This window comes from Manihot esculenta, chromosome 11 (genome assembly GCF_001659605.2).
Source record: "Manihot esculenta cultivar AM560-2 chromosome 11, M.esculenta_v8, whole genome shotgun sequence".
Taxonomy (NCBI): domain Eukaryota; kingdom Viridiplantae; phylum Streptophyta; class Magnoliopsida; order Malpighiales; family Euphorbiaceae; genus Manihot; species Manihot esculenta.
In genome coordinates this window covers 119,101-263,279 of record NC_035171.2, presented here as the reverse complement: position 1 = coordinate 263,279, position 144,179 = coordinate 119,101, and the positions used below count along the sequence as shown (strand labels likewise).

At 37.7% G+C, this 144,179-nt stretch overlaps 9 protein-coding genes and 1 pseudogene across 19 annotated transcripts in view; 4 read left to right on the top strand and 6 right to left on the bottom strand.

Moving 5' to 3' along the window:
• The window catches only part of LOC110626931, a 4,370-nt gene extending 4,348 nt beyond the window's left edge, over positions 1-22 (bottom strand). Inside the window, exon 1 of the mRNA XM_021773126.2 lies at positions 1-22. This exon is cut by the window's left edge and continues 15 nt beyond it. Within this exon, the coding sequence (XP_021628818.2) occupies positions 1-22 (22 nt within the window).
• A 48,454-nt stretch (positions 23-48,476) lies between these two features.
• Positions 48,477-55,077, top strand: LOC110626797 (calumenin-B). Of its 2 annotated transcripts, XM_021772886.2 has the most exons (8): positions 48,481-48,946; positions 49,377-49,579; positions 50,521-50,623; positions 50,708-50,773; positions 51,588-51,761; positions 51,863-51,959; positions 54,418-54,555; positions 54,638-55,077. In XM_021772886.2, exons 1-7 carry the CDS (start codon positions 48,573-48,575, stop codon positions 54,541-54,543), a joined length of 1,143 nt encoding a protein of 380 aa, XP_021628578.1. In that variant the 5' UTR covers positions 48,481-48,572; the 3' UTR covers positions 54,544-54,555; positions 54,638-55,077. The 2 variants fall into 2 exon arrangements, with proteins under 2 accessions (XP_043817905.1, XP_021628578.1); XM_043961970.1 differs by lacking the exon at positions 54,638-55,077 and having other exon boundaries at positions 48,477-48,946; positions 54,385-54,521.
• A 607-nt stretch (positions 55,078-55,684) lies between these two features.
• On the bottom strand, positions 55,685-62,166 carry LOC110625449. Of its 6 annotated transcripts, XM_021771041.2 has the most exons (3): positions 61,282-61,477; positions 60,531-60,743; positions 55,685-60,362 (listed from the first exon to the last, which is right to left on the bottom strand). In XM_021771041.2, the coding sequence occupies exons 1-3, from the start codon at positions 61,354-61,356 to the stop codon at positions 59,925-59,927; spliced, it is 726 nt and encodes a 241-aa protein (XP_021626733.1). In that variant the 5' UTR covers positions 61,357-61,477; the 3' UTR covers positions 55,685-59,924. The 6 variants fall into 6 exon arrangements, with proteins under 6 accessions (XP_021626733.1, XP_021626735.1, XP_021626734.1 ...); XM_021771043.2 differs by having other exon boundaries at positions 55,685-60,747; positions 61,453-62,166; XM_021771042.2 differs by having other exon boundaries at positions 55,685-60,743; positions 61,453-62,166.
• A 3,247-nt stretch (positions 62,167-65,413) lies between these two features.
• LOC110626111 (mitochondrial import receptor subunit TOM40-1) lies at positions 65,414-86,074 on the bottom strand. Its single transcript, XM_021771862.2, has 11 exons — positions 85,807-86,074; positions 84,896-84,977; positions 84,690-84,789; positions 84,474-84,569; positions 84,290-84,340; positions 81,616-81,681; positions 72,795-72,896; positions 72,106-72,174; positions 71,950-72,033; positions 66,092-66,187; positions 65,414-65,834 (listed from the first exon to the last, which is right to left on the bottom strand). The coding sequence occupies exons 1-11, from the start codon at positions 85,955-85,957 to the stop codon at positions 65,781-65,783; spliced, it is 951 nt and encodes a 316-aa protein (XP_021627554.1). The 5' UTR covers positions 85,958-86,074; the 3' UTR covers positions 65,414-65,780.
• A 104-nt stretch (positions 86,075-86,178) lies between these two features.
• On the top strand, positions 86,179-87,658 carry LOC110626112 (probable protein arginine N-methyltransferase 6). 3 transcript variants are annotated; one of them, XR_002489663.2, is made up of 4 exons: positions 86,179-86,620; positions 86,760-86,896; positions 86,998-87,231; positions 87,597-87,658. XR_002489663.2 is itself a non-coding variant. In XM_021771863.2 (2 exons), exons 1-2 carry the CDS (start codon positions 86,307-86,309, stop codon positions 86,794-86,796), a joined length of 351 nt encoding a protein of 116 aa, XP_021627555.1. In that variant the 5' UTR covers positions 86,186-86,306; the 3' UTR covers positions 86,797-86,991. The 3 variants fall into 3 exon arrangements, 1 of the variants encoding a protein (XP_021627555.1); XR_002489662.2 differs by having other exon boundaries at positions 86,187-86,620; positions 86,998-87,656; XM_021771863.2 differs by lacking the exons at positions 86,998-87,231; positions 87,597-87,658 and having other exon boundaries at positions 86,186-86,620; positions 86,760-86,991.
• A 6,546-nt stretch (positions 87,659-94,204) lies between these two features.
• LOC110626192 (protein ASPARTIC PROTEASE IN GUARD CELL 2) lies at positions 94,205-95,874 on the top strand. The gene has a single exon (XM_021771974.2). It carries the CDS (start codon positions 94,315-94,317, stop codon positions 95,731-95,733), a length of 1,419 nt encoding a protein of 472 aa, XP_021627666.1. The 5' UTR covers positions 94,205-94,314; the 3' UTR covers positions 95,734-95,874.
• A 2,432-nt stretch (positions 95,875-98,306) lies between these two features.
• On the top strand, positions 98,307-100,646 carry LOC110626636 (annotated as a pseudogene).
• A 630-nt stretch (positions 100,647-101,276) lies between these two features.
• On the bottom strand, positions 101,277-118,938 carry LOC110626459 (protease 2). The gene is made up of 11 exons (XM_021772372.2): positions 118,539-118,938; positions 108,979-109,262; positions 108,679-108,873; positions 107,833-108,179; positions 107,310-107,601; positions 106,181-106,339; positions 105,198-105,563; positions 104,575-104,640; positions 104,341-104,389; positions 103,643-103,766; positions 101,277-101,620 (listed from the first exon to the last, which is right to left on the bottom strand). Exons 1-11 carry the CDS (start codon positions 118,921-118,923, stop codon positions 101,512-101,514), a joined length of 2,376 nt encoding a protein of 791 aa, XP_021628064.1. The 5' UTR covers positions 118,924-118,938; the 3' UTR covers positions 101,277-101,511.
• An 823-nt stretch (positions 118,939-119,761) lies between these two features.
• On the bottom strand, positions 119,762-130,116 carry LOC110626460 (phytochrome-associated serine/threonine-protein phosphatase). Of its 3 annotated transcripts, none has more exons than XM_043961775.1 (10): positions 129,835-130,116; positions 128,741-129,036; positions 127,682-127,739; positions 127,099-127,209; positions 126,930-126,980; positions 123,736-123,879; positions 123,568-123,663; positions 123,410-123,481; positions 120,120-120,243; positions 119,762-120,048 (listed from the first exon to the last, which is right to left on the bottom strand). In XM_043961775.1, the coding sequence occupies exons 1-9, from the start codon at positions 129,913-129,915 to the stop codon at positions 120,160-120,162; spliced, it is 993 nt and encodes a 330-aa protein (XP_043817710.1). In that variant the 5' UTR covers positions 129,916-130,116; the 3' UTR covers positions 119,762-120,048; positions 120,120-120,159. The 3 variants fall into 3 exon arrangements, with proteins under 3 accessions (XP_043817710.1, XP_021628066.1, XP_043817709.1); XM_021772374.2 differs by having other exon boundaries at positions 119,762-120,243; positions 128,741-128,808; positions 128,890-129,036; positions 129,835-130,109; XM_043961774.1 differs by having other exon boundaries at positions 119,762-120,243; positions 129,835-130,115.
• LOC110626461 lies at positions 120,250-123,403 on the bottom strand. The gene is made up of 2 exons (XM_021772375.2): positions 122,090-123,403; positions 120,250-122,006 (listed from the first exon to the last, which is right to left on the bottom strand). Exons 1-2 carry the CDS (start codon positions 122,202-122,204, stop codon positions 121,651-121,653), a joined length of 471 nt encoding a protein of 156 aa, XP_021628067.1. The 5' UTR covers positions 122,205-123,403; the 3' UTR covers positions 120,250-121,650.
• Positions 130,117-144,179: the final 14,063 nt, after the last annotated feature.

Below are 144,179 nucleotides of genomic sequence, written 5' to 3'. Positions count from 1 at the left end.
TTGTTTTAAGTCTCTGAGTCATTGTATAGATATATTTTGGCATGTACATATTAAATAGAGTGGGTTATAAAAGTTATGTAAGTCAAAATAATGTAATTATATATGGATAAAAAGAAAGAGTTAAGCGTTTGCATGTGATGAGATCCATGAAAAAATAAGGGGTGATGTTATTATAAAATGTGTATTAAATTAAAGAATAGTAAGATGTCAAAGGTCAGTTAATAATTATACATGTGTTTTTTATATGTGTTACAGGTTAAAATGCTGATAAAACAGAGAAAATTTTATCAAAATTTTAGTTTAAAATCTCACATTTACTTTAATCACTTGATAAAATTTACTTGAACTACCTAATAACTTGGTAATTACAGATAAAGAAAATTGTTTAGTTTTAAAATATCTAAAAAGGTTTAATTTGTGACATTGCTTACTCTGTCTACACTTTGATAGAGTAAGGAGTGTTACAGATATTTACATAATATACTTTTCAGAGACTTAATTGTCATATTTATATCTTGAAAAATTAAAATTATCGTACTAATTATATCTGCATGAATCTTATCAATTAGGAATATTAATCTAGCTAAAAATTTATTTCAATAATGACAAAATTATACCTTACTATTTTTTTAAGTACAATGAAATCATTTATTTATCATTCAATTATCTTCAAATATTATATATATTATACTCAATTTTTCAGTTTTCAATATTTCATAGTGAAGTGCAAGTATTTGAGTTAAAATATAGTACTTATATGTAAATATCCTTGATAATATTAAGTTTAAGGATATTCGCATAACTAATATAATATGATATATTTATTTATATCAAATTTGCGTCTCCAATATACTTGTTTCTCACCCAAGCATCCATATATTAACTCTAAATAGTTCGATACTTTCAGCTTGTGAGAACTACTGCTTGACCAGCTCAAAGAGCATAAAATATGCTAGTCTATTCATATTAATGATATTCTATTTCATTAATACTATGGCCATGAATAATTTAGATATTAACACATTTGCATATAATAAAAGTATAATAAAAATCTCACATATCATGAACTCTTTCATACTTTCTTCCTCACAATTTTACACCAGTGTTATCATGAAGTTACCAGTTAAAAGTATTTATATGAAAATATTACATCAAAGTGGATACATAGTAAGAAAAGTGGTGAGCATTTCACAAGAATTGACTAGCATATAAATAATTAAAATTGTAACGACCCGGAAATCGATACCCTACCGTAACGGCCCGAACCGCCACCAGCGCTAGGATCCAGATCGGCTTAAGGCCGCCGGGACCCGTAGCAAGCCAAACATACCTCCTATCACCTGGTCAAATCCCATACATGATCAAAACTTTAACATAAAAACTGGAACATCTGATGTACAAACCGAGCCTGACCTGTATGCGACATAACTGAAAACATAAAAGGATCCCCTACTAGAGCCCTCATCAAAACTCTAGCTGGGTCAACATAACATACATCAAGCTGGGATTACATCCAAGGAACTAGAACCTAACCTGTGCATGCATCAAACCACAAACATAAGACCTCCTGCAGGGCCCTCATCAATCTCTAAAGTGGTAAACAACACATGCCACAAGTTCAGTTCAACACAACTCAACATAAAAACTTTACATACATCATGTATTAAACAGGGACTAACCAAGTCTTAGGGCCAAGCGCAGTACTAATCCAATAAACATAACTTTACATTACAATCTCTGACAAAATATTATATCAATTTATAATACATGTCCACACTAAAAGTACTAAGCTAATACTACTACAAGACTTTTACCCTTGACGTCATCTTGGCCTACCTCTGACCTGCAAAACTGGGGTTAGGGGAAAGGGGTGAGCTAAAAAGCCCAGTGAGTAGAAACAAAGAAAACAGTTCATTAATTACATGCTTTCATGGAATGCGTCACAGCACAAACAAATCATATCACGGATTGGACCTAACCCCAAAACATCCCTTCCAGTCTCAGTATGCCCGGCCCGGCCGGGTCTCACAACCTTCGTATGCCTGGCCCGGCCAGGTCTTACAACAACTGTATATGTATGCCTGGCCCGGCCAGGTCTCACAACATCTCTAGGGCTAGTGGGGTCATCCTTGGTCCAATCTTCATCAACAGTAAATAATGCAATGCTTCATATTCGTGTAACTAGTGCAATCAACCTATTACATATAAACATGATGCATAAGCATGCTTTAGGCATTTGATTTCATAAAATAAAAGATTAAGTTAGTTCTACTCACCTCTGGCAGACGCTGGACCGACTCTGCAACTGCTAACACTGATGGCCTCCTCGATCCCTCGGGTCCGGTCCTACACAGGTGGACTCGAATGAGGTGCCAAACACATTCTAAACAACTCATAAATAACTACCCAAAAACCCCTTAAAACATCACTTAAACATGCATAGAAAACAACCTTGAAAAGGCTGGACAGGACACTTTCGGCGGCACCTTCGGCGGCCGAACCCTCCCTCCAGAGACGAAACTCGGGCACTTTCGGCCGCACCTTCAGCGGCCGAAAGTCCTTCTCCAGAGACGAAAGTCAGGCACTTTCGGCGGCCGAATCCTTCCTTTGGCGGCCGAAAGTCTGCTTTCAAGCCAAAACTCAACTTTCGGGGGCAAGGTTAGGCGGCCAAACCATGCATCCAAAGGCAGGTTCGGCGGCCAAAACCACCTTCGGCGGCCGAACCTGAGTTCTTCCCAGAAGGGCAGAACTCAGCTTCTCATGCATTCAAGCCTCCCAAACCTTCCAAACACCCTAAAACAAGCTCCCAACCTTACCAAAACATGCATAAACCCTTAACCATGCACAAAGGAGCTTAATAGCTTGATTAAACTCCAAAAACAACATCAAAACATATATAGATAGCTTATGACCCACATAGGCCAAAACCATCAAAACAACCCATAATCTCACTTGCTCTTTCCCTCTCATGCATACACTCTCCCACATGCATAACCTAGCCTAAAAATTCAACATAGCATCATATAAACATACATGAGCATCACATAACATACATTGGGCATAAAACCCACATAAATCCTAACATGCATATCTACCCATATTCTACCATTAAAACCTTCATAAGACTTCAAAAGACACTAGGAAAACAAAGATCTACACTTACCTCTTGAAGATCGAGGGTTGTGTGATCTCTAACTCGGAGGTGTGGAGAATCCAAGCTCCAAAAGCTCCAAGCTCCCAAAACTTCGATCTAAGCTTTAAAACTCTTCAAAACAGCCATAAAACTCATGAAAACATGAAGGAGATGAAGAAAAACATGAAAATGGCCAAGGGAGGACAAAAACTCACCTGAGCTCGAGAATGGGGAGAAAACTCGCCCATTTCCGATCTGAGGGCCCTTTATAGGTGGCATGGTTAGAGACCTTCGGCAGCCTAACGTGCCCCCTAAACTCATGCATGTTCGGCGGCCGAACTTGACTTTCGGCGGCCGAACCTTGGCTCGCTCAAACAAGACTTTCGGAGGCTAAAGGCGCTCCCGAAGCCTTTCCATGTTCGGCGGCCGAACTTCACTTTCGGCGGCCGAACCTGGCAAATGCCTCCTTGGTCTTTTCTTTTCAAAACTCAATTATTTTTCATTTAAAACCATGGAATCAGTAAAAACCTTTTAGAAAACACATTTTACCCCTCTAGAAGCCTCTGGCATCTTCAGAATTTCTGATTCCAACGGAGATTTCGCCGGAAGGTAGGGATTCCGATGCCGGAATCTAGCCGGGTATTACATTCTTCCCCCCTTTAAGAACATTCGTCCCCGAATGTTCCACAAACAAACAGGCATCTCAAAACATAACATCAATCATACATGAACAAGCAAGCAAAACCTAAAAATCTCTCTCCTGAAAGAGAGACACAGGCACTGCTGGAGTAAAACTCCCGGGTCTCCCAAACACTCACCATCAACCAGTGGTGATTTCCAAAACTTTCACCATCGGGACTTCCATAACACAGGAACATGGAAATCCGAATGGATCCTCTCCATAGGAAATCACCCTTACCAAAAGAAACACCTTAGCAGTACCCAACCTTCTCCTAAACTCCACTGGCTTCCGCTGCGCTACTCTGATCCTTACTCTTTTCTCTTCATCTTCACTAACTGGCTTCTTCTCACTTTTGACCCAAAACTAACTCTAACTCTCACAGGTAGTACCCAAATTTCAGATCTATCTTGGAAAACAACCAGCTCCTACTAGCTGTCCCAATAGATCATCCATCCTGCATGGGAATACCTGCTCTTGGTAGTGACCTTGGTCAACTGCTTACAGTTGTTACAAAGTCTCGAGGATCTACCCTTCATTTCCCACAACAACACTGGTGTAATACCCGGCTAGAATCCGGCATCGGGATTCCTGCCTTCCGGCGGAATCTAAGGTGTTGGATCTCTCTAGAAGGGGTAAAATGTGTTTTCTAAAATGTTTTTCACATGATTTCATGGTTTTAAATGGAAATGAATTGAGTTTTGAAAAGGAAAAGACCAAGGAGGCAAGTGCCAGGTTCGGCCGCCGAAAGTGAAGTTCGGCCGCCGAACATGGAAAGGCTTCGGGAGCGCCTTTGGCCTCCGAAAGTCTTGTTTAAACGAGCTAAGGTTCGGCCGCCGAAGGTGATGTTCGGCCGCCGAACATGAGTTGGTTTCGGATGGACTTTTGGCTTCCGAAAGTTGAGTTGGGCAGAAACCAGGTTCGGCTGCCGAACCTCAAGTTCGGCCGCCGAACATGGGGGACTTTAGGGTGCTGGTTTGGCCGCCGAAGGTGGCTCAGCCGGTCGCCTATATAAGGGCCTCGGACCGAAAATGGGCGAGTTTTCTCCCCTTTCTCGAGCTCAGGTGAGTTTTTGTCCTCCCTTGGCCGTTTTCATGTTTTTCTTCATCTCCTTCATGTTTTCATGAGTTCCATGATTATTTTGAAGAGTTTTAAGCTTGGATCAAGGATTTGGAGCTTGGAGACCCCGGAGCTAGTTTCCTCCACATCTCCAAGGTTCGGGTCACACCAACCCTCGATCTCCAAGAGGTTAGTGTAGATCCTTGTTTTTCCTTATGTTTAATGAAGTTTTAAGTAAGTTTTATAGAGTTTGATGTTTGAGTTTGGGTAGAAATGCATGTTTAAGGATTATGTGGGTTTTTGTGCTAATGTATGTTATAAGTATGATTAAATGATGTTTTGTTGGGGTTTTAAGTTAGTTTATGCCCCTTTATGCATGTGGGAGTGAGTATGCATGTTTGGGAGAGAGTATGTAAGGATTTGGGTGTTTTGAGTTCGGTTTTTGGCTAGGCAGAATCGGACCTGTCGTCCAGAGGGGACCAGGTTCGGCCGCCGAAAGGAGTTTCGGCCGCCGAACCTGCATGGGAGGCAGCCTTTCGGCTGCCGAACGTGCCCCCGAAGGAGGGACTTTCGTTTCTGTCCAGGGGTTTCGGCCGCCGAACCTGCCGCCGAACTTACCCGAGTTTCGTCTCTGGAAGGGACTTTCGGCCGCCGAAGGTGCCGCCGAAAGTGCCCTGTCCAGCCGTTTCTTGGGTGTTTTCCATGCATGTTTAAGTGATGTTTAGAGGGGTTTTTGGGGAGTTGTTTATGAGTTGTTAGAATGTGTTTGGCACCTCATTCGAGTCCACCTGTGTAGGATCGGACCCGAGGGATCGAGGAGGCCAGTAATGCTAGCAGTTGCAGAGTCAGTCAGCGTCTGCCAGGAGGTGAGTAGAACTAAACTTAATCTTTTATGCACAAAATCTAATGCCTAAAGCATGTTCATGCATCATGATTATGTTTAGTAGGTTGATTGCATTAGTTCACGAATATGTTGCATTGTATTATTTCATGTTGATGCTGAGGTAGGTTTGGACCAAGGCGACTTCAATAGCCCATATCTGTCATTGAGTCTTGGGTGAGTCTTTTGAGAGCCGGACAAGTACATATAGGAAAGTCCTTGCGAGCTCTCTGTGGACTAGGCACCCTGTCATGTATGTGAAAGTCCTGTGTGAGCTCCTTTGGGGGAGCCGGGCACCGACAGAGGGATTTTTGAGGTCATGTCCGATCCTTGAGAGTAAAGATGCTAGCAATTCAAAGGAACTCTCTAAAAACAATCCGTGGGGAAATATTTATCTGCATGAGCCCCGAGACGGACCAGTTATGTGATTTCTTTGTGATATGACGCATTTCATGAGAGCATGTAATTAATGAACTGTTTTCTCTGTTTCTACTCACTGGGCTTTTTAGCTCACCCCTTTCCCCTAACCCCAGTGTTGCAGGTTTAAGTCAGAGCTCAGAAGTCAGCAGGGTAAAGATTAAGAGACGTGTGTTTTATGTAATAGTTTATGTTTATGTATCAGTTTAGTAGTTTTAGAAGTGGACATGTAACATAAGTTGATGTAATGTAAATTGAGATAATGTATGTAATGTTAAGTAAAGTTGTGTCTATGGATTAGTTGTGCCTGGCCCTATAGACTGGTTAGTCCCTGTTAATGCATGGTTATGTCTATGTTATATGTTGAGTTGAGAACCAAACTTGAGGCATGTAATGTTACCCCATTGGAGTATATGATGAGGACTCCAGTGGAGGTTTTATGATTTTATGATGTATGTTTCATGTCAGGTGTAACAGCCCGGAAACCGAACTGCCACCGGCACTAGGATCCAGATCGACTTAAGGTCGCCGGGACCCGTAGTAAGCCTGCTATTCTGTCTGTATCCCTGTGAAATCCCATACATGATCATACATTTGCTGTAAAAACATAAAACTTTACTTCATTCCAAGGCTTAACCTGTGCATGCAATCTTTCTGTGCTCTCCGAATCCCTACTAGCGCTCCTCATGGCCCTAGGCGGATCAAACTCATCATGTTAAGCCTGGTTTTGCTCATAAACATACAACAATAAAGAAACATACATAAACTGATCATGTGACTCCACAATGGGATTACAAGTCTTCTAAGTCAAGCACTATTCTCTACATGATACATACACTGTACATATACATTATCTCTATACATTTACATGTCCACACTAGCTATTACAATACTCTGTACTCTTCCTGTACCCTGCTGAGTTCTCTCTGACCTCTGAACCTGCACAACTGGAGTTAGGGGAGAGGGATGAGCTACGATAGCCCAGTGAGTAGAATAGGCAAATAACAGGTGATAAAACATGCTCTCATGGAATGCAACACATAAGCACATCACCTCGGCCGGACGGATCAAAACTCCCTCTATCTCATCTGGGGTACCTAAGTACCATGTGCCTGGTCCCCGTAGGGCTGTTCCAGGTCTTTGTGTTGTGCCTGGTCCCCGTAGGGCTGTTCCAGGTCTTTCCTCTGAGGGCTAATGAATCCTCACGAAGTCCGTGCCGTCTCACATAAGCAATGTACAAGGAGCAATGCCAAGTACAAGGATAAATGCAATGCATCATCTTTGTGTACACTAATGCACTCACCCTATAGTATATTCATGATGCATGAAGCATGAGAAAATATCAGTTGTCATATTAAAACATTAAGTTAATTCCACTCACCTGGTTATCTCTGCACTGACTCTGCAGGTTCTGACACTGGACTCACTGCTGACCTCCCTGATTCCTCTGGTCCGTCCCTACACAGGTGGACTCAAATGAGGGACTAAACTCACGCAAGAACATCTCTAAGAAACTCCCCAAAACCCCTCTAAACAATCCTAAAACCAGCACATAAAACATGCAAAAGAAAGCTGGACAGGGCACTTTCGGCGGCAGGTTCGGCGGCCGAAACCCTACTCCAGAGACGAAACTCAAGCATGTTCGGCGGCACCTTCGGCGGCCGAAGGTCTCGTCCAGAGACGAAACTCACACACTTCCGGCGGCCGAACTCCCTCTTTCGGCGGCCGAAAGTCCCTTTCTAAACCGAAAGCCTAGCTTTCGGGGGCAACCTTTGGCAGCCGAACTGCCTCCACAAAGGGTTCGGCGGCCGAACCTTCCTTCGGCGGCCGAACCTGGTTTTGCCCGAAGGACAGAACCCTGCTCTGTTTCATGCAAACTTTGCCCAAAAACCTACAAACATGCATTTCAACTACTCCCAACTAGCATATACACATATATATGCACAAAGGGGTCTAAAACTATCCTAAAACCCCAAACAAACATAGCACATAACACTTAATCATGCTGGAATTCCGATGCCGGACTCGAGCCGGGTATTACATCAGGATACATGCACAGGTCAGGTTTGGGTTCATCAGATGTTCAGTTTTCATGTTTTTATGGTTAAGTTTTAATCATGTATGGGATTTGACCAGGTAATAGTATGTATGTTTGGCTTGCTACGGGTCCCGGCGGCCTTAAGCCGATCTGGATCCTAGCGCCGGTGGCGGTTCGGGCCGTTACAGAGGGGTATCGGTTTCCGGGTCGTTACAGAATGAGGGACCCTGGAAGGTCTTTTGATGCAAGCAGAGAAGGTATGGATCTAAGAAGGATGTCAGCTAGTATGAGAGAGCCTGAGATGGATGTTCAGAGGAGAGATATGAGTTTGGATGTGGCTATGTTTGGAGAAGGTATGGGAGATTCTCAGGAGGATGCTCAGACTCAGGATTCTAGGATTTCAGGTTCAGGAGGGATTGATCCCTCCATTCTGAGTACAGCCACCACTAGAAGAGTGAAGTGGGGCAGAACCCTTAGGGGTAAGAAGAAGAAGTTTTGGCAGAATTTGAAGGCTAGTTTGGGTTTTGGTGGCTCAAGCTCTGGCTCAGGCAGTTCAAGGTGCTTGAGGTGCGGAAGGCCGCACAAAGGAGCCTGTCGGGTTGGGACGACAGCTTGTTTTAGGTGTGGACAGGAAGGACACATAGCACGTGAGTGTCCTACTGTGCCCCGGTTAGCACAGTCTCAACCAGCAGCTTCAGCCATGTTTCAGGTTGGTAGTCGAGGCAGAGGAAGAGGGTCAGCCTTTTCTTCTGAGGGTTCCCGTGGAGAAGGTCCGTCAGCTCCGGCTCGGATCTTCGTCCAGGCTCAGCAGGAGGCAGACACATCGAACACGGTGGTGTCAGGTACGCTCACTTTGATGTTCTGATGTGCATGCTTTTGTGAACCTTGGTGTTTCTCTTTCCTTAGTTACTCTAAAGAGTCGTCGAGGGGTTGGGTTGATAACTTCTAGGCTAGAGTGTTCTCTTAGGGTCAGTGGACCCAAGTGTGATCCATCTGAGGCAGAGTCAGTCTGCCGGTTCAGTTCAGGTGTCAACTGAGGGTAGAATCCATCCACCCGATTTTGAGGTCTTGGACTTGAATGTTCAGACGTCACTCTCGGAATGGATTGGGTTTCTACTTGTGGTGCTACCTTGGTCCGTAGAGACTGGGTGGCCAGGTTCAGAGGACAGGATGGGTCAGAGGTAGTCTTTGGAGGGGACAGTGTAGGTTGCCTAGAAGTTTGATGTCAGCCTGTCAGGCTCATAGGGTGCGTAGGAGGGATTGTCAGAGGGTTCTAGCTCTTGTTTGAGAGTTTAGCAGTCAGGTCAGGGAACCAGCCTCAGTGCCAGTTGTTAGAGAGAGTTCTTAGATGTCTTCCCAGGCGAGTTGTCAGGTTTACCATCTGTCAGGGAGTTAGAGTTTGGTATAGGAGTGGTGTCTGGACGCAGAACCATTTCTACCCTTCCCTATAGGATGGCGCCTGCATAGAGAGAGGTAGCAGTAGAGTAGAGGCGAGACTTGGTAGACAAGGGGTTTTGTCCGACCTAGTACCTCACTCTGGATTGCTCCAGTGTGGTGGTGGGAAAAGAAGGATGAATCCTTGAGACTTTGTAACGACTGTAAGCGGTTAAACGAGGTCACTACCAAGGGCAGGTATTCCTATGCAGGATGGACGATCTATTGGGACAGTTAGTAGAAGCTGATTGTTTTCCAAGATAGATCTGAAATCTGGGTACTACCTGTGAGAGTTAGAGTTAGTTTTGGGTTAGCAGTGAGAAGAAGCCAGTTGGTAAAGGTAAAGAGGTGAAGAAGAGAGAAAGAGTAAGGATCAAAGTAGCGCAGCGGAAGCTTGTTGAGTTCAGGAGAAGGTTGGGTATTGCTGAGGTGTCTCATTGGTAAGGGTGATTCTTTTTGGAGAAAATCCATTTGGATTTCCGTGTTCCTATGTTATGGAAGTTCGTGTCAGGTCCTAGTAGGGTTCTTAACGAACCAGAGGTGGAGATCGTAGGGGATCTCACCTGAGTTGAGCAGCTATTGTGGATCATGGACACATCAGTTAGTTAGCTTTGGAACAAGGAGATTCAGATGGAGAGGTCCTGTAGAATCACCCCAGCTCGAGGAGTGTTCTTAGGAGAACCGGGAGTTTTGACTCCGGCAATGCCGTGTCTCTTTTAGGAGAAAGTTTAGAGGTCTTGCTTGCTTGATTGCTTGCTTGATGTGTATGTACGATGATATGTTCTTATGTTATGTTTTTATGCATGAGTAGTTGAGGAACATTCGGGGACGAATGTTCTTAAAGGGGGGAAGAATGTAATACCCGGCTAGAATCCGGCATCGGGATTCCTGCCTTCCGGCGGAATCTAAGGTGTTGGATCTCTCTAGAAGGGGTAAAATGTGTTTTCTAAAATGTTTTTCACATGATTTCATGGTTTTAAAAGGAAATGAATTGAGTTTTGAAAAGAAAAAGACCAAGGAGGCATTTGCCAGGTTCGGCCGCCGAAAGTGAAGTTCGGCCGCCGAACATGGGAAGGCTTCGGGAGCGCCTTTGGCCTCCGAAAGTCTTGTTTAAACGAGCCAAGGTTCGGCCGCCGAAAGTCAAGTTCGGCCGCCGAACATGCATGAGTTAGGGGGGCACGTTAGGCCGCCGAAGGTCTTCGACCAGGCCACCTATAAAGGGCCCTCAGATCGGAAATGGGTGAGTTTTCTCCCCATTCTCGAGCTCAGGTGAGTTTATGCCTTCCTTTGGTCGTTTTCGTGTTTTCTCTACCCATCTCTCAAGTTTTTCATGATTTCTACCCTTGTGTTTGAAGATTTAAAGCTTAAAAGGAGTTTTGGGAGCTTGGAGCTTTTGGAGCTTGGATTCTCCACACCTCCGAGTTAGGGGTCACACCACCCTCGATCTCCAAGAGGATCGGACCCGAGAGACCGAGGAGGCCATTAGTGCTAGCAGGTGCAGAGTCAGTCGGCGTCTGCCAGGAGGTGAGTAGAACTAAACTTAATCTTTTATGCACAAAATCTAATGCCTAAAGCATGTTCATGCATCATGATTATGTTTAGTAGGTTGATTGCACTAGTTCACGAATATGTTGCATTGCATTATTTCATGTTGATGCTGAGGTAGGTTTGGACCAAGGCGACTTCAATAGCCCATATCTGTCATTGAGTCTTGGGTGAGTCTTTTGAGAGCCGGACAAGTACATATAGGAAAGTCCTTGCGAGCTCTCTGTGGACTAGGCACCCTGTCATGTATGTGAAAGTCCTGTGTGAGCTCCTTTGGGGGAGCCGGGCACCGACAGAGGGATTTTTGAGGTCATGTCCGATCCTTGAGAGTAAAGATGCTAGCAATTCAAAGGAACTCTCTAAAAACAATCCGTGGGGAAATATTTATCTGCATGAGCCCCGAGACGGACCAGTTATGTGATTTCTTTGTGATATGACGCATTTCATGAGAGCATGTAATTAATGAACTGTTTTCTCTGTTTCTACTCACTGGGCTTTTTAGCTCACCCCTTTCCCCTAACCCCAGTGTTGCAGGTTTAAGTCAGAGCTCAGAAGTCAGCAGGGTAAAGATTAAGAGACGTGTGTTTTATGTAATAGTTTATGTTTATGTATCAGTTTAGTAGTTTTAGAAGTGGACATGTAACATAAGTTGATGTAATGTAAATTGAGATAATGTATGTAATGTTAAGTAAAGTTGTGTCTATGGATTAGTTGTGCCTGGCCCTATAGACTGGTTAGTCCCTGTTAATGCATGGTTATGTCTATGTTATATGTTGAGTTGAGAACCAAACTTGAGGCATGTAATGTTACCCCATTGGAGTATATGATGAGGACTCCAGTGGAGGTTTTATGATTTTATGATGTATGTTTCATGTCAGGATACATGCACAGGTCAGGTTTGGGTTCATCAGATGTTCAGTTTTCATGTTTTTATGGTTAAGTTTTAATCATGTATGGGATTTGACCAGGTAATAGTATGTATGTTTGGCTTGCTACGGGTCCCGGCGGCCTTAAGCCGATCTGGATCCTAGCGCCGGTGGCGGTTCGGGCCGTTACAGAGGGGTATCGGTTTCCGGGCTGTTACAGAATGGTATCAGAGCTTTGGGCCTCGAGAGTACGGTGTGTTGCACATCGGAAAGAGGTTGGCTTAGAGGTCATAGAAGGGCAAGCACAATAAGAAAGATCAAGAGTAAAATCATGTCCACTAGGATAGGATGTTGAGTCCTGTCTTGATGATGATGTGTAATGCCATGATTTTTTTGCATGTGCATTAATGTTATGCATGATATGCTATGTATGTATGTATGACATGTATGTAGGTTCATGTGTTTCCACATGGACCGTATGATGCTAATGATTGATTGTATGCTCGTGTGTTGTTCTTCAGAGGAGCTAGAATGCGAGGTGCTCGTCGATCTGTGGAATCGACTGGAGTTCCATCTGAGAGGGAAGGTTTGGACACCTTTCCCCCTGCTCTACCAAGAGCGCAGTCATGGGGAGTTAGCAGATGGGAAACATCAAGGGACCCTGGAAGGTCTTTTGATGCAAGCAGAGAAGGAATGGCTCCAAGAAGGATGTCAGCTAGTATGAGGGAAGTGGAGATGGATGTTCAGAGAAGGGATGTCAGTATGGGAGTCAGAGTGCCTGAAGAAGGTATGGGAGATTCTCAGGAGGATGCTCAGACTCAGGATTCTAGGATTTCAGGTTCAGGAGGGATTGATCCCTCCATTCTGAGTACAGCCACCACTAGAAGAGTGAAGTGGGGCAGAACCCTTAGGGGTAAGAAGAAGAAGTTTTGGCAGAATTTGAAGGCTAGTTTGGGTTTTGGTGGCTCAAGCTCTGACTCAGGCAGTTCAAGGTGCTTGAGGTGCGGAAGGCCGCACAAAGGAGCCTGTCGGTTTGGGACGACAGCTTGTTTTAGGTGTGGACAGGAAGGACACATAGCACGTGAGTGTCCTACTGTGCCCCGGTTAGCACAGTCTCAACCAGCAGCTTCAGCCATGTTTCAGGTTGGTAGTCGAGGCAGAGGAAGAGGGTCAGCCTTTTCTTCTGAGGGTTCCCGTGGAGAAGGTCCGTCAGCTTCAGCTCGGATCTTCACCCAAGCTCAGCAAGAGGCAGACACATCGAACATGGTGGTGTCAGGTATGCTCACTTTTGAATGTTCTGATGTGTATGTTTTGTGAACTCTGGTGGTTCTCTTTCTTTAGTTGCTCTAGGAGCCGTCGAGAGGTTGAGTTGATAGCTTCTGGGCTAAAGTGTTCTTTTTGGGTCAGTGGACTCGAGTGTGATCCATCTGTGGCAGAGTCAGTCTGCCGGTCCAGTTCTGTGTCAGCTGGGGGTAGATGCCTTCCACCCGACATTGAGGTCCTAGACTTGACTGTCTGGACGTCAGTTTAGGGTTGGATTGGTTTTTTCTACTCGTGGTACTATCTTGGTCTGCAGAGACAAGGTAGTCAGGTTCAGAGGACAGGATGGGTCAGAGGTTTTCTTCTGAGGGGACACAGTAGGGATGCCTAGAGGTTTGATGTCAGCCTGTAAGGTTCGTAGGGTGCGTAGGAGGGGTTGTCAGAGGGTTCTAGCTCTTGTTTGAGAGTTCAGCAGTCAGGTCGGGGAACCAGCCTCAGTGCCAGTTGTTAGAGAGAATTCTTAGATGTCTTCCCAGGCGAGTTGTCAGGTTTACCATCTGTCAGGGAGTTAGAATTTGGTATAGGAGTGGTGTCTGGACGCAGAACCATTTCTACCCTTCCCTATAGGATGGCGCCTGCATAGAGAGAGGTAGCAGTAGAGTAGAGGCGAGACTTGGTAGACAAGGGGTTTTGTCCGACCTAGTACCTCACTCTGGATTGCTCCAGTATGGTTGTGGGAAACGAAGGATGAATCCTTGAGACTTTGTAACGACTGTAAGCGGTTAAACAAGGTCACTACCAAGGGCAGGTATTCCCATGTAGGATGGATGATCTATTGGGACAGCTAGTAGGAGCTGTTTGTTTTTCCAAGATAGATCTGAAATTCGGGTACTACCTGTGAGAGTTAGAGTTAGTTTTGGGTTAGTAGTGAGAAGAAGCCAGTTAGTAAAGATGAGAAGAGAAGAGTAAGAGCAGAGAAGGAGGAAGATAGAGAAGGATCAGAGTAGCGCAGCAGAAGCTCGTGGAGTTTAGGAACCTGGGAGTTCTTACTCCAGCGTTTGGTGTCTCTCTTTGGAGAGAAGCTTTAGGATTCGCTTGCTTGCTAGCATGCTTGTGTTTGTTGTTTTAACATTCGGGGACGAATGTTTTTGTAAGGGGGGAAGAATGTAATACCCGGCTAGAATCCGGCATCGGGATTCCTGCCTTCCGGCGGAATCTAAGGTGTTGGATCTCTCTAGAAGGGGTAAAATGTGTTTTCTAAAATGTTTTTCACATGATTTCATGGTTTTAAATGGAAATGAATTGAGTTTTGAAAAGGAAAAGACCAAGGAGGCAAGTGCCAGGTTCGGCCGCCGAAAGTGAAGTTCGGCCGCCGAACATGGAAAGGCTTCGGGAGCGCCTTTGGCCTCCGAAAGTCTTGTTTAAACGAGCTAAGGTTCGGCCGCCGAAGGTGATGTTCGGCCGCCGAACATGAGTTAGTTTCGGATGGACTTTTGGCTTCCGAAAGTTGAGTTGGGCAGAAACCAGGTTCGGCTGCCGAACCTCAAGTTCGGCCGCCGAACATGGGGGACTTTAGGGTGCTGGTTTGGCCGCCGAAGGTGGCTCAGCCGGTCGCCTATATAAGGGCCTCGGACCGAAAATGGGCGAGTTTTCTCCCCTTTCTCGAGCTCAGGTGAGTTTTTGTCCTCCCTTGGCCGTTTTCATGTTTTTCTTCATCTCCTTCATGTTTTCATGAGTTCCATGATTATTTTGAAGAGTTTTAAGCTTGGATCAAGGATTTGGAGCTTGGAGACCCCGGAGCTAGTTTCCTCCACATCTCCAAGGTTCGGGTCACACCAACCCTCGATCTCCAAGAGGTTAGTGTAGATCCTTGTTTTTCCTTATGTTTAATGAAGTTTTAAGTAAGTTTTATAGAGTTTGATGTTTGAGTTTGGGTAGAAATGCATGTTTAAGGATTATGTGGGTTTTTGTGCTAATGTATGTTATAAGTATGATTAAATGATGTTTTGTTGGGGTTTTAAGTTAGTTTATGCCCCTTTATGCATGTGGGAGTGAGTATGCATGTTTGGGAGAGAGTATGTAAGGATTTGGGTGTTTTGAGTTCGGTTTTTGGCTAGGCAGAATCGGACCTGTCGTCCAGAGGGGACCAGGTTCGGCCGCCGAAAGGAGTTTCGGCCGCCGAACCTGCATGGGAGGCAGCCTTTCGGCTGCCGAACGTGCCCCCGAAGGAGGGACTTTCGTTTCTGTCCAGGGGTTTCGGCCGCCGAACCTGCCGCCGAACTTACCCGAGTTTCGTCTCTGGAAGGGACTTTCGGCCGCCGAAGGTGCCGCCGAAAGTGCCCTGTCCAGCCGTTTCTTGGGTGTTTTCCATGCATGTTTAAGTGATGTTTAGAGGGGTTTTTGGGGAGTTGTTTATGAGTTGTTAGAATGTGTTTGGCACCTCATTCGAGTCCACCTGTGTAGGATCGGACCCGAGGGATCGAGGAGGCCAGTAATGCTAGCAGTTGCAGAGTCAGTCAGCGTCTGCCAGGAGGTGAGTAGAACTAAACTTAATCTTTTATGCACAAAATCTAATGCCTAAAGCATGTTCATGCATCATGATTATGTTTAGTAGGTTGATTGCATTAGTTCACGAATATGTTGCATTGTATTATTTCATGTTGATGCTGAGGTAGGTTTGGACCAAGGCGACTTCAATAGCCCATATCTGTCATTGAGTCTTGGGTGAGTCTTTTGAGAGCCGGACAAGTACATATAGGAAAGTCCTTGCGAGCTCTCTGTGGACTAGGCACCCTGTCATGTATGTGAAAGTCCTGTGTGAGCTCCTTTGGGGGAGCCGGGCACCGACAGAGGGATTTTTGAGGTCATGTCCGATCCTTGAGAGTAAAGATGCTAGCAATTCAAAGGAACTCTCTAAAAACAATCCGTGGGGAAATATTTATCTGCATGAGCCCCGAGACGGACCAGTTATGTGATTTCTTTGTGATATGACGCATTTCATGAGAGCATGTAATTAATGAACTGTTTTCTCTGTTTCTACTCACTGGGCTTTTTAGCTCACCCCTTTCCCCTAACCCCAGTGTTGCAGGTTTAAGTCAGAGCTCAGAAGTCAGCAGGGTAAAGATTAAGAGACGTGTGTTTTATGTAATAGTTTATGTTTATGTATCAGTTTAGTAGTTTTAGAAGTGGACATGTAACATAAGTTGATGTAATGTAAATTGAGATAATGTATGTAATGTTAAGTAAAGTTGTGTCTATGGATTAGTTGTGCCTGGCCCTATAGACTGGTTAGTCCCTGTTAATGCATGGTTATGTCTATGTTATATGTTGAGTTGAGAACCAAACTTGAGGCATGTAATGTTACCCCATTGGAGTATATGATGAGGACTCCAGTGGAGGTTTTATGATTTTATGATGTATGTTTCATGTCAGGATACATGCACAGGTCAGGTTTGGGTTCATCAGATGTTCAGTTTTCATGTTTTTATGGTTAAGTTTTAATCATGTATGGGATTTGACCAGGTAATAGTATGTATGTTTGGCTTGCTACGGGTCCCGGCGGCCTTAAGCCGATCTGGATCCTAGCGCCGGTGGCGGTTCGGGCCGTTACAGAGGGGTATCGGTTTCCGGGCTGTTACAACTGGAACACTCCAGGGTAAGGTACTAGGTCGGATAAAACCCCTGTCTACCAAGTCTCGCCTCTACTCTGACTACTACCTCTCTCTACGCAGGCGCCATCCTGTAGGGAAGGAAAGAAATGGTCCTGGTAACAAGTACCACCTCCATTCCAAACTCTAACTCCCTGACAGGTGGTAAACCTGACAACTCGCCTCGGAAAACAACTAAGAACTCTCTCTAACAACTGGCACTGAGACTGGTTCCCTGACCTGACTGCTAAACTCTCAAACAAGAGCTAGAACCCTCTGACAATCCCTCCTACGCACCCTACGAACTTGACAGGCTGACATCAAACCTCTAGGCATCCCTACTGTGTTCCCTCAACAGATTACCTCTGACCCATCCTGTCCTCTGGACCTAACTACCTTGTCTCTGCAGACCAAGATAGCACCACGAGCAGAAACCAATTCATCCCTCGATTGACGTCCAGACAGTCAAGTCTAGGACCTCAAAATCGAGTGGAAGGCATCTACCCTCAACTGACACAGAACTGGACCGGCAGACTGACTCTGCCTCAGATGGATCACACGTGAGTCTACTGACCCAACGAGAACACTCTAGCCCAAAAGCTATCAACTCAACCTCACGACGGCTCCTAGAGCAACTAAAGAAAGAGAAAAACACCAGGGTTCACAACAACATACACATCAGAACATTCAAAAGTGAGCGTACCTGACACCACCATGTTCGATGTGTCTGCCTCCTGCTGAGCTTGGGTGAAGATCCGAACTGGAGCTGACGGACCTTCTCCGCTGGAACCTTCAGAAGAAAAGGCTGACCCTCTTCCTCTGCCTCGACCACTAACCTGAAACACGGCTGGAGCTACTGGCTGAGCCGCTCTACTTGAAGTTGTCCACTGGGATTGAGCCATCCAGGGCGCAGTGGGACACTCACGTGCTATGTGCCCCTCCTGTCCGCACCTGAAACATGCTAAGGTCCCCACCCGACAGACTCCTTTGTGCGGCCTTCCACACCTCATCCATTTTGAACTGCCTGAGTGACAGGAGCGGTTGTCGAAGCCGGTAAAAAATAACCTTCTTGGTTACCTACAAATACAACTGTAGACAGTGGTGAAGGATCGTATCCACAGAGAATTGATTACCTATTTATTTATCTTAATCAAGACCAATCAAACCAATGGAAAGCACAAGTGAATGCAGTAATTGCAAATAGAACAAAAGTAAAGTGCAAGGAAAGTAAAAAGGGGGGTTTTGAGATGATTTGATTAACAACTAATGAAAGCAATTAAAACAGCAAGTAATTAAAATAAAAGAGGAAATCAATAAGAGAAAGGTCTAGTTGAAGATATGGATCCACTTTGGTTGTTTGGGTTGATCATTGAAACATGGTAATCTTGATTAACTCAATAGGTTGGTTATGGGGGTGGAAGACGCTTCTCACCACCATGTCTTTCCTTATGAACAAATTGATTAGGGAACGTCCTCTAACCAATTACTAATTAACAAATTGCCAAGGAACGTCCTTGGGCCATAGGCATCAAAACAATTGCCAATTGCATGAAGAACAAGAAAGATCCAAACCCTAACTACTCAAACGCATGAGATGATGTTAGATCATGCAATTTCTTGGTTTTTACACCAAGTGTTCTTAGATCAGAATATTTTCAGCAATTACGGACTAACAAATATCCTAATCAACAATCAATTAACTTTGCAATCAAGAATCAAGTGGTCAATTTGATCAAAACAACAAAGCAATCTTTATAATTAAGCACAATTGCATGAATATTGAATAAATCAAAAGCAAACACTTTATGTTCAGATCTCACAACCTTTTAAACAACCTTAGTTTCAACCAAACTTCAACTAGAAATAGGGTTTCAGCCACTCATGGCTGAACCAAAACAGAAAATAAAAGAAAAGAAGAAGAAAATGAAGAACTAAGGTGGAGGAGCCTTTGGAGAGCCTTGATCAATCCCTTGATGGAAGATGATGATTCTTGGTCTTCTTGAGGCCTTTAAATAGATCTTGAGAGGCTGCCTTTTTCCTTTTTAGTGTCCATGTATCTTTGAGTGATTGCCCCATAGTGCCCTTGAGTTTTCTTTGTGCATATGTGGAGTTGCAAGCCCTTTTTGGTCTTTTAATTGACATCCAATGTAACAGCCCGCTTACCGGACCATCACCGGCACTAGGAGGATCCAGATCGGCTTAAGGCCGCCGGGACCCGTAGTAAGCCTACTGTCAACTCTGTGTACCTGCTAAAACCCATACCTGATCATACTTAAGCTTAAAACTGTTACTTACTCTTCTCTTTTTATTTTTTTTTTCTTTCTTTGCTTGACTATCCTTTCTTTTCTTGAAACTTTTCTCATCAACTAAGCCTGGACTATGCATGCTCTGTCTGTATGCACTCGAAGAGTGATACCTGCTATGGTACCATACAGTAACTACAGAGATAGAAAGACTACCATGCACCAAGCCTAGCGCATCATAACAACATTATCTCAATCATACAGAACATAAAAGGATTATGTGTAAAGGGATAACAAGCACTAGGGCCAAGCACAATTCTATAACTCAATACATAACTGGTTATTACATCCTTTCTATACATTACATAAACTCTGTACTGTACATCATTATCATGTCCACTATTCTATACTATTACATATGCCTTTACCCTTGCTTTCTCTTTCTCTTTCTCTTCTCTGAGGCCCTGAAAAATGGGGTTAGGGAGAGGGATGAGCTACTAAAGCCCAGTGAGCGGAATCTATAAAAAAAATCACATTTAAAACATGCTATCATATGATGCATCACTGCACAAACATTTCACATCTCGGATTGGACATGATCCCAAAACTCCCTCTGTCAGTGCCCGGCTCCCAAAGGAGCTCACACAGGTCTTTCACTAACTACTCATGGTGCCCGACCCTATAAGGGCTCTCACAGGACTCATCCAAGGTAAATGCCCGGCCCCAAAGGAGCTCACACAGGACATACCATAATGACAGACTTATGGGCTATTGAGATCGCCTCGGTCCAATCCACATATACAAGTAATAATGCAATGCCTCAACTTGGTGAATACTAATGCAACGCATCCTATATAAACATGGCATTAATGATGCATGAATCATGCTAAAACAGTTCTTAACTTTTCAAATAAAGTTCTGTTCCACTCACCTCTGTCAACTGCTGAGCAGTCTCTGTAACTCTAACTCTGTGGGCCTCCTTGGTCTCTCGGGTCCGTTCCTACACAGGTGGACTCAAATGAGGACCAAACTTACTTAAACATAACTCTTAATATCTCCCTAAAACCCCTCTAAAACATCATAGGCATGCATGGCAAAATGGGCAAAAGAAGGCTGGACTGGGCACTTTCGGCGGCTGGTTCGGCGGCCGAAACCTTCCTCCAGAGACGAAACTCATGCATGTTCGGCGGCACCTTCGGCGGCCGAAAGCCTCGTCCAGAGACGAAACTCATGCACTTTCGGCGGCCGAACTCCCTCTTTCGGCGGCCGAAAGTCTCTTTCTCACCCAAAAGCCTAGCTTTCGGGGGCAAGATTTGGCAGCCGAAACTGCCTCCACAAGGGGTTCGGCGGCCGAACCTTGCTTCGGCGGCCGAACCTGGATTCTCCAGAAAGGCAGAATCCGAGCACAACTCATGCTCTCAGCCTCCAAAAACCTATAAAACACCCATAACATGCATACCAACACTTCTCAACTAGCACATAACATATCTCATGCATATAGGGGTCTATAAACTAACTCAAACCCCTAAAACAACATCAAAAAGCATATGCTCAACATATGCTCAACTCAAAGCTCCACCAACAACTAACCCATAAAACTCTCTAAAAACTCTTAAAACTTACTGTAAACATAAGGGGAGGTGAGGATCCATGCTTACCTCTTGAAGAACTAGAGGATTGATGATCCAAGCTTGGAGATGGGGGAAAACTCACTCAAAATCTCCAAGTACTCAACTTTGCTTCCTTTTGCTCAAAACTCTAAAACATAGCTCAAATCAAGTTAAAACATGCAAGATTTGAGAAAAACATGAGAAATCACACCAAGGAGAGCTTGAACCTACCTTTGACCCAAAAACAGAGTGTTTCACACTCAAGTCTCGGGAAAAAGGGCTTTTGTAGTGGCCAACCGACTCTTCCTTCGGCGGCCTAACGTGCATGCGAAACCATGCAACTTTCGGCGGCCGAACTTCACCTTCGGCGGCCGAACCTGGCTTTTGTCCCCTTGGCCTTTTCATTTCAAAACTCAATTTTCTTAACTCAAAACATGCAAACATGAAAAAAAAAAAACACTTAAAAACATCTTAAAAACCTTTCTTATACCCTTAGGGCAAGCTCCGACATCCTCGAATCCCGACGTCCAACGGAAAAACCGCCGGAACGTAGGAATTCCGATATCGGGGTCTAGCCGGGTATTACATCCAAGGTGTGTCCAAGAAGATTTATGCACTAAAGAGGAAGGTGGAGCCTTGATTTGAATTTTGAATGAGCATAGCACTATGTAGGAAACATGTGATCTTCAAGATTTGGCTCATTAAATAGGGAAGAGCATGTTCGGGGGCAAGTTCGGCCGCCTAAGTTAAGTTTCGGGGGCAGGACTTTCGTCTCTGGAGCCAAGGTTCGGCGGCCGAAGGTGCCCCCGAAGGTGGGTGACTTTCGCCTCTGGACTGGACTTTAGGCCGCCGAAAGTGCCCCCGAAAGTGGGTGACTTTCGGCTTCCGAAAGTGCTTCCGAAGGTGCCCCCGAAAGTGGTTGAGTTTTGGCTTCCGAAAGTGCTTCCGAAGGTGCTTCCGAAAGTGGCTGTTTTTGGGCATTCTTTGGCACTTTTAAGAGCATTTTATTCAAATTGTTTCTTCACACCTAATATTTGCAAAACATGACTAAAACCACAAAATTAGGTAGAATAGGTGCAAATAAACATCAATAAGATCATGAAAATATGGACTAAAATATGCTCTATCAAATACCCCCACACTTAAGCTTTTGCTTGTCCTCAAGCAAATAAACATAGTCAAATAAGCTTTCTTTGCTCTAGATCCTTATTACCACTTAAGCTCATACTCTAGACACTTATTTTGAAGCATTGCAGTGAAGAATATATGCATGAAGATTACTTACCTCTTTTCCTTGTTTCCCTTTGCTTACCATGGCTAGGATTTGTTTTCCTCAAGAGAGACATGCACATTAATTTGTTAAGACTTTTTCTAGCTTTTGGATTGACTTGCCCTTACCTTGAAGTACTTTATTCAGGCTTTTGCACTTTAGATTTTGCTTGGAAAGGTCACCAACCTATTTTTGATTTGAAGGTTTAGATTTTCAGTTGGTCACCTATCCAAGTGGCTACTAGCTTTGTTCATAGTCTTTTGACCATTGGAACAATTTTCAATTTGTGCTTTTGAGGTCTTTGCCTTTGCTGAATTTTCTTTCTCTCAATGATTTGGGCAAATCAACACCAATTGCTAAAGCAAGTCATGTTGTAATACCCGGCTAGACTCCGGTATCAGAATTCCTACCGTCCGGTGGAATCTCGGATGTCGGAGACCTTTAGAAGGGTAGAATCATGTTTTATAAAAATGTTTTTCATGTTTTTAATTGTTTTAAAGTATGAAACTAAATGAGTTTTTGCATGAAAATAGCATTGGAGGAAAACCCAGGTTCGGCCGCCGAAAGTCAAGTTCGGCCGCCGAAAGTCAAGTTCGGCCGCCGAACATTTGCATGGATGCGGAGGCACATTTGGCCCCCGAACGTGGCCTGGCCAGCCACCTATAAAAGGGGCACTTAGCCGAAATGGGCGAGCTTTCTCCCATTTTCGGCCACAGCAAGCTTCCGACCTTCCCTTTTGCAACTCTTGTGTTCTTCCTCCAAATCTCTACCATTTTTCTTGAGTTTTAAGCTTGCATTGAAGGTTTTGAGCTTTTAAACCAAGTTTTGGAGCTTTGGGAACTCAGGAACTCATTTTCGTGGATTTCCAAGTTTGGGTCGTCTTCCTCTCGATCTTCAAGAGGTAAGAGCCGATCTTAAGCTCCTTATGTGTTTTAAGTAAGTTTTAAGTGATTTTATGGGGTAGAATGGCATGTATAGGGTTGTAAGAGTTTTTAAGCAAATGTTAGGTTTTATGTGATTTTTGAGCAATGTGGTATGTTTGAGTATGTTTGAAGTGTTGTAGTTGGGGTATATGCTTGTTTGAGGCCCCTAGGAGCTTGTATGCATGTTTTGGTTGAGTGGTATGCATGATTGGTGAGTTTGGAGGCGAAAATGCACAAGGGAGCCAAGTTTCTGCCCTTTGGCAGAAACCAGGTTCGGCAGCCGAAGGCACTTTCGGCCGCCGAACATGGCTGGGGAGGCAGGCCTTTCGGCTGCCGAAGTTGCCCCCGAAAAGAGACTTTCGTCTCTGTCTGGGACTTTCGGCCGCCGAAGGTGCCGCCGAACCTACTTGAGTTTCGTCTCTGCCCAGGACTTTCGGCCGCCGAAGGTGCCGCCGAAAGTGCCCTGTTCAGCCACTTCATGCATATCCCTATGTGATATTTTCAGGATGTTTTAGGGGGTTTTTGGGGAATATATTAGAGTTATGTTTTTGTGTGTTTGGTCCCTCATTGGAGTCCACCTGTGTAGGTTCGGACCCGAGGAACCAAGGACCCCAGCAGTGAGCCAGCTGCTACAGAGTTTGTCAGAGTCTGCCAGAGGTGAGTGGAACTAAACTTAACCTTTTAAATTGAGAAATGAAATGCTTTTATCATGCTTCATGCATCATGATCATATTATAGGTTGTTTGCATTAGAATTCACGACTATGCCGCATTGTATTGTTGTGATAGATGATAGTGGATGGACATTAGGATGATTCATTAGCCTTCTATATACGAAGTCCTGTGGTGCCCATAATAGGGCCGGGCAATACGAAGACCTGTGGTACCCATAATAGGGCCGGGCAATAACTCCGAGTACGAAGTCCTGTGGTGCCCATAATAGAGCCGGGCAATACGAAGTCCTGTGGTGCCCATAATAGGGCCGGGCATGGAGTTGAGGGATTTTTGAATCAGTCCATCCGTGTTGTGATTTGATTGTGCAGTGACGCATTTCATGATAGCATGTTTAAATATTCTTTTTTTCAGTTCTACTCACTGGGCATCTAGCTCACCCCTCTCCCCTAACCCCCAGGTTTGCAGGTACGGGATAGATAGAGAAGGCAAGACGAGAAAAAGTCATATGTATGTAATAGTTAGTTTGTGGACATGACAATTATATTATGATGAAATGTAAAAATATTCAGGATGTTATGTAATGAGATTATTGAGGATAGAGTTGTGCTTGACCATAATGTAATATTAATCCCTTTTGTATATACATGATCTTATGTTATGATGTTTATGTAAACTAACTCAACACAGGTTGTTTTGCCTTTAAGGCTTAATGAGATCCCACAGAGGGACTATGTTACGTATATGATCAGAGTATGCACAGGTTGAGTTAGTTGATGACAGTATGTATGAAGAAAAGTTTTAATTTTTATGCATGTTGTTGATCATGTATGGGATTATACAGGTTTACAGGTTATATGTCAGGCTTGCTACGGGTCCCGGCGGCCTTAAGTCGACCCGGATCCTAGCGCCGGTAGCGGTCCGGATTTCCGGGGCGTTACAGAATGGTATCAGAGCCCTAGGTTCATAGGATCGGACCTAGAGTGTCGGGCTCATAGATGTTATAGAAGGTCAAGCACAATAGGAAAGTCATGTCCACTAGGATAGGATGTTGAGTCCTGTCTTGTATGATGATGTGAAATGCCATGATTTTGTACATGTGCATTGATGATATGCTATGCTATGTGATGTATGTGATGAGGGTTCATGTGTGCCAACATGAACCATATGATGCTAATGTTTGCTTGTTATGAGCTGTTTTTCAGAGAATAGGATGAGAGGAACTCGTCGATCTGCGCGATTGACTGGAGTGCCACCTGAGGATGAGGGCACGAGCGCCCGTCCTCCTACATTGCCTAGGGCAATGTCTTGTAGAGCCAACAGAGATAGGGTGTCAAGGGACCCTAGAAGGTCTTTTGATGCTAGCAGAAGGGGGACAGATAGAGGTGGAAGTTCTTCAGATGTGAGGGAGGTTATGGAAGAGGATCAGAGGAGGGATGGGAACCTGGATGTGAGCATGCAGGAAGAAGGGACAGGGGAGTCTCAGGGAGGCGTTCAGGCCTCGGGGTATGGTTTTCCACCCCATTATCCACCCTTCCCACAGGGTTCAGGGTATCCGATGGGAGGCACATCGGATTACTCCAGCTTTCACCCCTATCCTACCTACATGCCTTATCTACCTTTCTATCCACCCTACACACAGTACCCAGCTTATCCACCCTCACCTTTCTATCCAAACCCGGCAAACCCCACCTCGGGGAATGCTGCACCTCCACCTCCACCACCTACAGAACCAGCAGCCCCAGTTACTCAACCTCCTAGACCTAGCTCAGTCGATGGGAGCAAGGTAAAGATGACTGATTACCTCAAGCTAGATGCTCCCAAATACAAGTCAGGGGATGACCCCTTTGAGTATCTGAGAGTAGTGAAGACAATAACTGATGAGCTAGGGGCAAGTGACAGCAGGGCCATTCAGATGGCAGGGTTCACTTTAAAGTGCAAGAAGGCACGGGAATAGTTCAAGTGTTATGTGGACCCGAGACTAGACGGTATGACATGGGAAGAATTTGCGAATGAGTTCGCTGGATGGGCTTTTCCAGACAGTTCTAGAGAACTGAAAATGATTGAGTTTGAACAACTGAGGCAGTCAGAGCACATGAGTGTAGAGGAGTTCACGGATAAATTCTTGGAGCTATTGCCTTTTTCAGGGCAAGCTCTAGATTCAGATACTAAGAAAGCCAAGAAATATGTTATGAAGCTGCATTCCAGGTACTCCTCGTTGGTTCAGTCAGCTGAGAGAGAAAGTTTCCACACTGTGGTGGATATGGCTCGAAGAATGGAGGCAAGTGCTATAGTTGAGGGGTCAGTGAAGCAGTCAGTGACCCAGTCTTCAGGGGTTAAGACCCCAAGCAGAGGAGGACCAGGTTTCTCTTCTCAGAGCTCAGGTAAGAAGAGGTGGGATAGCACCACCAAGAAGCCGAAGAAGAATAAGTTTTGGAACAAGTTGAAATCCGGTCTGGGATTTGGCGGTGGCTCGAGCTCAGGCTCAGATGGTACAGAATGCCAGAGATGTGGAAGACCACACAGGGGAGTGTGTCGAGCTGGGACTAATGCATGTTTCAGATGTGGACAGGAGGGACACATAGCTCGGGATTGTCCTAGAGAGCCTTTTATGGGCCAGCCCCAGCAGACAGCTTCTGGTAGTGTGGCACAGCCAGCAGTTCCAGCCACAACTCAGGGCAGTGGCAGAGGTAGAGGGAGAGGGGCAGCCTCTTCTTCTGGTTCCCGAGGTGAAGGTCCATCAGCTCCAGCCAGGATCTTCACCATGACACAGCAGGAGGCTAACACATCCAACACCGTGGTGTCAGGTAATCTTGTCATTGGGTGTTCTGATGTGTATGCATTAATGGACCCGGGTGCATCTCATTCTTTTATTGCTCCGAGAGCCGTTGAGAGGTTAGGTCTGATAGTCTCTGGGTTAGAGTGTCCCCTATGGGTCAGTGGACCCAAGTGTGACCCGTCAGTGGCAGTGTCAGTCTGCCAGTACAGTCCAGTTTTTATTGAGGGAAGATGCCTCTCCGCCGACCTTGTGGTTCTAGATTTGACAGACTTTGATGTCATTCTAGGGATGGATTGGCTATCTACCCATGGTGCTACCTTGGACTGCAGGGACAAGGTAGTCAGGTTCAGAGATCAGAACGGGTCAGAGGTTGTCTTCAGAGGAGACAAGAGGGGCACACCTAGAGGTCTGATATCAGCTCTTCAGGCTCGTAGGTTGCTTAGGAAGGGATGTCAGGGGTACTTAGCTCATGTGAGAGAGCTAGACAGTCAGGTCAGGGAGCCGGCCTCGGTGCCAGTTGTCAGAGAGTTTCAGGATGTCTTTCCTGATGAGCTTCCAGGTTTACCACCTGCTAGGGAGATAGAGTTCGAGATAGAGTTGGTGCCTGGAACTAGACCGATCTCTATCCCTCCCTACAGGATGGCTCCAGCCGAGTTAAAGGAGTTGAAAGAGCAATTGCAAGAGCTGGTAGAAAAGGGTTTCATCCGACAGAGTACCTCACCTTGGGGTGCTCCGGTCTTGTTTGTGAGGAAGAAGGATGGATCCCTTAGACTTTGTATCGACTACAGGCAGTTGAACAAAGTCACTACCAAGAATAGGTACCCATTGCCTAGGATCGATGATCTATTCGACCAGCTAGCCGGAGCGGGTTGTTTCTCCAAAATAGATCTAAGATCGGGGTACCATCAGCTAAGGATAAGGGATGAGGATGTGCCAAAGACGGCTTTCAGGACCAGATATGGGCATTTTGAGTTCCTTGTGATGCCGTTCGGGTTAACTAACGCCCCTGCAGCATTCATGGATCTCATGAACAGAGTGTTTAGCCAGTACCTGGATCACTTCGTTATTGTCTTCATAGATGATATCTTGGTGTATTCCAGGAATGCAGAGGAGTATGCCCATCATCTGCGGTTGGTCTTGCAGACTTTGAGGGAACATGGCTTGTATGCCAAGTTCTCTAAATGTGAGTTCTGGCTGAGGAGCATTTCGTTCTTGGGGCATGTAGTGTCAGAGAATGGTATTGAGGTAGATCCCAAGAAGACAGAAACTGTGGCTAACTGGCCTAGACCCACATCAGTGACAGAGATTAGAAGTTTCTTGGGTTTGGCAGGTTACTACAGGAGGTTCGTTCAGGACTTCTCAAAGATAGCAGCTCCTCTGACCAGACTAACCAGGAAGAATCAGAAGTTTCTGTGGACCGACCAGTGCGAGGAGAGTTTTGAAGAGCTCAAGAAGAGGTTGACTTCAGCACCAGTTTTAGCTCTGCCATCTAGTGGAGAGGACTTTACAGTCTTTTGTGATGCGTCCCGTGTGGGACTGGGTTGTGTGCTTATGCAGAATGAGAGGGTGATCGCTTATGCTTCTAGGCAGCTAAAGAAGCATGAGCTGAATTACCCCACACATGACCTTGAGATGGCAGCAGTAATCTTTGCACTCAAGATGTGGAGGCATTACCTCTATGGGGTGAAATGTGAGATCTTTACAGATCATAAGAGCCTGCAGTACATCTTGAGTCAGAGGGATCTGAATCTGAGGCAGAGGAGGTGGGTGGAGCTGCTGAGTGACTATGATTGCAAGATTCAGTATCATCCGGGTAAGGCGAATGTCGTGGCAGACGCCCTAAGCCGGAAGTCACTAGGCAGTCTATCCCACATCGCGGCAGAGAGGAGACCAGGGGTGAAGGAGTTCTACAAGCTTATTGAGGAAGGTCTACAGTTGGAGTTGTCTGGTACAGGTGCCTTAGTGGCCCAGATGAGAATAGCACCCGTGTTTCTGGAGCAGGTGGCTCAGAAACAGCATGAGGACCCGGAGTTAGTGAAGGTTGCCAGGACTGTTCAGTCAGGCAAGGATAGCGAGTACAGATTCGACAGTAAGGGGATCCTCCGCTATGGGAGCAGACTATGTGTACCAGATAACATTGGGCTAAAAGGAGACATTATGAGAGAGGCTCATAATGCAAGATACAGCATTCACCCCGGAGCCACCAAGATGTATCAAGATTTGAAGAAAGTTTATTGGTGGCCAGCTATGAAGAAAGAAGTGGTGCAGTTTGTGTCAGCCTGCGAAGTGTGTCAGAGGGTGAAGCTGGAACATCAGAAGCCGGCTGGAATGCTTAACCCGCTACCTATTCCAGAGTGGAAATGGGAGAATATAGCTATGGACTTCGTAGTGGGGTTACCGGCGGCGTCCAACAGAGTGGACTCTATATGGGTGATTGTGGACAGACTCACCAAATCTGCTCACTTCATCCCTGTCAGGAGTGGCTATTCTGTGGACAAGTTGGCGCAGGTGTACGTTGATGAGATCGTCAGGCTGCATGGGGTTCCTGTTTCGATAGTGTCAGATAGAGGGCCCCAGTTCACCTCCAGGTTTTGGCGGAGTCTGCAAAATGCCATGGGTACTAGGTTGGATTTCAGTACTGCCTTCCACCCCCAGACTGATGGACAGTCAGAAAGGACCATCCAAACTATCGAGGATATGCTCAGAATGTGTGTGCTAGACTTTGGCGGTTCTTGGAGGCAGCATCTACCTTTGGTAGAGTTTGCCTACAACAACAGCCATCATGCTAGCATCGGGATGGCTCCATATGAAGCTTTGTATGGAAGGAAGTGCAGATCACCTGTTTGCTGGGAGGAAGTTGGAGAAAAGGCCTTGGCAGGGCCTGAGTTAGTAGAGATCACCAGCAGGGTGGTACCCATAATCAGAGAAAGAATCAAGACTGCTGCAAGCAGACAGAAGAGCTATGCAGACGTCCGCAGAAGACAGTTAGAGTTTCAGGAGGGGGATCTGGTATTGCTCAAGGTGTCTCCAATGAAGGGAGTGGTTCGCTTCGGGAAGAAAGGTAAACTAGCCCCACGATACATCGGACCCTTTGAAATCTTGCAAAAGATTGGGAATGTGTCGTACAAGCTGGATTTACCTACTTCGATGGAAAGAATCCATCCGGTTTTCCATGTTTCAATGTTGAGGAAGTTTGTGTCAGATCCGAGCAAGGTTCTTAGTGAGCCTGATGTGGAGGTCCAAGAGGATCTCACCTATGTTGAACAGCCAGTACGGATCATAGACACCCAGATCAGAAAGTTAAGAAACAAGGAAATCCCGATGGTGAAAGTCCTGTGGAACCACCACCACTTGGAAGAATGCACTTGGGAGACACGGGAGTCTATGCTCCAGCAGTACCCTCATCTCTTTTAAGGTTAGATCCCTATGTGTTTATGTGCCTTGTATGTGTGTTATGTTCTTTGCCATGCTATGTGTGCTAGCGAGGAACATTCGGGGACGAATGTTCTTAAGGGGGGGAGAATGTAATACCCGGCTAGACTCCGGTATCGGAATTCCTACCGTCCGGTGGAATCTCGGATGTCGGAGACCTCTAGAAGGGTAGAATCATGTTTTATAAAAATGTTTTTCATGTTTTTAATGGTTTTAAAGTATGAAACTAAATGAGTTTTTGCATGAAAATAGCATTGGAGGAAAACCCAGGTTCGGCCGCCGAAAGTCAAGTTCGGCCGCCGAACATGCATGCGTTTTGGAGGCACGTTAGGCCCCCGAAAGCATGAGTTAGGGAAGTACAGGTTCGGCCGCCGAAAGTCAAGTTCGGCCGCCGAACATTTGCATGGATGCGGAGGCACATTCGGCCCCCGAACGTGGCCTGGCCAGCCACCTATAAAAGGGGCACTTAGCCGAAATGGGCGAGCTTTCTCCCATTTTCGGCCACAGCAAGCTTCCGACCTTCCCTTTTGCAACTCTTGTGTTCTTCCTCCAAATCTCTACCATTTTTCTTGAGTTTTAAGCTTGCATTGAAGGTTTTGAGCTTTTAAACCAAGTTTTAGAGCTTTGGGAACTCAGGAACTCATTTTCGTGGATCTCCAAGTTTGGGTCGTCTTCCTCTCGATCTTCAAGAGGTAAGAGCCGATCTTAAGCTCCTTATGTGTTTTAAGTAAGTTTTAAGTGATTTTATGGGGTAGAATGGCATGTATAGGGTTGTAAGAGTTTTTAAGCAAATGTTAGGTTTTATGTGATTTTTGAGCAATGTGGTATGTTTGAGTATGTTTGAAGTGTTGTAGTTGGGGTATATGCTTGTTTGAGGCCCCTAGGAGCTTGTATGCATGTTTTGGTTGAGTGGTATGCATGATTGGTGAGTTTGGAGGCGAAAATGCACAAGGGAGCCAAGTTTCTGCCCTTTGGCAGAAACCAGGTTCGGCAGCCGAAGGCACTTTCGGCCGCCGAACATGGCTGGGGAGGCAGGCCTTTCGGCTGCCGAAGTTGCCCCCGAAAAGAGACTTTCGTCTCTGTCTGGGACTTTCGGCCGCCGAAGGTGCCGCCGAACCTACTTGAGTTTCGTCTCTGCCCAGGACTTTCGGCCGCCGAAGGTGCCGCCGAAAGTGCCCTGTTCAGCCACTTCATGCATATCCCTATGTGATATTTTCAGGATGTTTTAGGGGGTTTTTGGGGAATATATTAGAGTTATGTTTTTGTGTGTTTGGTCCCTCATTGGAGTCCACCTGTGTAGGTTCGGACCCGAGGAACCAAGGACCCCAGCAGTGAGCCAGCTGCTACAGAGTTTGTCAGAGTCTGCCAGAGGTGAGTGGAACTAAACTTAACCTTTTAAATTGAGAAATGAAATGCTTTTATCATGCTTCATGCATCATGATCATATTATAGGTTGTTTGCATTAGAATTCACGACTATGCCGCATTGTATTGTTGTGATAGATGATAGTGGATGGACATTAGGATGATTCATTAGCCTTCTATATACGAAGTCCTGTGGTGCCCATAATAGGGCCGGGCAATACGAAGACCTGTGGTGCCCATAATAGGGCCGGGCAATAACTCCGAGTACGAAGTCCTGTGGTGCCCATAATAGGGCCGGGCAATACGAAGTCCTGTGGTGCCCATAATAGGGCCGGGCATGGAGTTGAGAGATTTTTGAATCAGTCCATCCGTGTTGTGATTTGATTGTGCAGTGACGCATTTCATGATAGCATGTTTAAATATTCTTTTTTTCAGTTCTACTCACTGGGCATCTAGCTCACCCCTCTCCCCTAACCCCCAGGTTTGCAGGTACGGGATAGATAGAGAAGGCAAGACGAGAAAAAGTCATATGTATGTAATAGTTAGTTTGTGGACATGACAATTATATTATGATGAAATGTAAAAATATTCAGGATGTTATGTAATGAGATTATTGAGGATAGAGTTGTGCTTGACCATAATGTAATATTAATCCCTTTTGTATATACATGATCTTATGTTATGATGTTTATGTAAACTAACTCAACACAGGTTGTTTTGCCTTTAAGGCTTAATGAGATCCCACAGAGGGACTATGTTACGTATATGATCAGAGTATGCACAGGTTGAGTTAGTTGATGACAGTATGTATGAAGAAAAGTTTTAATTTTTATGCATGTTGTTGATCATGTATGGGATTATACAGGTTTACAGGTTATATGTCAGGCTTGCTACGGGTCCCGGCGGCCTTAAGTCGACCCGGATCCTAGCGCCGGTAGCGGTCCGGATTTCCGGGGCGTTACACATGTTAAGTTCATTCACACAACTTTAATTTATTCTCAATCAATTGAGGGTCATCAATATATTTTTCACCATGGCAAACTCAAAGATTCAATTCAAAAGGCAATTCTCAAACATGAATACAACTCACTGCAATTGATTCAACATAAGTTTAAAGAGTTATCACATCAATGGGGTCATGGAAAGAAAAACTCATCCAATATGTTCATCAGTTTGAGTAGAGCAAAACAAAAAGATGAAGAAGGTTGTGGTTGTGTGTGTTTTATTGAAAGCATAAATAAATTAAAATTCAACTGTGGCTAATTAACTAAAAGGAACTTAAAACTGAAAGGAAAAAAATAAATTTTTTTTTTTTTGCGTCTGAAAGCATGAGAAAGAAAAAGGCAGAATGAAGAAAGAGAGAAGAAAAAGAAGCTATATGCACCCCCACACTTAAATTATGCATTGTCCTCAATGTAAAAGAAAGAAAAAGGAGAACAAAGGAATCTGAATACTCCCCTGGGGTGTGGTGTGCATGACATGATCCTCTAGGCAGAATGAGTGACAAACAGATGTTCGTCTGGGAACTCTTCCTTGACTGGGCATGGTGCAGTGTTGGATGGAAGTCGGCTGAGGTGGTCTGCCACAAGGTTTTTGTAATACCCGGCTAGACTCCGGTACCGGAATTCCTACCGTCCGGTGGAATCTCGGGTGTCGGAAGCCTCTAGTAGGGTAAAATCATGTTTTTATGAAAGGTTTTAATGAGTTTTATGTTTTAAGCATGGAAGAAAATGAGTTTTTGCATGAAAATAGCATTTGAGGAAAACTCAGGTTCGGCCGCCGAAACTCAGGTTCGGCCGCCGAACATGCATGCGTTTCGGGTGTGCTTTAGGCCCCCGAAAGCATAAGTGAGGGAAGTCCAGGTTCGGCCGCCGAACCTCAAGTTCGGCCGCCGAACATGGCATGCATGCGGAGGCACATTCGGCCCCCGAACGTGGTCTGGCCAGCCACTATAAAAGGGTCCCTTAGCCGAAAACGGGCGAGCTTTTTCCCCATTTTCGGCCAAGGTGAGTCTCCGCCGCCCCTCACCCATCTTTTGCGTCTTTCCTCTAAATCTTTCAAGATTTTCACTTGTTTTAACTTGGTTTTGAAGATTTAAGCTTTTGGAGCAAGTTTTGGAGCTTTGGGAACTCAGGAGCTCATTTTCGTGGATCTCCAAGTTTAGGTCGTCTCCCTCTCGATCTTCAAGAGGTAAGGGCCGATCTTAAGCTCCTTATGTGTTTTAAATAAGTTTTATGCAAGATCTATGGGTAGAAATGCATGTTAGGTTATATGTTGAGTTATGGGTTAATATTGATGTTTTGAACAATGTGTGTGGATTTTTGTGTGTTTGAAGTGTTGTAGTTGGGGTATATGACTGCTTGAGACCCCTAGGAACTTGAATGCATGTTTTAGTTGAGATTTATGCATGATTTGAGGTTTTGGGAGGCAAGAGGTTCATGTGAACCAAGTTTCTGCCCTTCTGGCAGAAACCAGGTTCGGCCGCCGAAAGGAGTTTCGGCCGCCGAACCCCCTTGTGGAGGCAGCATTCGGCTGCCGAAGCTTGCCCCCGAAAGAAGACTTTCGGATCTGTCTGGGAGGTTCGGCCGCCGAAGGTGCCTCTGAACCTGCCTGACTTTCGGCTCTGGAGGGACTTTCGGCCGCCGAACCTGCCGCCGAAAGTGCCCTGTTCAGCCATTTCTTGCATGTTTTTATGTGATGTTTTCATGATGTTTTAGGGGGTTTTTGGGGAGTAGTTTAGAGTTATGTTCTAGTATGTTTGGTCCCTCATTTGAGTCCACCCGTATAGGTTCGGACCCGAGGAACCGAGGACCCCAGCAGTGAGTTCAGCTGCTTCGGTGTTGTCAGAGTCAGCCAGAGGTGAGTGGAACTAAACTTAATCTTTTAAATTAAATGTTTTATCATGTTTCATGCATCATGATTATGCAATAGGGTGATTGCATTAGTTTCACGAATATGCCGCATTGCATCATGTGTTGTTGATGTGGGTGAATGTTGGATGACCCAATTAGTCCATGACAGGAAGACCAGGACCCCATTCTACGGTCTGGCACAAAAATGAAAGACCAGGACCCCATTCTACGGCCTGGCACGATTGTGGACTCGAAGACCAGGAGCCCAGAGGAGGCCCTGGAATAATGGTAAGTAATGTATGTATGACAGGAAGACCAGGACCCCATGCTACGGCCTGGCACTATGTTAGCTTGGACTAATTGGTGACAAGTTCACCCAACCCTTATGTGAATTGTTTGTGTTATGATGCATTTCATAGAGCATAGTATTTATGTGTTTTAATAGTTCAGCTCACTGGGCTTTTAGCTCACCCCTCTCCCTTTACCCCCAGGCTTGCAGGTACAGTATAGTGCGGGAGTCCGGATAGAGTAAAGAAGTCATGCTTATGTAATAGCTAGCAATGGACATGATCAAATTGTAATGTAAAAAGTACAGTATAGGTGTGTAATGAGATGATGTATATGGATGTTAGTGTGTGCTTGACCATAGAATGTTGTATCCCTTTTTATACATGATCTTGGTTATTTTATGTCACTTATGTAAACCAACTCAGCATATGTTTTGTCACCCATTGGGGACACTGATGAGATCCCACAGAGGGATCAATGTTATATTAATGTTTATGCACAGGTTGAGTTTGGTTGATGTTCATGGAAAGAAAAGTTTTAATTTTTATGTATGTTGTTGATCATGTATGGGATTAAGCAGGTTTTCAGGATATATGTCAGGCTTGCTACGGGTCCCGGCGACCTTAAGTCGACCCGGATCCTAGCGCCGGTAGCGGTCCGATTTTCGGGTCGTTACAGTTTTCTTTGCCCTTTTTGTCTCTTATCTCAAGATCAAATTCTTGTAGAAGTAGGATCCACCTTATGAGCCTTGGTTTTGCTTCTTTTTTCTTGATCAAGTATCGCAAGGCTGCATGGTCAGAATAGACAATGACCTTGGTTCCCAATAGATATGGTCTGAACTTCTCCAAAGCAAATACAACTGCCAAGAGTTCTTTTTCAGTTGTTGTGTAGTTGCTTTGTGTAGCGTCTCGTGTGCGAGAGGCATAATGAATGACATGGGGCGAATTGCCCACACATTGCCCCAAGACTGCGCCTACTGCATAATTGCTTGCATCACACATGATTTCAAATGGTAGGTTCCAATCAGGCCCTTGAATAATTGGGGCAGTCATAAGCAATTCTTTAATCAAATCAAACGCCTTTTTGCAATCTGCAACAAACTCAAATGTTACATCTTGTTGGAGCAATCTGCATAATGGCAAAGTAATTTTTGAGAAATCTTTGATGAATCTTCTGTAGAACCCTGCATGTCCAAGGAAGGAACGGATGTCTCTAACATTGGAAGGGTAAGGCAGATTTTTGATGGTATCCACCTTAGCTTTGTCCACTTCAATGCCCTTAGCTGAAACAACATGACCTAAGACCATACCTTGATTAACCATAAAATGACATTTTTCATAATTAAGCACAAGGTTAGTTTCAAGGCATCTTTGCAAGATCTTTTCTAAACTGGTCAGGCATTCATCAAAAGAATTTCCATGAACTGTGAAGTCATCCATAAATACCTCAATTGTCTTACCCACATAGTCAGAAAATATGCTCATCATGCATCGCTGAAAGGTGGCAGGTGCATTGCATAGTCCAAATGGCATTCTTCTAAAGGCGAAAGTGCCAAAAGGACAAGTGAAGGTAGTCTTCTCTTGGTCTTCTGGAGCAACTGGGATTTGTTAAAAACCTGAGTAACCATCAAGACAACAATAGTGTGATTTACCTGCAAGCCTTTCTATTATCTGATCAATGAAAGGCAGTGGGAAGTGGTCCTTCCTTGTTGCAGTATTGAGCTTCCTATAGTCCATGCATACCCTCCATCCATTCTGGACTCTAGTGGGGACAAGTTCCCCTTCAGCATTTGGAACAATGGTAATTCCAGTTTTCTTTGGAACTACATGTACAGGGCTCACCCATTTGCTATCAGAGATTGGGTATATGATGCCTGCATCAAGGAGCTTGACTATCTCTTTTTTCACTACCTCCATCATAGGTGGATTCAGTCTTCTTTGAGCATCTCTGACTGGCTTGCACTCATCCTCCATGTGAATTCTATGCATGCAGGTGGATGGAGAAATACCTTTGATGTCATCAATAGTCCATCCTATGGCTCCTTTGTGTTTCTGTAGTACTTTCAAGAGGCTTGCTTCTTCTTGTTGGCTCAATTCATTGGACACTATTACTGGTAGTGTCTTGTTAGCTCCCAAATACATGTATTTCAGATGGTCTGGAAGAGGCTTCAGATCTGATTCTGAGATTTTCTGAGATGGATTTCTGACTGAACTAGGCTCTCCTTTTTCCATTCGTGCTTGGCTTGTCTGCGTTGGATAGAGAGTGGGAGAGATTTGAGATTGGGACTGAGATGATGTGCTTGAAAGGCTTTCAGGTGGTTCTTCTTGCGCAGGAGTATACTGAGAGGGAGGCGGAATGGATCTGTTTTGCGTGGGAGGCTGAAAGGATGAACCTAAGAGGTCTTCAGGTGCCTCTTTTTGCGCAATAAGGGTCTGCACACCATTCTGAAGTGGTGCAACTGAGTTTTCTCCAATCTGCGCTTGACTGCAAACTATCTGTTGGATGCTACAAACCGTTTCCTTAGGTTTTGGCTCCTTCTTAATCTGTACCTGATCAGTATCTCTGCAGAAATCACTGTTAAGAATATCATCTTGATTTTCATTAAAAATTTCCTGGCTTAAGCAGTCAACAATATCAAGACCATAAACAGGGGATATATCATGTGGATATTTCATGGAATCATAGACATTATATTTAATGACTTCCCCCTCAAATTCCATAGTGAGAGTACCATCATGCACATCAATCTTAGTTCTAGCAGTACTCAAGAAAGGACGCCCAAGAAGAATGTCAGAACTAGTATTACAACTATCTTCCTTAGTATCAATCACATAAAAATCAGCAGAAAAGACTAGTTCATTTACTTGAACTAACACATCTTCTAGAACACCTATGGGATATACCACAGATCTATCAGCCAATTGTATCACAACTCTTGTTTCTTTTAGTGCACATGCATTGAGAGATTTATAGATGGAGAGAGGCATGACATTTATGGATGCACCAAGATCACACATGGCTTTCCTTATACCAACATTCCCTATCTTGCAAGAGATAGCAAACATACCTTTGTCTTTGCATTTAGTAGGGAGTTCTCTTTTAATAACAGCAGTCACAACCTCACCTACACTTACTTTTTCTCTCTCTGCAAGCTTTCTCCTATTAGTGCAAAGTTCTTTCAGAAATTTAGCGTACCTGGGAATCTGCTTAACAGCATCTAGCAGAGGTATATTGATTTGTACTTTTCTGAAAGTGTCAAGGATCTCCTTTTCTTCCTTTTCTTTTTGTGTTCTTTCAAATCTCTTGGGAAAAGGAGGTGGAATGTGAAAGCTTACCTTTGGGTCAGTCTTTTGCGCAGGAGGAGCTGCGGATTGCGATGGAGAGGCTTCAGGTGGCTTTGATTTTTCTTGCTCATGATTAGTATCGCGAAGCTCTTTGCCACTTCTCAAAGTAATAGCACTAACATTCTGTCTGGGGTTGGTTTCAGTTTGAGAAGGGAGCTTACCTTGGGATTGCAGTTGGCCTATAGAGGTGGCCATTTGGCTTAGGTCCTATCGCACGCCTTGCATAGATGTGGTCATTTGGCCTAGGTCTTGTCGCACGCCTTGCATGGTGCTCACCATTGTTTCCATCATTGTTTGCATGATCTTCTCAAGGTTCTGATTTGGAGTTGAAGGTGCTGGTTGGGCTTGATTTCTTTGGTAACTTTGGTAGTTCTGATCACTGTTGCTCTTTCCATAGCTAAAATTGGGGTGATCTTTCCAACCTGGATTGTATGTATTGGAGTATGGATCATATCTAGGTTGGCTGTTGTACCTCCCAATAGCATTGACTTGGTGATGATCTTCTTGGAGAGGACATTGATCAGTGGGGTGTCCTACATGTAAGCAGATCTCACATGGCCTAGGAGGCTGGGGTGCTTGAATCTGTTGCACTTGGCCAAGGACGATCTTTTCCACAAGAGATGTTAGTTTTGAAATTTGAGATTCAACAGAGGATGTTCTTACCTCATAGATTCCTCTTTGCGTTTGCCCCTCTTCTTCATATTGCTTAGATGAAGCTGCAAGATTGGATATTAGTTCCTTCATCTCCCTTGGTGTCTTGTCTAAGATAGATCCTCCACAAGCTACATTTATGAGTTTCCTTTCTGATGGAATCAATCCTCCATAGAAGAACTGAATGAGGGCTTTGTCTGACATATCATGTTGTGGACAACCTGTACATAGTCTTTCAAACCTTTCCCAATAATCATATAAGTCCTCAGTTGGTTTTTGCCTTATGCTAGTGATTTCTCTTATTATGCCGATTGATTTAGATGGTGGGAAGTATTTGTCCAAAAAGGCTTGGACCATATCATCCCAAGAAGTTATAGATCCAGGTGGCAAATAAAATAACCGATCCTTAGCATGGTCATCTAATGAAAAAGGGAAGGCTCTTAGTTTAACATGATCTTCAGAGATCCCTTGAGGTCCCATGGATGAGCAAATAATTTTAAATTCTTTTAAGTGCTTATGTGGATTTTCATTTTGCAAACCTCTAAATTTAGGGAGATGATGAATCAAACCTGATTTCAGTTGAAAGGGAACTGTAAGAGGTGGATAGGTGATGCAAAGTGGAGCATAATCACCTATGGGAGTTGCTAACTCCCTCATGGTTCTTTCCCTTTGTGCTTGTGGCCTATTTGCTGGATTTTCTTGGATTATTTGGCCTTGGACAGCATGTCCATCATGGGCAGCAGCTGGTGCTTGAGGTTCTGCCATTGGTGCAAAATCTGGTTGCTGGAGTGAAGGAAGTTCGGCGGCCGAAGGTTGATGAGTTTCGGCGGCCGAATGTTGGGCAGAAGGTTCTGCGGTTGAGGCTTGCTTTCCTAGCCTTCTGATGGTGCGTTCAATTTCTGGATCAAAGGGTAGAGTGTCCCTATGTTCAGACCTGGTCATGAAAGAAAAATAAACAAACAAGTAAAATCAACTCCTCGGCAACGGCGCCAATTTTTGACAGCAGCGGTTGTCGAAGCCGGTAAAAAATAACCTTCTTGGTTACCTACAAATACAACTGTAGACAGTGGTGAAGGATCGTATCCACAGAGAATTGATTACCTATTTATTTATCTTAATCAAGACCAATCAAACCAATGGAAAGCACAAGTGAATGCAGTAATTGCAAATAGAACAAAAGTAAAGTGCAAGGAAAGTAAAAAGGGGGGTTTTGAGATGATTTGATTAACAACTAATGAAAGCAATTAAAACAGCAAGTAATTAAAATAAAAGAGGAAATCAATAAGAGAAAGGTCTAGTTGAAGATATGGATCCACTTTGGTTGTTTGGGTTGATCATTGAAACATGGTAATCTTGATTAACTCAATAGGTTGGTTATGGGGGTGGAAGACGCTTCTCACCACCATGTCTTTCCTTATGAACAAATTGATTAGGGAACGTCCTCTAACCAATTACTAATTAACAAATTGCCAAGGAACGTCCTTGGGCCATAGGCATCAAAACAATTGCCAATTGCATGAAGAACAAGAAAGATCCAAACCCTAACTACTCAAACGCATGAGATGATGTTAGATCATGCAATTTCTTGGTTTTTACACCAAGTGTTCTTAGATCAGAATATTTCCAGCAATTACGGACTAACAAATATCCTAATCAACAATCAATTAACTTTGCAATCAAGAATCAAGTGGCCAATTTGATCAAAACAACAAAGCAATCTTTATAATTAAGCACAATTGCATGAATATTGAATAAATCAAAAGCAAACACTTTATGTTCAGATCTCACAACCTTTTAAACAACCTTAGTTTCAACCAAACTTCAACTAGAAATAGGGTTTCAGCCACTCATGGCTGAACCAAAACAGAAAATAAAAGAAAAGAAGAAGAAAATGAAGAACTAAGGTGGAGGAGCCTTTGGAGAGCCTTGATCAATCCCTTGATGGAAGATGATGATTCTTGGTCTTCTTGAGGCCTTTAAATAGATCTTGAGAGGCTGCCTTTTTCCTTTTTAGTGTCCATGTATCTTTGAGTGATTGCCCCATAGTGCCCTTGAGTTTTCTTTGTGCATATGTGGAGTTGCAAGCCCTTTTTGGTCTTTTAATTGACATCCAAGGTGTGTCCAAGAAGATTTATGCACTAAAGAGGAAGGTGGAGCCTTGATTTGAATTTTGAATGAGCATAGCACTATGTAGGAAACATGTGATCTTCAAGATTTGGCTCATTAAATAGGGAAGAGCATGTTCGGGGGCAAGTTCGGCCGCCTAAGTTAAGTTTCGGGGGCAGGACTTTCGTCTCTGGAGCCAAGGTTCGGCGGCCGAAGGTGCCCCCGAAGGTGGGTGACTTTCGCCTCTGGACTGGACTTTAGGCCGCCGAAAGTGCCCCCGAAAGTGGGTGACTTTCGGCTTCCGAAAGTGCTTCCGAAGGTGCCCCCGAAAGTGGTTGAGTTTTGGCTTCCGAAAGTGCTTCCGAAGGTGCTTCCGAAAGTGGCTGTTTTTGGGCATTCTTTGGCACTTTTAAGAGCATTTTATTCAAATTGTTTCTTCACACCTAATATTTGCAAAACATGACTAAAACCACAAAATTAGGTAGAATAGGTGCAAATAAACATCAATAAGATCATGAAAATATGGACTAAAATATGCTCTATCAAATACCCCCACACTTAAGCTTTTGCTTGTCCTCAAGCAAATAAACATAGTCAAATAAGCTTTCTTTGAAGAATATAGTCAAATAAGCTTTCTTCGCCTCTGGACTGGACTTTAGGCCGCCGAAAGTGACCCCGAAAGTGGGTGACTTTCGGCTTCCGAAAGTGCTTCCGAAGGTGCCCCCGAAAGTGGTTGAGTTTTGGCTTCCGAAAGTGCTTCCGAAGGTGCTTCCGAAAGTGGCTGTTTTTGGGCATTCTTTGGCACTTTTAAGAGCATTTTCTTCAAATTGTTTCTTCACACCTAATATTTGCAAAACATGACTAAAACCACAAAATTAGGTAGAATAGGTGCAAATAAACATCAATAAGATCATGAAAATATGGACTAAAATATGCTCTATCACTGAGCTAGAGCTTGAGCCACCAAAACCCAGACTAGCCTTCAAATTCGCCCAAAACTTCTTCTTCGACTTTCTGAGGCCTCTGCCCCACTTCTTGCTTTTCGTTGAGGCTGTACTCAGAGTGGAGGGATCAATCCCTCCTGAACCTGAGATTCTGGAATCCTGAGTCTGAGCATCCTCCTGAAAATCTCCCATGCCTTCCTCTGGCACTCTGATTCCCAAACTGACATCCCTTCTCTGAACACCCATCTCTACTTCCCTCATACTAGCTGACATCCTTCTTGGAGCCATCCCTTCTCTGCTTACATCAAAAGACCTTCCAGGGTCCCTTGATGTTCCCCATCTGCCGACTCCCCACGACTGCGCTCTTGGCGGAGCAGGGGGAAAGGTGTCCATACCTTCCCTCTCAGATGGAACTCCAGTCGATTCCACAGATCGATGAGCACCTCGCATTCTGGCTCCTCTAAAGAACAACACACAAGCATACAATCAATCATTAGCATCAAACGGTTCATATGAAAACACATGAACCCACATACATAGCATATCATACATAACATTAATGCACATGCATAAAATCATGGCATTCCACATCATCATCATACAAGACAGGACTCTACATCCTATCCTAGTGGACATGATTTTTCCTACTGTGCTTGCCCCTCTATGACCTCTAAACCAACCTCTTTCCGATGTGCAACACACCGTACTCTCGAGGCCCAAAGCTCTGATACCACTCTGTAACGACCCGGAAACCGATACCCTACCGTAACGGCCCGAACCGCCACCGGCGCTAGGATCCAGATCGGCTTAAGGCCGCCGGGACCCGTAGCAAGCCAAACATACCTCCTATCACCTGGTCAAATCCCATACATGATCAAAACTTTAACATAAAAACTGGAACATCTGATGTACAAACCGAGCCTGACCTGTATGCGACATAACTGAAAACATAAAAGGATCCCCTACTAGAGCTGTAATACCCGACTAGACTCCGGTATCGGAATTCCTACCGTCCGGTGGAAACTCGGATGTCAGAAGCCTCTAGTAGGGTAGAAACATGTTTTCATAAAATGTTTTAAGGTATTTCATGGTTTTAAATATGAAAATTTAATGAGTTTTTGCATGAAAAGTCTTTGGAGGAAAACCCAGGTTCGGCCGCCGAAAGTCAAGTTCGGCCGCCGAACATGCATGCATTTTGGAGGCACGTTAGGCCCCGAAAGCATGAGTGAGGGAAGTTCAGGTTCGGCCGCCGAAACCCAAGTTCGGCCGCCGAACATGGCATGCATGCGGAGGCACTTTCGGCCCCCGAACGTGGCCTGGCCAGCCACCTATAAAAGGGTCCCTTAGGTCCGCACGGGCGAGCTTTTCCTCCCCCGTTGTCGGCCAAGGTGAGTCTCCGTCACCCCTCCCTCGATCTTGAGTGTTTTCCTTAGATCTTCCATGATTTTCACGGGTTTTAACTTTGTTTTGAAGATCTGTGAGTAAAGAGTAAGTTTTGGGTACTTGGAGGTTCAAAGAGCTCAATCTCTCCATCTCCAAGCTAGGATCGTCTTTCCTCTCGTTTCTTCAAGAGGTAAGCTCGGATCCACCCTTATTATGTGTTTTAAACAAGCATTTAGTGGTTTTATGGGTAGAGATGCATGTTTAGGCTTGTTGATGAGTTTGTAGGTTTTGATGTTTTGATGAACAATGTATGTTGATTTTTGTGTGTTTGAAGTGTTGTAGTTGGGGTATTTGCTAGTTTGAGACCCCTAGGTGTAATGTATGATATGTATGCATGTTTTAGAACAAGTTTATGCATGAGTTGAGAGTTGGGAGGCAAATGTGCATAAAGGAGCCGAGTTTCTGCCCTTTGGCAGAAACCAGGTTCGGCAGCCGAAGGAACTTTCGGCCGCCGAACATGGCTGGTGAGGCAAGCCTTTCGGCTGCCGAAGTTGCCCCCGAAAGGAGACTTTCGTCTCTGTCTGGGACTTTCGGCCGCCGAACCTGCCGCCGAAAGTGCCCTGTCCAGCCATTTCTTGCATGTTTTTACGAAGTTGTTCTATGATGTTTTAGGGGGTTTTTGGGGAGTATATTAGAGTTATGTTATGTATGTTTGGTCCCTCATTGGAGTCCACCCGTGTAGGTTCGGACCCGAGGAACCGAGGACCCCAGCAGTGAGCCAACTGCTACAGAGTTTGTCAGAGCTAGCCAGAGGTGAGTGGAATAAACCTTAAGTTTTAAATTAAATGAAATATGAATTTTGAGCATGATCCATGCATCATGAATGCCATGAGATATAGTAGGTTGTTTGCATTAGTATTCACGAATATGTTGCATTGCATTTATGATGTTGATGTGGATTGTTTATTGGATGACCCTTTAGTCCTCATATGGCATGATGATGCTGCGGCATGATACGGTATGGAAGTCCAGGTTGTACCCATTCTACGTCCCTGGCACGATGTAAGAGAAAGTCCAGGTTGTACCCATTCTACGTCCCTGGCACAGTTGGACTGTATGATATGTTATGTTAAGGGAAAGACCGGTTGTACCCATTCTACGTCCCGGCACAGTTGGACTATGTAGAGGACTATTGGTGACAATACCATCCGAGATGTGATTCGTTGTGATGTGTTGCATTCCATGAAAGCATGAAATTTTAATATATTGTTTTCACTATTCTGCTCACTGGGCTTGTTAGCTCACCCCTCTCCCCTAACCCCAGATGTGCAGGTACAGGGTAGACCAGAAGGTTAGCCAGAGTTTTTGAAGTATTTTGATGTAATAGTTAGATTGTGGACATGACAATTGTATTATGATGTAATGAGGTATATTGAGGTTATAGATGTGCTTGACCCTATGAGTATTGTAATCCCTTGTTGATACATGATCTTGATGTCTATTGATGTTTATGTTTAAGCCAACTCATCTCATGTTGTATCGCCCGTTGGGGCATTGAGGAGATCCCACAGAGGGATCATGATTATGATCATGACTATGTACATGTATGTTCAGGTTGAGTTGGATGATAGAGGAAAAGTTTAAAAATTTTTTTTTTATGTATGATTGTTGATCATGTTTGGGATTAAACAGGTTTACAGGTTACATGTCAGGCTTGCTACGGGTCCCGGCGGCCTTAAGCCGATCTGGATCCTAGCGCCGGTAGCGGTCCGATTTTCGGGTCGTTACAAGAGCCCTCATCAAAACTCTAGCTGGGTCAACATAACATACATCAAGCTGGGATTACATCCAAGGAACTAGAACCTAACCTGTGCATGCATCAAACCACAAACATAAGACCTCCTGCAGGGCCCTCATCAATCTCTAAAGTGGTAAACAACACATGCCACAAGTTCAGTTCAACACAACTCAACATAAAAACTTTACATACATCATGTATTAAACAGGGACTAACCAAGTCTTAGGGCCAAGCGCAGTACTAATCCAATAAACATAACTTTACATTACAATCTCTGACAAAATATTATATCAATTTATAATACATGTCCACACTAAAAGTACTAAGCTAATACTACTACAAGACTTTTACCCTTGACGTCATCCTAGCCTACCTCTGACCTGCAAAACTGGGGTTAGGGGAAAGGGGTGAGCTAAAAAGCCCAGTGAGTAGAAACAAAGAAAACAGTTCATTAATTACATGCTTTCATGGAATGCGTCACAGCACAAACAAATCATATCACGGATTGGACCTAACCCTAAAACATCCCTCCAGTCTCAGTATGCCCGGCCCGGCCGGGTCTCACAACCTTCGTATGCCTGGCCCGGCCAGGTCTCACAACATCTCTAGGGCTAATGGGGTCATCCTTGGTCCAATCTCCATCAACAGTAAATAATGCAATGCTTCATATTCGTGTAACTAGTGCAATCAACCTATTACATATAAACATGATGCATGAGCATGCTTTAGGCATTTGATTTCATAAAATAAAAGATTAAGTTAGTTCTACTCACCTCTGGCAGACGCTGGACCGACTCTGCAACTGCTAACACTGATGGCCTCCTCGATCCCTCAGGTTCGGTCCTACACAGGTGGACTCGAATGAGGTGCCAAACACATTCTAAACAACTCATAAACAACTACCCAAAAACCCCTTAAAACATCACTTAAACATGCATAGAAAACAACCTTGAAAAGGCTGGACAGGGCACTTTCGGCGGCACCTTCGGCGGCCGAACCCTCCCTCCAGAGACGAAACTTGGGTACTTTCGGCGGCACCTTCGGCGGCCGAAAGTCCCTCTCCAGAGACGAAAGTCAGGCACTTTCGGCGGCCGAATCCTTCCTTCGGCGGCCGAAAGTCTGCTTTCAAGCCAAAACTCAACTTTCGGGGGCAAGGTTAGGCGGCCAAACCATGCATCCAAAGGCAGGTTCGGCGGCCGAAACCACCTTCGGCGGCCGAACCTGAGTTCTTCCCAGAAGGGCAGAACTCAGCTTCTCATGCATTCAAGCCTCCCAAACCTTCCAAACACCCTAAAACAAGCACCCAACCTTACCAAAACATGCATAAACCCTTAACCATGCACAAAAGAGCTTAATAGCTTGATTAAACTCCAAAAACAACATCAAAACATACATAGATAGCTTATGACCCACATAGGCCAAAACCATCAAAACAACCCATAATCTCACTTGCTCTTTCCCTCTCATGCATACACTCTCCCACATGCATAACCTAGCCTAAACATTCAACATAGCATCATATAAACATACATGAGCATCACATAACATACATTGGGCATAAAACCCACATAAATCCTAACATGCATATCTACCCATATTCTACCATTAAAACCTTCATAAGACTTCAAAAGACACTAGGAAAGCAAAGATCTACACTTACCTCTTAAAGATCGAGGATTGTGTGATCTCTAACTCGGAGGTGTGGAGAATCCAAGCTCCAAAAGCTCCAAGCTCCCAAAACTTCGATCTAAGCTTTAAAATTCTTCAAAACAGCCATAAAACTCATGAAAACATGAAGGAGATGAAGAAAAACATGAAAATGGCCAAGGGAGGACAAAAACTCACGTGAGCTCGAGAATGGGGAGAAAACTCGTCCATTTCCGATCTGAGGGCCCTTTATAGGTGGCCTGGTCAGAGACCTTCGGCAGCCTAACGTGCCCCCTAAACTCATGCATGTTCGGCGGCCGAACTTGACTTTCGGCGGCCGAACCTTGGCTAGTTCAAACAAGACTTTCGGAGGCCAAAGGCGCTCCCGAAGCCTTTCCATGTTCGGCGGCCGAACTTCACTTTCGGCGGTCGAACCTGGCAAATGCCTCCTTGGTCTTTTCTTTTCAAAACTCAATTCTTTTTCATTTAAAACCATGGAATCAGTAAAAACCTTTTAGAAAACACATTTTACCCCTCTAGAAGCCTCTGGCATCTTCAGAATTCCTGATTCCAACGGAGATTTCGCCGGAATGTAGGGATTCCGATGCCGGAATCTAGCCTGGTATTACAAAAATAGTCGCCAAAGAACCACCATATTGACATGTGTACGAGATCTAACTGCCAAATTGCAGTTGTCCCTATCATTGTAATCTAGCTGCTTAAGATACAATCCTAGTAACACCTGACTACTTAAAAATAGCTTGAAGCAAGCCAAAAAACGAAGGCAGTAAACTATGAATAAGGGATAAGACCAACTAAACTAGCAAAAGTAAAAGATGGACCGAGCAACAACACACACCTCTCTATATTAGATGTAGTCTTTAGACCCCACCCCTGCTAATTTAGTAATTGGCATCATGTTGTATTTCATAATAGTACTACTAAGATATAGGTCCTGCAATGTATGTATGCTTGTCCTTGAGAATTTTAATGTTGTTAAGGAAGCAGACTTGAAGGCTCAACTCACTACATTACGGTATAAATGAGAAGTGCATTGGTGTCAACGTTTTTAGGAGTAGTGGTTACAAGAAAGAAAATGGATCGTAATGCCAAATCTTTTATTTGTCTAATATTCAGTGAAGGCAACACAATTACATTTCTTGATTTTAAACCACTACAAGAGATTGAGTTGAAGGGATGCAAATGTCAAATCGCTAATCATATTTTTTTTATATAAGTTGTACACAATCTACTAAAGAGTGTCATCAATGCTTTAAATTATACTATTCTCGTAATGACATATATCAATAAGACTTTACTAGTGTCATTTTCAAGTGATTGAGGTAAAAGACCGTTGTATTTCAACTGGGAGGCAACAAAGCTCTTGGCTATGATAGATTTTCTAGCTCATTCTTATCGGTGTAATTGGAATATAGTGTGACCGTATTCATGTTGAGAGGTTTACATTTTTATGAAAATGATTTTTTATTGTGCGAATTAAATTGAACGAGCATCGTTGTTTGTACCCAAGTATTCCATTCTTATGGGGATTCATAAATATCATCACATCAGCTTAATTTTGTAATAAAGATAAATATTTGAAACTCTAGCAAATAGATTGAAACTATGGTTACATTGTAATCATAATGCTTTTATTTTGGTAGAGTCATTAAGAATAATTAGTAGCGGTGCATGAGATATTCTATTAATATATAAAATTATAATTTTTAAATAAAAAAATCATTTTATATATTAATGAAACAATTATTATATATTTTAATAGTACTATCATAAATTATTGAAAATTTTAAACTCTTACACTATATTTAGATGGAGGTTTTTCAGGATAATAAATTTTTTTTCAAGGTTTACTTTATGTTTGCCAGGAGCGAAGATTTTTAAAATAAAATTTTTTAAGATTTTTAAAAAATTTTCAATTTCAATCCACCAAATTTTATTTTTTTAAAAAAATAAAAAATTATTAAAGTTAAATTCGTACCAATTTACATCGAAGTTAAATTATATTTAAATTTATTTAATTTTTTAATTATTTAGTGCAATTCTTTTGACTCTTTCCATCACCTAAGCTAAGCAGGATGAGTTATGATCTAACTATATCCAATAATTTGGCATATTAAAAGATATAAAAGAAAGCCTCTGGGTCTGGGATATTAATGAAAAGTCAAGTCTGCTAAGTAAGCTTAAATTCGCATATAAATAAGCAAAAAGGCGATGGGAGTCTGTCTTCCTTATAATTTCATAAACGGTCCAAATCGTCAAACTGTGTGTGTTCTATTAGATCTAAAAGAATGCCAAAGATCTCCATTTTCATTTACCTTACTTTAGCTTTTCTCTTCCTCTTGCTCATCTCTCGCAACCCTTCCAAGCCCTCTAACCGACGTCACCGCCGCCTCAAGCTCCGTTCCACTTTCAACTTCTCCGACCCCTACCACCACCACCACCAGGACCCCATCGTTTTTGACCCTCTCGTTGCTGACATCGAGCGCCGCCGCGAAGACAAGCAATGGGAGAAGCACTACTTTGAGCAAGCCCATCCTGAAATCGTTAACCATGCTGACCACCATGACTCCGCTCCTGCCCACGAGGCCCAACCTGAGTGGGAGGATTTCCTGGATGCCGAGGATTACTTGAACGACGAAGAGAAATTCAATGTCACCAATAGGTTTTCTTATCCCTTTTTACTTATAATGCCTTCTATCCACCTAGATGTAATTTTGCTTTTATTAATTTGTCCGCATATCTGCATTGATTGGGGAGGAGACATGCCATCTAGATGAATGTGGTTACGCATTTGTCTGCTGAGTTCCTTCGATTTCAATAAACTGAACAGAATTCTATAGTGGCACATAATACCTTACTTTTTTCTTGAAGGAGAAATTGATCTAACTAAATTGTTTAGACTTAACTTGAAGAGAGCCTAAGTATTCCCTGAAGCTTATCCATCATATTGTATTGCAGTTTTCGACCATGAAATTGTAGTTAGTTGGTTGTTAATGGTCTCCTACCATTTCACATATGCTTATTTCTATGGTTATTTGTATATATATGCTTTTATGCGCATTGATCGAGGAGATGCCTAACATGGTGGATAGGTTATTACTGCTTTTTCCGAAAATTGATGTGGACCCAGTTGATGGCTATGTGAGCGTGCATGAATTGACTGAGTGGAACTTGAATCAAGCGGAGAGGGAAGTCGTGCATAGGACTCAAAGGGAGTTGGATGTTCATGACAAAAATCACGACGGATTCATATCTTTTGCAGAGTATGAGCCTCCCAGTTGGGTTCAAAATTCAGGTCCTTGTCTTTCTCTTGTTTCCTCTTTTAAAGAGTAATCAAACTTGTTTATTTAACTTTATGGAATTTGATATGCTGATTTTTTTTTTTAAAGATTATGTTTTATTGTTGCCGGTTCTCTTTTGAAATTAGTCTGATGCATGCTTGATGTAGGCTTTTCTTATTGTGATTGCTGTTTTATTTATTTATTTCTAATTACTGTAGGGTTGCTGCATATGTTTGTGAACTTGAATTCTGAGTTCTGGCTGATGCTTGATATGTCCTGTTGCATCTTGTAATTGATATATATGCAAACACACATGAAAGACATTAAGGAATTCTACCCAAGTATGCTAGTTGCTAGACAAGTAGTTGAAGAACAGAAAACTATAGCTGAAGAACAGAAAACTAACACAATATTGATTTTTCTTTTTGATGGATGAACTATAAGCATTGGTTGGACGTTGTGTTCTCCATCTTGAACTGTCTAATTCATCCAGTAGCCCAGTTGTGAGTTTAATAATTAAAGGAAACTGCATCATTAATGAGAGTCGCAACAAACTGCAATATAGTGACATTAAAGGGGGCAAGTGGTGATGATTACCTTAAAGTCATTTCATGGGATATCAAAGTCAGGATTTTTAAAGTTTTCTCATTCTGTATTTCTATTAGTCTTCCTTGGATATTAACATGGTTTCTACTGCTACACAATGAAATGATGGGTTTCCTGCTTTTACATCAAAATGCAATTCTCCTGTACTTGATTTTTCCGTGGTTTAGGCTTTGAATTGTTCTGTTTATTTCTTCTCCCTTTCTTCTTCTTTTTTCTTTTTTTTTTGTTTTTTTTTTCTTTACCTTGGGATTTTACTACCTTCCGTTTCTTCTTATTTCTTTGGTACGACTATGAGTGTGATAGCAGGTTTATGAAGTTTGGTTAGCTGTTTTTTTTTTTTTTTTGGCAGATAAAAATTCTTTTGGCTATGATATGGGCTGGTGGAGAGAAGAACATTTTAATGCATCAGATACAGATGGAGATGGTCTTTTGAATGTAACAGAGTTCAATGAGTGAGCTTCTATTTGATTAATCAATTCTTACTAATTTCTTCTAATGAATCTCCTATTCCTGATTCTTCTATTTGATCTCTTTAGCTTTCTGCATCCAGCTGACAGCAAAAACCCAAAGCTGCTTCAATGGTTGTGCAAGGAGGAAGTAAGGTGACATTAATTATGTTAATTTACCTTCTTTAATTTTAACTCTTCTAATCTGTCTTCTTTGAAAAGCCTATGTGATTTGGCTTATATGGGAAGAGAAAAAGGGAGCAGGGGAGATGGATGGACATTTAGATAGTTGGAATTAATGATTGAATAAAAGAGAACATAGTTTTCTATGCCTTTCTTCTCCTTTCCAGTGCAGTCAATGAAATTTTAAGAGTTCTAATATTATTTTATCTAGATATCCAGATGTGCTTGAATGATTGTATCACTTTTTAGCCTCACAACACCCAACTACAAGGCATTTATTCCGTGATGGGGATTACATTATCGACCTATATGTTATGGGCTCTTCACAATGTATTAAGAATGTTGTAACATTTTTGTGAGGTTTGTTTGGTTTACTACCTTTTTATGTTTATTACTTCATTTTATGGAAATCTTAGAATGAATATCCAAAGGTCAAATGTTCTATTGCCAGAAAAACAGATAAAATTGCTCTTAAATGCATAATTTCGTGGGTTCTCTGAACCCTAATAAAGTGTACCAATTATATCCACTGATGCAGTTCAGCCCAATGCGATGAATCTGGAGGGAGAACTCATTAATAAAAACATGGAGATATATTTTAGGCACTAAAAATGTTGGGTATGAAGTCAAAATGCAATGACTTCTATTATCTAATGAACTCATTCTGTTGCCATCTGCAGTTCTACTTTTCTATCATGTCATTCTGTCTGTAGTGATAGTGATAGTGATCTCATTGTGGCTTCAATGTATTAGCTTAACCAATTGATTACCTTGTTCTTCCCCTTAGGGAAAGAGATTCAGACAAAGATGGGAAGGTTAGTTTTAAAGAATTCTTCCATGGACTATTTGACTTGGTGAGGAATTATGATGAAGAAAGTCATAGTTCTTCACATCTCTCTGATGATTCAACGGAGGCCCCAGCTAAGACATTATTTGCTCAGCTAGACAAAGATGGTGACAGGTACCCTTTTGGAATCTATTAGCAGATTATTATCATTACTCAAGAGTATATTCTAATGTATAAGGTGCGAGAATTATTGAACTTGGCTCTGCTCTTTGTAGATATTTGTCTGACACTGAGTTACTGCCCATAATTGGAAAGCTTCATCCTTCAGAGCATTACTATGCAAAACAACAAGCTGATTACATCATATCACAGGTACTGGAAAGACCGTTTGTTTTACGATTAAGGATGTTTGTAAAATATTTTTGTTTTTATGTTAGTAATTGCTGATAGAACTGTGCATAAACGGATGTGCTCATGAAGAAGAGAAAAATACACACTTGCATACATACATACATACATACAACAAAGGTATTTAACCAAGGTGCATAGGAAGCATGCAAGAGGTACCTTATTTCTTCTGTCTGCTATCATAGAATGATAACCCTGCAGTTCTTACATTGGCTAATAAGTTGAAGAAATCTTGTAGATGCAGCCGCCACTGGCAACACAGTTATTGATGATGTCCATAAACATAGAATATGATTTGATTTAATGACCAAAATAACCCTATCATTTTCTCATTTTTGCAATTACACCCTATCCTTTTATGGTTCACCAATTAAATCCCACAGTTTTATAATTGTTCTAATTACACTTTGACATTGAATTTTCCATTAGAAACTAATAGAATTGCCTCGTCATTTGACATGTCTATATCACTCTACTATGTCAGCGAAGTTCAGGATACAATTGGTTACAACTTAAAAAGTAAGGTTTAATTGGTAAATTTTTAAAGTTTAGGGTGCAATTGTAAATTTTTTTAAAAATTAGGATTTTTTGGTCACTTCTCCTAAAATTAAAATTGGTAATATTTAAAAATAATTTATAGTATTATTATAATTTTTTTAGTTTTTCAATGATTTAATATATCAATTTTATTTTAATTTAATTCTGAATTAAGCTATACTAATTATTATTGTAATTAAAAAAATGCATAATTAACAATATGGTTGAAAGTAAAAAAATATTATTTTAAAAATATATTAAAAAATAGTTATAACTATTTTATTATTTTATATTCTCAAAAATAAATTATACAAAATAAAATTTTAAATTAATTTTATATTTCACATTATAAAATAAAATAAATATATATTATTGATCATACACTTTTTTAAACTACAATGATAATAGGGATGAAAAAAATTAGGATGTGGATTAATTTTGGAATAAATTAAAATAAATTGATATACTAGATGATTGATAAAACTAAGAAATTTATAATAATAATAATAATAATAATAATAATAATAATAATAATAATAATAATAATAATAATAATAATAATGTAAATTATTCTTTTAATATTATAAATTTTAATTTTAGGAGAAATAACAAAAAAAACACTAACCTTTAAAAAAATTTACAATTGCACTCTAAATTTAAAAAATTTACCAATTAAACTATGACCTTTTAAGTTGTAATCAATTGTATTCTGAACTTCGCCGACGTGGCAAAGTGACGAGGCGACAGTGTATCAGATGACATTGCAATTCCATTAGTCTCTAACGAAAAATTTAATGTCAAGTTGTAATTGGGACAAGTACAAAAGTGTGGAGATTAATAGGTGAATTATAAAAAGATAGGGTGCAATTGAAAAATGGAAAAAGGATGAGATTTTTTTGGTCATTAACTCATACGATTTACCACACACACCTTAAAAAGGAAAAAAATAAAAAGCTGCAATAGGTTCAACTACCCATTTGAATCCTACTGATAACTTTTACCACTCTTTACCTGCTTTATGACATCCTATAAAGATGGTGTTCAAGTCTCTGAATACCGTTTAGGGACTTCTGTTGACATCTAATTTGAATGATCTTTATAAACCGTGTGACTTGGATAAGAGGGCTAGAGTGGCAAATTCAGTAAATTATGTGCAGAAATTTTGTTGTGTTACTATATGTTGAAAAGCCAATGCATCAAGTGCCTTCTCCAAGCACATGTATTCCGTGCAGGATTTGCTATGTGCCAAAAGAAGGCTGTTCCTTATCTGTGCCAACTTTTTTTGCTACTTGGATCAATTGATACATGAGAACCAGAAGGAACTTAAGCCAGTTCTGTTCTATTCAGTGTTTTTGTGCAACTGTAATATCTCCTTTAGCATGGTGTAAGACTGGGCGGGGTCACTATTTGCTTGCTACCTTTTTTTTTGTCCTTTATTTTTTTTCTAATCATATGAGAAATAAAAGGTTTTCAAATGTTATTTTCTTTAGTAAGGCATAGCTTAGACTTTCTTGCTTTTTTGATAAAATCTTTTTGCTTAGGTATTAGAGTTTAGAGATTCTTCGTCAATGTTGTTGTATTAAAATTGACTATTATTGCATGCCCTTGTGTGGGCATACCTTTTCTTCTCTTCTCTGTTTTATCCTTTTTCCTTCTGGAGGATCTGTCAATGTTTGCTACCTGGTCCGATAAAACCATTAGCACACATTATGATTTGAGATGGTAGTTCAAAGGCTTAAAGTAAACTTTGATGAGAAGAAACCCAATGATATTAGAAATGAAGATAATCGGTTGGGCATATTTGTTCTCTGTTGTAATGGTGCGTATTCAAATTTGCATGTTATTATGGAAGCTATGATTGAACATTATGCGAAGCACATTGCAGGCTGATACAGATAAAGATGGGCGCCTATCCTTGATGGAGATGATTGAGAACCCATATGTATTTTACAGTGCTGTTTTCAATGATGAAGAAGATGACGATTATGATTTCCATGATGAATTCCGTTAATTTAAACTATGGGTAAGCATTTAGGATTTCATGCCTTTAATTTTGATTATGACCATAGACATTTTATACTCTTTTTTCCCCACCACAACTGCAGGCTACCAAGAAAAGAAAACGGGCTGTTCTGAAATTATATCTTAGCAGGAATTTTGTGCATTATAGAGTTAGCAATCAGAAAGAAGGTTACAAACTTAAGAGAGGAGAAAAAAGAGTAAATCTGGTAAGCTGACCTGCTGTCGATGATTTTATTCATTAGAAATAATTGTCCAATGACGGTAGCACGGCTCAATTTGTATCTTCTTTTTATTGTTATTATTATTATTATATATATCAGATTATGGTGCTCTGATCATTCTGTGTTGCAAATTCCCGCAACAGATGGTAGTTGGAATATCAATTATGGCATAATGTTTTTCTTAAAGTTAAGATGGTTTTGTAATTTTTGGTTTTTAGATGTTGAACGTTTCCGACTCTTGATTGTTGATGTACGTTGCGCTGATCAATGATTTATATATTTATATGTTTTTTTTGAATAAATACTTGTGCTACTGTACAAATATAGTATAATACCTTCCAAAAAAATTGAAACACTAAGAAAAATTATTATTTGATTTTTATAATACGGATAAATATGGTAATTAGTCTTTTAATTTTAAAAAATATATGAAAAGTTTTGAGATTTTTTTTAAAATATAATAATTAATTTTCTTGATAATTTTAACTATTAAATGTAGAAAGAAAAAAAGTTAAAATAGCTTTAATATAATGAGATTAGTTAATAATTTTTTTAATAACTTATTAAATTTTTATTTATATTGTAAAAATTAAATAGTAAAATATAATTAATTAATAAATTTTTTAAAAGTTTAAAGATTGTATATTTTTTAAAGTCGAGGATGCACGAATGAGATTTTTTATATTATAATAATTAAATAATAAAATTCTCAAAGATGGAAGACCGTGTATTGTGATTATGCTTTAGGGATGGACAGCTGAGGTTCTGAGAGTTTGTATTTAAGTCTGTAAATTTGGAAAATTTCAGAGATTTGAATTCTTAATATTATCGAAATCAATATACCTAAAAGAAAGATTTGGAAATTTTAATAATAATATTTTTTTTTTAAGAAACAAGGGGTTGTATTAAGCCAAAGAAATAAAATCAGGTGGATTTGTATATCACTCTCCTAAGCTCGAAGACGAACGAATTGCTTGAGTAAGATTATCCGCAAACTCATTCGTCGAGCGTGATACATGATGAAATCTAACATCACAACTAATTCTATTCAAAAGAAATTTACAATCCAAAACAACTCCCTCAGTTGCTATCAAACCAGAATATCCAGGAGAAGTAACAGCCCGTATAGCCTGCACATTATCTACTTCGACTTTCACTTTTTGCCATTCTTGATCTTTAATCCAGCTCAAAACTTCCCGGATGCCCACCAATTCAGCGTTAAGAGGAGATGCTAATCCAACAACTCTCATAATCTTGCAAGCAAAAAAATAGCCCATATCCAACCGAACTCCCAATACCAATCCCCCTGTACATATTATCAATACCAGTAGCTATATCCACATTAAGCTTCAACCAACCTGATGGAGGAGGACGCCAAATCTCAACTCTGGAAGGAGCAACAGCAGGCAGGGGAGCGATATTAACAGACCACCATGCATTACAGAAAACATTCGCCTTATACCAACAAACAATAGGGCTCACATAGTTATTCTTCCAAACCACATCATTCCGAGCATTCCAAATCATCCAGTTGCAGCCGCATCTTTTGGATTGAAGAGAGCTAGAATTGACTTCAACCAATCAACAAAAGAGTTCGTAGGAAGTGTAAACCAACCCAAATAAGAAGAATGCCATACTATTTTAGCAAAATCACAATCAATCAACAGATGTAACACCGTCTCCGATCCTTGCAAACAAAAAGGACATTCATCCATAATCGGAACATGCCTATAGAGTAAAGAGGAACGGCAAGGAACAGCCCCACCAATAGCTCGCCAGACAAAATTCTTCACCTTAGGAGCAGCTGGCACTTTCCAAAATTTATTCCACATAGCCTTCACATCATTTGGTACAACAACCTCAGTCGAGTTAGCTAAACGACGATAATCACTCTTCACCGAATACTTTCCAAACTGAGAATCCACAGTAGCCGATACAGCCAATAGAATCGCCAAAATAAAATCTCTATCCCTTTGATTAAAGATTGAAGAGATAAGATTGACGTTCCACCGCCCATTAGAAATCAGATCAGACACAAAGAACACCCCATTAGCCACATCAAAATCAGAAGTCACAAAAGGATTCTCCGGATCCGGAATCCAAGGATCTAACCATATTGAAACAGCCTCCCCTTTATCAATTTTCCATAACAAGCCCGACTTAAGAACACCTTGAGACTCCCGAATACTACGCCACACATAGCTTGGGTTTGAACCCAAAGGAGCCTCTAAGAACGTAGTAGATGAATAATATCTAGCTTTAAGAAGCTGGCAAACCAGCGAGTTAGGCTTCGTATGAAGGCTCCACCCGATCTACCCAACATTGCGACATTAAAATCCCGAAGCTTTTTAAAGCTCAACCCACCATGGCTCCTATGTTGAGAAAGTCTATCCCAGCTAACCCAATGAATACCACGTCCATTATTTCCTCCCGAGCCCCACCAAAATTTTGCTATAATACCCTGGATAACATTCGAAATAGATTTTGGGAGAAGAAATAGACTCATAACATAATTGGGCAAAGCCTGGAGCACTATTTTAATCAACACCTCCTTACCTGATTTAGATAGAGCTTTATGCTTCCAAGAATTCAATCGAGACCAGACTCTATCTTTCACAAACTTAAAGACCTCCTGTTTATTTCTACCAATTGCTGTAGAAAGTCCAAGATACTGACCAAGATTTTCATGCTCCGGAACATCCAAAATACCACAGACACATTGCCTCAACTCCAAAGATGTATTAGTACTAAAGCAAATGAGGGATTTAGAGTAATTAATAAGCTGACCTGATGCACCAGCGTACACATCCAAAACATCTTTAAGGACAACAGCTTCGTCTTCATGGGCTCTAAAGAAGAAAACACTATCATCTGCGAAGAAAAGGTGCGAGATTTCTAGAGCTCCACCACAAATAGAACACCCATGTAAGGACTGATCTTGAACCTTCGTCTGAACCAATTGGGACAACCCTTCTATACAGAGAATAAACAAATAGGGGGATAGGGGGTCCCCTTGTCTCAACCCCCGCTGTGGCGATATCAACCCCAAAAGACTTCCTTGCTGCAAAATCTCGAAAGGATACAGTAGAGACACAGAGCATCAAGAAGTCCACAAACTTGATATGAAAACCCATCTTAAGCAACATCTGCCGAAGAAAGGATCATTCCAACCTGTCGTAGGCTTTACTAACATCAATTTTCAAGGCTGCATATCCCTCCTTACCCCTTCGTCGACCCTTCATAAAATGCATCAACTCGTACGCAATAATAGAATTATCTTGCCTGGAACAAAGGCACTTTGACTAGGAGAAATAATTGCAGGTAATAGAAGCTTCAAACGATTAGCAACCATTTTTGAAATAATTTTATAAAGACCCTTACAGAGAGCTATGGGCCGCAAATCTGTCATCTTCTCAGGAGCCTTCTTCTTAGGTATCAAAACAATGGCCGTCTCATTAAGCTCACTTGTAAAGGAGCCCTCATGAAGACACCGAATACAAAACACAGAAACTTGAGGACCAATAATACTTCAATACTGCTGGTAAAACCCCGAATTAAAACCATTTAAGTCAGGGGACTTATCGGCATGCATACTCATAACAGCAGCTTTAACCTCTTTAGGGGTATAGGGAGCCAATAACACATCATTTTGTGCAGAAGAAATTTGGGTAGAAATGAGATTTAAGAATTGTGGAACCATCACCTACATTGGATTTAAACAAATCCGAGAAGCAACCTGAAATCAGATCCCCCAGACCAGATTCCCAACCGTGCCATTCCCCATCCCTCAACTTGTTAATCTGATTCTTTTGCTGCTGAATTGTTACCTTACGGTGGAAAAATTTTGTGTTCTGATCCCCATGCTTTAACCAAAACTCCTTCGCCCTTTGTTTCCAGAAAAGCTCTCGTTGATTCATCAATTCAAACAACCGATTCTTTGCCTCAAGGAATTTCTCCCTACTACGAGCATCTCGAAACCCCCTAAAAGAACGAAGTTTTGATTTGCATAAATCGATCTCTACTTGATGCTTCTTTCTGAAATCCAAACCCCAAATAGAAAGCTGGTCGCTACAAATAGCGAGCTTATCTAACAGGGAGCTTGAATTAAAACTCTGCCAAATCTGTTCCACAAGAAGCTTGCACTCCTGTTCCCGACCCCAGGCATTCTCATAACGGAACAAATGAGCTCTTTCACAAGGGACAAAAATTTTAGTCCGGAGAAGAATAGGGAGATGGTCGGATGATGAAAAATCAAGAACTCTGGCAGTGGCAACCCAAACTGAGACCTCCAAGCATCATTAACCAAAAACCGATCCGACTTAGCCTCAACCCAAAACTGATTGTCTCCCATTGCCCCAAGTAAACCGATAACCCGACATGGGAAAGTCAATAAGCCCAGAGTCAAGAATAGCCTCTCTAAAATCTTTAAGATTATTGGGCTGTTGATTAGCTCCTCTTTTCTCATTGTGCTCCAAAATAGAATTAAAATCACCGCAACAGACCCATGAAAGAGAGCTCTGCTGGGCCAAATCCCTGAGAAGCTCCCAAGAATGTTGCCTTTGGGATTTGCTAGGCCTTCCGTAAAAGCCTATCAACCGCCATAAGCCCAATTCTGAAATATCAGTCTCCACATCAATATGCCAGAAAGAAGAACTACGAGCAGCAACGGAATTCAGACTTCCAAAGCAAAGCAAGACCACTACTTCGACCCATACAGTCCACACTAACATAGCCATCATAACCCAAAATATTTTTATTTCATCAATTTTATTAATCAAACAAAAAGTTTCTAGCAAGAAAATAAAATTTGACAGCCATTGCACATCGTTCCCAAACCCACGATAATTCTAACTAATGCAACTCATTTCTGTAGACGGGCTTGACTTTCAGGTCCCGTCATTATCAAGTTTTTTGGCCCATTAGCAACCCCACCATCCAGCCCATCCAGCTTATCTTTGCCAACACGCCTCCTTTTTGGGTCAACTACAGTCACTCCCTGATTAACTGTTTTTTCCAAATTCAAATTTGAACTAGGGCCTCCTTGTGATTGAGGAATCCCTTGATTTCTGCCTAAATATTCTTGGTGCTGCAAATCAGGGATATCACCATTATTAGTGGACTTTCCATAACTGTTTTGGCGTTGTACTGACTACGCCGGAACCTGCCATGAACCACGGCCGGAATCCTGAACATTGAAATCGTCTCGCAGCCACTTCGAACCAATGTTGAACTTATCACGTCGAGGATTAGCTCGAAGATGAGAACCATACTTGCGAACAACTGGTTGTCCAGCCAACTCTATAAGCTTGGGGCAAAAACGTTCTCCATGGCCAAACAAACCATGGATATAACAGAAGGTAGGAGCTCGCTCATAAACAAAAGTAACAGTAGACCCTTCTTCGCCTGCCTTCCTCAATCTGGTCTCAGTGCATAAGGGGCGATTAACATTATAACGGACTCGGATTCGCATATAAGAATTCCATAGATTTTTGAAATTATATTCATCCGATTCAACAAACTCCCCTAACTCATCACCCAATCTTTTAAACACATGTTCAGAATTAAAACCCCTTGGCAAACCATGAATCTGAACCCATAGATAAAGATGATTCAGAGGAACATCCAAAGGATAATGAAATCCATCCATTTTCTCAAGCAGCAAAATGTAATTGTTAAAAGTACAGGGACACATGGAGAGAGCTCGATCACGATCCACAAAAAGGAAAAACTTAAAAACATAAACACATCCTCCTACCTCTCTTACTGATATCTTCTCCGTCGGACACCACAATGCCGCCATGGCATGTTGCATAGCATGAAAATTGATTGGACGTTCAGTAAGGAAACGACCAACCAAACACAAATCAGCAGCCTCTGAAACCTCCTTAACCTCCTCCAGTTGAAACTCGATCCCCCCCAACCTCCTCACCATCCACTGAGAGAGTCGCCATATCGACAGAGAGACTATCTTCCTCCATAATTCCAGAGAACAAGAAGATAAAAAGCAGAATCACACAAATGAAAACCTTGTCAGTTGTCATAAGACAAGACGAAATCGAACTCTCAGAGAGAGAGACAGACCATTTAAAAAAACAAGTCCACACTTTTGTAATAATAAAAATTATTGATGCGGATGAAATAAGTTAACCCACTAATCAAGTAAGGCGTTAACCCACTAATCAAGTAAGGCGTTTACCAACATGTAGATATTTTAAATTGGAAACAAGTTGATATGCGGAGGTCAAATAAACTCAATTTGTATAGTTTAACTTGTTAGAAAAGAATGTAAACGAATGAAGAAGATATTTTTGTAATAAAATAATATCATTAAGAGAAAGAAAAGCTAAAAAGACTCAATTCAGTAACATATCAAATTCTCACTATGCTTTGTCTCTCATAGCGGCCATTGAAGGGAAAGATGGGGAGAGCAAAAGTTAGATCCACAAAATAGAAGAAACTGAGGAGCAAGAAAAGAGAGTAGAGAAGAGACACCATTTTGCCCTAACTTTGTCATTGGGCATCAAATGAAAGTGTTCCCTGCATTCTTCTAATAAATTAATCTTGCTGCTTTGAGCAGCCATGCAATAATTTGTAGGTAAAAAAATAAAATAAAAGCTTATTAGGCCAGAAAAGAAAGTACAAAGGCAACCCAGTTGATTGAACTAAACTAAAAGTACCTTTAATAATAATAATAGTATGAAATAAACGACCCACTAGGGCTGGTAACGCTTTGTCTTGTCCACTCTGTTTTTATCTTCACCCTCTCCGTCCGTTGAATCATCGTCGTCATCAATTACATCATCATCATCGGACGGTGGGGAGGGGTCCAGACGAGCAGCGTCCTTGGCCCACTGAATGATCTTCCCAACCTCGTCCTCTTCCACATCGCTGTCGCCACCGCACTCTCGACCAATTCCAGCAACATCGCTGTCTTTAGTGCTAGATGAGGAAGCTTTGAGAGCAGCAAATCTCGCCAACAGATCATCGGCATCAGGCGGCAATTGGCGGTTTGTTGAGATTGATGATTGATTAGCGGTGCCTATTGAAGATGGTCGAGATTTGAGAGCCTGGAATCGACGGTCTAGATCGGGAGGGAGGCGGTCGGGGGAGACATGGGACATATGAGAATCGACGGAAAGCTTTAGGATCAACTCGTCTTGAGCGGCCTGAAGCAGTTGCTCCACTTGGTCTCCATCCCTGTTATTCATATTTCTTCTTCTTCGTCTTTTTCCAGCAGATATAAACAAATGAGTAAAGTGCCTATGTTTTTAAGATTCGCGTATTTAATGAAGGTAGAAATTAATCATCTTCATTAAAATTAAGAAAAGAAAATCCAAAAGTCAGAATTTTCACATATCTAAGCTTAAAATCTTATACAGTGGAGGGAGTTCTTTGTTATTCTCGATCAATTTAACTAAAATTTTTTTAATCTAGATGTCATATTACATATATTATTATTAAAAATTTATAAAATAAAAAATTTTAAATTTATCATAATTATAATAAAAAATTAATTAAATTAAATTTTAAAAAAATTTAATAAATTTTTTAAATATAAATTTATTTTATATAATATTAATATTATATAAATAAATATTTATTATAAATAAATTTTCATTATATAAAATATCACATATAAATATTATATATTGTAATATAAATTATATATTAAAATATTTTATTGAATATTTACTTAAAACATTAAAAATTATGTATATATTCAGAAATTATATTTTATATTAATAATATTAAATAAAATGAAATATTCTATAAAATTACTTTTATGATTTAAATATTTATTAATTTATGATATGTATATAAAGTGGGATTTGAGAAGTAAATATGATATTAATAAAAAAGATGCTGGTAAAAAAAATATGTATTTTAAAAATTATTTTATTAATCTACTAAAATTTTAGGAATTATATTTTAATTTTTATTAATTTTTTATATTTAATTTAATTTTCTTGTGAAAAATAAAAATTTTAATTTAATTATTTAAAATTTAAAATTTTAGATATAAATATAAATTAACATAAATTTTAAAATTTTTTATTCAATAGCTTTTAAAATTAATAATTCACATATGTGAATTAAAAACATTTAGACAAAATTAATTGTGATTAATATTAAAATTGAGATAAGTGCGAAAAAATAATTTTTTTATTTAAAATTTAAAATTTAAAATATAAATATAAAAATTTTTAAATTTGTAAATTTTTTAAATCTAATATGTATTATATTTTTATTGATTCTAATAAATATTATTGAAATAGCACTTTGATTTTATTTCCTGTGTTTTTAACGAGTGTGAATATTGAACTCCTTAAGATTTATGAGATAGGATTAGTTAGTTTATATTATTACATATCACTGACATAAAAATTATATAATATTATACTTTAAAAAAATGGTATCGTAGCTGTAGAAAATATAATTTTTTATATTATCAATGTAAAAGATAATTGTATTCAATAAATTTAAAAAATTATTTTATTTTTAATTTAAAAGACGTGACATATGTTTTTTTATTAATTAAATAGTTATTTAATTTCATTAATTATCATTATAGGCTCTTGCTTATTAAAAATAGATTTATTAGAAAAAAAATTTAGAGGTTTACCACTTTCAATATTTATATTTTAATTATAAAATTTTAGATAATAAAATAAATCTTTCCCTATGGACTTTAATTTTAATCATTTATTTTAATTAAAAAAATTATAGTTCACGTGTCATTCACATAGAATTATTTTTCAAAAGGCTAATTTAATAAAAAAAAATTAAAAATTTATTTTAATTCATATTTATATTCAACACTTTAAATTTTAAATAATAAAATTAATTTTTTTTTTAATTTATCACACTTAATAAATAAAAGTACTAAATTGAAAGTTATACTAATCTATTTCGGCAATCCTCTGACCAAGATCTAATGGAAAAGCAAGTGTTGTGGCCTCCTCTGCACAATGAGAGCTAAGATGTAATGTTAGATGTTGGCTTCCATAATTACAGTGCTTGTTTCTTTCGGCCGTGTTTTTAAGGAATCCGATAAAAATTTTCAAATAGATTTTGATAAATTTATATGAATTTATTCTTAATGAGAACCTTACCATTACCGATTTATATTTCTGTATTTAAAAAAATAATGATTTCAATGTGCATTTTGAATTTAAACTAAAATTATTATGGATGCTATTTTTTTAATAGGTGATAATTAATGTGCATTTTTGAATTTAAGCTAAAATTATTATGGATATTATTTTATTAATAGATGATAACTAATTAGAATTTAATCGAGTTGTCCTGAATATAGAAATTTATTATCTCAAGAGTATAAATAAACTTTGACTTAGATTAAAAGATAAGTTAATTTAATGGATCAATAAGATAACTATTTAAAATGTTAGAGGGAGCCTCCAAACTCATGTGGAAATTTCCGAATACGTCTAAAATTATGGGTCTATTCTCCTTGCACGTCTAGCGAAAACCTTAGCTTTGAAGTCACTCTAAATTCAAGAAAATAATGTTTTTAATGTTTATTTTGAAATTGACGCTAAAATTATCTGTACTATAATGACTGATAGAGTTTGATCAAGCTTTCCTTGAATGTAAAAATATATTATTTCAACGGTACAAATGGCCTTTACTTTAGATTAAGAAATAAGCCAATTTAAATTTTAGTCCACTGTTTAAAGGGAGCTTCCAAGCTCTATATGTGATTTTTTACAAATTTTCACGGCTGTATTTCATATTAAAAAAAATAAGTTCTTTTTGTATTTTTATTTAAATACTAAATAAATTCAATTTAAATTTTAAATTTTAGAATAATTAAGTATATATATATTTTATTAATAACTAAATAGATCTTAATTTAACGTAATACTATTTTTAATAATATAATATTATTTTTTATAATTTAAAATATTAAAAATTTAGTATTTTATTTATCATAAATTTTTTTTAAAAAATATAAATATAATTAATAATTTTTAAAATTATAAAAATAAAATTTTATTATATAAAAGATACTTTTATTATTAAACTCTTCAAATACTTTTAAAAATTTTTTTTTCCAAACAATAAAAAATTTATAAAATTTAAAAACCATGAAAAACTAAACTTTTAAGAATAACCAAATCTCTATAAGAAATTATACAAGGAAATGTTATATTTTACAATATCTTCGTTTAAAAAAATAATTATACAAATACTTGAATCTTTATGAAAATATAATATGTGAAAGTATTAAACAACTTTTGATAAACCAGTTTTAGCAAGATTGTTCATCTTCAACAGTACCTTAACCGGTGAGCCAGCCTCAACATTTGCAATTATTGGCAACCTCCAAATATTAAGAAAACGAAAGTGGTATCCAATGGAAGCAAATAAATATCATCGAGTATCAATCTAGCCAGTCCTGGCATCCAACGAGCCAAGACTTATCGTTGAACACGAGATTGGGGGACTTTATTGGGGATCTTGCACAAAACCAATCGTGATAGGCAGAAAACCAGTCGAGTCCTTTTCAAACTCAAAGGGATGTAGAACTGCGATTCAGCAGGTTGAAAAGTTAAATAATAAATTTTAAAGCTGGCTATAGATTGAATACTAATACCTTGTTGATAGCCTTGAATCTACAAATCTTTTTGCTCGGAGCTTATGATATATAATATCAAGAATAAAGCATCAAGTGCATTCAATGGAAACCTTATTGGGTCAAGCATACTTACTTTTCATCGACATAAAATCGTACACCTCTGAAATGGAAATCAAAGAGAGAGCTCGCTCTCAAGATAATTACCAATTCAATAAATAATGAAGCTAAAACTGTTGGCAGCAGCTGCAACTGCAATTGCCCCACAAATAATGTTCGCTCATAACAGTATAAAGAACCCCTTGACCTTCAGACCAAACGCAAAGTTGACCTGGAAAACTTGCCGAGTAGCTAGAATCAAGTTTATGTAACATTTGATGATACACTCCCTCCGGGCCTTCAATTCAATTACCCCACTGTCAACCCAAACCCAAATTTGTAGTCTTTTTTCTTATGATCTAACTGCAAACCATAAATACATTAAAATCCAGTTAGAAGGTAGTACCTTCATGCAATAAATAAAATGCCACGCAAACTACATGAAGGTGCATTCGGGCGCATGGGTGTGTGCACGTGCGTGTAATTTGCCATATAATTGTGGATTGATACAAGGTCGCATGAGACCTAGAAGAATACAAGCACATTGAAATGGATTTCGTAGTCTTCCCTGCAATTTACAAGTAAAAGCATCATATTGGACAAAGTAGGCCCACGCTTACCTCTGCGGAGAGGATAAAATTGAGACCCATATTTAAACGCTCTTCCAAAAAGGCTGCTGCACAACCATTGGAATCAATCTTTCCTCTTACACGGGCCTGAAACAACCACAAAAATTAGCATCTACAAAAATAAAATATTCAAAGATTGAGGGGCACAAAACGAACTTACAGTCAATAACATGAATTATAATATTTGAAAGGGAATTCCAAATTGATAATATGATGGCTTAACCACTCTAGTTTTTGCTGTTCTATCAATAGACGGGTGATTTCATTATGAGCCATCCATGATCCAAGATGCGACAGGTACCCCTTGGCAGAGATGAATTAGAGATGAGAAGAGAATTTTAGATTGGGATGAGAGAGAATTAGAGAAAATGAAGGTGAGAGAGAGAGAGAGAGAGAGAGAGAGATAGAGAGAGGGAGAGAGAGATGGGGAAGTAGAGAGGGATTTTATTGATCATGTAGAATGCCCCGTACAAACTCTTTTCCCTCTCTTTATACTGCAGAAACTGCCTTCCCATTCTATTATAATTCTGTTACACCATTTGTTATTTCTCTCTTATTTTTCCCTCCAATTCTTCACTTATTATTCTTCTTATTCTTCGTGTGATACGTAACAATACCCTCTCCCTGAGAATCTTCTTGGGATAAATGCAGGAAACTGGGCCAAAATGAATGACTTGTCTTCCCATGTGGCTTCCTCCTCCAAAAGGTTTAGCCATTTAATGAGGCCTTAAATTACTCTTTTCTCATCCTGCAAAATAGTTTGTCTTTAATACTTTCTTAGGTTTAATCGAGACTTCTTAGTAAAAGGATGGTAGTTGCTGCTAAACTGTTATGATATCTGCTACATTTTTCTTGAGACGAGAGACATGAAAAATAGGATGCACATTAGTAGTAAGAGGCACTAACAACTTGTATCCTTTGTAGCACCTGGAATGGCCCATAGTATTTAGCACAAAGCTTTAGATTCTTTCTCAGTGCTATTGAAGAATGTCTGTAATGCTGTAGCTTTAAGTATACCCAATCTCCAACTTCAAACTCCCTTTCAGTTCTTCTTTTATCAGCTTGCTGCTTCATTCTGTTTTGGGCTACTAGCAGATTTTCCCTTATGAGCTAAGATATCTGCTGCCTTTTTTGGACAAATTGAGCAACAGCTTTGAATTTCATGGAGTGAAAGGAGAGCAGGATAGCCATAATGAGCTTCGAATGGAGACATTTTCAGGGCATTGTGATGGCTTGTATTATACCACCACTCTGCTAAGGGTATCCACTTACTCAATACACTTGCTCCAAGACTGAGGTTGCTGAAAACAATTACATTTCAGATATACTTCCAAAGTCTGATTCAATCTTTCTGTTTGGCCATCTGATTGGGGATAATATGCTATGCTGAATGCCAGCTTTGTCCCTAATAGCTTGAATAACTCTCTCCAGAATAGACTAGTGAACACCCTGTCTCTATCTAAGACTAGATTGAGGGGGACCATGAAATTTGATTACTGAGTCCAGAAATAAATTTGCCACAAAAGATGCTGAGAATGGATGTCTCAAGGTAATAAAATGAGTATACTTGGTGAATCTGCATATGACCACCAAAAGTGTTTTTGCTTTGGGGTTGGGGTAACTGTTCGATAAAATCCATGGATATTTGTTGCCATGTTTGAATGGGAATAGGCAACGGCTGTAATAAGCCAGGAGAAGATACATTTTCAACCTTACACCTTGCACACACTTCACATTTTTTTATCCATTCAATGACAGACTTTTGCCAATAGAAATGCCTGCTCAATCTCACATAGGAATAAGCATTGATACCTGAATGTCCTCCTTGCCTGAGTTATGGTAGAGTTCCAACAGATTATTCATTAAATCTCCATTGCTTCCAACATATAATATGCTCTTAATACAGTAGGCCATTTTTGATAGAGTACAATCCATTGGTGTGTGCTATTAATTCCGAGGCCATTGCATCCTGGTCATCACTGTCCAGTAGTTGATCCATCCATGTTGGTCGCATATTGGGTGCAACTGCACCGCCATAAATTCTGCTTCCTCCGTTGTTGTTGCTATTGAAGGCTTCCTTGACAAGGCATCTGCTACCTTATTCTCGACTCCTTTTTTGTAAAGTATCTTGTAAGTCAACCCCAACAATTTAGAAACTCCCTAAAATTGTAGGTTAGTGTGCAATTGTTGTTCCAACAGATGCTTGATACTCTCATTGTCTGTTTAATGAAAAATAGTCCATGTTCTAAGTAGTGCCTCCATTTTGCTACAACAAATGTAATTGCTAGTTGTTCCCTCTCATAGACAGATAGGCCTCTTGTCCTTGGTCCAAAATCCTTGTAAATGAATGCTATGGGATGTCCCTTTTGTTGCAACATTACTCCCATACCAGTCACACTAGCATCTGTTTCCACAATGAAAAGTTTAATGAAGTTTGGAAGCCTTAAAACAGGTGCATTAGACATAGCAGCTTTGAGTGTTGTAAAGGCTGTTTGGGCTTTCTTGTTCCAGCAAAAATTTGTTTCTTTTTTCAGCAACTCAGTCAGAGGTCTGGAGATTGACCCATAATGATGGACAAACTTCCTGAGAGCCCTACAAAACTCCTCAACTCATTAATGTCCCGAGGGCTAAGCTAGTTGATGATAGTCTGAATTTTCATAGGATCAATAGAGACAACAGCTGCTGAAATAATGTGTTCCAAGTAATCCATCTCTATTTTTCCGAATGAGCACTTGCTCAATTTGGCACAAAGTTGTTGTTTTAATACTTCAAAGACAGGTTGAAGGTGCTCAGTATGCCATAAAAAAAATACTAGAACAAATTACCTCAAGTAAGGTTTGAATATGTGATTCATAACCCTTGGAATGTAGCTAGAGCATTAGTCAACCCGAAGGGCATCACATTAAATTCATAGTGTCCCTGATGTGTTATAAATGTTGTCTTGTGTGAATCTTCTGACTTTATTCGTATTTGGTGATAGCCTACCTTCAAATCAATCTTGGAGAAGAATTTGGCTGCTTTTAATTCATCCAACAGATCATCTATGATAGGAATAAAGAACCTATCCTTGATAGTGAGGTCATTTAACTTTCTATAGTCTATACAAAATCTCCATATCCCATCCTTCTTAACCAATAAAACAAGAGATGCATATGGGCTCCCATTTGGCTGTATTACTTGGAACCTCAACTTTTTGAAAATATGGGTACTTGTATGGCCTTATGTTGACAGGTTGTGCGTTTGGTATTAGTGGGATAAAATGGTTGTGGCTTCAAAATGGTGGTAACAGTTTAGCTTCTTCAAATACACATGCATACTTTTTAGCCGTCTTTGCAATTCAGGAGGATAGTAACCACCTGTAGCACTGGAGTACCCTTATCAGCCCTTAAATTCTCCTTCCCTTCCTCAATCATTTCTACAGAAAATATTGGAGTCTTAAAGTCCAATCCTTGCTTATGAAGCAACTCCTCTAACGTCAGGTATTGCAACAATTTTGCTGCAGCTCTTACTCCTTTAATTCATTGGAGAATCATTTCCTTTCCTGCTCTTTGGATTGTAACATTGGCATTGTGAAAATCAAATAAGATTGGATTAAATGAATGCATCCAATCTACACCCAAAATCATATCGAAGCTACCAAGCTCCAACAGTTTAAAATTGAATTGGAACTTATACCAGTGAATGTTCCAGTTAAATGCAGGAGTTATCACATTTCTGGTCACCCTCCTTCCAGCAGCTACAATGATTTTCATAGCAGCAATTTCAACTATTGGCCCTTTTAGTTCTTTTGCAACCTTTGCATCTAAGAAGCTATGAATACTTCCAGTGTCAATTATATATCACCAATTCTCTATTCTTATATCTCCCTATTACCCTTATTATTTTAGCTCCTTGCTTCTCTTCGAGAGCATGTCTTGATAGGGTTGCCTCTTCTTGCAGGTCAGTAGCTTCTCTCCTTCCACATCATGCCACACTTCTTCATTCTCTTCTCTTGTTTCTTCCTTTTCCCATGTCTGTATAGCCATCACCATCTGCTGTATCTTGCATTGATGGCCAGGAAAGAATCTCTCTCTCCACATTTGAAGCAAGGTTTGGGAGTTCTAAAAGAGCTGACATTATTGGTGGTATTAGTTTGATTGTTTGTGTTTGGTTTATTTGAAGACTGCAAACTTGATTCCTGGTTATTTATGGGGCTAGGATTCATGTATTTTTGACTGAGGGTATAATTTCTTTGGTCCAGGGTCGGTATTTTGGATGTGTATGACCGAGGTGAATAACGTCTTATAAGTGTTTGGGCTGAAGGTACTGGTGCTATTTCTCAGGTTGGGCCGACAAATTGTGGTGCTCCTTTTGCTACAGTTGAGCAATTGCTCTTGTAATTTGACTATTTGGAATGCTTGAGGCAAGCTTGAAGGTTCCATCATTCTCACCATCGGCCTTGTCTCATCCTTTAAATCCCTTATGAAACTTGATAGAAAGTAAGCTTCTCCAAAATTCGTCATAAATCTTTCTATCCTCACCCATATATCTTCAAACTTACTCTTATATTCTTCTGCAATTCCTCCTTGTGTCATTTTCATCATCTCCTCCACTATATCCACTAAGCCTTCTTCCCCAAATTTGATACATAGATCTCTTTTGAAATCCTCCCATTCATGCCTATTCCCACCCTTGATCCAATTGTGAAACCAAGAATCTGCCTTATCCATTAAAAAGAATTTTTAATCTAGCAATACTAACCTTTTGATCATCCCTTACTCTATAAAATTCAAAGTACTTTGATGCTTTTCCTGATCCTTCCCTTCAAATATTACCAGTTTGATCTTAGGGAGAATCTTGGATATACCTTCTACCTCGTTAGATTCAATGTTATTGATTCCCAAATTCTCCACAGATGGTTGTTGCAGTCAATCTTCCCTCCTCGAGGTCTCCAGAATACCTTTTCCCCCTAATGATGACGAGAAATTACCTCCTTCATCGCCTCCTTCGATATCCTTATTCTTCCTTCCCCGTTGCAAGGCCATGAAGGCTCGCATTTCTCCTAATATCAGATTCACGAAATCTTCAATTTTCTGGCTCAACTCCTCTTTATTTTTCTTGCACTCTCCATCGATCTTCTGTGTCAGTTATTCCTTATTCCTCCTAGAATTTTCTTGTAGAGCCCTAACTTGATCTTCAAGCTCAGAAATCGTGGCCATATTAGAATTTAGCTATGCAGCCGTGGATCTCGTCATCTTGCTACTTGTGGAATGCTACCGCCGTTCCAAACCGAGCTTTCATAACAAATAGCCATAGGTTACCCCTTGGGAGAGATGAATTAGAAGAGATCAGAAGAGAATTTAAATTGGGATTATAGAGAATTAGAGAAAATGGAGGTGAGATAGGAGGGAGAGAGAGAGAGAGAGAGAGAGATGGGGAAGTAGAGAGATTTTATTTATCATGTAGAATGCCCCGTACAAACTCTTTTCCCTCTCTTTATACTGCAGAAACTGCCTTCCCATTCTGTTGCAATTCTGTTACATCATTTGTTATTTCTCTCTTATTTTCCCCTCCAATTCTTCACTTATTATTCTTCTTATTCTTCATGTGATACATGACACAAGACAAGCACAATGTTGCTCCAACATCAAACTATTGAAATAAAATATTACAATTTTAAAAGAAAAAAATTTAGTGCAAGTATGCCATATAGATAAAATTGCACTCCAAAACAAACCATCCATATATTACTGTTTTATCAATGATGAAAAATGCTCACAAGAATTTTATACAGAACGCTGAAACGATGTTCCCATTTGAAAAATTTTGTATTTCATGATACCAAAAACTTTAACAATCACAACACTTACTTGTCTAAGGACGTAATCATAACCAACACTTGCTGTCACATCTCTTGACATGTAGTTGTACATGAAGTCTGTCGCTAGTGAAACCTTGGCAGAACAGAGTAGTATAAGCATTATGGATAATAAAAACTAAGTAGCTTCCTCAAGAAACTCAGATACCTTCTCAGAAACTTTTTGAACATAGCTCAAAGCAACCATTCCAGTGCTAGCAACTTGCCCAGTTGCAACCTGTAAAAATTATGGTAACATGTTTATCTGGCTTGGTTAATGCAAGTAGTTCACTAAAACAAAACTCCTTTAAATCGTTGTGTTACTGGCAGATATCCAATATGCGTGTGCGCGCACATGCATACATGCCCATTACAGAGCTTTAGTTCCACAAAATGAAATTTATAGAATCCATGGCATAGGAACCACATGGCACATGGTATGCAAGTGCAAGTTTTAGGTTCCACTTTAAAAGATGACCAAAGCAGAAATCAATTGATTTTGCTCTCTACTGACTCACATTTCATAACCATCTACTCCTGCATGTAGACACGTGACTTTATTTAATTCTCTCTCTGCCACACATTGATCTAACATAATACCAAAAGAATTTACTGATCCATCTCTTCTGATTCTGGATTTGTAAAACAGATATGAGTTCAATGCCTCAGTGTATGAAAATATTAGATGTCTCCCTTCAGCATTCTAAAGAATGAAAGTTGCAGTGTCCATTTTAACTTGATTGACAAGGGGGAAACATGAGCTAAGGAGTCCTATATGATTATTGGGCTGTCTAACTTATTGCATAACTGCATACTAGTGATATAGTGTAGTCATGTGATAAAGGATGAAAGCAATACCATCTTATCTGTCTCATAACGAGCAGCATATCCAAGACCAGACTTTCTATGTTGACCAGCCCAAAACACTTCACCGCCCAAAGACAGATGTGGGGTCACACTCTGCATCAATACTCAATAAAGAAAAATAAGGTGAGAGAATTTAGGAAAACAAAAGCTATTCATGATACCAAGAAGAACCATAATACATAATTTGATCGCTTAGAAGAACACTCACACACAGAGACAACACATAAGAAGCAAATTACAGCAGTGTTATTGGAACATACCAATCATATGATTCGTATTGAATCGCTAGCCTAACAATATGAATCTAATGGGTCAATCTTAAGCAGCCAAGAATCATATAAAAATCGCATGAATTAAAGGTCAATGGCGAGAATCATTAGGAATATTCATTGATTCCACACAGAGAAATGAGCAAATGCACAAACTTTAAAAAAATGAAGAAAAGTCAGAAAACCCAAGAGGACCAAAAATTAATGAAAAAAAAAGGCAAATGAACCAAGATAGCTTTAGTTATTTTTATTTTAGAATTTTAACTTTCTAGTTTGATACTTCAAGCTTAGCACAATAAAGTTATTAGATTCATTTTGATTATGTTCAGTACATGATTTGGAATTGAATTTTATGCATAGATATTATTTACACTTGAGTTTTTAAGATCTTTGATAAATATAGGAAATAGATCTACACGTGTACATATTATTTTCAATTTAGTTTTCAAAAATTTTTACCATATTGTATGATTTGATTCAATTCTCGATTCAAAGAATGAGGATTTCAATTCTCATTTAGACAACTATGAATTATGGTAAAAGGTACATGCAGAATAAATATGAAACTAGAGTTACTGAGGCAAGAGGCAATGCTAAAGCAACCTTTGGTGAGAGGTGAGAGGCGAAATGAAGGCCATTTTGAAATAACGCACCATAGCCTAAAAACACATGCACACACACGCAAAAAACATCAATTATACATGTTTCCACAATTACACACACAAAGTAGAAGAAAATAAAAACATGCTGCCATAGTGCCATTCTGGTAAGAGAAGAAGAGAAGAAGAGAGAAAAAAGAAATGGAATCCGCTGCTGCGCCACGCCCAACAGGAAGAAAGAGAGGAAGAGGAAGATAAAGGAGTGAGGGAAAGAGGAGGGAGAGATAGAGAGGAAGAGAAGAGACCCATATTTGCTGGCTGGTATTAGTAGACATGAGAGGAAGAAGATGGTCTTTGGGACTGCTGGCTTCTGTTTGAAACAGATTGGAAAAGGTAGGGTTTTCTCTTGCTGTTTGAAGCATTAAAAAACACTTACTATTGCTTCAGTAAGGCACTGAGGCGATGCCTCTGCAGCCTCTCACCTAGTGCCTTAGTGGTTAGAGGTGCGTGCCTTGCCTGCCACGTTTTGGCACCTTTTACAACACTGGATGAAACAAATACTCACCCTCCCTCTGGGTTTTTTTCGAGGTGAAGAAAAATAAATGGTGAAAAATAAAATTTATTTTCTATTTGTTATTTTCCATCCTTTGGATAAGTGAAAAATAAAAAGAGGAAAAGGAAAATATATTTATTTTCCCTTATTTGGGAAGATATCAAGTGGAAATAAAATGATTGAATTTTGATAAATTTACCGTTATATCCTCTTATCTTATGAATTTCAATTAATAATTGAGGGGTATATATGTAACTTCACAAGTTACAAGCCATTTTCCCACTTGTTTGAGGGAAATGTAACTTGGTTTCTGTTCACAGTTTATTTTCCAGTTCCCATTTCCAAAAACAAAAAAGTAATTTTCCCTCGTTATTTTACTCCATGTAGTTTCTCTGCCTTCCCTTTTGCACACATCCAAACATAGGGGTTAATTGCAATGTCCTAAGACCAGTGACAGAGCTAGATAGATGGAGAGATAAGTAATTTTCACTTACCCATATTTTAGTTTGTCCCTACTTTGCAACACTGAGAAGTAGAATAAAAATTGTCAAAACAATTTACCAGTTTGATGTCAAGCAAACCACATACTCATAGTCCATTCGTCAAGATTATTAAAGAGTTTTACCAATTTGATGTCAGCAAACTTCATAATCATAGTCCATTCTTCAAGGTTATCTTCACATCATTACATTCATTACTAATAACTATCCATTACTTTATTCATGCTGAGATGCTTGCCATTTTAGTTGCTGTACCCAATTAGTTGCTGTAATTAAGATATCAATTAGGCCTAGAATCTGTAAATATCCCCAACATGTATTCGTTCCTCTTTGTTATAGTTTGTTAACTTTATACATTTTCAATCAAATTGAGGGAATAATCAAGCTTTTCTCACAAAATCCTCTTTCCCTCTTAACCTTTCAAGGCCTGAGTTCTCTTCTGGCTGGTGATTTCATCCAGCAGCACTCCAAAGTCCAAACGCCATCCTCTTTCAATTGGAGATCTGGGAATAGGAGGTGGACTACACCACCCATCCAAAAAGCTCCAGCAGTTACCGGCAACCCTTCCTCTTGAAGATCAGCGCCGGAAATCTTTCCAATAACCCCCATGCACCTTTTCAATTTGGGGCCATCGATCCCACGTGTCAGCGTGTGAGTCACTTTTTCGGCAACTTTTCTAGCAGGACTTCTAGCCATTCAACTCGCCTCAATTGGGCACTCCTCCACAGCTATACGGTATTTGTTGGTGTTCCTCCTTTCTTTTCCTTCAAAGTCAAGGGTAACTTCTGCCCTTATTTAGCCTTGAAGTTTTTGTTTCTCTGACCATAATATCAAGCATGTTTGATAAAGGAAGTTCATCAAACTCAAGTGACTGAAAGCCAAGCTTTTCATCTATTTCCAGCTCTCCTCCTATTACTACAGTTAGGTTGCATGGTAGTAGTAATTATATGTCTTAGACAAAATCAGTAGACCTATGATTCATGAGACAAGATTAAATATCACTTAGTTAGAAATATTAGTGATATTGCCGCCAATGATAGAACAAGGTATGCTCAGTTATGTAGTGTTTTATGGCATTCTTCGGACCCTAAATTACTTGACTTATTTCAATTCTGCAGAACTTGTTGTAAAGTCTAGACAAAAGCTAAGACTTTATACACTAATGATGTGCAAAGTATATACAAAGTCGTCTTAGATATTATCCACCAACAACGAAACCATCAAGATAAGGTTAATCATTTAGGGCAAGTGGAAACAATGAAAGATGAGCTTAACTCTCTCATGCCATTCTCTAATAACATCACTACACAAGAAGAGCAACGACACAAGTTCTGCACGTTTTTGGCTTTGGTATGACTTTGGTCTGACCTTAAAATTGTGCAAGATCAAATTTAACATGTCCCACTATTCCTTCTCTTGAGGCTATCTTTGCACGATTATTGCACATTTCTTTAAATGCTATTGATAGTAAGAAATTGATATGTCAGTGTTAGCTACACACAAAAAATCAATAGGGACAGGGTGGTTGCCATAAAGAGAAAGGAAAGGATTCCAAGTCTCATTGCACCCATTGTAACAAAAATAGTCACACTCAAGACATTTGTTTGGCACTGCATGGCCGACTATCACGAAATAATCCAACTAGCTGACCTATAACTCATATGATTCAAAAAAAAGGAGATGTACTCCTGCCACCTGATATAAAACATCAGCAGCCTATTTCCATTACCCTGACCGGAGAAGACTGCAATGAGTACCTACAATATCAAGCTACAATATAGCAGTCAACTTTTCCTAGTGCTTCCAACTTTGGTAATTCCATTGCTTGTTTGACCAAGTCTTCACCCATTGGTTCATGGATATTATATTCCAATGCTCTGATCATATCTATGGCGATCAAAATCTTTTCTCTAACCTTATTTCTCTCCCCACTTCTTCTAAAATTAACATTGCTAATGGTTCACATACTACGGTTAAAGGAATAGGAGATGTCCAACCTTTTTCTTCTACTTCCTTAAAATCAGTCTTATTTGCTCCTAAATGCCTATACAATTTAATCTTTAGCGGCAAATTAACCAAAAATCTCAATTGTTCTATTACTTTTATGGTCAACCCAGTTGTTGTGCAGGATCGATTATAATAAAGATGATTAGAGAACGCATGAATCACAAGGACGGTATCACATCTCCCACTCCAATTCACTAGTTGCTTTCACTTCTGTTGTATCTGTGAATCTTATCCATTATTGTTTTGGTCATCCAAGTCTTGCTAAACTTCATAAACTAGTACCTAGTCTTTCTAGGGTATCCTTTTTAGATAGCAAGTCATGTAAACTCAGGAACAAACAAGAGTATTCTTCACTAGAGAGTCAATAATAGGGCTTCATCAATGTTTGACATTGTTCACATAGGGGATCAAGTTGTGTCGGTTCAAACTTTGAAATTTTATTATTTTATTACCTTTATTGATGATTATTCATGTTACACTTGAATATTTATAATGAAGATCTCTTTTGAATTGTTTCGATATTTCAAAATTGTTGTGTAGAGGTTTGCAATAAATTTGGTGTTCCCATTAAAATTTTACGAATTGATAATACAAGAGAATACTTATCAATTTGTTTGCTACTTTCATGTCTTCTCAAGGCATAACTTATCAAACCTCGTGTGTACACTCCCCAATAGAATGGAATTGTCGAACCTTGCTTCTACATCATATGTTCCACATTGTTTTTGGGGAGATATTGTACTCACTACTTTTTATCTTATTAACCGTACGCATTCTTTTGTATTGCAGGACCAAAATCCTCACTCAATTCTTTTACCAAACTCAAATCCTAATCATCCCCCCTTGCCAATTTTTTGTTGTACTTGTTTTGATCATGATCATAACCTTAGCAAAGACAAATTCCATCCTAAATCCTTTAAATGTGTCTTTTTAAGACACTCGCCTTCAGATTAAAAATTATGACCCAACAACCAATAAATATGTCTTCGCAGATGTGACTTTCTTTAAAATGTCTCTCTACTTCTCCCAAAGCTCTAAAAACATAAATCATTCTTGAATCTCTAATTGTCCCTACTCTTCCAACTCCGCAAGTCCATCCACCTCCACTTTGAGTCTACTCCCATCACCTTCATCCTCCTACTCACACCAATGATGCTTCTCCTATGATACAGGTCCATTTGCTCTTCTAGATGGCCCTCTTATTCCTCCTTCACCTCAAAAAAGTATATATTCATCTCCCAACCCTCATTCCATCTATAATTCCTTGAGTTACTATCGTTTATCTCGATCCTATCCTACCTTTATTTCTAGCTCATCCATTGTTCCCATATATAAACCTATTATACCTTTGTTTCTATTCCTAAGACTGTAAGAAAAGCATTGGAACATCCAGGTTGTGCAATAACATGAAAGCTTTTCAGGATCTTCATACTTGGGAGTTGTTCCCGTTGCCCCCAAAAAATCTACTATTGGATGTCACTGGGTCTATATTGTTATGGTGATATTTTTTCTCTAGTTGCTAAAATTGTCCCCATATATCTCCTTATCTCTTTGTTGCAATGCATCATTGGCCACTTCATCTATTGGACATTGAGAATGCCTTTTACATGGAGAATTTGTTGAAGAAATATATAGGGAGCAACCACCAAGGTTTGTTGCTTAAAAGAAGTTTGACTTAGAGGGTGTTTGCCTTAACTTATAAGCTGGTAAACTAACCTATTTGTTTATAACATTTTGCGGGCTTTCAAGTTTAGCTTATATGCCAAAAAAATAAGTTAGAGATGACCAACTTTTCATTTTGGTACTTGTAAACACTAAACTTATAAGCTAATTTAACCAAATAAGTTATCATATTGCTCTCATTTAATTTTAAAACTGCAACACATCTTACTTAATATTCTTTTAGTAATTTTAGTAATAAATTTGCTTATAAGTTTATTATTATCAACCATGTCAACTGCTTATCAGCCATCTATAAGCATTTTAACTAAACACATAATTACTTAAAATTTTAAATGCTTACAAGTTTCAAAAAGCTTGAGAGTACTTAGCGTTTATAAGTTAATTTTCATAAGCTAAACTAAAAAGATCTATATATGGTTCAAAGCAATCCCCTATAGCATAGTTCCAAAGATTTTATTGTGGTCGAATAATTTGGCATGTCCAGCAGTTAAGCTCATCATTCAATATTCTCCCATCATAATGATCTGGTAAAATATATTTATATAGTTGCCTATGACAATGACATTGTCATGACAAATAATGACCATAAGGGGATTTCTCAGCTAAGGCAACATTTGTTCAATCACTTCCAAACCAAAGATTTGGGAAAATTACAATAATTTTTGGGCGTTGAAGTAGCACAATCCACAACACGCATTACTATTTGTCTATCTCACAAGGGAAATACGCTTTAGATATCCTAGAAGAAACTAGCATGTTAGATTGCAAACTTATAGACACTCATATGGATCTAAATGTCAAATTGGTTCCCAGACAAACAAAAATTAGTTGGTAAGTTAAACTATCTTACAATCACAAGACCATATATTTAGGGCTGTAAATGAGCCAAGCTATTCGTGAGCTACTCGAGACTTGACTCGATAAAAGCTCGACCGAGTTCGGCTCGTTTTTTAAACGAGCCAAGCTCGAGCTCAATTTTGAGGCTCGTCACTTAAACGAGCTGAGCTTGAGCTCCATAATATTCGGCTCGTTAAGGCTCGCGAGCTGGCTCGTTTTTAGGCTCGCGAGCTGGCTCGTTGAGAAGGCTCGCGAGCTGGCTCGTTGAGAAGGCTCGCGAGCTGGCTCGTTGAGAAGGCTCGCGAGCTGGCTCGTTGAGAAGGCTCGCGAGCTGGCTCGTTGAGAAGGCTCGCGAGCTGGCTCGTTGAGAAGGCTCACGAGCTGGCTCGTTCAATAGGCTCGTGAGTAATATTGTTTAAATAAATTGGTGAACCAATTCGTTAAATAAATTTATGAACAAGTTCATATATTATTAAAAAAATAAAAATAACTATAAAGTTATAAAATTTAAACTATTATAAATACTTGAAAATTATAGTATTGAAAATTACAAATAATTAAGATTAATTATTATAATTAATATTCTTTAAAATTAAATTATAAAAATCTTTTGTATATAATTATTATAATAAGATTTCATAAAATTAATGTATAATCACAAATAATTAATATTAATTATTATAATAAGTATTCTTTAAAATTATAGTACTACATGATAAATTGAGTTGTAAAAATTATATACATTTTAAAATTAAAGTATAATTATAAAAAAAATTTTGTATATAATTAAGCATACAATATAAAAGATGATAATAATTATCAAAGTATATTAATAATAATTAATTAAGGTTATATGGATGTTGAAGTTGAAATTCAAGTTAACTAATTGAACAAGCATGAAGATGATTATGAAGATAATTAAATTATATTAGCTTGTTTCAACTGTTGGAAGTTGGAATCAACTTTATTCGTTTGATATTAAACTTTGTGTGTAATCTAATTTTATTATGTTGTTGAATTTATATTTATTTGTGTTATTTTAGTTATAAATTGTGTTACGTAATTTTTTTTATGTACACTCTCTTTTTTTTATATTATTTAAATTAATGATGATTAAAAACTGATTAAAGTGTAATTATTAATTCGAGCTCGAGCCTGAACTTGAGCTCAAACCAAACTTTTTAATTTTGAGTTCGGTCTCGAGCTTTTTTAACGAGTTTCTTAATCGAGCTTTCCGAGTTCGAGCTCAAGTTTTATTAACGAGCTTCATAATCGAGCTTTTCGAGCTCGAGCTCGAATTAGGCTCGTTATTAAATCGAACGAGCCTTTCACGAGTCGAGCTCGAATCGAGCTCGATTATAATATTTAATTCTCGAGCCGAGCTCGAATCAAATATTAGAGCTTGAGTCGAGCTCGAGCTCAAGCTTCCAAACTTTTTTAATAAACGAGCTTGAGCTTTACAAAGCTCGGCTCGGCTCGATTACACCCCTACATATATTTCTTTTGCTATAATTATAGTTAGTCAGCTTCTTTAATCTCCATGTAGTAGTCATTGCACTACATTGGGATGCAGTGATTTGTATTTTAGATGTATTAAATGAGCTCTAGGACAAGGCTTATTGTATGAAGACACAAATACAAATTATTGGGAATTGCAATGCGGATTAGGCAGGATCCTCATAGATAGATGATCAACTTTAAGATACTATGTTATGATTGGAGGGAATCCAATATCATGGAAAAGTAAAAAAGCAAGATGTAGCTGCCAAGTCAAGCACAGGAGCATAGTATCGAGCTATGGTCTTAGCTACTTGTGAGCTTATTTTGGTTGAAGCAACTTCTTCAAGAGTTGAGCTGTGAAGAAGTTGGTCAAATGAAATTAATACGCGGTAATCAAGCTATCCTTCATATTGCCTCAAATACAATTTTTCATAGAAGTACTAAACATAAGAGAAGGATTGTTACTTTATTAGACAAAAGACTGATTCAAGATGCATTACTATCAACTTTATCAACTCCAATGATCAGCTAATCGATATCCTTACCAAATCTATTAAAGGTTCTTTGAATTAAACATATTTGTAACGAGTTTAGAGCATATGATATGTACGCTCTAACTTGAAGAGAATGTTGAGAATTGAGATGCTTGCCATATTAATTAACTTTAATTTCACCCAATTACTTGTTGTACTATTAAGATATCGATTAGTCTTAGAATTTGTAAATATCCCTAATATGTATTTCTTCTTTATATATATATATATATTTGTAATTCTATAAATTCCCAATCAACTTTAGGAAATAATCAAGCTTCTCACAAAATCCCTCTTGTTCTCTCTTAATCTTTCTATTCACATGAAGTACCTGAATGTAACTGGCTCCAAATAAGGCCCCATTTCCTAGTTGAAGTTGGGTCCTATAGTCTTTACCCTGCGCAAGGAAAAAGAATGTTAGAATGGAAATAGGCAAAAAGCACCACAATTGAGAATGAAATGAAGAAATGTTTTTAACCATCAATTACTTAAGTTATTAGATATTCCCACCATTTCTCTACTAAAAAATGTGACATGAACCTAACACTTGTGAAGAAAATGACTCGAAGAAAAATAGACCCAAATATCTAATTTCAATATTAGCTAGTACCATTAGGCTTAAAAGATAAAAGGCCACCGGATCTTATAGACGTGTTTTAAGTACTATATTCAACTAAGGACATGATAACTTCACCTTTTTCTTTGCAAAGTTTCAAAATCTACATTTTGCTAAAAGATTAGCGCACAAGACCGACTTTTGTGGAATAGGTTAAGTATGTTGTTCTACTATACTACAACAATTTAAGTGAAATCTTTGCATGGAAGCTAACAATATATGCATAAAGCATACAACCATGTGGACCTAAATTCATTATCTCATAAATAGAATGACAAGGAGCATCACAAATCAGCTTAGTTAACAATCACAGAAGGGCACCATGTGAGCAATACCTAAGACTAAAACCATTGCATTAGATCAGTGTTGTGAAAGGCGCGCACCAGGCGCCAGCCCTAGCACCTGGGGCAACGTGCCTAAGGCGTGCCAGGCCCGCAAGGCACGGGCGAGGCACACTCGTGCCCTTCAAGGCGCCATGTATATAAATAGCTCTAAATTTGCCCTAGATTTAAAACTTTAAGACATCACAGCATCACAACAGCAGGCAAAGCGAAAAAAAAAAAAGGAGAGGAAGAAAAAAGAAGAAAAAATTAATCTTCAAGAATCAAGATTCATTCTCAAGAATCTTAACATATCAGGTAAATTATTCTTGTTCTCTTTTTGTAATTTATCATTCTCCTTCCTCTTTTCTTCTCTTTTTCTCCTTCTCTCCTATGGCTGTTATGCTGCCAAAATGCTGCCAGCATGCTGCTGGAATGCTGCTGCCCTTTTTTTATGTTCATTTTGCCGATGGCTGCTCTTCCATAGTTCCATCATTTGCCACCAACCTGCTGCTTCTGTCCATTAATGTTTCTGTTTTTTTTTTCTTTTTTCTTTTTTACTTTATGTTAATTATCCATAAATTGTGGTTGTGAAAGTAGCACTAGCATTATAAAAATTTGTGATTATAAATGTGAATTGTGAATATAGATAGCTATTTTAGCTAGCAAATAAAGATTATAATGTAGTATTTGATTAAGAATTTGTGATCGTAAATGATAAATGTGAATTGTGAAGGTTGAATAGTTGGTTTTATTGTGTGATGGAGAAACTTGGCTTATTTTTAACTTATGAACTTTTTTAATAATGTTTTAGCTATTAGTATTTGATATTTGGTACTTCACATTATTATATTAGCTTGATATTACTTGAATTTTAATGAATTTTTGAATTTTTTTTTGTGCACCTTGCGTTGCTCAGCCTTGCGCCTGAGCCTTGCGCCTAGACTCCAACCCCCCTTGCTCCTTATGCACCTTGAGCCTTTCACAACTATGCATTAGATACTAAGGGTTGCATTAGATACTAAGGGTGTGTGGTTCCAGCTCCATAACAGTTCTTTCTAGAGATGTAAACCAAAACCGAAAATCGATTCTCTGAATTTTTTGAAACCAGAACAGAAAATTGGTTCTCTGAATTTTTTGAAACCAGAACTGAAACCAAAATTCGATACGATTCTAGTTCTGTTCCATAGGTTTTCAATTTCAGTTCAATTCTAGTTTTGGTTCTTATTTTGGTTTCGATAAGGTTTTGGTTTGGTTCACAGTTCCTGCAATGAAATTTAGAATTCACTAAAACAATTAAATAATTCTAACAAAGGACTAATATTATTTATACAAAACTAACAACTCTCACATTCCAAGTCTCATGTTACTTATATTGACTAGTAACTAAAACAAATAGTTATTTTATATTGTTAATAACCATTTCACATATACATGTGTGTATCTGTAATAATAACAATTAAAAGCATATGTACACACATATGTAATTAATTTTTGTAATTTATATTCTATTAGTATAAATTCTATTAATGTGGGAGATAGTATATGTAATATAATCTATTTACAAGACATAAAAAGAATTACAATTAACTAATGAAATTAGTTAAATAATATGATTAGAGATATTTAGTAATTAACTAATATTGCAAATATAAGAATCTATATATATATATATATATATATATATATATACACGTATACATGAAACATATTATTGGAACTATATTTTAGAATCATAATATTAATACAAATTATTTTTTAAAAAAAGAGCACATACACATACACACATATAATTGGTTCTTCGATATAGTTTCGATTCGATTCTTCACTTCGATTCCAAACCCCTAAGAACCATGCACAACCCTACTAGTAAGGTTAACACTTAACAAAGAAATGTGCATTGTTGTAACACCCTCAAAAGGTGCATAAAACAATTATATCCTCTTGAAGATGCTTGCTGCTACCAATGATGAATTGAAAAGTAAAGAAACAATATTAACTACATTATTACAACCAAACTATATAACCAAATAAACATCCAAAATATGGTGAGGCGAGAGAAGGTTAACCTTATAATCAAAGTTGAACATGGCATGTGACATATGGGGCTCATTTGTAAGCTGAACACAGAAAAACAGAACAAGAGTTTAATCTCTTAAAGATGACCCCTCGTACTTCCCAACTAAGGAAGAGAAGAAAGTCTACAGGAGAAAGAAATGAGAATAAGAGCAAATCAAATGAACACAATTTCACCTGAGCATTAGCCTTCAGAGTAAGATCATCGGTCAAATCACACTTCACTCTAGCATTTAGTCTCCCATCCGTCAACACCCTCCCAAAAAGCATTAACTGCAGACACCCCTCTAATACTCTTACTATGTTGATTGTCAATAAAATGCAATAATTCAAAGGGTATATTAGTAAGAGGATCTGAAAAGCAAAAAAGGCATTTATGATACAAATAGCTACCTTAGGGTCTATAAAGTTAGCACCAAACTCATAGTGAGCAGTAGGGATTTTAATAGTTTCTGCAGATTGAGAAGGAAGTTCCATAGGTCCCATAAACACGCTGATAATAAGCCACAAATTATTAACAAAAAATCAATGAGAAAGTTGTCAGAGAAAATGCAAATGAAATTTTGAAAAGCACCTAAGAACAGAAACAACAAAGCAACCTGTGACTGAGAGAGAATTTCTGATTGAGTCCCTTGGTAAAATCAAAGCGCATACCCTCAAAAAGCTCTGGCTTTAAAGACACTGCAAAAGATTATCAAAAAAAATCAACAACTTGAAGATGGCAAAACTTTTAGCTCTATACTTCTGTTACCATGTGACTTTCTATTAAAGCTTTTACTAGCATATTCCACATCCAGAAGAAATTATATCACAAATATTTGAAACTTGCATCACATCTAGGCATTGCTCATATCAGCAACAGAGGTCCACTTTAGTAGGACATATCCAAATAAAGTATATAAAAATCCAAATCAGAGAGAAAAACTAATTTCTTTTTCACTTCTGGCAAACCTTAAGTGAACTAAGCCTCAGTTAGTTTTGCAAAAAAAGAGTCCAAATATCCTTAAACCAATTAAATATGAATTCATTAAAAAGATTTTCTAAGTCATATAATTAGAAATGCCCAAAACTCTTTCCTTCATTATTAACTTCAGATAATGCTGCTTCGTGCACAAATTTCTAACATGTAAAACACTCATTTTGTATTCGCATGAAGAACTATGAACAAGCAATCACTTCTCTTTTTTCCTTTTGGAACCAAACCTATAACAGATGCGAAATTTACTAATAAAAGCAAATTAGGGTTGCACTGCTAGTTAACTGCGAGAACAAAATCTCTGGCGTGTCAGTCCAGAGTAAAAAATGTCGCATAAGCGCAGCAAATAGACAGATCCAGAATCAACGTAGGGGAAATGAAAAAACAAAGTGTCGGAAGAATCCAGGAAAAAATAACTGATCAAATCGAAAGGCAAGTTAATAAGCCTAAGCGAACACAGATTTCCCGTTCCCAAAAAAAAAAAAGTTAAAAGGTAATTGAAAGAAAGAGGAGAACAAAGATAAAGAACAGAACTAAGAGCTTCGCGATGGAGTTCTTCATAGGGAATAGGGCAAGGTAGGTTCATGTAATCTACTTTCTTCCCAACTTCATTGATCTTAGTGGCTGATGCAGCAGCAGAAGCCTGGACTAGCATGGCTGTACCAGGAGGTACCATCCCCGCCATTGCAGTGGACAAGCTTCAATTCGAGGAATATGAACAACAGAGAGAAGTGAGATGTCGAGACCGAGAGAGAGACGCAAAAGTGGCTACGAGCCTGCGAGTCTCTGTCGCTATGAGGTTTAAGGAAGGGTTTTAAGTGACCTACTTTGCGGGGTCCACTTTTTCTATTTTTATTTTAAAAAAAGAAAAGTGATTCGGGCGGTTTTTCGAGGGTCCGGATTGAACCACGCCATTGTCAAATCGTCATTGTCCAAAACGCTACCGTTAGAGTGAGGTTCTTCTCTTCCTCGCGCAGCTCCTGAGTGGATGGGTGAGACTTGAGACTTGAGACTCTTTTCCTGAAGCAAACGACATGTATTCCTTCGGGCGCCAAAAAAAAAAAAAAAACGACCTGTATTCGACTTCCGGTTACAGTAATGGCTACCACAACCACGAGTTGGGGCTAGTCACCGGAAACGAGCCAGAAGGGGGACACGTGGCTGTCGCTCTCGCGGATCCAGGAGATGGTTTTAGGTTTTCCACGGAGCAGCAGCCGCAGCTGGAGGCTGAGCAGAAGGTCACTCCTTGTACAGATTTCGACATGGCATCCTTTCATTCCTACGCTCACGTTGGTATCCATGAAGACAAGATCAAAGTATCTATTGAGATTTTCTTCTATTTGCACAGGTGTTATTGTTTCTTTGTTAGTTTGGGTTTTGGAATTGGAATTCTTGTCACTCTTCTTTCTTCTTTTTCCCCTGTTTATGAGTGTGTCATTGTCACTTTGTTGACTAACTACATTTTCCCACGTTTATTTCCTTTTCAGAATCTGTATTGGACGTAGGAGTGTGAGTGGTAAATGAAAACCAAGAAAAAGAGAGGCAGTAGCTCCTAGGGAAGACACTGCTTCCAGTGGCTGATCGGGTTTAATCATGTTACTTAACGCGCCGTGATCTGGGACTTGTAAGTTGGATTATTTAAGAAGAGGAATGTCTATTGATTTGCAAAAGTTTCGATACATTAGATACATGGTAATGACAGAGAAAGATGTGTAATTGATGCAGATGCAATGTGCTGACGGATAGTCTCGCTGACTCATCCCAGTTACGAGTTAAGTGTCTAAATTTGCAATTAAGAGTGAGAGCTGGCTGTGTTGTCAAATTTTAAAAACATCCAGCTGTGAGCATCACCAGGTTGTGTTTATATGCTCGCTGTTGGTTTATTCATTTTAAACAGACATAACGTCATGATATCCCTTGTATTCGAAGATGGCCAGTGTGTTATACTGTTACTGACTGGTATGGTGCATTAATATCCACCTCCTTTCTATTAATTTCCTCTAATGCTGGAAACTGGAAGTAACTTTTTTATTTTGTGCAAGCTTTGCTTTTCTCTCCTGCCCTCTTTCTAATTGTAGATTTCGCAATGCATGTCTCTTTTTTTTTTTTGGTGAAAAAAGGAAGCAGATTCTTAATGCATGTCTTTAACAGCTTGGAAATGCTGATCACCTTTTTAATACTTGCATTGGTCTTTTAAAATAATTGATTTCAGAATTTTTTTAGCTTTTGATCATTGGGAACTTTCTCCATTCATGGATTTTCTTTTGGTTGCAACAACCTCATTGACTAACTTGGGAATATTTAATTTTGCTTGATCTATACAGATCGTGTACGAACAGAAACTTATAGGGCTGCAATAATGCAACATCAGAGTTATATTGAAGGCAAGTAATGTCGTTGTTCAAATTTCAGTCAGGAAAATCCTCTCGTGTTTTTTTTTTCAAGTAAAAGGATTATGTTTGAGTATTTTTTAGTCCTCATAAATACTATACTATGACACTAGCCTTAAGAGTGTAAATAGAGCTTCTATGCCCTCATTCAATCCTGAAAAAAGAACAGAATTTTGAATAAGATTGATAATGCCACATTTTTCAATGACTTGATGAGATGCATGTCATATTGTCATGTGAAATAACATCATGTATTGGAACTTTAAATTTATTTCATCTGTTGTAGATCAATTATCTGCGGAATTATGAGAATGATTTAGGCTAAAAATCTCTTATCTAAATTGTATCCTTTTGCTCACATATGAATTTATGTTCGGGTTGTTGCAGATGTTGGCTGCGGCACAGGAGTTCTTTCTATATTTTGTGCTCAGGCTGTGCACAGCGCGTAACATATCTTGAAGCTTACATGTTTAGAAGGTCCTACAAATTATTTGACAAATTTTGTTATGGGGTTCATGGGAAACATGGTTTCTTCATGGAGTATAATACTATAATGTTACTGTTAGAAGCCCTAACAGAAGAAATAGAAGAAATTTAGGAAAGTAGGTGAATTGAGATAAAATGTAAATATATAGAGGATATTATTTCTTGATAAAATCTGCAATTCTAATACAAGAGATGAACACTTGAGTTATATAGCAGACTCAGCACCGCCAGCATAGTTAGCAGCTCTGCAACTTAACAGCTTCAGCTAACTACGTGGTGTTGAGAATCGATATTGAGAATCGATATTGAGAATCGATATTGAGAATCGAATAATCACATAATCTAAAAAAATAAGTACGAAAAGAAATTAACATACAAATTCAACGTGATTCACCAATATGGTTATGTTTACGGCAATATAAGAGGGTTAATTTATTTTTCTGTGAGTTTTTTCAGAGCATAATATATTACGAGAGTATTATATATTTATATGTTCAGAGAATATTACATATTTATATATTCAGAGAAAATACAAAAAGATTAAATAGTTAATTCATAATATATTATTAGGCTCTATAACAGACTCCGATTTCCACCTTTCTAATGCCACCTTATTAATCCTTTTGCTACGATGAATAGCTCTTCTTCATTTTGTCCTTCTTTGATGTGTAACTATGGCTAATAACTTATTCTGTTACTGCAAGTAGCTAGCAGTGTTATTATAGTGAGAGCCGATACCAAGACAACAAAATTTTCTATGGCATTAGGCGATATATATATATATTATATATATAAATTAGTAAAAGAACGTATTAAACAGAAAAAGCATATTATTTTCTCTATATGTAATATAACAGAGGAGAGAACAAGAGAATCACAAGGTAGGAGAGATAGGAAAGAGATAGGAAAAGAAGAAGAGGAGAGAAGGAGAGAGGACCGGAAGAAGGATGATTACCTCGTAGGTTGTTCTCCAACAATTGGTAGCTTGAAATGGAGAGGATAGATGAGTCTTAGTGGTTCTAAGAATAAATAAAACAAACAAAGAGCTAATTTTATTGTAGCTAACAACCTAACTATTTCATCACTTCCCCCACCTCTCTAATGCCACTTCACCAAACCTTGCTGTAGAACCTGTGCTCCTATATCTTGTTTACCTGCACAAATCTTAATGAGCAGATATTATTGTAGTAGAATTTCTGTCAAAATTATAAAATGAGCTCAGCCGCCATTTTAAAGTAGATATTACAGACCACTTTTATATTTGGTGCATTAATATTCTTTTAAAAACGATGAATTATGGTGCAGCAACACACATTCAGGAATTCACCTATTGATAACTATATGATCATTTCAGCAAATGGTTTGATTAATTATTTATACATGTAGGATTAATCTAATGATTCAACCTGCCACTGTTCGATAAAAAGAAAAAAAAAAAAAAACTGCCGTTGAAGCTCAAAGGAGGGCGGCCCTGGCAGGACTTAGAGAATGGCCTATCCAATTGAATGTCCGTGATTGGGGCACCCCAAAGGGAAAGGAAGGGAGAGTCCCATTCCCATGTACGCAATTCAAATGCATGTGCAGAAGGTACAGAGCAGCAACTTTGTTGACATATGCATGAGTTGTCTGGACCTGTACCACGCGTGACCCTGCGGCCCTTAGCTGTAATGCTACTCACCCATATGCTTGCTAAAGTCACTCTTATTAGGTGAAGAAGCTCCCTCTCTCACCACCCATACACCCGTTCGCCTATTATCAGTTCAGTGTATGTTATGTTTGATGAACAGAAACGTCAAATCAATGGGCCACTTAGTCTTAGGATAGTGTTTGGTCTGAGCCCACCCACAACTTATGAACATCTAATCTTGAAGCTGTCAAAAATAAAAGCTTAATTGCTGCCATAAGCATTTATAGTTTGTTCATTGCTGGATTGGACCTTGAATGGTGATTCTTGAAGGTTTAATGATTAAGCCCACTCACTTAAAACCCAACTTCATGATTCCCGAAGAAGCTAGAGAGTGATTTTCTTTTGAAGCTATAGGGTGATTATGCAGGGTTTAATGACAGCACAAATGACAATTATGATTACGATAAGGTCTCTCCCCAGTAATAAGCTTAATGAGAATGGTGAGCCGCGTTTTCTTTGATTACTGCCGAGTAAGAGATTGAGTCAAGTTTCTTATATGGATCTTAGGGTTCTCGCGGCACTTGAGCTTTTCCTTATTTGGATTTTTTTTTATTTAAATGAAATGATTTTTTTTTCTTTATTCTCTTTTTTTTTATCACTTTTTTTAAAAAATTTTCACGGAAATAAAAAAATTTTTTCTCTATTTTATTTATATGAGAAATTATAATATAAATTAAAATAAAAAATTAATAAGATAAAAAAATAAAAAAAAATTATGAAATAAATAAATATAGATAAATAGAAATTTATCTATTATCATGCTTTAATATCAACTGATGCGGAATTCAAGATCAATATGTAATAAAAATACCCGTCACACAACTTGACAAATAACAAGACAATATATCTTCAAGAAAATTACTCTACTGCACTCCTAACCAACCAATATAATTAGATATATAGATAATGAAGCGAAATATGTGATTAAAAATATAGATAATGGAGCAAAGGTTGCTCTACCATATCCCTAACTAACTAATATGGTTAGAAACATAAATAATCAAGCGAAAATTGCTCTACCACACCCCTAACCAATCAATCTACCACACCCCTAACCAACCAATGTAATCAGAAATATAAATAATCAAGCGATTCCAGCTTTAAGAACGCCACAAAAAATTCTTGTTAAATTAACAAGACACGGAGGAGATTCATATTAGAACGCCACAAGGTTAAATCTTGATAAGTTACTAAATAATGGAGAAGAATCAAAATATTGTTCATAATATCATCTTTATTCCTTTCCTTATTTTGACCTTTAAATTCTTCTTTTCATATTGGTGTTTATTTAAGTTTTTAGACTTTTAGTTACCTTTATTATCCGCATGATCTATTAATAAATTTATCTTTATTAAAAAAAAACGCATACATATATAAAAGTACACACGTAATCTCCTTTATTAATTTGATGACCTGCAGACCATAAAAACTATGGCAGTTATTTTGTCCATTTACTTTTGGGTAAAAGATATGAAATTCAAAAGAAGCATCCCAAATGGCTTAATTAAGGTATTATTTAATCATTCTTAGATTTATTTTATATCTTTTCAGTTTTTCATTTGAAAAGTCTTATACTATATACACATATTTATGGAGAGCTTATAAACAACTGAAAAAATAAATGTTAGAATTTACTTTAATATCATTTTTTTAAATAAAAATTTATTGATTTGAAAAAAATATAAACGAGTACAAAAATCCCTTAAAGATGGTTCAATTAGAAGGTTTGTATAGGAACTAGTCCAAAGAACTAAAAATAAATAGAAATCCAAATACAAAAGCTAAGTTTTCAACCCATCAAAACCCTAAAAAATCATCTAGTTAAACTCGAATTCAATAGAAATCCGACTTCATGAAGGAGAGGTATTTGGAGGAGGATTCCAACAACTATGGATATCAAAGCAAAGAATCGGAAGACAACCTCTTTCCTGAAATAGATAACCACCAAAAAGCAAACATTGAATTGATACTCCGCTTCATGCTAAAAGGTTGAGAATGGATCATCCAATAAAAATTCAACATACTCAATCGAATTTTAAAAAATAGAGAGTTGTGGTTTGGCATAAGTTAAAAAAAAAAAAATCAAACACACAAAGATTTAAGGAAACTCGTCTCATATGTGGTGGTGGAATAGAGCTCATGAGTGACCGGATCGATCCAAAAGCGTGCTAAAAGGTTGAGGATGGGTCATCCAATAAAAACACAACATATTCAATCGAATCTTAAAAAATAGAGAGTTGTGGTTTGACATAAGCTAAAAAAAAAAAAATCAAACACACAAAGATTTAAGGAAACTCGTCTCACATGTAGTGGTGGAATAGAGTTCATGAGGGACCGGATCGACCCAAAAGCAAACATCGTTAGCATTTTAAAGATAGCGCTACTATTAAACATCGAAAAAACATATATGTCCATTGATAAACAGTTATTCGCATGCAAAAATCGAATTTACTAAAAACTGAATTTACTAAGAACATGTAATTGACAACACAATAAAAGTTCCTCCCTCTTATAAGCACATGCAAGAGCATCTTGTGATAGAAACATGATCAAACCACCTGCATACAAGAGAAGAACCAAGCAATTAAAGAAAGGAAGAGAAAAAATAAATTCGAGAATAAATATCTTTCCATAATCACCAATACGTGGGATCAAAATTTTTATTTATGCACAAAGAAAATTCATCCAGAGGTGGAAAGAGAACCCACTCTTTGAATATGGAAAGACTAACGATCTCCTACTTAGATGGGGCAAGGGAGGGAGCAGACCGACAAAGAAAAGAATCCAAAGAGATTTCTCGCCAAAACCATGGAATTGCACTGCAACTTTATATATATATATATATAATCAACAGTCCGCAAATGTACATACTAAGAAAGTTATTTTTTTATTTGATCAATTCATTCAAAAAATTTACAGTTTATATATATTTATATTTTAATTTAAATCTATGAATTTTGATTTAATTGATCTACCGTTTGCATTTTAATGCAATTTCAGTCAATTTGTAAATTTTTAAATTTTAATAGTTTATGTGACACTTTGATAGTTTAACTGGTATGTCACGTGTATTATTATTATTATTTTTTATATAAATTAATTATTAAATTACTAAAAATATATAATATTTATATTATTTTATATTTTAATTTAAACGTTTAAATTTTTTATTAATTGACCAACATTTATATTTGGATGCTGTTTTATTCAATTTTTTTTTAGATAGAACGTTAAATATAATATTTTATTATTTTTTAAATAAAAATAATATTAACTCATACTTAATTATAATTAAATAATATTTTTAATTATAAAGACTTTATTAATCAAACGCTTAGCTATGCCGGACAGCATAGGTAAATTTTATTTTATATCAATAATTATAAAGATTTTATAATAGTATATTGTTTTTAATTATTTTATATATATTGATATTTTAAATTAAATAATATACATACTATAAAATATTTATAATTATTATTATGAAAATATAAATTATATATTTAATATAAATTATTTATCTTTAATTTTAATTTTAAAAATTGATCAAAATTTCATCCAAACATAAATATTGAATCAATTTATTTAAAATTTAAAATAAATTAAAATATAAAATAATATAACTGTTAGATTTTTTTAGTGAATAATAATAATAATACAGTAATATGTTAATTATATTATCAAATTATCAATAAACTATCAAATTTAATAATTTATAAATTCTCTAAAATTATACCAAAATATAAAAATTAAAATAACTAAACTAAAATTAAAAAATTAAAATTAAAATGTAAATGTGCGCGTTTTTTAGTCAATTGGCCTTTTGATTTTTACAGTGGAACTAATACGCTCCTAATGCTATAGAGGCGCATGATTTCCATACTCTTAAGCAGGAAGAAAACAGCGAGGAAATTAATCCTCATGCCTTAGCTATATAAGCTTATGAATATTATTTCTTAAAGCACTATTTACCTTTGATACTAATACATGTATATCAAATGACTAAAAAGCAAAAACTTTGACCAAATTCTGCAACTACTCTTAAAAGAGAGTAAGGATTCTATATGCAGCAATATGTATCCTGAATTATATGCAAAGAATTAAACATATAAATAAAAGCTTTGAAGTAGAAAGAAAATGATTGAATGATGAGATTTTAACATTAAAGAACATAAGCATACAACCCAAGGTCATAATTATCATTGTTCTTCTTACAATCTCCAGGAGAAAAGAAAGCCAAAGTCGAACAAACACACAAAAAAACTAATAAAATAAAACAGATATCAGTCAATAAAAACAAGAAAGTATCCAAAAATAAAAACCTCTCTCCAATTATTCCAAACCCCTCAAACCGCCCCCCCCCCCCCCCCACACACACCTACACATCCCCAATATCCATATACAAGTAAATCTCTCTCCCCCCTCACCATCTCCTCCCAGAAAACACAACCCAAAACCCCACGAAGAAAAACAAAAATCATGCTACTGGCACTGCTACCCCCTAACCCACTTGTCTCACTGTCACTGCTGCTGCTTGTAACTAGCATCACAGCCAAAACCATTTCCTACCCTGGTTTCCAGTTCTTGAACGTCGAAGAAGGCATTACTGAAACAAAAAGTAAGCCTTTCAAAACATCTCAATATCAAGAACCGTTCAAGAACCAGAATGACTCTCTATCTGATGGAAAATGGAAGCTACAACTAGTCCACAGAGACAAGATGAGTTTCAACGTCTCCGATCTTTTTCATGGACGCCTACACAGAGACATGAGGAGGGTAGCTAGCCTCATCCGTCGCCTTGCAGGCACCGCCAGTTATACGGTGGATGAGTTTGGGGCGGAGGTGGTATCGGGCATGGATCAAGGTAGCGGAGAATATTTTGTTAGAATAGGCGTTGGCAGCCCGCCAAGAGATCAATATGTGGTTATCGATTCAGGCAGTGATATAGTTTGGGTCCAATGCCAACCTTGCACCCAGTGTTACAATCAAACCGACCCGGTATTCGACCCGGCCGACTCTGCATCGTTTACAGGGGTGTCTTGTAGCTCTGCGGTCTGTGACAGAGTTGATAACTCAGGTTGCCATGCGGGTCGGTGTCGCTATGAGGTCATGTATGGTGATGGATCATACACCAAGGGGACCCTTGCCCTGGAAACGCTTACGTTCGGGCGGACTGTGGTCCGCAACGTGGCCATAGGGTGCGGCCACGTGAACCGAGGCATGTTTGTTGGAGCAGCTGGATTACTAGGCCTCGGAGGTGGATCCATGTCTCTTGTGGGACAATTGGGTGGTCAAACTGGTGGTGCATTTAGTTACTGTTTAGTGAGTCGGGGAACCGATTCATCTGGAGCATTGGAATTTGGGCGTGAAGCAATGCCCGTGGGTGCTGCTTGGATTCCTCTGATCCGTAACCCGCGAGCGTCAAGCTTCTATTACATTGGGCTTTCGGGTCTTGGAGTGGGAGGCATGAAGGTGGCCATATCAGAAGAAATTTTTCAGTTGAATGAAACGGGAAATGGAGGTGTTGTCATGGATACTGGGACTGCCGTAACTAGGCTTCCTACGGTGGCATACGTTGCATTCCGCGATGCTTTTGTGGCACAAACTGGAAACCTTCCCCGGGCTTCCGGTGTATCCATATTCGATACCTGTTATAACCTATTTGGGTTTGTGTCGGTTCGGGTACCAACCGTGTCACTCTACTTCTCGGGCGGGCCAATCCTGACCCTTCCAGCAAGAAACTTTCTGATTCCAGTGGATGACGTGGGGACTTTTTGTTTTGCATTTGCAGCATCCCCATCAGGACTATCCATCATAGGGAACATTCAGCAAGAGGGGATTCAGATTTCTTTTGATGGGGCAAATGGGTTTGTGGGGTTTGGCCCTAATGTTTGTTAGGTACATTTAGTTATGGAATTTGCTAGTGTCTTAGATTACAATCACATATTAATTGCACTGCATTAAAAATGAATTAATGTATCTGCGATTGATGTGGGTTTTGTGGAATTATATTAGGAAATTTTTTATTGGGTTAAGTGCAATATACTCTCTCTTAAAATATAATTTTTAATCATCAATTTAGTTACTGTAATTTTTAAAAATTATGACATTAGTTTCTCTCATTAAATCTTCAATTAAGTCTCCGTTAATTTTCAATTTATAAATTGGTCAATAAAAAATTAAATAGAAAATTTTTAAATTGCCCTTTAACTAGTGAGAGGATGAATATTTTCCCCTCCAATTATAAAAGAGGCTGAAACGCTAATGAAGATGATGGCTATTTGCTATCAGTCGTATCACCCGTCAAGGAAGAAACAAAGGAGTTCTCGGCAGAAGAATTAAGAAAAATTAATTGTGGTAGACGATTCTTTCTTCTCACTGATCACTCATTATTCTTTGGCATCATCCCCATATAAGAATAATTATGGTAATGATTAGAGACTTGAGGAGGAGGAATCTGCTGGATCGGCGTAGCATAATAAACCTTACTTTCAAGAAGTTTATTTTCTTGGCTAATTTGGGTGTGGCTTAGAGCAGCCGCCATAGCCACCACTTCAGGAGCTTTTCTAAAGCGAGCATGGTTGGTTCTGATTCGATCCAAAAGACAAATCACTTTATTGAATTTAGAAACAACAATATTAGCGACTGCCTTGCAATCTATATTTATATCTATAAACGATCTTGAGGTCACAGAAGATGAATATTGAATGGTTTCTTAATTCTGCTACGACAACAATCTTGATAAGCTTATTGACACAGAAGAAGAGAAGAGGAACGAATCCAAGAGAACAGCAGAAGAAGAAAAAGCAGCAAAGAGAAAGAGAAAGCAGAGAGTTAAAATTGGAAAAGGATATTCAATCTATTATATATTAAGTGGAGATCACGGGAGAGAGAATCTCAGATTTTATGAGTCTATTTGTTTTTCAATTTATTTATTTATATTTTAATTCATAATAAATCAAATGGGAAAACATGTTAGAGTTAGTTAGAGAATGATATTAATAATGGGTATTTTAGTCTTTTAATTAAGACTAACGATGACTTAACTGAAAATTTAACGGGATGCATCAATGGCATAATTTTTAAAAATCACAGTAACTAAATTAATGATTTTTTAAAATAGAGAGACGAAAGATTATATTTCACTAAATTAGAGAGACTAAATTACAGTTTATTCTTTTTTATTTGTTTATATACCAGGAAATGGAATCCAACATATATACTATACATATACAAAATGATGGAAAGATGATGATTTGCAAAAGAGACCCAAATATGGTTAAAAAAAAACAGTCAAAATATTGTATGGGTGGTTAGTCAAAAGAAAAGAGTATGCTGTAAAAGGATCCAAGAGTTGTTCATTTTGGCACGAAAAGGCTATATGACACAGTAAATTTGATCATAGCTTAGCCCAACACCTTTATTTCCCATCTTCGTATAAATTGTTTCCTTTTTCCTTCTCTCACAACTCACAAGACCACAGTGTTAAAATGATGAGGGGAGGGAGCCACCACTCTACTCAACATGACAACATGTGAAAGGACTGTAGCCTAAAGTTGGAGTACATTCAAGCAATGACTTTTTTTACAAAGGGATTAGCTTTATCCTTTTTTGATATACGTGAGAGCATAATTGCTTTAGCCCCTTTTCATATTGGTAACAACAATTCAACAACTAACATTTCTCTCCTCTACTCTCCTCTAATTAACCCAAGTGCACTCTTGCAATCACAAAAGTGCGTGGGTTTGTTTGGAGTAATTGTTGAAAGGAAGGGGAATCAAATAAAAGCTTTGCTCAGATATTAGGATATCCATCCTATTAATCTTTTTCTTCTGTACCTAGCCAGAATTGTTTTTTTACACCCATTTGCTAGACAACAGTGCATGTCTTAGGGCTCAACATATTTCTCTAACCTAAATTCAACATGTTTTTTAAGGACGCATTGTCTATTTAATGTAACCAGTTCTCATCAAGTTAAAAAAATAAAAAATAAATTTAGAAAAAGCACCACTGGGCTCCATGCATTTGAAATGAAGGACAAAGTTACAGCTTTTGAAAAGTTGCACATGCTTGCTTGCTTTCCTCTGCCTATTCTGTAGGGATGGCAAAAATATCTGATCGTACAATTTTATATGGGTTCAAATTTAATATGTTAGATAAGCATTCATTTATATAAATAATTATTTTAATAAAAGAAATACATATAATAATAATAATTATTATTATACTTTTATTTAAAAATAAAATTTAAATATTTTTTAAAATGTCAAAATATTAATGTAAAATATATTTTTATGTAGATTATTAATTAATATATCAAATTAAATAAATTCTGATAATAATAATTGTTTTTTTTTTAAATGGAATAATAATTGATTTTAAAATGTATTCAAATATGCTTATGTAAAATAGTTGTTAGACTAATGAAAAAAAGAAGGCCAAGGCCCAACACATCTGTAATCTAAATTTGAAAGTTTTATAGTAATCCTCCAAAACCAAACCAATCAGAGGCGCGGTTTCCTGATTTCCCTCTCCATGCTCCGTCGTCTTCCACCTCTCTTAACTCCAGTCCCATTCCGATTCCCAAATCGCCTCAACAATTAGAAGACACTAAAAGAGTGGAGGCTGAAGCTACTACTGCTACCGGGTGTACCACTTCCATGGTTCGTGGCAAAGATGGCACTTTTTTTTCTCGATGGTACTCGTTTCTTCCTATCTGATATTTTTCTTAAATGATGTGGCATATTCTGTTTCTGGGATAAACTTGTTATTTTCTTCTTTTGTTTTTAGCACCTCCCTATATTCATCCATACTCTGCTGCTTTAGAAAATAATTATGATTGTGGCCCTTATTTAGATCAGAGTTTTTAAGTGATGTTTCTTTCTAGCATTTCAAGATCCTCTGGAAATATCTCGTAATTAGCGAGAAACTTTTTATCTTGTGGTCGTTTCATGGCATCGTTTCTTTTTTCCACCTTTGGATTTTCAAAGGTTTCTGAAGATGCTTGTTTGATTTACCTTTACTTTGGCACTGACGAAACTTTCTGGTTTTCTCGGGCTGTTAAAGGTCATCAAGTTTTGCACATACTGTTTCCTATCCCGGGAATGCTTTGAATGCACATTGCTTTCATTGGTCATGAAATTCTCTCCAATTGATCTAATGAGAGATATTTGAAATGTTGGAATGCAGCGAAGAGTGCAAGAAGGATGTTCCGGTGGCTCTTGTCAGCGTGCACAGCTGTTGCCTTGTTGCTAGAATCAAGATGAACTTGGGTGAGTTCCATCACATTCACCTATTCACGCCTTAGCATAAAAGCATCCCTTTCTTTCTAACTGGTGGGCTGTCTAATTAACTATTTAGCGTCACTTGTCTTGATTTAGAAGCTCAAGACGTGGAAAACCCGGCTGAAGTTAAGAAGAAAACTGAAAGGTAACTTTTATCTTTGTCTTCCTTAAATTATACAAGAAAAGTCTTATAGTTTGATATTCTGAAATCTTATTTGGGTTTTGGTTATGTACAGGAAGAAAGCAACGTTAACAGAACCAAAGGCAAAAAAAGCTAAAAAAGAAAAGAAGCGCAACAATCCAAACGCCCTCCCACTGCTTTCTTCATATTCATGTAATGTGTGCTCTCTTCGCAAGCATGTTTCATGAAATAATGGATGTCCTATACTTATAGCAACAAGTTTAATTTCAGGGATGAATTCAGAAAGGCCTTCGAGGAAGCAAATCCAGACAATAAGGCCGTTAAGAGGGTAGATTCTGCAGAGTTTTATATGCATTTCTTTGCTGCTGTATGGGGGTCGTTAATGATTGTGTTTTAGTTTTCCTGTTTTGCTCTTTTGGATTTTTGCTAATTTGTTTACAATGCTATTTAATTGGACTTAGGTTGAAGTGAGTTCAGTTGATTCTCATTGCTACAACTTCGTTGGATTATGGAGAATGAGCGAGCTTGATTTTACTTTCTCAAGAAGAGTAAGAGACTCTAAACATAAATAGAGCAAAAACAAGTTTGAAAATGAAAACATAAATTTCATTACTAAAACAGAAGATTACAGAAATAAAACTTACTCTTTTCTTCTTTCTTCTTTTCTCTGTCATTTTGTTAGCTCTCTGCAATTCTCCTCTTAGCTCTCTCCTTATTTCCAGTAGCAACTTCTCCCTTCTTATAGGGAAAGGTTGCTTTCTTTTGTCAACATAGCCCATGCTTGCAACGTGCATAGGGATGGATGGCAATTTTCTTTTCCTGTACACATAGAACTGTACATACTAAAAGTCTCATTAAGTGGATAAACTTGATCACTAGGATGTTTGTATTCACTTGTTTTAACATGTTTCAGGAGAAGAAATCATATGTAGAGAAGGCTGCTGAACTGTATGACAAAGCGTTGGAAGCTGAAGATATGAGATTCGCTTTCATATTTTTACTGCAAGTTACTTGCATTTATTCATTTTACTAGTTACATTTGTTATTCTGGGATTGTAGTTTAAGGAGTTGCATGTTTCTTTATATTTGTTGAGGATGAGGATGAGGGCGGTTCAGAGAAGGAAGGAGCTGAGCAGGGAGTACAAGTATCGGATGAAGAGTAGCATAGTTGACTAATTTCAGATGTTTTCTGAAGGAAAGACTGCAGAGAGGTTTGTAAATTGCAGGTGTTCGGCAGTCAATTGCTAATATTAGATGTTTGATATTAAGACGCAAGAGCTATCCGGTTCCTAAATTTTTTATTACGTTGTTGGCTGAACTACCGCAATATCACTTTTCATTCATGAACATCTTTGAAAAAGAAATTCCCATTTTGATATTTAATCAGCTTTAGTTAAGTGATGATATGTACTAGTAAAATACAATTTTAAAATAAACGTATATAAATTCTCAAATAACAAGTAAACACATAAAAATAGTAAATACAATTTTCTATTTTCATATTATAATAATGAAGTAATAAATTTGATTGGTCATGAAAACTAATTAATGTATAAAAAAATTTCAATTGCAAATATACAAAACAAGTATAAATAGCGTGCTCTGACATTATTATTAATATATATAAAAGTGAGGAAGAGAAATATTAATATTGTCAAAAATACCATTAGATAATTATGTAAGTATTTTATTTAAACTAAAATGGTTAAAAATTTATATTAACATTTAATTAAAATTGTTGAGAATTTATAAACAACATTTCTATTAAATTAAACTTTTATCGCAAAATAAAAAATATATATATATTTAAAATATTATAAAAGCAGTATTTTAACATATAAATTCGTTGCTAATAATATATTTTGCAATGGTAAAACCATTGCTAAAAAATTTTTATTTGTTGCAATGATAAGTTGCTAGAACAATTTTATTTGTTGCAATGATATGTGGCCAGAACTTTAGTGACGCAAATTATATTCGTAAAACATTTACAACGAAACATCTATTGCTAATAATTTTTAAAAATATTATATTCATATTTAATAAACTACATCTGTATAAGATTTATTTCTCATTTAGGAAACAAATACCCTATTTGGTTGAACCCAACTGGATACTTCTTTTAGGGTAAAGTCAAATTGCCACTTGATAATACCTCATCCAAAACGTTTTCTACATTTCAGGATGCACCCAAAAAACACTGTTCTAAACCAGAACTGCGATATTTGATGCTGCTAACTTGCATTGTTCCTATAGAGGCACAGGTTCATCATTTTGGCCAGAACCAAGGTCAGGAATCATATTTAGGACCTTCATCAGAAATGTATATGTGAATGCATCTTCTTGAAGCTTCTCAAATCTGTACACAAAAAATTGTCGCATCAGAAGTGATTAAGAATATCTGCAAGTAGTTACTGCTAGCATCACAAGTATAATTATAGTCGTTGAAAATGTGTTAGCATCATTATAAAGCAATATCATCATCGCAAGTTAAAACTTGGATGAGTTCTTTCTAGTTTTTTCCACATCTATTGGGGCTACCAGAAGTGCGTAAAAATGGCATCTGAAGTGGTTTTAAAAGAATTGGACAGCAAGAAAACATCGTTGACCAAGGTAGTGGAGCAATTAAATCAAAACAATTTATGAGACGAGCTGAAAATGAAAAAGCAGGACTTTTTGTCAATTTAAGGTTGAAAATAAAAAAAAAATTATCAATTTAAAATCAAAGACAAAATATTTGTAGATCTGAAGTTTGACTGCCAAGAGTCAGGTAAAAAATGATCCCTGTCGCTAAAGGGGCCTATAAAAGCGCCAGAATTTTTTCTTTTTTTAATTATTAATATATTATAATAATATTATTTATTAATTTAATAATATTATTTATATTATATGTTTACAATAATAAATGTTTTTATAATTTTAATACATTAATATTTAATAGATTTTATTATTAATATTTAAATAAAAAATTATTGATATTATATAATTTCAAAGTTATAAAATTAATATTATGTTGCAATTATAAAAACAATTCAGTTGCAATTATAAATAGTTATTATATTTTATAAAAATATTTTTAATATATAAGAGTGTTATAAATGTTAATAGCAAAATGACTACATACAAAAATATTTAAAATTATAATATTATTTTGCTATCAAACGTATACCAAATCACTTCATTGAATTAATTACTTAATTTTCATATAATATTTATAATTATTATATTATCTTACTATCAAATGTTATATGAGAATACTAAATTATTTATAATTTATCAAAAAAAATAAATTAATTAAATATATTGTCTATAAAAGATCAAGTGATTGCATCCCACATCTAATCACAGCATAATGTTATTTAAATTAAAAATATTATTAACCTTATATAATTTCAGTGTCATAAAATTAATATTATTCTATTTTATGTAGAGTGCCATAAAATTAATATTATTCTATGATTATATATGAAATTTAATTCTTATAATTTTAATATTTATATATAAATTAAAAATATTATTAAACCTTATATAATTTTAGTGTCATAAAATTAATATTATTATGTAATTATGTAATACTGCACAATAACAATCCAATAAAAAATAAATTTAATTCTTATAATTTTAAAAATTTATATTAATTAATTAATTAATTAATTAATCTATTTTTTTATTAATTATTTAATTCAGTGCTATATATTTAATAACAGAATAATATTATAATTCTAAATATTTTTTTTGCAGTTTTCTTTTTCATTAATTTTTATATATTAAAAATAATAAAATATATAAAATATAATAATTACATATCAATAAATTTATAACCAATAAATAAAATTATAATTAGTATTATTTAATTATAATATTATTATAATAATATATTAAAATTAATAAAATATATTATAAAAAATTTATCATAATAAAAAATATAATATAAATAAAATTATTAAATTAATATAATATAAAAATAATATATTAATTAATTAATATAATTATAATATTTTAATAATTAAAAGATAAAAAAAATTAAATCATAGCCGCGCCACGCCATTCTTAAAAAATATTTTATCTCCACAAATATTTTATCTTTTGAACCTAAATTGACAAATTTTTTTAATTTTCAACCTAAATTGACAAAATGCCGCCGAAAATAATACAAAGACAATGCAACCAGCCCCATTTAAATGCTCCATCTTTACAGCTTCTCTTTTTCCCTAAGAACCCAAAACTTCACACCCAAGCACATTTAGAAGAACACTTCAAGAAACTATCTGAATGGGCAGTGCACATGACCCCATGCAACAAAGAAGAGGGGAGAAATCCTACCTCTAAATTGGGAAGTGGAAAGCTACTAGCTTTTAAAATATAAGAAAATAGAACATACCTTCCTGACTTTGAAAAATGCCCAGCACTTAGTTCACATTTGAACAACAGCACATTATGATCAGTTTTCATATCCCTCAGCTTTGCCACAAATTTTGCTGGTTCTGAATACATAACCCTTGGATCTGCCAAAGTTCATCAGACAGAGTTTAGACTAAATGATAAGGTTCAAACGTTAGACGTTGTCAGACCAGATTTATGACTAGATGATAAGATTCATGCATTAGATGCTAAAAATACAATATCCATCCTCTCTGTCTATGCCTATGTAAATCTCTTTTAGATGTGCTACTTCTATTCCAAAGCCCACCAATTCTCAATGAGCTTCCTAGGATACTAAACCATGGCATGAGCAAAACAACATTTTGAACATGCACAAAATATTAGAACTTGTAATGCGATTAATTTTTTTTCCTGAAAAGTTCAAGTATTTGCAATGTAAATGATGGTGGTAAATCCACGCAGCCTTATTCACGAGGCTTGAGCCTATGGCCTCTAATATGTTAAGCAACCTCAGTGTAGCACCAGCGGTTTCCTCAAATCTAAAGAAGGCAGAAAATCAAACAAGGTTCTTATGGAAATAGTCATGCAACCTGCCAAGTGTTTGCCTTACCAATAAGTTAAGGCATGGTAGGCCATCAAGATTTTATGGAAAATCTGAATTCTGAAGGCATATTAAGTTCCCAAGTGAACACTCACCATGTAGGCCAGCTGTGACAAGTATGTGGGGATAATTTTGATGCTTAACCTGTACAAAACAAGATTGTGTTGCGGCATCATTAGAAAAGAAAATTAATGCTAATCTTAAAAAATGCTGGCTTGTTATCCTTTTTAAATAGAACCAAATATTGGTTTTTCTAATTTCTAACTTCATGATTTGTGGGAAACTGATAAAGAATACGAGGAAACATTTCAAAACTGCAAGATACTCGCATTATCAACAGGGGAATATGACTTCATGTAAAAGTAGAACTCCTCCTTCCGAGGGTCTCCCCATTCCTGAAACAACAACAAGAGACCAGATATCAGATCAAGGTCAGGAATGAAACAGCACCGAGTCGTTGCATAACCAAGTACCAGTCTATCTCTATTTTAACTGTTACAGAGTGATGATAAAAGGTATAAACCCTGTTAAACAACCATACCAAAAGGAAATAAGAAGTATGTCCATATTCTATCTTCTAGAAAGAATTAAGACTGCAAACCATGATATCAAAACACATGCCAATAGGATGATGTAAAGTTGTAAACCAAACATGAAAGATGCTGACTAAACTGATGTGTAATCTGAAAACTCTAATACTTGATTCATCAAATATGATATGAATATCACATTCCACATAAATGTATCACCACCAAGCTTCAAATTCTAAAAACCACAGGCCATTGCTTTGTGCAATGTTAGAAATCTTGCTTTCAATATCCACAATAGTGCAGATGCAAGTCTTGAAAACAGTTGCACAATGAAAAAGAGCAATGGCCTCTAGCAATAGGAAATGACCTTTTCTTATATAGCTAAAAGTTTCAGAATAATTAAAATTGAAGAAAAGGAATACCTCCCACTCTTCAGTTGTAAGAGGGATACTTGGATCAAGCATAGTAGTCAGAACATCCACAAAAGGTACCCCGACAATAGCAGCCTTGAACAAATCAGGCCTCATATTAAGAACAGAACCAATGAGCAATCCCCCTGCACTCCTTCCTTCAATGCACAATTTTTCCTTTGAACAGTACTTCTGTTCTATTAAATACTCTGCACAAGTAATGAAATCTGTGAAAGTATTTTTTTTCTTTAAGAACTTTCCATTCTCATACCACTGCCTCCCCATTTCACCACCTCCACAGATGTGAGCTATTGCAAAGATAAAGCCACGATCCAGTAAAGACAGCCTTGATGCCTTAAACTTGGGATCTATGCTCATCTATTTACGACAAATAATTCTATTAAGCAAGTTTGAACAGATTCTCGTAATACAAGTCAAATTAGAAATTCAACATCTTAATGCAAGAATGAAAAGGAAAGCCTCAGATCAAAGTTTCATAAGGGCGAATTCTGTATCCTATTTGGATCACAACTGATACATGTGAAGATTTGGGATGGAGGAGCTGATTTTGGAATTTGGAAGTTTTTGGCTTCATAAGGAATGCCTCATGCAAAACAGTTTAAACACAATGTTTTCAGCGGGTCGCGGGGGGGGGGGGGGGGTGGTTAACAATTATTTTTTTAATATGATATGTCTTACTGTGCAATTAAAATTTCTCATGAAACAGGAATATAAAGGTGATCCAATGGAACATGTGGATGCAACAGTCAGCACAGTCTTCAATTTTAAAAAGGAAATACTAGAACAACAGATATAAAACTCATGTCCACTTAACTATTCCTAAATCACAATAATCAAGGCAAGAAACATGAGATGACATGAACAGGTTCTACTTTTAATCATGCTTAAATACTAACATAAGAACCAACCATTGGCAGCACACACTGCTTTTTACATTAGGAGCAACAATTTTATTCCATCTGTTCTCATATTACCTCATATGAACCATAGCCATAAAGCAGTAATGGATGAGACCCATCAAGTTTCACAATATCCTTCTTGTAAACAATTGACAAAGGAATTTGGGTGCCATCTGAAGCTTTAGCCCATTTTCTTTCAGTAACATAATTACATGAATCAAAACCTCCCAAGACCTGAATAAAATGGTGAAAAGAGATAATAAGTGATCATCAGATGACAATTTCCATACAATAAAACAGCAATAACACCAACGATTAAGCTTTAATCCCAAATTAGTTAGAGTTGGCTATATAAAATTATAAATACTTCGTCACAGTATTTGACAATTTACAATTGAGATACTATTTATTTCTTACTGAAAGTAACTTGATTTGAACCATTAAAAATTTAAAGATGACACAAACCACTGCAGCTAATGTCCGCCGTGATCAAACTGTTACTTCTGTTCGTACCTTTTGTCTGTAGGCCAAATAACATAAACACACAAGCAGCAAGCCACTTGATAGATTATTTGTCTTGCAGATGATTCTCTCTTGATTCTTTTCTTGCTCTTCTATAGCAATGCTCCCTATCCTTAAAGCTTTTTACCCTCTAGGTTGGTGCCCATTATGATCCCTTAAGTTTAATGGGATTTTCCACACAAGAAAAAAAAACTAGGGAAAGACGTTTGAAAGTTATGGGTATATTAAATAATCAAGACTATATTGAGATTACAAAGACATGTATTATTTTAACAAAGAGAGAACAAAGACATGTATTACACAAAATCTCATGCATGCAATGTATGTACAAATATAGAAACATAGATAAATGGGAAACTATAACTTACTATTAACATTGTCCAAGAGTTTCTCCAAATACACAAAGTAAATTTAACATTCAAACAAACAAGTTGTGAAAAATTTGTTTGTTATTAATTTTACAAGAATATCCCACACAAGGAAATACAGATTAAAAGCAAAGCAAAAAAGAAAAGAACAAGAAAAAAAATACTCAATAATTTTGTAATGCCTAACATACTGGGAAATTTTGTTTAGATGATAACGATTTTTTCCTTCTAAAAAGGCCTGATGTAAAAGATTAGGTAAGGCCACTGCGCCTCAAGTTACACTCATGTACCACAAAAGCAATTTATTAACTTACTGTTTCAATCTTCTTCAGAACAGAACTGCCTGTATTCATATCATATTCGTACACAGAATGAGGTGTCCTCAACGAGCTATAGGAAAACCTCAAAATGCTGGAAGAGAACTCCGATTCTTCTGAATCCACACAATAAACAGGGTCAATGAAGTCAACAACACGGCCTCCTTTAAGACTTGTAAGTGGCTCATCAACAGCTGGAAGGTGATATGCTGTTATTTTGGGCAGACCATTTTCACGCTCATACACAGCCAGATGGTCAGCAAAAAGTTGTACATCCCAAATTTTTATACTGGAAGCTCCAATAATAAGCATAATGAGAAAAAAATCACAATTGAATGTACTATATAAGGGCTGTGGAAACTAGCAGATATAAAGTTGCATTGCACAAAACAGCAACAAACATCTCAACAATGAATATATGCAATTTCAGACATCATGGGTTCCAGGTGAACCTCATTGTTTATCCAATAAAAAATTAAAATCTGAAAAAATCGTAATATTGTAAGGAAGTCAATCTCACCTTTCCCTGTGAGGAATAAGAACTGTAGTTGCAGAAATGTCATTTACTGGACAGACTAGGAGCTCTGAATTGAAAAGCTCATCAGTTCTCCTCCGAATAAAGAAGTGTTTTCCACGATGGCCGACTGATGTATCAATGCCATCTACACGAGGTGTCAAAATCTTGGCACCATTTTCAGGCATGGAAACATCAATATAGAATACAAACCTTGTATTTCGGCTGTCAGACACAACAAACAAGTACTTTTCACTCTCTGAGGCTTGAAGATCCAAACAAAACTTATCATCTTTCTCGTGATAAAGGGAAAAGTCACTAGATTGATCTGTCCCCAACTTATGCAACCACGCCTAGAAAATCAAACCAAGCCACCTCCAGGTCAATATATAAAAAAAGCATAAGGTAAAAATAGAGTTCTATTTGAAAAGGAAAGCTAAAAGCAAAGAACTCATGTTGTGACTTCCATTTACTATGACCATTGAAACCAAAAAATGACCTCTGACTCATTGCAATAGTAAGCATGCCCAATAAGGCCACAGGAAAATTTCAAAAAAAAAGAAAACCTTGGACTTGGCACATTAATTTTATGAGGAGAGGTGCTGAAGAGATGTGATGTGCATGTTGTATGAGCAAGAGGGTTATGGTGCAAGAAAAGAACCAAGAGCCACAAGATGCAAAACTCTAAGCATATAGAAAAACAGAAGTCTCTCAATAAACATGTACACAGCTGTAGCAATAATCAGTTTTCTTCACAACTTGGAAGGGGTGATTGCCGGGACCAATTACTTTAGTTTTTCAATGATGAAGCAATCAGTACTAGAGATAGGACTCAAAATACAATAGAAATACCTTATCAGCCCGATGTATCTCATCCATTGTGATATAAACTAAAAACTCATTGCCAGCCCACTCAAGAGAAGACGTTACACCTGTCAGAGGCTTCCCAACAGGATTACGAGTCTCCACATCAATGACATAAACAGTGTAAATTTCATCTCCCTTGGTGTCTTCTGCATATGCAACCAGTTTATGATTTGGACTAACCTGGAAAAAGGGTTGGAAAGTCAAATCTTTAAGTAAATAGGAATGAGCAAAACAAAAATGAGAATATTTTTTATCTATTAAATGAAAATAAGTGGCCAAATTAACCTTGAAAGCACCAATACTGTAATATTCATGCCCTTGAGCCTTGACATTCTCATCCAGTATAACATACTCGGGAGGATCATTAGGTCCTGTTGGCATTACATCATGGACTGAAGGTTGAACTTCCTTGTTAGATACATAGCGTCGGCAATGTTGAACATACTCTTTGCCTTCCAAAGTCCTTGTATAGTAGTAGTAAGGGCCTTTTCTTCTGGGTGCAGATATGTCATCCTCCTTGATTCGCCCTCTTATTTCAGCCAAGACATGCTGCTCAAATTGTTTTGTTGCTGAAATGTTAAACAGAAGTAATCTCAACATGAATGTTGTACAACTTGTCATTTTCTCATAAATCAGGAATTTCGATACATCTCTAACTGAGATGCAAAGAGAAATAAATTATTTCATTAAAGAATAGAAGAACGGAAAACTTGTGGTAAATTATTTGAATATAATCCATTAATCTTCATATTTAAGTATGAGACATGATTTAGCTATGACTACAAAGTAGCAACCAGAAAGAAGTCTACAAGTGCAGAGCAAAGAGAAGTAAATCAGTGTTTATGCCAAGCGGTCATTTTCAGGATCTTATTAATAGAACAAAGGTGGAGGAACTCACCTAAAAGGTTAAATCAGTGCAGTTGAAATGCAAAATCAAAGAATTCATACTTCATCTTAATTCAAAAAATGTACTATATATATATAAGCCGGTCTCCAATTGGAATAGTCTATGAACAATGTTCCAATTGGAGGACTGATTTTTACTTCTTTGCCCCTGTAGCAACAACAATATCTCTCTAGAATTAGTCCACATGGCTCCTTTATGTTTGTTTCACGCTATCGAATTTTTTGGTCTTCATATTAGCTCCTTTGGTGTTCTCCATGTGCTCCTATTTACCTGAGGGACTCCCATGCAAAACGATGTCATGTCCATGTGATCATATTTGCGTAGCCCTTCTGAATGGGACAGAGAGGAGAAGCTTCTTTTGCTTGTAGAGATGAGAGAGAGAGAGAGGGCTTTCCGGTGAGCTCTATCCATGGTTGATGAGTGCAGATGAACCAGCATGACCTGCACATCTTCCAATGCTCCAGTAGCAACGAACTGCGGCAGCACTGCGACTTCAAAGCCCAATTCCAGTGATTCAGATATCTTGATTTGGAGTCCATAAAAGCTGAAGATTTGTTCTGCCCTCACAAGCCCCTAGAGAGCATCAGAGATTTTGGATTATCCTTGAGAGATATGCAACGATGTCTCAAGGTCTGGATAGATATGTTTAGATGGCTTCTGATGATTAGTTTCGGTGAGATTATGAAACTCTCTTGAGCAATCATAGGTTCATACTACTATTCGATGGCCTAATGAATCTAGATCAAACACAAAAAACTTTGCCTTTTATTCGACATTAATAATTTCTCCGATCAAGTTCTCAAGCTCCAGATTGTTCCCGATCTGCATGAGTTTTAGCCCAATACACTTTCTTTCTTCATTTCTTTTTCCGGCATTCTCTATACTTTGATCAACTTTTCCTTTGCCATACCAATTAAAGAGGCAATGAGTAGATCGGTATTCCTAATGTCCTATCATGTGCGATTAGAAAAAGAGGTAAATTTCTCCAGCATTTCCTCTATATTTTCTCTTCTTTATTTTTCTTTTATACTTGCTAAAAAAAGGAATCAATAAATGTAATATTCATTGCTTTGTAAGAAAAATTAATGGTTTTGATAATTAACCCAACTGTTTAAGTACTGGTCATTGCGTATACCAAAAAAGCTGAAGAAAACCGTTTTTGATATAGCTTGACTTCTGCTTCATTTTGCTGATTGGTTTGTTCTTTAAAATTTAAGTACAAGCATACCTCTCCTGTCAAGTGAAGACTGTCAATTCATATTCATTTCCAGCCTTTAAAGTTCTTAGACACTCTTTAGCTTCTTAGTGAATCCAATTTATGGCAGATGGCTTTGGTTTCTCATTTGTTTCTTTTTGGTTTTAATATGTTTGATGTTACTATATTAGTGTTGGGTAATAGGTCTGTTTCATTTTCGAATATAGTCGTCAATCATGATATTTTGTTCTTTTGCTGCTTATATTGGTCTAAAATTTTATGGGTTAGCTGAGGTGTTTTATTTTTACTTTTTATTTGACATTGGAATCATTTTGTTTCATTCCATTATAGACACTCATGGATCTTTATCCACTTTAAGATGGCACAAGAAGAGAATATAAGAGAGGGAATAAATTGGAGCTATGTTCAATTTGTAGACAAACATGATGTTTTGGATCTCATTGAGAAGGTACTGCTAATCTGAATTTCAATGGGAAAATGCTTAAAACTTTGTCCTTTATGTCTTCTTATTATGATTTTGAGTTCATTTGTTCGGAATCTGGTATTGAAAATTTGAAAACAGTAATTTAGATAAATTATGGTGAACTTTATTTCTGCTTCTTAATTTCTTCACATACAAAATACAATCTAGTATATAATTTGTCTGAGCATCAGATTGCTGATGTATTTGATTCTTAGACTTGCTGATGTATTTGCTTCTTAGACATTACTTACAATTGTAGGCTATCATTTGTAGTTAGGACCTTCCTAATTTGCTGCAGGTTCTAGCATAAACATAGCAAGAAGTTATGCCTTCACTTATTATAAACTATTTGGGAAGTTATTTAGAGTAATATCTTTTCTTGAGAGGCTATTGTCAAATATCTTTAATATTTGTATATATTGACCTCAAGAGAAATGTTGCTACTAATATGGTTAAACTTATATAAATTTTGGGGATTCTTTTTTTCTTGTATCTGCATTAACATGAAGTGTAGCAAGCTTGGTTTCCCTAAATTACCTACTTCTTAAGGCTAATAGACTATACTAGATAGTGCAATACTAAGTGCCAGTTTATTGCCATGTCTGCAGCATCACAGTAAAAAATAATGTTGCTTTTGAATCATTTTATTTATTTATGTTGTTGTCTTATTCTAAGAATAATGATGTTCTACATAACATGACCCTGTCTCAATTCTTCTCTTCTGCTGAGAACAAAACCCAGCAAAACTCATAATAGCAATTATATTTAAGTAAATTATCTTCTTTACAACACGGTTAACTTTTTCCTTTGCTTTGCATGCTGCACAGCTATGACAATGGTTTGAGCTTGCATGATGCTTAGGAATACAAAGCAAGAATAGCAAACTACCCTCTTATTAGACATTGTGTCCACTACAGAAGCTACAATTATCCAAGAAAAAAGAGGATGTCAGTGTTGAAGAAATCAAATTCTTTCAAATTATTTTAAATATGAGGTCAGCATAATAGATTTAGTTGCATTGTACAATTCAAAGGATATACAGCGACTGAAAGGATGCTTAAACTTAGAGTTTTAATTTCCTTTTTGATGAAATTGGAATTTTTCCTTTTAATACTTTGACTGTTGACACACTCACTTTGGTTAGCATTGAGAGCAGGAGTTAGTATTCTATAACTTTTATTATCTATTAATTTCAAAAAGATTTTAGGTTTGTTACTTATATTCCTACACCTATTATTCTTTTCTTGGCTTCTCAGGAACATGTGATATAGCAAGCACAATACGAGTCCCACAATCATGATATGATGTTTGCATTGGGCACCTGAGCCTAGATCCTTTGGCTCTAGATAAATCATAGGGCACTGGACGACTGAACCAACATCTTCAGCACTGGTCCGGATACATAGGGCAGGTCGGGTCGCCCGCAGGCTTAGGTCCAGTAAGGATAAGTCCAGCCCGGTGACGTGACATGAGGAAGGACAGCAGACCCAGTTAGTTCGCAGCCCTGCCCGCATGCGCGCCGGGGGAAATTAAATGGCCGTCTGGCGAGGAGAGAGCCTTTGACACCTTCATACGTATAGACCTGAATGACAGGGACAGGTGGCACTGTAGCAAAGAGGCCGTTAGGCGTCACTATTAAACAAATGGAAAGGAATAAAGGGGGAGAACATCTTACACTCCATCTAAGTTTACACCACTAATGTAAATCCTATTCTCTAGATCTCATAACATCAATGGACAATTTTTTTTTCCTTTCATTGATTAGTTGTCGACAATGTTGACTAGAGAGTAGTAGTGACCTTTCACATTGTTGATGAGCTACCTCAGGTTACAAATTTTTATTAGACTTTTTTGTTGTCTGAGCTAAAGATTGAAATCTAAATTGTAAAAAGATAATATTTGTTGTTGTTTCACAATAGAGATTGCAACCTATTTATACATAAGAGACGGTATTTAAACAGAAAGGAAAATCAAGCCTATGATTATACAATCCCTAAGATTAAGCAACTGACCCATCTATTAATATTTACTTCCTATATTAATATATTTACTTTCTATAACTTATAACACTCCCCCTCAAGTTGGATCATAAATGTTAATCATGCCCAACTTGTTACGTATATAATCAACTCAAGTCCCATTTAGAGCTTTAGTGAAAATATCTCCTAATTGTTCTCCAGTTTGGATATGTCCTGTTGATATTATCTTTTGTTGGACCTTTTCACGAACAAAATGACAATCAATCTCGATGTGTTTAGTCCTCTCGTGAAATACTGGATTAGAGGCAAGGTGTGATAATCAAGATTTCACAAACGGCTTGTGCCATAGCTCGATATTCAGATTCACCACTAGAACGGGAGACCACATTTTGCTTCTTACTTTTCCATGAGACCAAGTTACCTCCCACAAAAACACAATACCCAGTAATTGACTTCTTATCAACTTTCGAGCCTCCCCAATCAGCATCACAAAAGCATTCAATATTTGAGTGCCCATGGTTACCATAGAATAGGCCTCGCCCTGGCCCCTTTAAGGTAACAAATAATCTGTCCTAAAGCATCCCACTGGGCAATAGTAGGAGAAGACATAAACTGACTTACCACACTCACTGAATATGCAATATCAAGACGAGTCACCGTCAAATAATTCAGCTTGCCAACTAATTTTTATACATTTCAGGATCTGCAAATGGCTCACTGTCTTCTGTGGTAAGTTGAAGGTTAGGGGTCATTGGGGCACTACAAGGCTTAGCACCCAATTTTCCAGTTTCTACCAACAAATCAAGAACATGTTTTCTTTGAGATAAGAAGATGCCTTTCTTACACAACATAACTTCGATTCCCAATAAATATTTCAAGGAACCCAAATCCTTTGTATGAAACTGTGTTTTAAGAAATTCTTTTAGGGAAGTGATGCCAGCAATGTTACTTCCTGTAATAACGATATCATCCACATATACTACAAGCAGAATTACTCCACTATCAAAATTTCTATAAAACACTGAGTGATCACACTTACTCATCTTCATTCCAAACTGTTGGACCACCTCACTAAACCTGCCAAACCATGCCCAAGGACTCTGTTTCAAGCCATAAAGCGATTTTCGAAGTCTACAAACCTTACCTGACTCCCTCTGAGCAACAAAACTAGGTGGTTGCTCAATATAAATCTCCTCCTGAAGATCACCATGAAGAAAAGCATTTTTAATATCCAATTGATGCAAAGGCCAATCATGAGTAGCCGCCAAGGAAATAAACAATCGGACAGATGCGAGCTTGGCAACTGGGGAGAATGTATCAGAATAGTCAACTCCATAAATTTGTGCATAACCTTTGGCCACTAAACGGACCTTGAGGCGAGCTATAGATCCATCAGGGTTTACTTTCACTGCAAACACCCATTTGCACCCAATAGCCCGCTTTCCTGGGGGCCCTCTTCCATTGCAGCACGCAAATCAGGATGGGACAAAGCCTCAATAACAGTTTTGAGAATTGAAATAGAATCTAAAGCAGTGACAAAACAATGAGAAGAGGAGGATAATTGATCATAAGAGACACAAGATGAAATAGGATAAGTGCAAGTATGTTTACCTTTGCGAAAAGCAATGGGCAAATCCAAATCAGACAGTGAAGGATCAGTGGGAGCAAGATCGGTCGACGAAGAAGCGGGTAGCGGAACGGAGTCAGAATCCTCTAAGCGTCTGGAATACACATGAAAGATGGGAGGGCGACCTGGCACATGAGTGAAAGGTGTAGGAGTAGTCTGAGGAGACAGAGAGCGAACAGTGTATAACAAGAGGTCATCTTCCTTCTCCTAGGTGTTATAAACAGATGATGGCGGAAAAAACGGAGTGGACTCAAAGAATGTTACATCCGTAGACACAAGATACCGATTCAAATCAGGAGAAAAACAACGATACCCTTTCTGACGTCGAGAGTAGCCAAGGAAGACACATTTGAGTGATTTGAAATTCAATTTAGTAACCTGTGGACGAACATCACGAACAAAACAAGTACAACCAAAGATATGTGGCTCAACAGGAAACAAAGATTTAATGGGAAACAAAATATTATAAGGGATATCACCATGAAGGATGGAGGAAGGCATGCGATTGATCAAAAAACAAGCAGTGGATATAGCATCAGCCCAAAAACATTTAGGTACCTTCATTTGGAATAAAAGGGCTCTGGCTACTTCAAGAAGATGTCGATTTTTTCTTCCAGCAACTTCATTTTGTGAAGGAGTGGCAACACAAGAGGACTGTTGAAGAATCCCTTTTTATAACAAATAAGATTGAAATTCCCCAGAGAGATACTCTTTAGCGTTATCACTTTGCAATATACGGATGGAAGTATTGAATTGGGTTTGCATTTCAGCATAAAATGCACAAAAATAGAAAATAATTCTTAATGACTCTTCATTAAAAATAACCAAGTAGTACGAGAGAAATCATCAACAAAAGTAACAAAATACTTAAAGCCAGACTTAGATACAATGGGACAAGGACCCCAAACATCTGAATGGACTAATTCAAAGGGGGACGAAGCCCGTTTATTGACTCGAGACAGTGTAGGTAAACGATGATGTTTGGCAAATTGACAAGACTCACAATCTAGAATAGACAAAGAATGAAACTGTGGATATAACTTCTTCAAAGCCGAGAGAGAAGGATGCCCCAAACGACAATGAGCATCAAAACGTGTTAAACGCGTGGAGCATACCAGAGATCGAGGAGATCGAGGTAGTTGCTGATCCAAGACGTAAAGACCCTCTGACTCACTCCCTCTACCAATAATCTGCTTTGTCGAAAGATCCTGAAAAACACAGTGATCAGGAAAGAATGAGACACAACAATTCAATGCACGAGTGAGTTTACTCACGGAAAGCAAATTAAATGCGAACTTAGGGAGACATAACACAGAGGATACAGAAAGAGAAGGGGTTAAGTTGACATGACCAGAACCCATGACAGAAGATTTAGTGCTATCAGCAAGAGTAACATAAGAAGGCAATGTATGAGACTCAAGATTGGACAAAAGGGTAGAATTACCTGACATATGATCGGTAGCACCAGAATCAATAACCTATTTGGAGAATGAAGACACAAGACATGCAGTAGAGTTACCTGACTCTGCAATTGCAGTGATAGAGGAGGAATTAGAAGATTTTAGAGATGCTGGTATTGGATGATTTGTGCACTCATCTGCAGATATCAAAATTTCCTGATCGGAAGATCCATTCAATTTGTGTTCCGTGATTTTAGTCATCATAGGAATCACATCAGTTACGGTGGTGGTTTTAACTTCGGCCGTAAGGACAACCAACCCAAAACGATAGTAACAAAAGAAACACAGAATCAGAAAACAGTACCCGGCGTGAACAGTATCATGTGAACAGTATCACGTAAATAGTGCCGATGAACAGTACTGTGAACAGTGCCAATGAACAGTACCCGAATATGAATAGTACTTAAAACACCTCCACCCAACACCCGAACGGCAAACAAACCTCAGATCTGATAAGGGGACGGTGTGGCGACTCTAACAACGGTGAGATCCAAATGTTACCCTTTATGGGTAACCCAAATTAACAGAGCCCTACGTCTCAAAAAAAAAATATAAAACTTGATGAGAGAGAAAAAATTAAATCTCTACAAGAAAGGCTCTGATACCATGTAGAAAGATAATATTTGTTATTGTTTTACAATAGATATTACAACCTATTTATACATGAGAGACGATATCTAAACAGAAAGGAAAATCAAGTCTATGATTATACAATCCCTAAAATTAAGGGACAGACCCATCTATCAATATTTACTTCCTATATTAACATATTTACTTTCTATAACTTATAACATAAATTACTCACTTTTACGTATAGTTAATTAGCACGTAACTTTTTAACATTTGGATGTTTCTGAATGGAGCTAGAAAATTGCTCATAAGAGAATTACTCATTTTGTTTGATAATTTTCATTTTCTGCACATTGCATATATAATAGAATCTATACGTCTAGATTCCTATTTCCCATATCTCTCCATATTGTCATAATACTTATTTGTTTTATTAAGTCCAAATCACATGAATAAAATATTTGGAGTAAATAACCCTGCAAAATTTCATATAATTGAAATTAATTTTGGGTGTGCTTTTAGTTAGTAGTCAATCTACTGCATGTTTAAATAAATCCATTGTTATTTAATAAAAGACTTAGTTTTCATGATCAGGCCAAAGTTAGTTTGGGTTTAGACAATTTAAGAATACAACAACTGAATTAGTAATGGCATTTTTTCCCTTGTACTCTAAACAGTAGATAGTATGAATAAAGGCAAATAAAATTCAGTATTTAATAAAAACAAATAAAAGATTATAACCAAGTAATCAGAGAGTAAAACAATTTATTTATCTGGACATTAAATGTACACATAAAAGTATTCCTTTATGCATAAATTTTAGGGATATTGGACAAAAAAATCTAAACACCAACATTTTAAATCTTGGATGGTAAAGTCAAAACTTTTCAACTTGCCACGGTTATAATCAAGAGATTAAATTAAATTTATATAAGTTAACGATAAATTGCAATATAATCCCTAAAGTTCTATTTAAATAATAAAAGTCATTAAATACATATTTTTATTACAACATTATTTTTTATTAATCTCATTATTCACTAATTATTCCCACTTTTATATAATATCTTAGATATTAATAAAAAATTAAAATATAAAAAAAAAACTTTACCATTTAAAATATACAATATTTTGTTTTATTTAGTATATTATTAATAGGAAATAAAATTTTCCAAACATATATACACAGAGTATACATATTATTTATATGTGATGTTTTATATAATATAAATTTATTTGTAATAAATATTTATTCAATATAATACATTTAATATTATATATAATAAATATAAAATATATTTAATTTCAATATAAAATTTAAATTAAAAGATTATATATTTTATTAATAATATAAGACTTGAAGTCTATATTGTTATTTACCATTAAATTCGAGGATAAATGTAAATTTGTATTTTTTTTGTCCAATACCCCTAAATTTTATATATATACATCACATTAGGGCGCAAATGGTTCTATAGCAACACCGAATAATTACATACCGCGCAATGCGGGTTATTACCTAATTAGAATTAAAATCGTACTCTGCGATTGTGAGCGACGAGAAGCATATAATATCCATGGAAAACGAATATAAAGGAGATGAGAATGTTGAGAAAGTTATACCGGACATGAAGGAGTCAGTGTAGGCATTCTCCTCTTGGAGATGGGAAAGGATCTCAAAATTGGAGCGAGAGTCGTCGCGAAGCCAGTAGTGGTGGTCCACCCTGACATCTCCAAACAACTCCATGACATGGTCCACCTTCTTGGCAACCGGCGGCGACTTCAATTTCATCGGGGTGGTTGGCGACATGGAGTAGATGTTGAGAGCAGGTGCAGGAAGAAGAGGAAATTTTTGACACGATGATGTCCGAAATGAGACGGGGAAGAGCGTCGCGTAGACGCACGCACCCTGCCGGACAGGCTGACGATTTTGGCAATAAGAGACGGTAGCAAGGGTGATAACGCAACATCCTCGTATCCCCCTTCTATATAAATAGAAAGAGGACATAGTGGATTGTATCTCCAGAGAGATAAAATTAAATAAAATTATAGTTATAATAGTCAATAATTTGAGATAATAAAAAAATATAAAAATTATGAAACTGAAAAAATATTAACTTTTTAAAATTTAATTTAATTTAATATTTTAATTATGAAAATAAAAAAAATAAATTTATTATGCAAAATGTAAGGTTTTGAATCTAAATATATATGATTGTAAATGTCTGAATTTTTATTCAATATCCCTAAAAAAATTACTTGTACCGCAACTTCTCTTATTTTAATTCAAATCTTAAATAAAAGTATCTGTAAACTTTAAAATTTTGGCCAAATGTGCAAATTAAAGTTTTGAATAATATGGCTATAAACAAGAAAGTCTTTTTAAAGTCAACGGACCAAAAAATATCTTAGTGAAGTTGAAAATAGAGTACTAGAAGAGAAATAGTAGAGTTGTTCATGCTCAGCTAGACTCAAGTCATCTTTAGCTCTATTCAAAATTTGAAAATACAGTACTAGTAGAGTTGTTCATGCTTCCGAACAAAAATAATTTCATGTTAAAAAGAAATGCGTCAGCCAATTATTTTTTATTAATCTAAAAAGATAAATGAATAGGTAACAGTAGATACGGGTAGAATTTCAAAAAAAAAAAAAAACAGTAGATACGAGTATATTATGAAATTCATTTCCTAGTAAAATAAATTAAATAATTTAAATCTACGCAATAAAGAAGCACAAAGTAATTAAATTTGGAAAATTTGAGTGGCATAATTTATTAGACTAGTACATATCCTCATATGGTGGGGAATGCAAACTCGTTCAACTTGGGGAAAAAGACGTTTGAAATGTAAGGCAATACAACGCTCCAATAAATGATCCCATATAATTCAAGCAACAATGGAAGGAAAGTCGATTGTTGCTGATCATGAAATAACAGAGAATACTGATACACCACTTAACCATGGGCTAAGATAAGAAACTCAAGTATAACTTAATAGGAGGGGGAAGAAAAGGCCATCATCTAATTAAAAATAATGTAACAATTTGAAACCATGACACGGAACAGAAGCCACAAATCACAAAAGCAACCTAATGTGGTGGGGAAGATACCAACCCAAGCAAATGCAAGGTCTACCTGCAAAACATCTAAAATAAGGACCACCTTTCCGGTTACATATCTTTCCCAACAATAAGTAGTCACATTACTTCAGCAATTTTACAAGCAGCGCAGCAAATGAATCCCTCATCATAAGAAATAAGGAACTCCTGTTCTGGGTCCTCTCATCTGGTTGTTCTCCTCTGTTTCGGTGAAAAATTTCACCTCTCTCTCCTAAAGAAATAACACAAAACGAGCATGAATTCACAAAATATGGCACTATTCACAAATTAAAGAATGCTCCAAGTTGAAAAGCATGAGCATGTACACACGTTAATCTAAGCACATTTACAACAACACTAAACAATTTAGCAATGGATTCAATGCATAGACAGCAATTTGAACGCATAGGCACAGGCTGCTTGGGGAGACTATGGGTACAGATTAACTACAATTATACAGCCCAAGACTAACTGGGCCTCCTTACTACAAAGAGAAGGGGAAAAAAACAAAAAGCTTATGGTCAAAATGGCATAAAAATGTCCCTTTACAAAATATATGCACCAAGACATGCTCCCAAGATATTAATTACACACAATACCCCACTAAATGTTACAGTACACAGGATAGAATTCCTACAAGCCCAGCGAGACAATTGTGGTAATTTCAGCATATAATTTGATTGCAAGAAAACAGAAGACTGTAGAAATATTCTCCAACAATATTTTATGGGTAGCTTGATTTGTGGAACAAAATTCTCAATTCCAGAAAGTATACAAACTTCAGAGAAATGTGAAAGAAGGGAAGGACCGAGGAAGAAGCAGAGAGCGAGAAGAAATGGAGAGAGAGGATGATATTTCAATATTGATTCTTGCATGAGTCTTCTTTCATACAAACTTCTTTATAAACAGGTATTCCTGTAAAGAAATAACTGTTCCCGGCTATTTGCTTCTTCCTAACAAACTATCTTTAACTAAATTCCAGCTGTCTTTACTTAACCACCTATTTATTCCACTATTACTATTTTCACCCCGAAAGTATATCTTCCTAAACCCTGTTCTCCTATATGTAACAATACCCTCCCCATGAATCCAAGAATTCTTGAATTCTGAAAACTGAGTCTGAATGAAGGTTCTAGTCTTCCAAGTTGCATCTTCAGCTGGTAAAGTCCACTGAACGAAGACTGGTTGACTATCCTCGGTGATAGTCCTCATCTGTAACACCCTTTGGCTGATAACAGTCCTATGTAGCATATAAACAGTCCATAGAGTTCGACTGAAAGTTCAGGGGCTTCCTCATCTTCAGCTGGAAGAATGAACTTTTAACTGATAAAGACTTCACTTTTTTTCTTTTCTTTCTCAAAATTTCCCATGCTTGTTATTTCAAGATACTATTCCATGTCTTAACTCTTTTCCTTTTTCTTCCAGAAATTTCCCATTCATCTTCCACGAGAATGATAAGATTGCAATAGCTGGACTCATACTGCCACTTGCTTCCAACACTCACACTTGCAGTCACACCTTTTTATATATATATATATATAAACATCCCCGAGAAGTACTGCAGAAAAAAAACTTCCAGTTTTGGGAATGAGTTGTGCAATTACTTTAGATTCAGCCCATATTTTCCCCATTGCATACTCTAGTTGCCCGTCATCACCATCTTCATCAGTCTCCTTATAACCTCACTTACACCAAACATATCAACAATAAAGCCTTGCCCCATCTCAGCACCAGACTGATCTTTGAATTTTTCTAATGATCCTAAGTGCATAAGAGTTGTTGCTTGGTGAACTTCAACACATATGTTGTCTTGAACCTCAGCAGCCATGTCTTCATTTCCATTTGAATCTGATTGATATGGGACAACCTCCTCTCCATCTCCAATAGTATCAACCTGCCCCTCCACTCCATCACAAACAGCATCAACCTCTTCTTGACCTTCATCAAGATGAGACATCATCTTAAGGTTGGAACATTCTTGATGACTCTTGTCAACTGCAAAACATTCAAGACTAGATTCTAATGCGACTTCTTGCACTCCATTATTACAGATTGCAAAATTTCCCAAATTTTCATACCATTTTCCAATCTCTGCTCTATTTTTTCCAGCAGCTCTTTTTGGCCTTTGAATGCCTCTCTCAAAATGTTCAAAAAGACTTGCAATTTGTTCTGTTGCCAAGGTTGTAATTCCATGGTCTGATGTCTGGGTGCATTTTGTTCCCAAAGGAAACTGAGAAAGAAAATTTGAGGAAGGAAATAGTGAAAGAAAACCAGCTGATAAAAGAATCTTATGATTGTTACTCAAATCTAGAATTTCAAGAACTTCAAGAACAGGGTTTCAGCATAATCTGGAATTTCAATAATTTCTAGAACTTCAAGAAACAATAAAAATTAGGAAGAAGATTCCAAGAAAGGAAGAAGAAGTGAAGAACAAAAGAAACCTGAACAGGGAAAAGGGAAGAGAAATAGAAGGAAGATAGGGAGAGGAAATTTCAGGAAAAGAGGAAAAAAGAATTAGATGGAAGAATGGAAGAAATTTTTTGTGAGAGAAGGAAGAAGGTAGAACAGAAGAAGAAGAAGAAGAAGAAGAATAGAGAAAACTGCAATTTCAAGAAAAAAGAACATAGAATTAAGGGCCTGCCATGCACCAAGCCATAATTGCAACTTCACTTGAGTAGATTTGAAACATTACCCAAAAAAATAAGCTTCATACCAACTGTTGAGGAACAGAATTCTCCATTCTAGAAAGATCAGAAACTTCAGATAAATAGAGAAAGAAGGGAAGAGGAACGAGGAAGAAGCAGACAGAGAGAGAAGAAATTGAAAGAAATAAGATAATACTTATTGATTCTTGAAAGAATCTTTCTACACAAACTAATCTGTAATACATACAGGTATTCCTGTAAAGAACTTACTGTTCCCACCATTTGCTTCTTCCTAACAAACTATCTTCTATCTTCAGAAAAAAAAAAAATCTTTAATTAAATTCCAGCTGCCTTCATTTAACCACTTATTAAAACATTATTATTATTTTTACAGCAAAAGTACTTCATGAACCCTTTCTTCCTATATGTAACACTTGGTTAGGCCCTAATATGTGCTCAATTATGAATAAAAGCCGTTTTACTCATTGTGCCTGCAAGAGTAATAATTCATCTATGAAGAATGCAAAAGTTTAAAGGACAGTTTGGAGTCCTAGAATGGTTTCAAGTAATCCTTTCTCTGATATTTTGAAAAATTTAGGTTTGAACATTTGACAACAAGCTCACATTACATGCCCATGAACAGGTAGATATCCTCAGATTCCATAGCATTATAAATGCAATTGATATCACTATGTAATTTCTTCTCCCAGTCATCCTACAAAAAATGACAGCGTGTAAAGTTGCAACAATTACCATGTTCTCATTGAAGCTTAATATAGAAGCAACATTCCCACAGCGATAACAGTAATTTGGTGCAGACCAGACCTGCAAAGTAATGGAACTACCATTTCACCAAACTGATTAAATATATTTGGCAATCACATGGACAGGAAAAGGTTTGTGGTCTTTACAGTTACTAAGCCTTTATCTTGAAACATGTACTTAAGTCCTTCTTGTACCAATTGGTGTGCTCGGCAAACCAAATCAAGATTGTTAATGTGATTGAACTGCAGGAAAAAGAAAGAAGTGTAAGATAAGTAGGACGTTATTCTATTAAATTTGATATCAGATTACATTACCTCAGAAGTAACCCTGGATCCAAATAGCCAACCTGCTCCTCGGGGACTAACTGCCCATGTTTCAATATCTTCAGGATCACTCCACATTAAATCACAGAATGGCCCTTCATGTGGAATTTCACAATTGCGTTCAATTACCCTTATCTGCCAAGTAACCGGCAAAATGCCAGGTTTCACATTACCATCCATGAAAAAATAAGAAAGAGCCAACAGGTCACATAACAACACACTAAGGATTCTCTTTCTATAAACATATGCACTTACAATGGAGAGTGTGTTACATCCAGGGTTTAGATAATAGAATCAGAAATATTTTGGAATAAAAAATGGTGTAACAGAATCAACTGCCACTATCATGAGCCGTTGTTCTCTGAACATAAACCTAAATGAAAGCTTACTATTCCTCCCGTTTGGTTCAATTTCTTGCCTCTAAATTTTGTGGAATTCAATTGATTTTTATGTTCCATCTGTTCATTTTGAATAAAAAGCAGAATTCAATTTCAGGAATTCTATTCTGTAGATCAGAACAAAAAAAACCAATTCCTATAAATTTGATGGAATTTGAAATGATATAAAATTTCATGGAAGTTGAAATGATTCATAGAACTTACATAAAAATATTTTATGAACGAAAAAGCCCATATCAAAAACATTTCCCAATTATCATTCTTTATATAAAAAACTAAATACTAATAATTAAAAATACTTATTTTAACTTTATGTTTTCAACATTTTCTAAATTTTTAATACTACTGTTAGATTTGGATCATACCTAACTCACATTTTTATTGAGCTAGCTTTTGGGTCAGTGAGGCATAATCATTGTCCCAAATCAATGTGTGATTCAACACACCCCTCACGTCCAAGAAAAAACTTGAGCCTGGAATACTTAAGGAAGGCCCACGGATAAGAAAATTTTGATACTATGTTAAATTTAGACCAGATCTAAATCATCTCAAAAATTAATTCAATTCAACAGGGAGAAGTGCCAGTACACTTACAAGGGACACATAACCCCTAAACCAATTAGGGCTAGTCCAACATGGTATCAGAGCCTCCCACAAGTATTTTGCGCTCTAGTCTAGTTTATTCCTGGATGTAAGAGGCTCTAGTTTATTCTTGGATGTAAGAGATGTGTTAAATCCCACATTGGGATAGGATAGGAGTTATGTACCTCTTATAAGGATCTTGGGCACCCCTCACCCCTTAAGCTAGCTTTTGAGCTGAGTTAAAGCTAAACCAAATTTAACATGATATCGGAGTCTCTCCATCTTTCCCTTAAATATTTCATGCTCTAATTTATTTCTGGGCCCAAAGGGAGTATGTTGAATCCCACATTGATTTAAAAAAAAAGGTAATGTGCCCCTTATAGGATATTCCTATTGAGTAATCCTTCAACTAGCTTTGGAGTGAGTTAGATTTAACCCAAATTTAGCAATTACCTTTTATTTATTAAATAAAAACCATAAACTCTTATTAATTTATAGGCAAATTATATGTTTATTAATTATTATTATTATATTTTAAAATAATGTTTGTTAATTACTATTATAAATTTATTATGAGTAATATTTGTTTATAATAGATAATTATGAGAGCAAATACATTTTAACTTGAAATTAAACCAAACATAAATTATATGAAATTCAATTGAATTATGCATTTTAGATTATATCAAACTAAACAAAAATTCATTCAAATTAATTCGATCTAGAATTCAATTGAATTTCTTCACAAAATTTTAGTTCATACAAATAACCCTAATACTATGTATGTATTGGGTTGAAAGAACAAAAGCCACCCCATGTCACACGTTAGGTCTTCAAAAATGTAATGAAAGCAAACATGTTCCGTTGTCCGCCCCCCCTCCCAAAAAAAATACACTTCATTTGGAGCCAAGCTGCCTCCCTTATTCATCTTCCTTATGGTTTAAAATGATGATTAAATAAAAAGATCCAAGCAAAAGATCATTTTGTTCAAACATTGTCACTCCCCGATATCCAAATACTCTCATCGCCTATTTTCCCCTTCTTATTCTTCTCCTTTTCCTCCTCTGGCTAACTGTTTCAGACAGGTTGCAAAAGTCATTACACCTCACATGCTACCATTCCGTAGTGATATCTGAATCACAGTGGATTCACCGAAAGCAATATGCTTGCCTTTCAAATATCAATCACATACAGGTTGTCAGGTTGTTATGCATTTAAAACATTAGCTACATATCTATGATTTAACGTGAATTAAATGACTTGGAAGTTTGAATTGAATCTCGGTGAACATTTTTCTATACACGGGAAAAAAAATTCTGGAAGAAAATGTGTTGTATGAGTTTAGATTTATTCCCTATTTGTTCATCAGGAAACCCCGAATGAATATCTATGTCTAATGCGAATAATCCAAACATGGAGAACAGATTATTGATAGAGAAAATAATTAGAATCATAGTTTTAAATCGCGGTCACGGCTGTGGTTAACGGAAACAAGCCTGTAACAGCTATAACATAACGGCAATGGCTTGGCGCTACACAAATTTTTCAAAAAAATTTACAAAGTTCATAAATGAAATGATATTAATTAGATTTAATTCAGAATGATATACAAATGCATAATAAACATAAATGCATAAAATATAGATTATTTAACTTTAAGTTAAACATCATATAGTTTAAAATAAGAAAAACCAACATAATCTTTAGCTCAAAGTGCAATTCTAACTCAAAACTAACACTTTACTCTATAAGAACTAAAATAGATAAAATTTATCTAACTTTTTAGAAGAAATAAGTTTGGAAATAGAGTAGTTTATGATGGATCTAAGTTTATATGAGAAATATGCAGGGAAGATTGAAATTTGAAAGAGAAAGGGAAGAGAAAACTTAAAAAATATAGCCTTTAAAGCTGCTGAAAAGTGTAGAAACTAATGAAAATGAGAATAGGAGACAAAAGAGGAAGGATATAAAAGAATTTTAACAGTCGGTAACGAATGTTACTGTTAGGTAACGGCCATTATGCCTGCAAATCAAGGAGGGCCATTGTATAACGGGGTAACTGAGTAACGGTCCCCCAAAAACCCGTTACGTAACTCATTACGTAACCGTTATTTAAAACCATGATTAGAATATACTAAAAAAAATTAGAGTGTATCACTACCAACATGACTTTCTAGTAAGAACAGAGGGAAGGACAAAACACACCTGATCAATTGTACGAATGTCAGGAGAAAGGCCACCATGGACACAAAGCACCTACAACATAAAAAAGCAAGATTCAAATGTAGATTTAGTGATGCAGATTGAAAAAGTAAAACAGCATACCTACATACTCGAGCATAAGAAATGAAAGGGAGAAGGGAAGGAGGCTTACAGTGCCATCTATGATTGCTGAGAGTGTTAGATAATCAAAAACATCAGTACAATACCGCCATGCATTGGCATTACCATACTTCCTCTGGCACTCATCATAGAAGCCATACACCTACAAAAACAAAAATTTAGTATGAGATCATGGGGTAGAAATCCCACAATTTCTACATTTCTCATTCCTTGTGCTATAGCTGCATTGAATACATCGCCAGTAACAAAATCCAGATTCCACAGAACTCAAACTTTTCCAGAAACAGTAAGTTTTGAATTTACTCAAGAATATGCCTAAAAACAATTGAAATCGACAACAGAAGTAAGAAGAAGACTTCCAAATTAATAAAACATAAAGTAGATTCCTGTTATAGAGTTTGACTCAGCTATAAAGGCAGGTCTGCGAAAGATTGAAAATTCAAATAAACAGCTTATCCATTGATACATAGTACCCAATCAAACTCAAAAAATTACTAGTAGACCTCAGATTAAGAAAGCTTGCATTTCTTGAATCTTGATAGTCTTAAAATTTTTTCTTCCAGTTGAAAAATCAATTCGGTGATTATATTATGATAATTTAACTAAATGTATACCTGAGTAAGTTGTCGACTTTCATGATTTCCTCGCAAAAGCGTGATATTAGCAGGATATCTATAAATATAAGCCAGGAAAAGATAGATAAAACAATATTAGATAAGCAAGTAGAAGCAAAATTCAGGTTTCCTTCATGAAACAGCTTTCCATGCAAAAGTGCCCACAGCTAGCAAGAGCTTGTCAAATTTTCTATGTTTTAGATTTTGAGCCTTTGTGGAGACAACCAACAACAATAAAATTTGAAATTAACTGGTTGGCAACATGCCAATATATCAAACGATCTCAAGGCCACTGCTAGCAAAATAGTCTTTCTATAGCTCTACAGTCTCAATTACAATGGTATACAAGCTGTGATTTCTTCTCTGTGATTTGGCAGAATGAAGGATGATGAATAAAATACCATCCTTAAGCTTTGAACCTTATACTACACCAGAAAACCCATCAAGCTAACAGAATAGACTAAGTAGTGAATCTCATCCATAAGCTGTGTCCTACCTCAGCTTTTAATGGGAAGATACCAAACAACTAGTATAAAGTACAGGAATGAACTATGTAAAAGTTTGAAAGCATACACATGAGAATCTTCCAAAGCATTCAATCCCGTGAATCATCCTATATTGCCCAGCAAATACACTACTCACTAATCAAAAGAGTACGCCACAAATGCATTTGTCTAAATTTCTACCACTTGTACAATTGTATTTTCAATAGAAATGATCAAAACAATTCACTTTTTAAAATGACTTACTCCGAAAAAATGATCCAACTGCTATACAAAATCTGCAGTTTCATATGTCCATCCTACTCTACACCAGTTTGATCTTTAGTCTGTATAAAGATGACTAAGATTTACAAACCTTTGATCATTTCACTTGCAAAATCCAAGAAAGAATGTGCTTTATCCAGCAGAGGAGTGAGAGTAGTTTGAGTGATAACACAAGTTACCAAAACAAGCACAGATACAGAAGTGCACCTAGCAAAGTGGTGGTTATAGAAAATAAAAAATAGACATGTCATGTGAAAATTTGATAACAAATGGACACAATATAAAGGTGTACCTTGCTTTAAGAAGCAAAAGAATAGTGAAAACTTCAAGACTATTGTAACCTCGATCAACAAAATCTCCCTGCAAAGCATTAGGAATATTAAGCTTGTGAAACTGCAGATAATATGCAAAAAAGTGACCAATAGTGAGAATAAAAGTTACCATAAAAATGTAATTTGTCTCAGGAACGTGACCTCCAGTTTGGAAAAGTTTCATTAGATCATGAAATTGGCCATGAATATCCCCACAAACAGTGACTGGACTGTTAACAGGCTGCACATTGGACTCCTCGATGAGGATCTCTTTTACCTGTGTTGTTTACAAGCAATGTCAACTAAGTAAATTTTGAACTTTCTGAGATTTTTTTTTTAATTAAAAAAAAAAAAACTAAATTTGTGTCAAAATGCATTGATGGCGGTGAACTGTCAACCGTTCTTCATCATAATTTGAGGAAATCATTTTGACAGCACATAAATAATTTAAACTCATTTGTATTAGAACCTAAAAGTTATAACAATAGATACCAATGATGCTTATAGAAAAAAGAGAGATAAAGAAAAAGGAGATACATAATAAAGAGTTGCCAGTTGTAATTAATTAATACAAGCACAAGCAGCTGCACAAAACAAAACCTGCAAGCATTACGTTTTCCATCATTTGGATTGTTACAAGACGAACCCAAGGCAAGTCTTGATGTTACAAAATTCCAAATGTGTCACAGCAAAATTCTCCATTGGCAGAAACCAAAACAACAGCAATCACAATGTCTAAACACCAGTCTCATCCACTAATGAAAAAGACCTAACAGTCATTTTGGCTTGAAAAGGAAATAAAGAAATGGAAGTCATGAGAACACACAAAAACAAATATTAAAGAATATAAGTCTGTTTTAGTAGGAATAGAAATTGATGAAGGGCTGAAACTGAACTTCAAAATCAGAATTTCTTATAAATTTCTGTATTGTTTCCAGAGACGAATATTAAGGAATGGAAACTAAAGCAAAGAAGCAGACGTAAACCCTAATTCCATTCGTAAAAAAGACGAGGGCCGTAACGTAGAGAAAGAAAAGACAATAAACCCTAGAAAGAGAGAGAGAAGAAAACTTACGTATTCGCAGAGAAGTTGAAGCTCATCCTCTAACAGATGCTGTCCTTCCTTTACCTTGGCTATCCACTGATCCAAATCCATCTGTTACTGAGTTTGGATTTGGTTACTCTCTTTCTCTAGTTTCTTCTAGGATGTTAAACCCAACAAACAACACCGATGACGAACAAAACGGAAAGAAAAACAAAACCTCGAGCAAGAAAGAGGAGAGGGTGAGAAAATTTTCCATTTTAATTTTCCATATTTATATTAATTTCTGTGAGGAGGAAAAGTCGAACAGATCTGGTACTTATCGAGCTACGACATATTGTTTTCGTTTTTACTTTCCAAATGGCCAATTGTTAAAAAAAAAAAAAATGTTTATTTAATTCACATTTATATTTAAAATTTTAAATATTAAACAGTAAATTAAATTTAAAAAACAGAAATTATAATATAGGTCTTTAATTTTTTTATTAATAAAATATATATTTTTTAAAAAATTTATTCACATAAAAAATTTAAAATTTTCACTATTCTATAAATTAATTTAAAATTTTAAAAATTAATAAAATTATAAATTTTATTAAAATTATATTTAAATTTAAAACTTGAATTTACTATAGTATTTTTAACGTAAAAAAATTGATATAGATTATATTATTATATTCATGTATCACATATATAAATATTATTAATAAAAAATTTAAAATTTTTAACTATTTTATAATTTAATTTAAAATTTTTAAAATTAATATAATTTAATTTAAAATCTCTAAATTTATTTTTTTTATGTGAAAAATTATAATTTTAATTTCTTTTTATTTACCACTTGTTTCAATAAAAATTATAACAAATCTTATATTTATTAATTTTTTTATTTTTTAAATATTTTATTAAATATTTATCATAATAAATTTTATTATATTTATTATTAAAAATTTATGTTAATGTAATAAAAAATAAAAAAAATAAATTTTACTATTTACCATTATACTACTAATCTTTTATTATAATTTAATAATACAAATTAATATTCGGAAATATATTAGATACATTATATTAAGAATATATATAATTAAAATTTAAAATAATTAAGAGAATTAAAATTTAAAATAAAAATAAGTTTTATTATAGTTTATTTCACCAAACAATAGAAATGAAGGATAATAATAAGATTTTATACATTTAATTATGAAAAATAATAAGTTTAAAAATTTTTTGAGTTGAATTATATTAATTTTTAAAATTTTAAATTAAATTATAAAATAAATAAAAATTTTAAATTTTTTATATTAATAACATTTATTAACGTAATATATGAATATAATAATATAATTTAAATTTTAAAATTTGATATAATTACAACAAAATTTATAATTTTAAACAATTTTATTAATATCTATAATTTTAAATTAAATTATAAAATAGCAAAATTTTTAAATTTTTCATGCAAATAGTTCTTTTAAAATTTATATTAAAAATAAATATATTTTATATTTATTATGTATAATGTAGGTAATAAATATTACAAATAAATTTCTATTATCTAAAATTTTATATATTAATATATTTCATTAAGAATTTATATTTAATATTATTAGTAAAAAAGTATTTATATTTTTATTATTTATATATCAAAACTTTTACATCATTAATAATATTAAATAAAATAATATATTACATATTTTAATTATTATTTTATTTCCCATATTAAATTTTTATTAATCTAATAAATTTTATTTTCTATATACATAATTTGAATATGTACTAATAAATTAATAAATAATTATTTTTAACAAAAGTGACCTAAAATTAATTAGGGATTATAGGTAAGTTTATGTTCGCTCACAAAAAGTATAAGTCCACTCATAATCTGAGGTTCAGAAGAGGGTATGGTTTTGAGCACATATGTAAGTTTAATCTGAATGGTTCACGCCTTTTTCCTTTATTTTTTTTTTATTATTATTTTTTTAGTGATGTATAACCGCCACTCTACTATAGTACCACGTGTCGCTATCATATAGAACCGTACCTATAGACGCACCGTCTCCTTTCTCCATTATCAGGCGGCTATTTAATTCTCTACAGCACCCATGCTGACATGATTCTAGACATGGAGGGGTCTGTTTCCCTACTGACGGTGAGTTGGATCCTTCTCTATTGGGCCTGAGCCCCATTCTGCTCGATCTGTTCGAGCGTGGTCTAGGCTACGTGCTAAAGGACAGGCTTGCATATTGGACTCTGATGGGTTACGGTCTGCCTCTCCTACGTGGACTCGATTGTGGCTCGAGTAGCAGAGACCCAGTGATCATTAAGTGCCCCTTTACCTGCTCATTAGTTATTCCATGATTAATGAGGGGGTAAATCTCGAAGTCTCAATTACGACTGCGCGACTCTAGAAATGCTTTTATCAAAATATCTTCTCTCTGCCTTTACCCATTTCAAATTCGTATTCTCGATTTTGCTCTCGACTCTTATTCTTGCTCTGCTCCCGTTAACTTGTTCTCTTTCACCTCTGCAATCTCTGCTCTGAGATACGTCTCACTCTTCTCATGGCTTCCGTTAGAATTCCTAATGTCATGAATTTGATATCCTCTATCGCTCCTTCTTTCCTTTCTAATTTTTTCTGCAGCGAGTACATCGATACCTCCATTTATAGAATCAGGGCTCCTCTTCGTAATGAAAGAATTGTCCTTCCCAACCCGCCTCCGGCAGGCTTGATAGACCTACAGCAGGGTCGCAGCTTAACTTTTTTCATTAAGCAATATGATTTTGGGCTAACCTTCCCCTTCACCCCTTTTTTCATCAAGATTTTTACCCATTTCAGCGTGACCCTTCACTGTTATCCACAAATTCTATCCTCTTCATGTGCTCCTTTGAATCGGTTAGCCTGTGTTGGGTTTTTCCCCTTCTGTTGCTCTGTTCTCCACTTCCTTCCGTCTCGTCCGAGCTAACCATGGGTTTTACTATTTTGTTTCCCGGGGGTTTTCCATCTTTGCTGGGTATAAAAATTTAATAAAAAGGCTGGGATGAGGCCTTCGTGGTGGTCAAGCTAAAGGAGAGCTCAAAGATCAGCTGGGATGTTGATCTTTGTTAAAGGGAGATCCCTCAGGACTGCAATGACCTTTCTCGGCTGGCCCTGATGGACCAAATCTACCTTCTTCGACTGACCTCTGTACAGAAAAAGTATAGTGTCAAGAAGTGCATGTTTATGTCTAACCTATAGGACTGCCGAAAAGCTAGTATTGTTAATAATTGTTTTCTTGTTTTTTCTTTTATGGTTTTCTATTATTCTAAATTCTGACTTGTGTTATTTTCTCTTTTCCAGCTTCTACCTCGCCCATGGACAACCTCAAATTGCCAAAGATCTTTACCCTGTCTAGAGAGAACATAAAAACATAAAAGCCACGCTAGAAGCATTCAAGGCTAGTAAGTCCATGGCAGATGTGACTCATGTGGTTTTCCAAGTTGTTGTCCCTGTCTCTGCGAGTCGGACTCCTGCCCCTGATCGATTAATTTACTTTACTTGTATTTTCTTTGACGTTTATTTCATAGTACTTTACTTGTATTATTTAATTTAGTCTGAAAATATTGTTTTGTATGGTTCTTCAACTGCTTTTCTGATCGATTAATTTAGTTTGCTAGTCTTTGTACCTATAAGTTATCTCGATTGGCTTTTCAAATTTTCTTTTATGGTGGTAGCTCTATTAAATCAATGGAAATTGAACCCAAGAGTTATATATTTATATCTCTTACCGTTTTAACTATTTGACATATTTAGAAGAAAATGTTATCAATGTGTTTTTTATAAAATGGCCTCAAAGCCTCTGAAAGTTGTGTCTTGAATCTTCTTTGACTTCTCGCAATTACATCGTACTGCTTATTCTATGCAGAACTCACCCCTACATGCTATTAATGATATCAAGTATGTCCCCTCTAAGAGAGATTTCCAATTTTGTTATGATATCGTATGGAATGATAAGTTTTATTCTAAGACTATAATTGCGATTATTAGTGATTATGTATGCCATATAGTACGTGATATTACTAGGTGTATTTGGTGTTTGTTTGACCTGATAGATGAGATGCAGACTCTTTTAAAAGGTGTATAATTGACTCTGCACTTTTGTTTGACTACTATTATTTGTAAAACAGACTCACAATTATGAGATTAAACCCAGCGCAATGTGCCTTCTTTATCAGATAGGACAAATTCCTAGGCTTTATGGTCAGCGGAAAGGGCATATAGCCAAACTCGAAGAAGGTAGAAGCTATACTGAGAATGCCTGAGTCGACCTTCATGAAGGACGTACAGAAACTCATAAGAAGAGTAGTAGCTCTCAATCGGTTCATGTCAAAATCAACAGAAAGGTGCTTGTTGTTCTTCAAAAAGCTAAGGAAAGTTCTGAATTTTGAATGGACGGAGGATTGTCGGGATGCCTTTAGAAACCTCAAGCAATACCTCAGTTCTTTACATGTGCTCAGTAGTCCTTTAGCCGAAGAGGAACTTTTAATCTACTTGGCCGTGTCTGAGCAAGCTGTGAGTGCTATGTTGGTAAGGGATGAAGCAGGGGTCCAAAAGCCTATTTTCTATGTTAACAAGGTACTCAAGGATGCTGAGATTGGGTATATGAATATTGAAAAGCTGGCGTTCGCCTTGCTGCTAGCAGTAAGGAAGTTAAGGGTATATTTGGAAGGCCAGCAAAAGGTAGTAATGACTGACCAACCCCTAAAGAAAATCATGCACAAACTCGAGACCTCAGGATGAATGCTAGCTTGGTCCGCGAAAATCAGCCTAGACTGCCTTATTTACCGACCTCGAACGGCCATTAAAGCCCAGGCCTTAGCTGACTTCATAGCCGAATGCTCCTTCAACTCAGACAAAGAAGAACAAAATGAACCGCCACTGAGCTCGACGAAAGAGAGGGGGGATCGACAGCTACATGAGTTCAAATGGAACCTATTTGCAGATGGAGCATCTAGTTCCACAGGCAGTGGAGCATCTAGTTCCACAGGCAGTGGAGCAGAGGTACTTTTGAAAGGGCCAGATGGACTTAGGGTATGCTATGCTTTGCGTTTCGAGTTCCCTACATCCAACAACATGGCAAAATATGAAGCTCTTATAAACGAGATGCAACTAGCCTTAAACGTGGGGGCAACTGACCTCCAAATAAACAATGACTCCCAACTTGACTTGTAATAAGCCAAATAACAGGAGCATATCAGGCAAAGGATCTTGTTATGCAGAAATACTTGGCCAGGGTATGAACGCTGGAAGTTGAGCTTGGTGAGCAAGGGATAGTCATGTAGTATCAAAGAATACCTCGGGAAGAAAATAAAGAAGTAGACATGCTTAATAAGTTGTCTGCAAAAGAATTAGAATAGCTCCAAGACGAAGTGTCCATACACCAAATAGATGCCCCCACCTTCAAAAAACCAACCCTAGTCATGTAGATCGAAGAAGAACGGAGTTGGATGACCTCATACTTGGAATACCTAGAAGCAGGAAAGTTGCTCGAAGATAAGGCAGAACCCCGAAAAATCACAGCTAAGGCTGCCAACTACCAAGTTGTAAGCGGAACACTATACCAAAAATTCAGTCCGTGGCTAAGATGCATGGGCTCAGAAGAAGTAGCCAGAGTAGTATGGGAGATACATCAGGAAGTCTGCAGAGTCCACGAAAGGGCAAACACATTGGCAAACAAGATTTTTCGGCAAGGGTACTATTGAACCACAGTCAAAAGAAAAGCAGAAGAAATTGTCAAAAGATGTGATATTTGCCAAAGGTTTGCCAATGCCATTAATAGCCCGGCCACACTGTAGTCAAACATATCTAGCCCCTGGCTGTTTTCACAGTGGGGGATAGACATCCTAGGTCCTTTCCCAAAGACTGTGGGGCAAAAGAGATTCATGATAGTAATTGTGGAGTATTTTTCCAAATGGCCCGAAGCAGAGGCTGTGCCTACTATCACAGCTCGCAAGGTAATAAACTTCGTCTAGGGCAATATCATATGCCGATTCAGGATACCGAAGATGCTGATATCAGACAATGGTAAGTAGTTTGACTGCAAATCTTTCAAGGACTTCATAAAAAACATGGGAATATGGCATAAGTTTTCCTCGGTAGCTCATCCATAGACAAACGGTCAAACAAAAGTGACAAACCGAGCGATTCTCCAAGCGCTAAAGAAGCGACTGGATGGTGCCAAGAAGAACTGAGCTGCGGAGCTACACAGCATCCTATGGGCATTATGGACTACTCCCCGGACCCCAACAGGAGAAACACCATTCGTGTTGGCATTAGGACTAAAGCCATAGTCTTCGTGGAGCTGCAAATTTCCACCCACCGAGTCTAATTCAATGATGAGAACACTAATAAGGAAAAATTGAGGAGAAACTTAAACACCTTGAAAGAAATTAGGGATGAAGCTTAAGTGAGAACAATTGCATGTCAATAAAAGGCAACCTGGTATTTCAATCAGAAGGTTCATGAGAGGAGTCTGAAGGTTAGGGACTTAGTCCTAAAAAGACTAGAAGCAACAGGGAAGAGAACAGCTGTAGGAAAGTTGGCACCAACCTGGGAAGGCCCCTTTAGAATAGCCAAAGTCATCAGGCCCGGGGTGTACCGAATCAAAGACTTGTAAGGGAATCCAAAGCCCCATGCCTGGAACATCCAACATTTGAAGAGATATTTCCCATAAAAGGCATGTAATGTAAATCCCTACTATTTACAACATGAATGAAAAATTATTGTCTTCTCTTTTCTTATTATTATCCCTGGAGCAAGTACCAAAGCCCTCAATGAGTTGGGTGACTGGTTTCGAAAAATGACCACCTGCACCAAAGAATCAAGTTGAGGAAGTGAAGACCCTAATGAGGTAGGTGACCGAAATATGACCACCGACACCAAAAAACTGAGTTGAGGAAGTGAATACCCCAATAAGGTAGGCGACTGGTCTCAAAACATGACCACCAACACTAAAAAATCGAGTTGAGGAGATGAAGACCTCAGTGAGGTAGGTGACCGATCTCAGAACATGACCACCGATACCCTAAAACCGATTGAGGAGATGAAGACCTCAGTGAGATAGGTGACTGATCTTGGAACATGACCACCGATACCAAAAAATCGAGTTGAGGAAGTGAAGACCCTAATAAGGTAGGTGACATTCTCGGAACATGACCACCGACACCAAAAAACTGAGTTGAAGAGACGAAGACCTCAATGAGGTAGGTGACCAGTATCGAAACATGATCGTCAGCACCCCAAAACTGATTGAGCAGATGAAGACCTCAGTAAGGTAGGTAACTAGTCTCAGAACATGACCACCGGCACCAAAAAATTGAGCTGAGGAGATGAAGACCCTAGTGACCACAAAACTAGTTGGGAAAGTAAAGACTTATGATAAAGTCTCAAACGACAACAAGGCTATGAGCCCAAAGATAATGGACTAAGAAAGGTGCTGCCAACCTAAGAAGGGATATTGGCACACATAAGACTCAGCAAAGCAAAGCAAAGCAAAAGTGAAATTCCGACCTCGCAAAGAGCTCAGATCATAGAGAACAGGGCAACAATCTCATTAATAAGCCCAACGCCTTAAAATAGGCCTTAAAATCGAAGCGTTATGGCCGACCTCACAGCAAAGGTCGGCACAGGAAAATTAACCTAAGGCACTCAAATGCCCATTTCGTAAAAATGACTGAACCTGTAGAAAGAGAAACGAGGGGCTCGCAAAGCCAAAATACCGTGCCGACCTAAAAAATAAGCTCGACACCCCTAAAAGCCTATTGGCAAACAAAATCAAGGCAAAATTAAGGTAAAGAAAGCCCTTCGCAAATGAGTACGCAAAAGAGAAAATTAAACAAAAATTGGCAAGTTAAAGGGCAAAACGAGCTAGAATAAAAAGCTACCAGAAAATGAGCTGACGATCTACCAGATCGGTAAATATCATAGGTGGTGTGCCTAAAAATAGCCCAAGTATAAAAACACGGATAAAATAGAACGATAGATCACCAGCTTGGCAATGTTCATAGGTCATACACATACAAATAGCTTAAGTATGAAAAATATAAGCGCATTAAGTTAGCTCGGTTGAGCTCACAGGCTAAATACATAAAAACCTCCTAAGTATATTAAAGCAAGTAAGCCAACAAACTGGCAAGACTCGCTAGCAGAGTGTTCAAAAATAGCCTCAGTAAATAGGTTAAGAAAACTAAAAAGTCTGGCCGAGCTCGCAGGATGAAGATTGTTTAAGTCCAAAGGGGCATAAGCATAAATAAACTAAGTCAAAAGGGGCTATCAGCCCGGAAAAATGTAGAAACTACACATCCAAAAATTATTTAAGTGTGTAAATAAAAAACACGCTAAAGTTAAAATTTACGAGCTGCCAGCTCGATAACATTCACAAACAATATATACAAAATAGCTTAAGTATAAAGTGATATATAAAATGGACACAAATAAGTCAAGAGAAAATATAAATTTTATTGATCATTTGAATGGGTTACAGAGGTAGCAGGGTCGGGGAAACCAGAACTAACTAAGTCATTGAGATGTTTATCTACAGTGTCCTCCTCTTGAGGTCCGGAAGGCAACCGAGGAGCACCCTTGGGCAATGGGTTGTCATCCACTTTGTAGCATACCTCTTCGCCATCAGAGTCCACCTCTAGAGCTTGTAGATCTGCCAACGGAGTGGAGGGGACATCCCTAGCTGACTGATAGAACATATTTTAGTTTATTTTATCTTGATATTATTGATGATTATTTACATGATTTCTGCTTAATTTAGTGCTCTTGACATTATTTTGCAGAAAATGGTGAAAAATGACATTTTGGAGAAAATACCCTTAAAACTGCCTTAAATGGAGCAAAGGAAGAGCTAGCCTGCCAAGTTGGAATCAAGTGAAGCTAAATAAGGAAAGTTCTAAATAAGGAAAGTGGCAAAGAAGGAAAGAACATTCAGCCAAAGCAATTTGAAATTCAAAATTCAAATCTTCAAGTAGCCACTTCCTTATTCAAGAAGCCAAATCTCAAGTTGCCATAAATGAAGAGCTAAATAAGGAAAGTATTTTGAATTTCAAGTCTTCAAGATTCATATTCAAATTTTGAAATTCAAACTGTCGCAAGCAAAACCAACCTCTAAACCACCCAAAACCTCATATGCTCTCTCCCAAACATGCAAACACACTCCCACATGCATATAGGGCACAAACTAGCTTAAACCTCTCAACATAACATCACATAAACATACATTGGGCATAAAACCCACATAAACCCTAACATGCTTATCTACCCATACTCAAGCATTAAAACTTCCTTAAAACTTACTTAAAACATTATTAAACGTAAAGGAAAGCAAGAATCTACACTTACCTCTTGAAGATCGAGGGTTGGTACGATCCTAACTTGAAGATATGGAGTGATAAAGCATATTTTAGTCCATATTTTCATGATCTTATGGATGTTTATTTGCACCTATTCTACCTAATTTTGTGGTTTTAACCATGTTTTGCAAGTATTAGGTGTGAAGAAATAATTTGGAGAAAATGCTCTTAAAAATGCCAAAAGAAGCCAAAACTAGAGAAGCAACCTTCGGAGGCAACTTTCGGAAGCCAAAAATCAGTCACCTTCGGCGGCAACCTTCGGCAGCCGAATGAAGACTCCAGAGACGAAAGTGGACCACTTTCGGCGGCACCTTCGGCCGCCGAACCATGCAGACAGAGACGAAAGTCCACTACCTTCGGCCGCCGAATCCCAACTTTCGACCGCCGAACCTTCAGAACACAGACGCAAGTCCAGCCTCCGAAACTCAACTTAGGAAAATGAGCTTTATTGCACTCTTTCCTTGTTCAAGAAGCCATATCCCAAGTTGCCATATTTGAGGAGCCAAATAAGGAAAATATCTTGAGATCCAAATCTTCAATATTCACATTCAATTATTGGATTTCAAGATCCCCCTTATTAAGGAAAGAAAATCCAAAGATCACATGCTTCCTACTTAGTGCCATGCACATTCAAAATTCAAAAGAAGGCTCCACCTTCCCTATTAGTGTATGGGCAGCCTCTTAACTCTTTAGGCAATATCTTGGAGACCTTGGGCAGCAATTGAAAAGACCAAAGTGCCCCCACTTGCCTTCCATCACATGCAACTCGTTTTTGCCTTCCTACATGCACAAACAAGGCACATGCAACACCAAGGACACTTTGGACAGCCTCTAAAAGTCTCCTGGACTTCCATGAAACCCTAGACAACCTCTCAAGACCTATTTAAAGGCTTCAAGAAGACAAGAAGACAGATTTGGTTCCATCTCTTCTCAAGAAAATCGGCAAGGCCCCCCAAGGCTCTCTCCACACTTTAGTTCTTCATCTTTTGCTTTCTTTTCTTTTATTTTCTGTTTGGTTCAGCCATGAGTGGCTGAAACCTTCTTTCTAGTTGAAGTTTGGTTGAAACTAAGGTTGTTTAAAGGGTTGTGAGATCTGAACAGAAACTTTTGTCTTTGATTTTATTTAATATTCATGCAATTGATGCTTAATTCTAAGATTGCTTTGTTGTTTTGATCAAATTGGCCACTTGACTCTTAATTGCAAAGTTAATTGATTGTTGGATTAGGATATTTGTTAGTCCGTAATTGCTAGAAATATTCTGTCCATAGAACACTTGGTGTAAAAACCCAAGAAATTGCATGATCTAGCAACATCTCATGCGTTTGAGTAGCTAGGGTTTGGATCTTTCTTATTCTTCATGCAATTGGCAATTGTTTTGATGCCTATGGCCCAAGGATGTTCCTTGGCAATTTATTGATTAGTAATTGATTAGAGAACGTTCCCTAATCAGTTTGTTCATAAGGAAAGACATGGTGGTGAGAAGCGTCTTCCACCCCCATAACCAACCTATTGAATCAATCAAGGTAACCATGTTTCAATGATCAACCCAAACAACCAAAGTGGATCCATATCTTCAACTAGAACTTTCTCATATTGATTTCTCTCTTATTTTAGATTACTTACTGTTTTAATTGCTTTTATTAGTTGTTAATCAAATCATCTCAAAACCTCCCCTTTACTTTCCTTGCACTTGTTTCTATTTCTTTTTGATTACTTGCTTTCACTTGTGCTTTCAATTAGTTCTCTTGGTCTTGATTGAGAGAAATAAATAGATAATCAATTCTCTGTGGATACGATTCTTCACCACTGTCTGCAGTTGTAAATTATAGGTAACCAAGAAGGTTATTTTTGACCGGCTTCGACAACCGCTCCTGTCATGGAGAATCCAAGCTCCAAAGATCTCCAAGCTCCAAAACTCGCCTATTTTCGGTCTGAGGGCCTTTTATAGGTGGCCAGTCAACCACCTTCGGCAGCCTAACGTGCCTCCTAAACTATCCCATGTTCGGCGGCCGAACCTGGTTTCTTCCCTCAAAACCTTCGGAGGCCTAAAGCACTCTCGAAACAGCCCCATGTTCGGCGGCCGAACCTGGGTCCTTCCTCCTTGGCCTATTCTTTTCAAAACTCCATTTCTTTTTCATTTAAAACCATAAAATCATGTGAAAATATTTTAGAAACACATTTTACCCCTCTAGAAGACTCTGGCATCTTCAGAAATTCCAGATTCCAACGGAGATTCCGCCGGAAGGTAGAGATTCCGATGTCGGAATCTAGCCGGGTATTATAATGCACTACTCCACTGAGCTTTGGAAAGATCGGTTCTGAGCATTAATCTCAAAGAACACTCTGAAGGCCTGCCATAAGAAGAGAGAGACAAAAATAAAAAAGTCAAGAAAGTTAAAAAATACCCTTGAGAAAAACATATGGCTTATCATGAGGAGTATCTCTTTCAGGCTATCTCCGAGGTCATCCACAGAGCGAGTATTGAATGCTTCTTGTTATTTAGCGGAGCAGGCAAGATGGCTGACAATGGCAAAAAAGCGGGAATCTGATTGTTAGTGTATTTGCCATAGGTCATTATCTTGGACCTTTTTGTATGTCTTTTTGGTTATTAATAAAAAAAGTTTTTATTATCATTATTATTTGTTTGCATGTTACATAATAATGATTCACATCCCTAGTTATTTATTATTATGTTGATAATAAAAAAATAATAGCTAGTATGATTATTGATTGATGATCATGAGATGATTATGTATATGTTGATATAATTCAATAATCATAGATACTTGTTAGAGAACAAAGTATTGGATGGACCCGCATTGAGATCACTACATGGGTTATTGTCATAAGTGAATCTCAAAGTAGTTATGTCTTAATCCTTTGACTTGAGATTGTCATAGTTTCCAATATAAGGACTGTTATTTTTTGACATAACCAAACATTGTCTTTAATCGGATAATTATAAAGGTTATGATTGAGCATGATAGAAATTTTGTAGAAGATATTGAACAATCAAGATAGAATTTGTCCCTCTCTCTAAGAGAGATATCTTCTTGGCCCCTCGATAAGTGAAACTGAGAAATGCATGGCCGTACTCAAATGAATTGATAGTGTGATCAATATCATTTGATTTTATCAGTCTACTTAGAGATCGAGAAATCATAAGTTTGAACATTATAAATTTGACATTGACCTTGACTTATGTTCAAACTAGATATCGTGTGACAAAGGGATTAATACATGTTCTATTCATTAGGCTTTATTGAACTATTGATCCTCATATTAGTTGGATAGTCATAATGTCTTGCTAGAGGCCGCTTATGACTTATGAGCCTTGTGGGACTGGGCCTATTGCCAATTAATGTGAGCCTATTGGGTCACACACAAAAGAACGTTGTTGATGTGCTATGTCATATTAATGGGCTAAAAGCCCAAAGCCCATTAATATAATTAATAATAATAAAGTGTTATTATTATTAGTTATTTATTATTATAAGATAATAATATTTAAAAGATCTGCAGTCTATCTATAACTGTTACAGATAAAGGACTCTATCACATAAGATATTTGAGTATCTGCGAGATTGTGATAGTTGGTTATGAACACAACTCTATCACATAAGATATTTGAGTATCTGCGAGATCGTGATAGTGGATTCTGAACACAACTCTTTTACAAAAAGAATTGTGGGAAAATAATAGACTAAAAACATATAAAACCTCTTCTACGAAGTGGAAAAAAAAAATGGTTTTGGGTTTTTAGAGAAATCTTTTCTAGTTGCAGATTGGGAGCACATATATTATCCATCTCAAGAGAGCTAGCACTCTAGAAGGATAATAGACGTTCGTGTGGATACCATTGAAGGTGTTCGTTTGAAAAAGCAACACCATCAGTCCGACATTGTATCTTCTCGACGAGATTAACAGGTTAGTCTCATATCCTTCATTTGAAATAAACGGAGCACTTGGATTCTGGGAAAGGAAATTAGAGATTTTTATTTTTCCGCTGCGCAATTTGGGTTGCAATAATTTCAAAATTTTCCAACATCTGAGACATTTGGAATTCCCCCAAACATCTTATCGCAGAGCTCCTTGGCAGCTGAAGTCGGCGTAGACTCAGGAGACACCTCAGCAGCGTTTAAGAGCTCGTTGTCAGGAGTTGAGGACAACTACTCCACCACCTTCTTTCCTTTATCAGTGAAGGGAGGAGGGGTTGTCTTTGTAGGCTCCACAACACGAGCTCGCTTGGCAACCCTGCCTTCGGTAGTAGGCTCTGAGGTTCGGTCTCGTTTGCTGGCCGCTCCTCCAATCACAATGCCCCCATAGCTTGGATAGGTGGGCCGTCCAAGGGGGCAACTCCAGTGCCCTCCTCCGAATCACTCTCGGCAGATTCGCCAACAGCAGTGGGCTCTTTGGAAGCCGGTTTGGGAGTAGCTAGAGACTTGACTGGAGCCGGCATTCTAGTGGGAATGGACGTCCTCGAGGTGGTAGACCAAAAACCCCTTGTTGTGGGTACCAGCGCCAAAGTAGGGGCCGGGGTAGTCGAATGACCCGTAGCTGCTAGATCCATTGCTTGGAAAACTTCCCAAGTCACGTCAGCCACTGATTTATTGGCCTTGAATGCTGTCAGGGTTGCCTTCATGTTCTCCTTAGACAAAAAGAAGTTCTTCGGAAGCTTGACGTTCTCTATAGGAACAGCAGAAGCTGAAAAAAGAGACACCAACTCAGTTAGAACTCGAAATAACAAAAATGCAACAAGGAAGAAATATGAAAAAATAATAATAATAGTTTCCCGGCAATCCCGAAGGTTGGACATGAAGATGCACTTTTCGACGTCATACTTTTCCTCAAAAAGGTCAGTCGGAAAAGGCAGATCTGATCCAACTGAGTCAACCTAGGAAAATTATTGCAGCCTTTAGGGACCTCTCCCGAAGAGAGATTAACATCCCAGTTGATCCTTGAGCTTTCTTTTTGCTCGACA

What these genes read in the sequence shown, in the direction of transcription:
- LOC110626459 (XM_021772372.2), bottom strand. Translation starts at nt 118,923, where the DNA reads ATGTCCTCTTTCTATTTATATAGAAGGGGGATACGAGGATGTTGCGTT. An exon ending in TGTCACAGCTGGCCTACATG is followed by an intron (nt 103,767 to 104,340) that starts GTGAGTGTTCAC and finishes GAACTTTGGCAG; the next exon opens with ATCCAAGGGTTATGTATTCA. An exon ending in CATTTTTCAAAGTCAGGAAG is followed by an intron (nt 101,621 to 103,642) that starts GTATGTTCTATT and finishes TTTTGTGTACAG; the next exon opens with ATTTGAGAAGCTTCAAGAAG.
- LOC110626461 (XM_021772375.2), bottom strand. Translation starts at nt 122,204, where the DNA reads ATGGAATTACAACCTTGGCAACAGAACAAATTGCAAGTCTTTTTGAAC. An exon ending in AGAGCAGAGATTGGAAAATG is followed by an intron (nt 122,007 to 122,089) that starts GTATGAAAATTT and finishes AATGTTTTGCAG; the next exon opens with TTGACAAGAGTCATCAAGAA.
- LOC110626112 (XM_021771863.2), top strand. Translation starts at nt 86,307, where the DNA reads ATGTATTCCTTCGGGCGCCAAAAAAAAAAAAAAAACGACCTGTATTCG. An exon ending in ATTTTCTTCTATTTGCACAG is followed by an intron (nt 86,621 to 86,759) that starts GTGTTATTGTTT and finishes TTTCCTTTTCAG; the next exon opens with AATCTGTATTGGACGTAGGA.
- LOC110626192 (XM_021771974.2), top strand. Translation starts at nt 94,315, where the DNA reads ATGCTACTGGCACTGCTACCCCCTAACCCACTTGTCTCACTGTCACTG.
- LOC110626460 (XM_043961775.1), bottom strand. Translation starts at nt 129,915, where the DNA reads ATGGATTTGGATCAGTGGATAGCCAAGGTAAAGGAAGGACAGCATCTG. An exon ending in ACATTCGTACAATTGATCAG is followed by an intron (nt 123,880 to 126,929) that starts GTGTGTTTTGTC and finishes GTTACTTGGCAG; the next exon opens with ATAAGGGTAATTGAACGCAA. An exon ending in AAGATAAAGGCTTAGTAACT is followed by an intron (nt 123,482 to 123,567) that starts GTAAAGACCACA and finishes ATTACTTTGCAG; the next exon opens with GTCTGGTCTGCACCAAATTA.
- LOC110625449 (XM_021771039.2), bottom strand. Translation starts at nt 61,356, where the DNA reads ATGGCTGCTCAAAGCAGCAAGATTAATTTATTAGAAGAATGCAGGGAA. An exon ending in ATTTGATGCCCAATGACAAA is followed by an intron (nt 60,744 to 61,281) that starts GTTAGGGCAAAA and finishes TTATGGAGGAAG; the next exon opens with ATAGTCTCTCTGTCGATATG.
- LOC110626111 (XM_021771862.2), bottom strand. Translation starts at nt 85,957, where the DNA reads ATGGCGGGGATGGTACCTCCTGGTACAGCCATGCTAGTCCAGGCTTCT. An exon ending in CTCTGAAGGCTAATGCTCAG is followed by an intron (nt 84,341 to 84,473) that starts GTGAAATTGTGT and finishes TTCTGTGTTCAG; the next exon opens with CTTACAAATGAGCCCCATAT. An exon ending in ATTTTATCCTCTCCGCAGAG is followed by an intron (nt 65,835 to 66,091) that starts GTAAGCGTGGGC and finishes TATGGTTTGCAG; the next exon opens with TTAGATCATAAGAAAAAAGA.
- LOC110626797 (XM_021772886.2), top strand. Translation starts at nt 48,573, where the DNA reads ATGCCAAAGATCTCCATTTTCATTTACCTTACTTTAGCTTTTCTCTTC. An exon ending in AAATTCAATGTCACCAATAG is followed by an intron (nt 48,947 to 49,376) that starts GTTTTCTTATCC and finishes CATGGTGGATAG; the next exon opens with GTTATTACTGCTTTTTCCGA. An exon ending in TTGTGCAAGGAGGAAGTAAG is followed by an intron (nt 50,774 to 51,587) that starts GTGACATTAATT and finishes TCTTCCCCTTAG; the next exon opens with GGAAAGAGATTCAGACAAAG.